At 42.0% G+C, this 144,179-nt stretch overlaps 2 protein-coding genes across 4 annotated transcripts; one reads left to right on the forward strand and one right to left on the reverse strand.

Moving 5' to 3' along the window:
* Positions 1 to 35,361: 35,361 nt before the first annotated feature.
* Wapl (WAPL cohesin release factor) lies at positions 35,362 to 103,049 on the reverse strand. Of its 3 annotated transcripts, none has more exons than XM_028878319.2 (19): positions 102,613 to 103,049; positions 99,128 to 99,636; positions 79,045 to 80,085; positions 75,438 to 75,538; positions 63,676 to 63,771; positions 61,870 to 62,022; positions 61,474 to 61,610; positions 60,345 to 60,456; positions 57,547 to 57,774; positions 53,348 to 53,459; positions 52,597 to 52,694; positions 49,869 to 49,945; positions 46,955 to 47,130; positions 46,408 to 46,523; positions 45,383 to 45,547; positions 44,105 to 44,312; positions 41,375 to 41,463; positions 38,135 to 38,230; positions 35,362 to 37,711 (listed from the first exon to the last, which is right to left on the reverse strand). In XM_028878319.2, the coding sequence occupies exons 2-19, from the start codon at positions 99,612 to 99,614 to the stop codon at positions 37,646 to 37,648; spliced, it is 3,558 nt and encodes a 1,185-aa protein (XP_028734152.1). In that variant the 5' UTR covers positions 99,615 to 99,636; positions 102,613 to 103,049; the 3' UTR covers positions 35,362 to 37,645. The 3 variants fall into 3 exon arrangements, with proteins under 3 accessions (XP_028734152.1, XP_028734151.1, XP_028734153.1); XM_028878318.1 differs by having other exon boundaries at positions 75,438 to 75,556; XM_028878320.2 differs by lacking the exon at positions 61,870 to 62,022 and having other exon boundaries at positions 75,438 to 75,556; positions 102,613 to 103,013.
* A 40,692-nt stretch (positions 103,050 to 143,741) lies between these two features.
* On the forward strand, positions 143,742 to 144,113 carry LOC114699312 (40S ribosomal protein S25-like). Its single transcript, XM_037208829.1, has one exon. It carries the CDS (start codon positions 143,793 to 143,795, stop codon positions 144,096 to 144,098), a length of 306 nt encoding a protein of 101 aa, XP_037064724.1. The 5' UTR covers positions 143,742 to 143,792; the 3' UTR covers positions 144,099 to 144,113.
* The last annotated feature ends 66 nt before the right edge of the window (positions 144,114 to 144,179 follow it).

Here is a 144,179-nt window from a genome sequence, read left to right on the forward strand (position 1 = left end):
AGAGGAACTTGCTGTAGAGGCTCCTCCCCCCACCCCCACCCCCACCCCACCCCACCCCCACCCCCACCCCGTGCATCTCCGTGGGTCTTTGGTTTTTCAGTGCTGGGGCTGGAACCCAGCACCTCACTCATGCTAGGAAAGCCCTCCACCATGGAGACACCCCCAGCCTCTATGATCTTTCCTTAGGCTACTTATTAACTCCTCCAACCAGACTTCAAGCTTCAACGTCTTTCCCTTCATCAGGGCATTGGAATCATGCTCAGCCATGGAAAGGGTCAGCCACAATGGCAAGGCCGGGGGCCTTTGCAGGGCCTCTTCTCTCCGGGTCTGGACCACCCCAGGCTTCTGCAGGTCCTCTAGTAGGACCAGAAGCCACGATTGCTTCAGCTGCTGAAGCCAGGAGGTAACAGAGCCTTGGACAGAGCCTGGGAGCCAAAGACCAGAATGCCTGAGAGCTGCCCTGCCCTAAACTCTTTCCCCTAGGTAATACAAAGGCCCCTGAGGCTGCAAGCACAGGGCTATCAGCATGTGTGACCTGAGACCCAGGTGGACCTGCAGCCTCAGGGTGGAGGGACCTTGGACTTTTGACTGTGGATCGCCATCCAGGCAAAGATTGAAAAGATTCCCGGCTGCAGTGTGGGAGGCTGAACTGAAGGCGTGGAACTTTCCGCCAAGTGCTGATATTTTTGCTTGTCAGCAAAGCAGCAAGGTCCTGTTTGTCTTTTAAGCACCTTCCCCTTAGACAACGAGCTTGAACCTGGAACAGCTGGAAGGCACTGTGTTCTAGAAGAGGGCAGGGTGGAGATGAGTATTTTCAGGGGTTAGACTTGGTAGGGTGTGAGCATTAATTCACTGGCTGCCCTGGAGGAGGGCTGCTACCTCGGAAAGATGGGGTGAGGGGGAATGACAGGACATTCTTAGTTACCTGTGAGCGGAGCTCCAGCCTGATTTGATTTCATACTTAAGTCCCTGGGGGAAAACTGCTTACAGAGGGATTGTCAAGGGATGTTGCCACTAGCAGATCTTACTCCCGTGGCGTGGTGACAGATGACCCTCTCTGCCAGTGCTGGGCCTGGATAAAATGTCCCTGCCAGCCTCCATCCTACCGCAGATATTAAAGGCAGTTGGAGCTGGGTGCGGCGGCACACCCAGGGATCTCCCAGAGGTCCGTCTGGTCTACACATAAGTTCCAGGCCAGCCAGGACGACATAGGGAGACCCTGTCTCAGCTGCAGATAAGACTGTCCAATGTGTCTACCCCCGTCCCTGTTTGCAGTGTACACACTCAGAGGAGAGGCCCCTGCCTGTCGCTGTCCCCTGTGAAAGCAGCAGGCCTGGCTGCAGCTGGCACTGTGGTTGGTTGGGTCTCCAGGGTCCAGTTTGTACTCTCAGCTCCACCGCTAGATATAGCCACTTTATACACACTTCCTCTTCTGTAAAATGGGAATCCGACTACGGAGCCGTATGCCTATGATAAGGCCCTCACCCATCTTTAGTGATTCGGGATATGGTTAGGGAAAGCTGCAAGCCGTCAGTCGCCGCAGTTTATTTCATAAGCTAGTTTTCGTTTATGTTGTTTACTTTTTTAGGTGCTAAGCACTGACGCTCGGGTATGCTAGGCAAATGCTCTCCCACTGAGCTACAGAGCCAGCCCTCGGATTTTCGAGACCATTCTGTAACCCAGGCTGGTCTCCCCTTAGGATCCTCCTCCCGCCTTCGCCTGCCCCTTGAGCCGCCCTAGTCCCTTTTAGAACAGCTCCCTTTTCTCACGCCAGGTGGAGCTGTCGCACTGGCCGCAGAAGCGCATCCCTGCGGGAGCGAGAGGCTCCTTTCTGACAGGTGAAGTCATCGCTCTGAGGTCCGGCTCTGCCTTCAGGTCGACTAAAACCACCAGGAGCTTTGAGACCCTACTATTGAGGCCGTCCCTCCCCGGACGCAGGACCTGATGGGCCTCTGCAGCAGCATTTCCAGCTTCTTTAATGGTTCCGGCTACAAGTGTTTAGACTTTCTGGACCGGGAGAGAGGCGGGCAAGAGCTCAGCCATGAGGAGAAGGATGGGGTTGCAGTTTTAGAGGCCAGGCTCAGGAAGAGGAGGGCACGGAAACCGACAGCCCCCCCGACCCCCCACTGGAGCAAAACGCTAAGCGGGTCCCAGGCTGTCGGAGAAGAGACCGGGTGAAACGGCCAAGTCGGGGCCTGGGGTGCCTACTCCGGCTCTCTGCCTGCCTCAGCACACTGGATGCCTGGCGGAGAAGGACACCGAATCTACACCAGCGAGATTAGAAGGGGAGCGAGTGTAGACAACTACAGCAGGAGGCTTAGGCAGGAGGCGGTTTAGAGAGGAGCGAAGTTCGATTTCGTCCTCTTCGCGGGGACTGCGCTTCATGGACATGTTGGAATCGGGGGAAGCTTGGAGGAGAGGGAAAGGAGAGGCCCTGAGGACCAGAGGATGCCCTGAGCAGGAAGTAGAAGAGGCTCCCAGTGGCCTTGTGCCCTCCTTACACCAGTGTGGAAAGCAGGAGTCAGGGCGTCAGGGCCTCAAAGATGGCCATCACCTGGGAAGGGGAAAATACACGCATCAAAGGAACAGACTCCACTGTCCGTGGGCCAAGGTTGGGGACAGGAAATGGCAGCTGAGGGCTGCAGAGGGGGACCAGACCCATGCCAGAGAATCAGCAGGGAGTGAATGAGCCCGGCCCATCTCTCTACTTCTCTCTCCAACAGAAGACTTAGGGAACAGCATATCAAACCTGGTATGCGAAAGGAATGAGGAATTTTGTCTTAAAGCCTCTTTACCTGGGGCTGGAGAGATGGCTTTGCGGTTAAGAGCACTTGCCTGTTCTTCCAGAGGACCCAGATTCAATTCCTAACACCCACGGGGCAGCTCACAACTGTCCCTAACTCCAGTTCCAGGGAATCTGACACCCTCCTCTGGCCCCCATGGACACTACTCACACATGGTATGCAGAAATACATGAAGGCAAAACACCATCAAATAAAAATACACATAACAGGAAATTAAATAATCTCTACCCGAGCTTTACAAGAGAAGAGGCTGGCTGCTGAACCGACCTTTACTAATCCAGAATAGCACCCACTTTCATAAACGGCTGTTATCGCCCTTACCACATGTTGCTTTTAACATTTATCATAGGTGACAAGTGACTTTCAACTTAGCTGTTTTCAGTACACACACACACACACACACACACACCACATCCCACATGCATACACACCCCACACATACACACCACACATATACTCATACCACATGCACACCACACATGCACACACACACATACCACACATGTGCACACACACCGCACTCCACAATCATACACACCACACATACACATACACACACATCACACATACACTCACCCCACACACACACACACACACACACACACCGCACATGCACAAATACATACACACCATATTTGCACGCACACCTGACACACACATTATTCTGGATTAGGAACATGAAAGGGTCATGATGGAGAAGTAGGAGAACTGTTTAAAATCATAACTATAATTCCTCTTAGATTGTCAAAAAGTTGACTACATGGGGAATCCAAGGCATAATAAGATTGATTACTTTGTTTTCTTAAAGGCAAGTTAAATTTAAACAGCTGAGAACCCGGTGTGTAAACAGAGTGGTACATGGTTTTAAATGATCTCAAAGCATAGAATTAACTTGGTTTGTAAGCTCAGATAAAAGTTCAGTCTGTAAAGGCGGGTTACAAGAGGTACTCACCAGAAATCATTCCTACACAGTTCTTGATATTTTCCTATTAAATATTTTACAGCTTTGCTTCCCATCTAGAAATTACTCTTTAATCTTTCTGAAAACCTCCCCAGAGCCACAGCTTGGGCCACATGCTAAGGGCTTTGAGTTACAGCATTACCCTCAAGTTTAGCTTTATGTGCTTTCTGATACCCACTGTGGTTTCTTCTGTGACGCCTGTGTTAATTTGAAATATGCTTTTTAGTTCTTATTAACAGCTGCATGGTACCATGCTACCAACCCTTTGGGTGGGATGTGTTGAGCCTTGGTGGACTAGAATGTGATGAATCTTTGTGTTTCATGTGACTTACAAATCACATTTGTATTTTGTAACCCACACTTAAATTTTTAATATGCTCACTCAGCAAGATTGAAATTTTCACCAGGATTTGTTCCTGCCACACGGTACAAACATTGAAGAGAAACTTAGCTTCAGTCCCCGGTCGTCTCCCACATTTCAAATGCTGGTGCTCATTCACTTCACACACACACACACACACACACACACACACACACACACACACACACCGTCTATGGTTGTCATTTGCTCTTATCAATGGCAACAAAAGGATTGTTTGGACTCATCGGCATGCTTGCTTGTTTCCCTCCAACTCACTTCTCCTTTCTGGATTTAACTGGCTTCTTCCTTGAGTCTACAGAACCCTTCTGTGTTCTCAGGGAGAACCTTGGAGGAGCAAACTCTCAGCCATCATTCCTGACGTGATGATATTTTCACTTTATTCTTACCCCCAGCAGTGGTTTAGGATGAAATTAATCCGGGTCATTTCTGGGTTTAAACCTAGGCGCTCTGAAGACACTGCTCCACGTGTCCTGATACTTGCTCTTCTCTGTCTGTCTCCTCATCATGTAGCCCAGGATGGTCTCTAACTCTTCTTATGTTTGTTTGTTTGTGACAGAGCCTCAAGTAACCAGGCTGACCTCTGCTGTAGGATAATGCTCTTATATACTAGTTTAATAAAACATTGATTGGCCAGTAGCCAGGCAGAAAGTATAGACAGGGCAAGCAGACCAGGGGAAGTCTGAGAAAAGGAAGGGCAGATTCAGGAGTCACCAGCCAGACACAGAGGAAGCAAGATGACAAGGTAGAACTGAGAAAAGATACCAAGCCATGTAGCTAAACATGAATAAGAAGTATGGGTTAATTTAAGTGTAAGAGCTAGTCAGTAATAAGCCTGAGCTAATGGCGGGGCAGTTATAATATAAGCTTCTGAGTGATTATTTTATAAGCAGGTTGTAGGACCATGGGGCCTGGCAGGACTGGAGAAAACTTCCAACTATGGACCTTGAACTCCTTAACTTTGAACTCCCGATCCTCCTGCCTCCACCTTCCAGCTTCTGGGATTGCAGGTCTGCACTGCCACACCCAGTCAGCCTACAGCCAGTGATCCTGTTGCCTCAACTCGGGTATTGAGATGACAAAACACACATCACCTCCTTGGAATGTCATCTTCTGTTTGTGTGAATCGTGTGGCTTTCTGTCCCCACCCCGTTCTGGTCAGATTTCCATTTGTCCTTAGCATTCTGAAGTGCACCCCCATGCTCAGTGCCACGGTTTGGGTTTGGTATGTCTGCCACAGGTCCACATGTGGGGAGCTTGGTCTTTGTACAGCGGTGAGGTCTAGAACCTTTAAAGTGCAGGGCCTGTGGAAGGCCATGAAGCCTGTCCTGAGAGGCTCTTGTTGGTCACATGACTTGGTGCTCCAGAGACAGTGAATGGTCAAAAGGCCAGGCTTGCTGCTGAATGCTCCCTGCTTCCTGCCTCACTTAACCTCTTCTTCATATACTGCTACTGTAACACCGTCTGCCTTGAGACCTTCACCGGAACCAAGCAGAATGTAGCAGGAAGTAGTAGACTGTAGCAGAATGCAGCTGTGGTGATGTATTGTGTCTCCCAATATACTGTGTCTCCCAATAAAATTTACCTGAGGATCAGAGGAAAAAGCCAGCCACTGTATAAAAGTCAGGCAATGGTAACACATGCCTTTAAACCTATCACTTGGGAGGCAGAGATCTGTCTGAATCTCTGTGAGTTCAAGGCCACACTGGGGACAGAGCCAGGCATGGTGGTACATCCCTTAAATTCCAACACTAGTTAACCATGGAGGTCTGGAGGTCTGTACAGATAGACAGGAAGTGATGTAGCTGGACAGAGAGAACACTTTAGATGGCAGAACTGCAAGGCATATGGGCATGGGCAGAGAGGAAGTAGCTTGCTTTTGGAAGCTGCAGAGTTGGTGAGGTGAGGTTAGCTGTGGCTTTTCCTATTCCTCTGATCTGTCTCAGGCTTTAACCTCAATTTATGGCTCCGAGTTTTTTATTTAATAAGACTGTTAAGCAATTTGTCTACATGTAGCAAACTGTAGCAGCTACCTCTTGAACCTCCAGAACAGTGAACTAAGCAAATGCCTTCTCTTTATATATCACTCAGCTTGGGGTATTTTGTTCCAGTTACACAAACTGGACCAAGTCAAGGTCGGAATTTATCTTTGTGATCCCTGTGCCACTGAATATCCACATGGGAACCACTTTTAAAGATTGCCTCATGACTATTACTTCCATTTTCTCATTTTAAATTTTCAATATATATTAGAAGCTTTTCCTGTCCTACACACTTCTTGATTTTATTCAATTTCTTATTTTCTGTCACTCTCTAGAGGATCTAATTCACAAATGTTCTCCTTCCTTGTGGGTAGGGCAGAGTGGAGCTTAAGACCGGGTCTCTCTCTGGAACCTTAACTGGCCTAGAACTTGCTGTGTTGAACAGGCTGGCCTGGAACTCACAGAGAGCTGCCTCCCAAGTGCTGGCATTACAGGTTTGTGCTACCGTACCTGGCTTTAAAAAATTTACTATATTAATCTACTCTTTAATCACATGTTGAAGTTCTAATTTCAATGGCATGATATTTTAGTTCCACTATTTTTATTCTTTTGGTTTGTTTTTCTAATTTTCCTGGTTTTGTTTTTGTTTTTGAGAGAGTCTTATATATCCAAGGCTGCCCTCAAACTTGATATATAACCAAAATGACCTTACACTCCTGATCCATCTGCCTCTACCTCCTGCGTGCTAAGGTTACAGGCCTGGGCCACTCAGCTGGGTTTATTTGGTGCTGTTGCTAGGTAATTCCACCAGAGAACACACGGACACTCTTAAAGCCAAGTAGAAAGTCTGTATTGCCAGCCAGCAGCTGTAAGGGAGCTTGTCCAAATCAAGCAGCCTCAAGCCTCACTATGTTTTGTCTTTTATGTACAAAAACCGCATCCTGGTTGGCACACTTCAGTCAGCAAGAGCAGTTAATGAGAGGCAAAACTTCACAAACCAAAAGTCAAGGTTAGTGCCTTTAGGGACCTTCCCGGATCCTGGAGCTATGGGTTCGGTCTTTGATGGATTGGGTCTTTTCCATTTGGCTGATGTTGGGATCTAAGGTCAGAACCGTGCCTCTAACATGGTGTCAGTTGTGCTAAGGTCTCAGGTTCGGTTGCATCCCCCACTGGTTCAATGGGCATGAGTCCAATCATGAACTCATCTTGGGACAAGGAGTTAGAGTGTCCTCTCAGCGCTGATCCCTTAGCAGAATTTATTTTTTGTTTTACATAATTAAGTACACAATTGAGCAAGCAGAGTCCTATAGTGAGGGCTGGGAGCAAAAGATTAATGGCCCAGCCAAGGCTGTAAGTAGAGTAATTAACCAGGGAGAGCAGGACAAGGATTGGTACCAGTTATCAGATTTTTATGCCCCCCCCCAAGGTTATTTTTGGTTAAACTTTCTCTAATTATCCCTGACTGGTTGTCACAGAAGCAACAAGTTTCTCCCATACAGAGACCTCCTTGTTTCATGAAGAAGAGGTCCGGAGCTCTTTGGTTCTGAAGGGCAACCTCTGTTAACAAGGATACCTGGGCTTCCAGATGGGTAGAATTTTTTTAGATAGCCTAGGTTTACTTGAGCACTGAGATTTTTTGAAGCTTTTAGTCTCCCACAATTAGGGCTGAAGTCACAACTGTAAGCAGAGCCCACAATGCCCGCCCCCAACGGGAATTGAGACTAGGGAAAGCTCTCTTCACACAGGGAAGCCCGGAATCTAGATTTAGGTGTGCCTGTCCTTTTTTTCTATTATAGAGGAACACCGTGGTATAACATGCAAGTGAGAGGGGTCTCCTTTAGGGTGAACGATTCAGAAGATGGACATTTGATTAAGCCAATAGTACAAGCAAGTCACACAGTCTCTAGGGCCTGGAAATACACCTGAATGCCATTCCTGGGGTTAACCTCCTGTGTATGGCTACAGGAATCTGCATGGGGAACTCTCTAGGGAGTATCTGGGTGACATTAAGCAGAAACTCTACCCTTGGAGGCCCCCCAGAGTGAGCTTAGGTTAGTCTCATTTATAGCTGTTAAGGTTGGAAGTGGAGCAAATTGTTTGATTAGTTCCAATCTCAACATAATATGGGTGTTTGGGGTCCAGGCACAGGCAGCTGTCCTGACCTGTGCTGGACCAAGAGTGGTTCGGGAACTGATGAACTCCTTCCAGCATCCTGAACACTGAGGGGCTGGTTTCTGCTGCCCCCTTGACTTTCATCCCCTTAGTTACCAAAATAATTCTTGGAAAAATTGGAGTCTGGGGGCTTGCCACCTCTAGGGGCCTCATATTTTGAGGGTACCAAGATGGACTAGTTTGGGCCACTGTGTCAGATGACTCTAGGTGGGGGGTGGGAGTATGGGGGGGTTGAGAAGTTGGGTGGGGGTGGGGGATAGTTAATAAGCTGTCTGGGTCTGGACCGTTCACATGTAACTCGACCCTCCTGGTTTTGTCAGTTTCCCAATAATGACCTTCAGTTTCCTGGCAGGCCCTAACCTTTATAGATAGGGGATTGCATTGCCCGAGATGAGCATAATAACAGGTATATTGTGATGGTTTTCTCTCTAGGACTATGAAGGCGTCAGTGTGCCTCCAGGAGGGATCGATTTTGCAACCCCACTGAGCACAGTGGTATTTTCCCAGCTCTTGGCAGCTGAGGGGCTGTCAGCAGGGCAGATAGAGGACTCGGTAGATAAGAGTTTCTTCACTAGTGGACCCACAATCCCAGGAGCATTCTCCCTTGTGGCCTCTTTTATCTTTAGCCTCTGGGTGTAATATTTTACCGAGTCCACCTGGAAGGTGGGTTGAGTCTCAGTGGATAGATTAGCTATAAGTTCCTCAAGTCATTTTTAATTTGTATACCAAGGGCCTTGGCTCCTGGGGTTTATGGGCCTTTTCTACGGGGAGACAAGGACGGCATGGTGAGGGCCTTCTGTCTTTGTCCTCTGTAGCCTCCCATTGGCACCTGTACAGCAACCCATTTTGCCTTTGAATGGAGAATCTTGAGGGAGGATTGAAAGGCCACCTGACCGAGACTAGGTTGCTACAAGGGTTCAAAAACTCTCCCACACTCTTTGATGCGGCAAGAGTATCTGGGGAGCACCCTCTTTCAGGGTGTGGATGAGCTCTTATAGCTTCAGAAACAGGAGGGTAACTGTGTGTAGCCCGTGTCACCTTCCTGGCGCACCACTTGGAAGAAGGCAAGTGAACACTGTTTCGGAGCCAAATCTCAGCCATCATGTGGATCTCCATGCCTAAGACAAAGAAACGGGAACAGAATTCCCGGAGGCAGTCCGGTATCGCTGCTTATGTATACCGGGGTATGTGGAGCTGGCTAAGTCGTTATATACTAGTATTCCTCCAGGCGCTCAAGCGACAGCTCCCACGTCTTTACCCCACCTCTCCCGCTCCCCCGGCAGGCAGGGTGGCGAGCCCAGGCCGGCGGGTGTCTCCGGATGGAGCAGGTGTCTAGGTGACCCGCCGGATTGTGACTGAGTGTTCGGAGGCGCCTTGTTACTCTGGCAGCCTCAGTTTCCCCATGGTGAGTGGTCAGCAAAGGTGAGGGACTGAGCATCCACCACGCTCCGCGTGCGCCCAGGGAAGTGCATCCACCCTAGTCCCACCTCCCCGGTCTCCATCCTGGCCCTGCTTCTCAGCACTCCCCGCCCTGATTTTCTTGGAGGCCGACCCAGGAGCAGCAGCACCAGCCTTGCAGCCAGTGCGGGCTTAGCCAAGCCTTTCCAACTCCAGCCCTCACTGTGCCTGGAGGACACCCGCAGGCGGCTAGCCAGAAGCCAGAGGCAGCCTCCTCCCAGGTGATTGCCCCCTGGGCTTTGCTTTGGGTCTAAGAATTAAAAGTTCTCTCCCGCACCCCACTCCCCCTTCTCTTTCAAGACAGGGTTTCTCTGTGTAGCCCTGGCTATCCTGGTACTCACTTTGTAGACCACGCTGGCCTCCAATTCAGAGATCCACCTGTCTCTGCTTGGCGAGTGCTGGGATTAAAGGAGTGCACCACCACCGCCCGGCTGAGTTAGACTTCTAAGTCCAGAAGTGAAAACGCTGTTTCTCTGGTGGCAGGAGGCTCAGGAGAGTGCAGAGGTTAGGCACTATGGGATGAGTAGTAGTTACCCTTTTGTTAACCTCCCTGGGATCCTTCATCGGTCCGGGGTGCCCAGTTTTTGGACCAGGAACAGGGAGTGCTCCCTGGGGATGGCAAGGGATGAGGATCCCTGCTTCTGGTCCTGTTAATGTGCTGAACGACCCCTGTTTGACTTCCTGGCTCACAGGGTACTGTTTGACCATCCTGGGAAAGCAGTATTAGTAACTAAACGGCAGCGGGTGCTCAGTGAGTGCCGAGTCCTGGCGGGTTATTCTCAGCCACTGTTGCAAATCCTGCAGGTATCCCGAAGTTCGAGTGTCATTTTCCGGTACTGGACTTGGTTGGAGGAAGTATTCCTTCAACAGGGGGCCGGTCATGGTAATTCTGGGTAGAGACGGAGTAGGATTCAAAGATGGGCAGTGGCCTCCTCAAAGGATATGGTTGCCCATAGTTTTTGTAATAGGCCTCTCCCAGTTACGGGGATAGAGGCAGTCTGGCATGTCTAAGGAGGAGGGGGTCACAGCACCTTGTCCCAAGTCCACCGTCTAGGAGGTCATCCCGAGAAAGAGATCGGTCTGTTCAGTAGTCCCTTGGACAGTCATCTGGTGAGATGACACAGTCTGTCAGGACTGAGTGGGATCAAGAATTTAGCAAATTTGCCCCCTACTTTTCATGTTACCCTGGACTCCTGGGGGCTCAGTGGTTTGGAGCCTTGGCCCCAACACTTCTCGCCTAAATGAAGGATGGGTGTCCTTCACGCCTCTTCCGATTTGGACATTCATTTTTCCAGTGTCCTTTTTGCTTGCAACAAGCACACCAGTCCTTCTCTGGCCTCTCTGTTTCCCAGCATTCCTGGCTTCTCCCTCTGAGGTCTCTCTTAGAAGCTTCCCTGAACACTGATGCTACTGCCCAGGTCAATCTTTTGTTTTGTTTTTTACAGAGTCACGATTATTATAAACTTTTGAGCAGGCTCCAATAATTATTCACACCCTCAAACTATTTTAACTTTTGAGGTTTTTTTTCTAATATCTGGGGCCAACTACATAACAAAAGCAATATCAGTTGCTTGCTGGTTTTCTGGTGTGTTTGGGTCTGTGGGGGCCGTGAGGACCCCACAAGCCTCCCAGAGGCACTCCAGGACCCCAGTGGGTGATTCTCGGGGCCTGAAATAGAAGAAACCACACCCACCCCCAGCACAGCGGTGGGAACTATCCCCCCCCCAACCATGCTGGGACATGTGGGAGAATGTCAGCTTCCTCCTGCAGGACAAAGAGAACAGACACAGATTTGGATTTCTCTAGGTGAGCTGGCCAATCCAAAAGAATTCAAGCCCCAGAGAGAGGGAATAGCTCTTAAACCTAGGGGGTGGGTCTTGCACCACAGAAAGCCACTGGTCAATGTAAAGAAGTTGGTCAAGGTGGCCAGGGTCTCCAGTCACTACACTGCAGACGGTCTGAACTGGAGGAACGGAGATTTGTCCCTGAGTCACCCAACCAGGAGGGACAATCTAATTCACAGGGCGTCCAGAGTTTCTCCAGAGAGATGGAGACCACACCAGACCTCTTCTACAAAAGCTTCCTTGAAGTTTTTTAACATACACTTCAACGGTATCTCGGGGCTGCTCACTCCCTCACCCATAGCAGCTTCTGATGAACCAGCCTGCCGCCATCATGGGTTTGAAAGTTATCTTATACTAAAGACAAACTAGGTTCATTCCTGTTTATGATTCGGTCTGTTTCTCAATTATGACTAGGTGGGACATGATTGGGCTGTCCCACCTGTAACCTGAACTACAAAGGGTTCTGTACTGCCTGTCAGGAACTGACAACCTTGTTTCCAAAGGTTACTATGACCCCCTAGTGTTATGACCACCATGTTATGACTACCTTGCAACTCAATCTTTGTTTCACAGAAGGTCATTCTGACCAACTTGTTATGCTGTGCTCTGTTTCTTTACACACACACCCCCAATTTGAAATCCCCACCCCTGAGCTACTTTTTATCTTCTTCACAGCCAATGCTGACCTCTTGAACCCTGCCTTAGGGGAAGGCAGCCTATGTACATGAATTTAAAAAACTTGCTTTAATTACTTTGGCCATGACGATTTGGGTCCATGGTCTTTCTCCTCGAATCTTTGGGGTTAACACTCCCTTTCCTCCAACCAACAGAACTGGCAAGAACACACACAGAGATGCACAGACAGACAACTACACAGCCACCACACAGACTTAAAGCCAGGGGTCCAGGGACTTCTCATCTGTGTCACCATGGCCTCAGGTAGCAGCGCAGGCCACTCAGATCAGTATGGCCCCAGTGGCAGCATGGCCCTGGGTAACCAACACGGATGGTCCCAGGTGGTGGCCCAGACCACAGACATCCATATGGCCACAGGTGGTAATACTGGCCATGGACATCAACACAGACCCCGGCTGCAGTAGAGCCCTCGGACAGCACAAGCCCGGACATCACATGATCTCAGGGACCGCCCAGGCCACTCACATCAGCCTGCTCCTCACCGCCATCATATCTCCCGTTCTGCCTCCTATTCTCTCCAGTCTCTCCACCACACACTTGCTCTTTGTAGTGATGCCCAGCAGCAGGTCAGGCCTGTGGCCTCCGGCTGGCTGTCTTCCTTGTTTTTGTTTTTAATCAGAAAAGAACATTAACTTCTTTTCACGTGCATATCCCATAGAGATAATCATACCAAATTCTCTTAAATATAATTTCCGTCATTTTCCCCAAGGTACAAAGACTTCAATTATCACCTTAATTAAAATAAGGTGGCCGATCCCCACCACGCTTCCTCGATTTCATTTTCTTCATCACAATTATCACCATCTGATACTAGTGAGACTTCTTAAGGTTTCTGGTTTGTTTAGTTTTTTTTTTTTTTTTTTTTTTAACTACTGTGTCCTTGGTGACTAACACATCCCCTTATATTTTATTTAGACTTCCTTGCATTATTTCCACAGGAGATTGGGCTACTGCCTTTTGTTGCACCAACTCTTCTCTGGAACCTGGAATAGTGGGAGGGAGAAGGCCATGTTCATGGATGGCAACATGGTTTCTAAGACCCAGAGTTCTGTCTGTGAATTATTTTATGTTGTGAGTGCTAATTGTCAACTGACAGAATCTAGACTCATCTGGGAGATGGACCTCTGGGCATGACTGTAGGGGCTTGTCTTGCTTGCGTTGTTAGTTGAGAAGGGAAGACCCATCCACTGTGGGTGGAAACACACTCTGGCTGGATCTCTACAGCCGAGAAAGGGAGCTAAGCAATACGCAAGCCTTTGTTGCACTCTGCCCCTGGACGCCCTGTGACCAGCTCCCTCAGGTGCCGCCACTGTGACTTACCCTCAGTGATAGATTGTAACCTGGAGCTGTAAGTCCAAATAGGTCCTTTCTCCCTCAGCTTGCCTGTGTTAGGCATTTTTTAAAGTTTTTGAAATTTTTTGTGTATATGGTGTATTTTCACATCTGTGCACCATATGGGTGCAGTACCTGCAGAGGCCAGAAGAGGGCGTCTAGTTCCTGGAACTAGTAGTGTTACAGAGGACTGCAAACCACTATGTGGGTGCTGGGATAGGAGCCGGGTACCCTGCAGGAGCAGCCAGTGCTCTTAAGCTCTGGACCATGTCTCCAGTCCCTTCTTAAGGCATCGAATCATAGTAACAGGAAAAGAAACTAAGACACTCACCCATTCCTCAGAGAGGAAATAGACCTCTCCCTGCAGGATGGTGTTTCTCCGTGTAGTTGGGTTTTGTTTTGTTTAGGGGTAAGGGTTAAGGGTGAGGGGGGGTTCTTTGTTCTATTGTTCTGTATAGTTCTTTGTATAGCTTGAATTCTCTCCTTCCAGGCACACATCAGGAGGAGGTCAGGAGTCATCTGCATGGTGACATTTCCAGCTTTTCCCCAAGATTTTGGTTCCACGTTTTGGTAGAGTGCTGCTTTGCCAGCCTGCGGTTCCAGCACAGCCAGCAACCTCTTTCCCACTGCATGCTCCCTTCCTTTGCCAATCCCCCACCAAGTTCTGCAGTTCAGAGTGCAACCTCCCTCCGAGCTGAGTGAAGAGTAGACGCTATGTGGTTTTGTTCTCTTGTTGATCTTAGGTGATCTTGAGACTAGAGAGGGTTAATCTTGTTCCCCCATAAGTCAGGAATACTCCAAAGCCTTATGGGAGCCTACACTGTCTCTTGCATGGAGCATTGTCTGTGGGACTCATCCCACCCAGTTAACAGCAGTACATCAACATGCGATTTGCTTCTGTGGGCTACTGCAGGAACACCGCCTTAACAGGAGTCTAGACATTTATTGTAATAAATAATACAGTACAACAGATATTTACTGTAATAAAATGCCTGAGACAATCAACATGAAAAGAGAAAAGGTGACCGGTTGTTGGTGGCGCACGCCTTTAATCCCAGCACTCGGGAGGCAAAGCCAGGCGGATCTCTGTGAGTTCGAGGCCAGCCTGGTCTACAGAGTGAGTTCCAGGAAAGGAACAAAGCTGCACAGAGAAACCCTGTCTCAGAAAAAGAAAGAAAGAAAGGAAGGAAGGAAGGAAGGAAGGAAGGAAGGAAGGAAGGAAGAAAGAAAGAAAGAAAGAAAGAAAGAAAGAAAGAAAGAAAGAAAGAAAGAAAGAAAGAAAGGAGAAAAGGTTTATTTTGAGAGGTTTCAGTCTGTGGTCAGCTGGTCCCATTGTTTCTGGCTCTGGGGTGAGATAGTATAAGACGGTGGGTGTGCATCCTGGAGGAAGCTGTCCACCTCATGGTCACAGAAACACTACCTATACTCATCTCAGCTGTTTTAGAACCCAGTCCTTGATCCCAAACTCACCCCTCCCTACAAAACCCAAACAATGAAACTTCTTTATTTTTTAATTAATTTTTAATTAATTATTTATTATATTATTATTCATAATAATAATAATGTTCTCTAATGCACTTGGGGGGGTACTGGATTGCTCAGGCTAGGTAGGCTGTTTATACCAAGCTACAATCCCAGCCCTTTGTAACCCACTTTATACTAAGACACAATCCACCTAGACACCTGCAGAGGTCAGAAGAGGGAGTAGGACCCCCTGGAAATGGAGTTCTGGGTGGCTGTGAGCTACCATGTAGATGCTGGCAACCGAACCCCAGTCCTCCGCAAGAGCATCTAGTGCCCTTAACCACCGAGCCATCTCTCCAGCCTCTGACTCATTGTCTACGAAGGACAACAAGGCAGCATTTGACTCTCTTGAAGAACAACTGTGTGCCCTGCCTTCGTATGTGAGCTGCTCCAGCAAACGGCCCCATCATAGGTGAGAGGTGTTGATGTACGAACTCTATCCCACTGGTTGAAAGGAAATCATGTCCCTAGAACATCCCACCTCCGTTCCCCAACAAGTGAGTGAATGTAAGCACTGAGCATGGGCTCCCCTAACATCTCTGCTGTGGTCTGTCCCGATGAGTGGTGGCTAGGCTGTGACCCCCTGGACAGCGTTAAGAAGCATCAAGGTGTGAGGTGCCTAGAAGAAGGTCCTGGGCCTTGTCTTTCTCTCCTTGCTTTTCTGGGACCACAGGTGGGCAGCTTCCTCCAGCATGTGCACCCACCGTCTTGTGAGCCCAGCTTCCTCCAGCATGTGCACCCACCATCTTGTGCACCAGCTTCCTCCAGCATGTGTATTCACCATCTTGTGCACCTACCATCTCATGTACCCAGCTTCCTTCAGCATGCACACCCACCATCTTATACTATCTCACCCCAGAGCCAAAAACAATGGGACCAGCTGACCACAGACTGAAACCTCTCAAAATAAACCTTTTCTCTTTTCATGTTGATTGTCTCAGGCATTTTACTACAGTAACACAAAACTAACTCTTTCAAACAATAGAGAAAAGCAAATAAGTGAGGTTACTAATGCAAGAGCATTCCACTTTCTAGAGTGTCACTGAAAACCCTGCACTTGAAGTCTGATGAAGCCAGATCAGGGCCATCTTGCAGGAAACCCAGAGAAGAAAGGCATGGTTGGACTGCACTGTAAAATGCAGTCAGTGAAATCCAGACTGAAAATCTCACAGGTCAGCTTCTCTCACTAACATATGCTAAGAGAGAGGTAGAAAAGGGATCTACAGACATTCCTAAGGCAGTGACAAAGCAAGACTGGCCTGGCAGCGTCTATAAAGGCACACTTGGTGACAAACACTGAGGAACTCCGGGAGTTTGAGGAGAGGCAGGAGATGGACGATTGCCCGGACTGGGTGGTGCTTACCAGGGTGTTCAGTTTGTAATGCAGTACATTTTATACATGTGGTTTCCGGGATGTTGGAGACTTGCACTTATTTTACTATTTAAAAAAAAAAGTCCTGGAGAAGGGGTGTGCACACAGCGCACATGTGGAGATCAGAACACAGCTTCGTGGAGTTGCTTCTCTCCTTCCAGAGAAAGAAGTGGTCAGGCTTGGCAACAAGCGCCTGTACCTCTCGCAAACCTTTACATTGAGGAAATGGAATGCAAGCTAAGAACATCTAACTCAGCCGGGCAGTGGTGGTGCACTCCTTTAATCCCAGCACTCGCGAAGCAGAGGCAGGTGGATCTCTGAGTTGGAGGTGGTCTACAAAGTGAGTTCCAGGATAGCCAAGACTACACAGAGAAACCCTGTCTTGAAAGAGAAGGGGGGGGGGTGCGAGAGAGAACTTTTAACTCTTAGACCCAAAGCAAAGCCCAGGGGGCAATCACCTGGGAGGAGGCTGCCTCTGGCTTCTGGCTAGCCGCCTGCGGGTGTCCTCCAGGCACAGTGAGGGCTGGAGTTGGAAAGGCTTGGCTAAGCCCGCACTGGCTGCAAGGCTGGTGCTGCTGCTCCTGGGTCGGCCTCCAAGAAAATCAGGGCGGGGAGTGCTGAGAAGCAGGGCCAGGATGGAGACCTGGAAGGTGGGACTAGGGTGGATGCACTTCCCTGGGCGCACGCGGAGCGTGGTGGATGCTCAGCCCCTCTCACCTCTGCTGACCACTCATCATGGGGAAACTGAGGCTGCCAGAGTAATAAGGCGCCTCCAAACGCCCAGTCACAATCCGGCGGGTCACCTAGACACCTGCTCCATCCGGAGACACCCGCCGGCCTGTACCCGCCACCCTGCCTGCCGGGGGAGCGGGAGAGGTGGGGTAAAGACGTGGGAGCTGTCGCTTGAGCGCCTGGAGGAGGGAGGAGGCACCGAGTCCGGCGCCCTGCGACCTGGATCCGCGTGGGTCCCGCCACCCAGGCGTAGAAGACGCGCGGGATCCGGAGTCCGGTGGACACAGCATCCAGGTGAGCTCAGAGCCCCAGGAAATCCACAGCTCACCCGCCTCGGGGCCTCCTCCCCTCCTTCCTCAGGACCCTGATCCCCCTCCTGCGTCCTTCTGTTCTCAGACACCTCCCACCACCGCCGCGAGGAGGCGCTGTGTGCGGCCAGCAAGGGACGAACCTAGTTCCCCATCGCAACCTTAAAAAAGGTCCTGATAGAAACTAGCACTTGGCAAGGGCTCTTGAGAACACGGACGGGCAGGGCGACATACCCCGAACGCCTCTGTCACAGGAGGAAAATAAAGGCTTTTCATTGTTTACCCGTTTTTGCTTTGAGTATCGTGATCGTAATCATCCTATTGAAAATAATATTTTGAATGAAAATGTATTCCAAAATAAGCAGGCATGAATCATGCGGTGGGAGTAACATAAGACATGAAACATTTTGTAAGAGCAGATGTGTTGGGGTAGACAACTTTAAGTTCGGTACCCTGTCACAAAATAAAAAAGTTGATAAAACTTCCTGTGATCACAAGCCAAAAGACACTCGCTGTGCCAGAGGTGACAGTCGAGGACACTCATCACCTTGTGGACCACTCTCTTGCCTATATGACAGGGTCATTGCGCTCAACTCACAGAAGACTTGCACTAGATTGGGCCTGGCCACTGTCCATCATAGATGGTGTGGGCGGGGCTCATGAAGCCTTCCGCCTCTCTAGGAGTTACAGGCAGTTAAAGGTTACTGGAGGAAAGGTATTTTTTTGCGTGGTGATGCCGCTAGTAAGGTGCTCATGAGCCTGTAAATAAGTCCCCGTCCATGTTCATGTAAACAATCCGAATTAAACTCATTGAATAAACAAAAACAAAAACAGAAAAGAAAAAAAAGAGTGGGGGAGTCCTGAACTAGGAGGAAAACTAGTTGGGAAGAGGAGGATCAGGGATGAGAGGGAGACAAAAGTGGGTCCTGGGGGTGAATATAACCAAAATACTTTACACACGTGTATGAAAGAACATCAGAGCCGGGCGGTGGTGGCGCACACCTTTAACCCCAGCACTTGAGAGGCAGGTGGATCTCTGTGAGTTCCAGGCCATCGAGGACAGCTACACACCCAAGGCTACACAAAGAAACCCTATCTCGGGAAGAAAAAAAAGAAAGAAGGGGGGAGAAAGAAAGGAAATCAGAAATGTTGCTGGCCTGGGAATGGATGGGGATGGACTTCAGAGGTAGAATACTTACTTAGCATGTGCAAGGCCCTGGGTTCATCCCTAGCACCACCAAGAGAAAATGAATTGGTGTGTGTGTGTGTGTGTGTGTGTGTGTGTGTGTGTGTGTGTGTGTGTGATCAATACACAGCAGAGCAACTGAAAGAGGCAGGGAAAAATCCTGGATGGGAATCGCTGAGAACTGCAAGCACCTTCCAGAGCGTACAGCCTTCTCAGGCAGAGAGAGCATCATCACTCATGGGCAAAGATAACACTAAAATACCAGTTGGGGAAGATGGCCGAGCAGGCAAGAGCCGGGCTGCCCTTACAGAGGACCTGCCTGCTTCAGTTCAATACCCACATGGTGGCTCACGACCACCCATAACTCCAGTTCCAGGGGGCTCTGAGGCCTTCTTTTGACAATCCTCGAACACCGGGCAAACACCTGGTGTGTATACATGCACACAGGCAAATTAAGAATTCATACACATACAATTTAAGAATCCTCAAAAAAAATCAGCAAAATGCTACTTCATTCCAGAAATAATGGCTAAAATATAAGAATATATAAATATTTATGTATTATAAAATATAAAATAATATAGATATATTAAAAGTTTAAGCTCTGACAGTGCTATGGCACCCCCAACATTATTATAAATTGGGAGAGAGAGAGAGCTGGTTTATCCAATCTGGAAAACATACATTTAAACACAGGGTCGATTCTATGAACTACAATCTCACTCCTATGTGCCCAGGAGAAATAGGTGCTCATGTTCATAAAAGATGGGTAGAGGAGTGTCCATGACACACTTATGCATAATAAATTCAAGCTGGAATCTGCCTAAATGTCACCAACTGGGTAAATAAATCGCGATGTAATAATAATGAAGAATAAATTCATTGGGCAGTGGTGCATGCCTTTATTCTCATCACTCCGGAGGCAGAGCCAGGAGGATCTCTGTGAGTTCAAGGCCAGCCTGGGCTACAGAGTGAGATCCAGGACAGGCACCAAAACTACACAGAGAAACCCTGTCTTGAAAAAACCAAAAAAAAAAAAAAAAAAAAAACCAACAACAACAACAAAAAGAATTCATAGTGCTTTCCTGTTTAGTAGAGGACCAGAGTTCAGTACCCAGCATCTCTGTCAGGTGAGTGCCAGGGTTCCAATTCCCTTTTCTGGACTCCAGGGGCACTTGTGAGTATGTGCATGAACACACACACACACACACACACACGCGCGCGCGCGCGCGCGCACACGCACGGACCGAAAACTATAAAAACAAGTCTTTCTTTTTTTTTTATTGAAAAGTCCTAATATTCTCTTTTGACCACGTTTCCCATCACAGTATGCCTTGAGTAAGAATTCCAAAGGCCCGTGTTATCTACCAGCTTAGTGGGACCCTTTTCCTCTACCCGGACTGCGCATAGGCAAGAGACTCTTCAGGCGCTGGTCTTTAACCCCTGTCCTATCCCTCTGGCTTTCACAGTAGGAAACAGCAGCAGGCAACGTCCTCGAGAGGTGTCGAGCAGGCCTTGCATCGTGGGATCCCTACTTCTGTGTTCCCGCTCTAGTGTGACCCTAGAGTGAGCGGGACCCCTTAGCCCTTGGCAGAAGCAGGCGTTGCAGGATTCCCAGGCCGCTGACTGACTGGCCACTGTTTATAGCGCCCCGTCCTGGGAAGGCTGAGGTCCTTTGCCCTCTGCATCTCCTTCTTCCTCAGGATTGTCGGCCACCAGTCCACGAGGGTGGAGGGAACAGAATCGGGAACGGTGTTTGGACAGCTATGGATACAAAGGAGATAGTCCTCTGGGATATGACTTCAGTGAGACAACTCAACTTTGCACCAGAGTGTATGGAATATATAGGTTTGGGGATGGTAGCAGGGGATCACCTAATTTGCATTAAACAGCAATCTCCTGTTTTCCAGGTAGCCTCACTAGTGATGTGAGTAGCAGTCCAGTCATCCTTGTTCCACATCTAGTATCCTCCTATGAGTGAGTACATACCATATTTGTCTTTCTGATTCTGGGTTACCTCACTCAGGATGATTTTTTTTTTAGATCCATCCATTTGCCTGCAAACCTCATGATGTCATTGTTTTTCTCTGCTGAGTAGTATTCCATTGTGTATATGTGCCACAATTTATTCATCCATTTTTCAGTTGAAGGGCATCTAGGTTGTTTCCAGGTTTTGGCTATTACAAACAATGCTGATATAAACATAGCTGAGCAAGTGCTCTTGTGGTATGATTGAGCATTTCTTGGGTATATGCCCAGGAGTGGTATAGCTGGATCTTGGGGAAGATTGATTCCCAATTTTCTAAGAAAGCGCCATATTGACAATCTCCTGTTATATATAAAGCTTCGTATATGGCAGCAGAGTCCTATAGCAAAGCTCCTAGTACAAGTCTGAGGTACATTTGGGCAGCAGGGGGAAGCGTCTAGCAGGGAACTATGCCAAGGGTCGTGCTAGAGATTAACCAGGCATCCAGGCCTGGAGACAGTTTTCAGATAAGGTCAGTCCTCAGGGCCTAGAGACATTCTCCAGACAAGGGCAGGTAGAGAGCAGGAAGTCCTCACTGGGGAGAGAGTCCCTCATGCTACCAAGCTTGGAAAAAGCTGCCCGGCTACAGTAGACTGCAACCTCTGACCAGCAGGGCCTCCTAAGCCTCGGCCATTCTCTCTCTCTCTCTCTCTCTCTCTCTCTCTCTCTCTCTCTCTCTCTCTCTCTCTCTCTCTCTCCTCTCTCTCCTCTCTCTCTCTCTCTCTCAGCTGAAGATCGAACCCAGGGCCTTGCACTTGCTAGGCAAGCGCTCTATCACTGAGCTAAATGGGGGAGGGGGGTGTTTTCGAGACAGGGTTTCTCTGTGTAGCTTTGCGCCTTTCCTGGATCTCACTTGGTAGCCCAGGCTGGCCTCGAACTCACAAAGATCCGCCTGCCTCTGCCTCCCGAGTGCTGGGATTAAAGGCGTGCGCCACCTTAAAGCAGGCCCGCCTGGCTGCTCTTGCCCGTGGCCCGCCAACTGCTGAGCTGTTCCTGCTCTTTCACTGCAGCCTCGGCATTGCGGCCACTCTGCTGCGTTTTTCCGTCACAGGCTCAGCCCACACTTCTCCAAGGAAGGACCACTCAAGAGAAGCCCTTGTTAGGCCTAAGACTGCACCACCAGGAAAGGCGGCACGGGGGCAGAGGGCTCTCCCATCGGAACCACCAAGTGAAGTCAACTTCCAGTTTATTTATAGAGCCGGAGAAAGGCTGTTTTCACCAATCAGAACACACTTCACACGCAAACGCAAACGAAGCTTACGTTTGGACCACCAGTCAGCACAGCCCCTTCCTTGAGTAGCAGTCTCAGCAGCGCCTCTGCTGGTCTACCCAGGGAAGTACTTCACCTCTCACGTGCCTTGGGGATGCTTGCAGGGCCGTTTAGAGTTCACTGAGGCTTGTCATTGCAAAAAGTTGGTATAAAGGGAATCAGTCGTGGCTGGGGCGGCATCTCCAGGAGCCCAAAGCAATCAGCTGCAACTGCTGTGTATTTTTCTCAAGGGATCTGTGGAGAATTAAGAATGACCATCAGCTTTAGGGTAACGCAGCGGGCTATTCGAGTTCCTTTGCTCAGAGACAGCCAAGGTAACGAGAGAACCCAACAGCTGCCAATTAGGGAGCTAAATGAACCCATTCTCCAATGTCTTTGCTTGTTTACGGGAAAATAGACGTCAAGAATGCTTAAACACGAAGAAATTGCCATTGCCATGGTGATTTGAGCAGATTTTAACAGTGCTTTAAGGGTGCTTCACACACAGAGGTGGGCCCACAGCTTATCTGTCTCACCTTCACATTTTTACCCTGGGGAAGCCTCTTGACTCACGGTGAACAAACACAGCTTGAAATGACTCACACAGGAAACAAGAAAGCAGCTGGCAGAGTCGGGAAGAATGGATTTTGTGGACGGGCTGGAGATAAGTAAAACCAAAAAACCGGCTGCCTCTTGAGTTCGTTTGTTCGCTCGTTGACGTGACAACTGCGTTTTGAATGTGTGCCATGTGCAAATGACCCTCCAGCCACAGGCTGACCCTTCTCTTCCTATTGACTCAGTTTCCCACTGCACTTGCCTCAACCCCTCCCCCCTCTCCTGTGGCCCTCTTCTGACTCAGAGGTGTAGAAAACCACTTAGATTCCATTAATCCTGTTGTCTGCAGATCCTCCTAGCTTGGCATCTGTCTGGCTCAGTTACGGCTGGGTAACAAGGCACAGCAAAACTTGGTGGCTTAAAAACAACAGTCCTTTAGTCACGCATGATTCTGTGGGTCAGCCATCTGAATGGGGCTCAGTGGGCGTGGATTGTCCTACATGTGAGGTCATCTAGATTGGCTCAATCAATAAGGCCTGCTGGATCCAACAGGCCTCCCAGCCTATGGGGACCCATAATGCCTGTTGTCTACCAACTCTACCTCAGCTTTCAGGTGAGAGAAGAGAGAGGAGTCCAACCTGGCATGTGTGTTATATGTGTGTGTATATATGTATGTGTGTATATGCATATGTGTATGTATGTGTGCATGTTTGTGTGTTTTGTATGTGTGTGTATGAGTATTGTGTGTCTATGTATGTGTGTGTGCACATGTGTATGTATAGGTATGTGTTTGCACTGGGGATAAAATCCAGAGTTTGAGCCTGCCAAGCACATGCTCTGGCACTGAGTTACATCTGCAGCAGCCTGTGCCCTCATTTGAACAATGCCGCTCATTAGGACTGGTTTAGTACACTCTTTTTTCATTGAGTGCTTACAGGATTTTAGATGGTGGCTGCCGGGACTCTCAAGTAACTCATTTGCTAACAAGGTGCAGGGCTGTGCATCAACATCAGGGTCCTCTTATCTGCAAGAAGTCATCCTTAAGGAAATGCATGGGTATTTTGTCCATTGGTCAGAGGACTAAATTGATCTAAAAATAGTTTCTTTTTCTTTTTTTCCTGAGACAGGGTTTCTCTGTGTAGCTTTGGAGCCTGTCCTGGAGCTCTCTCTGTAGCCCAGGCTGGCCTTGAACTCACAGAGATCCGCCTGCTTCTGCCTCCCAAGTGCTGGGATTAAAGGCGTGTGCCACCACTGCCCGGCTTAGTTTCTTTTTTTCCAGTAAGAAAAAAGACTGGGAATGTAGCTCAGCACTATAAGGTCTCAGGTTCCATCCCTGAAAGGAAGGAAGGGTAGATGAGAGGACAGAAGGGCAGGGTAAGAGGAGGAGAGGGTGGGGAGATCAGGAGACGGGAGAGGAGACGGGAGATGTGCTTCACCTTGGAAAAACCCAGAGAAGACCGATCAGTTTCTTCTCTTGCCCCATTCCTCCCGCTATGCCAGCTCCCTCCTGGATTTCCTGTTTAGTCTTCACCAGTCTTCAACAGTCTTCACCAGTCTTCAGCTGTCTGTCTTCACCAGTCTTCACCAGTCTTCAGCTGTCTGTCTTCAGCAGGCTTCACCAGTCTAAGACTCCATGCCAACATGGTGAAGGCAAACGGAGATGCAGGTCAAGGACTGCACTGTAGCACACATTAGTCTCTGCGTTGGCAGATTGTTTGGGAGATACCCACAATGCTCAGAGGGCCAATTCTGTGTGCCTTAGAGTTGGCAGCTGACAGATGCAAGGAGCAAGTATGGTTACAGCCCAGGCTTGGAGAACTGGGAAGGGGAGTGAAGTCTTCTTTAGCTATTGTCTGCTAGCTGTGACCCTTGACCTCTGCAGGCTTCCACTCCCACAGCTGCAGAAGAGGGGCACAGTCTCAAGTACTGGGCGATATGGGAGTGGCATGGCCCTACAGACAGTCAGTCCCATCCCACGCTTCATCAACTGAACCAAGCTCTCCTGGACCGCCCTCTCCCGGAGTTGCCCTTGGGAGACTCTGCACACCTGACACTCACCTGAAACCAATTACATCACTGAAGAGTCATTTTTGCCAGGAGCACAAAGAGGATCAGCATAAATGACATCAGAGTAATCTATTGTGCCTGAAAACCCAGTGTGCTACATTACAAAGAGCTCTAAACTCCACAAAGGCCCATAGTAAACCTGGGTGTGCTTTCGCACTGCATTGCCTTGAAAATTCAGGTAAGAGGTAGCTGGTTCACACTTATGGACTCTCAAGTGTAGACCTGGATGCCTAGAAGTGATACTCAAGCTGCTCTTCTGGAAGTACCTAAAAATCACACCCTGTACCAGGCTCACTGGTGCCTATCTGTAATCCCAGCACTTGGGATATTCAGGCTGGAGGATCATGACTTCAAAATCAGCTCTCCATAGTGAGTTCAGCTCACATAGTGAGGCTAACCTGGGCTGTACCAAGAGACTGTATGTCAAAAAAAAAAAAAAAAAAAAAAAAAGGAAAAAAGTGAAGGGTGTGCCAGGTACATTACAAGAGCTGATGTAATGTTAGCAATCCACCTGGAACTATCCCTTGAAATGTGGTCCAAGGATGAGAGGCAGCATCATGTAGTTGCGTAGTTAGAAAATGGCTGGGACTTCGGTTGTGTGCTTTGTTCTCCTCCAGTCTGGTTTTTCTTCCGTGGAGTTTCATTGTGTCACTCTAACACCTAAAAATAAATAAATGTCTTTACTATGAATCCGGGTATGCTATTTCTGTCTGGACATGCAGTAGCTCATGCTTGCCATTCAAGTGCTGTTCAGTGAGCCAAAGACTACACGCAGGATGTGGTTTGACCAAGTTGAGTATATATAGCAAGTGACCAGGACAAGTGAGCTATTTTTATGAAAACTGCTTAAGTTTTCATCCCGGATGATAGCAGTGTAAAAGCAGAAGAGGCTGGAGAAGTGGTGTGCACTCCTGCAGCATTCGATTCATGCTGTTGCATTTTGTGCAGGATGCCGAGCAGCTCTCTGCGATACTGTCAACTGTAGCCTGGCAAGTTTATCTTCTACTATCTTAGTTTAGCCACCATATACCATCTGAAGCCTCACATGGCCAGTCATGCACAAGGTCACGCTCCAATAGTTCAGAAACCTGCTCATGGTCTAGAGGTTCCGCTCAGGATGTGGGTTCCACCCCAAAGCCAGCCTCCACTGACGATAGTAAATGTCTGAACCTAATTTTCGGAGAGGTGGTGGGGTTTTGTTTGTTTGTTTGTTTGTTTTAATTGTTGTTCATTTAGGTGGTAGGACGGACCCCAGAGCCTCACGCATGTTAGCAAACTTTCTACCACTGACATACAGACCCGTCTACCCTTTTACTTTCTTTATTGCTCTTTCAGTTTTGAGACAAAGTCTTAATAACTTGCCTAGGTTGGCCTTGAACTCACTCTATAGTACAAACAGGCTCTGAGCTTGGCTCGGCCTCCTGGGTAGCTGAGATTACGGTTTCACATCACCAGGCATGGCTACAAACTTCAGTTTTATGTGTGTCAAAGTAACATATGTGTCAGGGACGGTGACACACGTTTATAATGAACCCTAGCACCAGGAGACTAGGGTGGAAAAGTAAGGGTTTTAGGCCAGCATGGACTACATAGCAAGACTCTGTCTCAAAAAACAATTATTTTCCTTCAAAAGCCAAAAGTTTTACAATGAAAAGACGGGCCCAGTGATGCACATTTGTAATCCCAGCACTGGGGAAGCAGAGGACGGAGGGTTGGGAGTTCAAGGTTAGCCTCTGCTATGTAGGAGGTCGGTCTAAGCTACCTGAGACCCTCTGTCTATAAAGAAAAGAAAGAAGAAAAAAAAGAAAAAGATTTTCAGTGAAAAGATCCTTAGCAGTGTCCACCTGGTCTTTCAGCTATTTCTTCTATATTTCTAAACATTATGCTTACCTGATTTTTCTACATTCTTCCACTGACTGTCCACCTCAGAAGATTATTTTAATGGCACCATTGTCCAGCGTTCTCTCTCTCAGCTGTGTAAATATTACCCGCTAAGTCATATCGATTTTCTTGTGCAATTTTTTACCTGTAAGTTAATCATTTGCTTAGTGTTCTAACTATCTGTAACTCATCGTGAAGATCAGCCTGACTTGCAAATTGCTTATCAGTCACTCACGCCCTTGGGGTATCCTCTCAGATTTCATTTTTTCTTGACTACAGCCTTCCTAGAGGGTCAATGCTTCAAATTTCTGCTTCCTTAGGACTTCATTTTGTGTAATTATATCCGTCAGTGTTTCACTAATTTGCTCAGTCTGGCCTTGAATTCACAAGCCTCCAGAATCAGCCTCCCAAGTGCCGAGATTCTAGGTCTGCATCATCACACCCAGCTCCCTAGAACCTTCAATGGGTTTTTCCTTGCTAAGACGAACTAGAATTTATTTTAGCATCTGGTCAAATAAAGAAAAAGCTATTTTAAGTTACTCTTGTGGGATGTTGAGTATTGAACATGAACAAAACCAGTTTCCTGCTTTCAATAAACTCTGGATGGGGCAACCCATGACACAACAAGAAGAAATAATACTGTCAGAAGTATACTGGCTTGGGTACTGGAACCTGGCTTGGGCATCAGATAGCTATGGATTTAATCCTGGTTCTTTCTGCCCTTGTATGACTCTAACCGGGCTCACCCAATCATGAATGCAAAGCTGGTCAGAGCAACCAGAAGAGGAGACTGACCTGCAGCAGCTGAGGACCACATCGGGCTCATTTCCAAGGCAGCATCCCTCCAACAGATGGTGCACAGGACCAGTTTTGGGTGGAGAATTCACATTATAATGATTATAATGATCTCAATTGCCCAAGGCTTCTTAAACTTTCTCCACTCTTGACCTCTTTACATCTAATAAATTATTTTTATTACCTTTATTTATTGTGTATGTGCACATGTATGCACATAGCATGACATGTATGTAGAGGTCCAATGCCATCTTGAGGCTGTCAGTTCTCTCCTCCCACCTTCTGGGTCAGGGACAGAACTCTAGTCATCAAGCTTGGCCGCGAGCACTTTGCCCACTGAACCCTCTCACCAGCCCAACACAGCTGAGACTCAGTTTTATTTGACCTTCATGTACAGTCATGTAAAAGTAGGTAGGCAAATCATTTGCAGGCAATACCTCACAGTTTTTCTTTTAATTCCATGGTACATGTATAATTTGACCATTTAGTAAAGACAAAAGAAAATGCGTACCCAAATGAGGTGGATGTGCTTGTTTACTTTTACATAAAGAATTAACATTGAGCCAGGCAGTGGTGGCGCACGCCTTTAATCCCAGCACTCAGGAGGCACAGCGAGGCGGATCTCTGTGAGTTCGAGACCAGCCTGGGCTACAGAGTGAGTTCCAGGAAAGGTGCAAAGCTACTCAGAGAAATCCTGTCCCTAAAATAAAAAAAGAATTAACATTGAAGGATGTGGAGCTTCTACAGACCTCAATTTCTATTTTACAATCATCTGTGTTGATGTCGCTTCAAATAAACACATAGTAATAGTATAAAATGGCAGAAGTGTGTTCACAGCCATTTCAGAAATTATCAGAAATTCTGTCCTAATCACAAACCAAACTTCATTGAACCATTGAACAATTTGTGTGTGTGTGTGTGTGTGTGTGTGTGTGTGTGTGTGTGTGCGTGCGTGCGGCAGAGGTGGGGGAGTGGCGGTGGTATGGGTGTGCCACAGAGGTGGGGGGAGGTGAAACTTTTAGTAATCAGTTTTCTGCTTCCACCTTTACTTGGGTTCCAGAAAGCAAACTCAAGCCATCTTGCTGGTCTCCCATTGAAAATTTTTTTTAACGAAACTCAAATCAGCCACTCAAGCAGTAGGGAGCTTTTTTTGTTGTTTGTTTTGAGACGGGATCTCTTATAACCCAGGCCAACAATGACCTCGAACTTCTGATCCTCCTACCTCTACCTTCCAAACACTATAGCTAGCTAGGATTATAGGTGTATATCACCGTGCTCAGTTCTATGTGGTGCTGGGATTGAACCCAGGCCATTCTTTTTTTTATTTTTAAATGCTGAATGCTGTTTATTGAAGGAGGGAAAAGGTCTTAAATGCAGGCTTACAGCACAATGGGAGAAGCCCAGAGGGCAGAAGTTTGCTTCCGATATAACTATGGAATTAAATTTATCATGGAACCCAGGCCATTCTTGCTGGGCAAACACTCTCCCAACTGACCCACATCCCCAGCCCTCAAACTGCAATTTTTAAAATTAAGCATTCTAGCATATTACAACCCAGTGATATACTGATTTGATAATGATGTGCTGAAAATCATGAGAAATAGTAAGAATATTTGTTATGTAATTAAGTTAGTTTCCATAAGAGCAGAAAACATTACATAACACAACCATGGCAATTCATATCTTACAATAGACTCCAATAGGAGCTGGGGTGTTTCAGGCAAGTTTTTGTTTTGTTTCTTTGGGGTTTGTGTTGTTTTTTGTTTGTGTTTGCCAATGCATGCACGAAGCATGGCCTGTGAAAAGTGTGCATGTTGTTTATTCAGAACCAAGACTGCAGTAAAGTCAACAGATAGACACTGGCTAGTCAGAAACACCTGATCTGACATAGGGTGGCAGGAACTGTCAGGTCCCAGGGACCCAGAGAAACTCCCCTTGAAAGAATGTGTGCTCCCCTTCTGGGTAGGGCAACACCCTACCACTCTCTGGAATTTTTGGTCCTTGTAGAAGAGTTAGGAAGGTTTGGTATAAGCACAGTGAGGAGTCTTTGAAACAATCAGTCGGGGAGAAATCGCTTATCTACTGCCTTCTGTGTGTGCATGATAGGCGTGTATATGCTTAAAATTATGGAATGTATAACCCAAGCCAGAGCAACCATCCAAAGTTAGGTAGCAATCCAGCTGTCAATCAGGGTAAGAATCTACCAGTTCCTGATCCTAGGGACCAACTCCACCCCCACACCTAAACTCCTAAGAAACACCCTGGATGTTAGCAGTCATTTAAAAGGTATCAGCTTCTTCCCCCATAAGCACCCCATAAACTCAATCCTGGTGGCAACTAGCAACTTCAAGCAGCATGCCCTCTATCCATCCTTCCAAGATGTTTGCTATAGCGGAAGAGAGCGCAGGCACATTGATGGGCACATGGTGCCCTCCAAACCCAACAGTTGAGTTCAAGTCGGGCATCTATTCTCTAGGATATTTAGATTCAGAAGCTCACTGCTTCCTATAAGAAACCAGGAAACAACCCAGTGAAGAAAAATTGATTTTTTTCTTTCAGTTTGGTCAAAGTGAGGAGACACAGACTTATTATTCCTCATCCTCTTCTGTAGCAGGGTTACTGTCTCATAGACTGGCTGAAGCAAAGGCCTGGGAGCATACATGCATGTTACATTGTTAGAACTGTGTGAAGCCTCTTCCCAGGAGGAAAGTCTCTTCTCTGGCATCTCTGAAGCCAGGGATTTAAACCTTTTTCTTCTAGTATGAGAACTGAACTGAAGTTTCCTGGATAAGAAGGTGGGGTGGAGGACATTATATCTGTGCTAAACATTCTACCTGGCTGATTGATTAGAAGGTCCGTGATTGTGGGGAGTTGGAATGTTATAGGCTGGAGCCAAATTATCTTGAGATATCTTAATTCCCAAAATAGCCATTTAAGTCGTGTGTGTGTGTGTGTGTGTGTGTGTGTGTGTGTGTGTGTGTGTGACCGAATGTCCTTGTGACCATTAGGCAAATTCTTGTGCAATGTAAGACCCTAGCTTCCACCAACTCAAATAATAAGAACGTCATGATACCTGAGACCTATAGCAAAGACTTGCCCCATTTTGCTGTACCCACCTACCTGATGTTTCCACCAATATATTTTAACGTGTCTTGATACCAACAAGTTGGCTCAGGGAGTAAAGCGGCCTGCTGCTCAAGCCTGACATCTGAAGTTTGGTCCCTAGAACCCATGGAAAGGAGTCAGATGCAGTGGCACACATCTGTAGCCCAGCACTCCTGTGAGACGGGAGGCAGAAACTGGAGAATCCCAGGCCAGCTAGCCCAAAGCAGCAAACTGGAGATACAGTTTGAAGTGACCTCATGCTCTAATTTTGAAGTCAAATTTTGTTAGATATTAGAGCATTTGCTTAGAGTCTCTTTTTCTTTTTATACTAAAATTACACATGTCTCTAATGGTCAGGTGCATTTCTTGGGGTTAACAAATAGATGAATCCTATTTAATCCAATCTAGCAGTCTATCTTTTGATGGTTTTTTTTTTTTTAACCATTCAATATTTTCCTAAACCTCATTTGCTTAACTATTGTTCCTGCATTTTGTTTTGTTTTGTTTTTCTGTAGCCTCAATGATAAGTTTATCTTTCTCTTTACTCTGAAGGATTACTTCAAGTATCTTCTGTAGTGTTGGCTTAGTGGTTATGAATTTCTTTACCTTACTTTTATCATGAAAAGCTCTTGTCTTCTTCAGCTGATAGTTTTGCTGGGTATAGCAGTGTTAGTTGACAGTTATGTGTTCTAGAGCTTGAAATACATCATTCCAAGTCTTCCTGGCTTTCAAACTTTCTGTTGAGAGACAGGTGTTATTCCCATGAGTCCATCTTTACATTTGACTTGGTGCTTCTCTAAGCTTCCAATACTTTGTGTATTTAGTGTTTTCACTATGACATGGAAGGATGGTGTTAGAAATGCTTCCCGCACCTGAATGGGCATCTCTTTAGACTTGAAAAAACTTCAACAAAATTATATTACTGAAAATGTTTTCCATGCCATCAGCATGAAATTCTCATTTTTTTCTAGGTCCAGGATTTGTAGATTTGGACTTTTTATAGTGTCTCATCTATCTTATTGTACTGTATTTTTATCTGAGCATTTCACCTACATTGACTTCTATTCCCAGCACTCAGTCCTGTCTTTGATGATTCTATCGGTGGCTTTCTGAAACCTCTCAACTTATTGCTTTCCATGTGCAGTAGGTTTTCAGTCTTCCTAGCTCTATATAGACTTCTTACATAACTCCTATCAACTTATTTCAGTCGGCCAACCGTATTCTCTGTTGTTTGTGTACCTTCTTTTGACTTCGTTGAACGTACTTAGAATCACTCCAATTCTTTGTCTAGGATTTCATCTCTCACTGGATGACCTTTCGGTGGGATCAGTAACTTTAGGGTGGTGTTGCCTTGGTTTATCACGTTTGTTTTTGCCTTTATGCTCGCACACACACACCCTTTATTTTTGGACAAGGTCTCATATAGCCATCTTGTTAAACATGACCTCTGACACTGACTCTTCTGCCTCCACCTCCCAAATGCTGTGATTATACATGTATACCACAAACCATAGCCTCATCTTGCCAGTTTTCTAAAATTCTCAATTAACTTTGAAATTTAAATTTAAAGCTTATTTGTATCTTTGTAACATTATTTTGTTTTGAATATCCATATTCTTTTGAATATCCATAGGCTGTATATTTCATCTTTCATTCCTGATATTGGTAAATTTTTGTTTAGTCCTAAGGGCTTAACTTTAAAAAAAAATTGGGGTTTTCAATTTTATTTTATTTTATTAAACTGATGTCTGATCTGATTTTTCTTTTTAAAAACTTACTTTGGGTTTCTTTCATCTTTTTCATTTTAGGTCTGTATTACATGATATCCTTAATTTTAAGTATTGCTTTTGATGTGGGAAAAATACCTCTGATATGTTATATTTTTATTGCCAGGAATTAGTTTTTATGATTCACTGACTGCCCCGTATGTCACACTGAAGTATATTGTTTTTTTGTTGTTGTTTTTTGTTTTTCGAGACAGAGTTTCTTTGTGTAGTTTTGGTGCCTGTCCTCTGGATCTTGCTCTGTAGATCAGGCTGGCCTCAAACCCAGAGATCCGCCTGGCTCTGCCTCCTAAGTGCTGGGATTAAAGGTGTGCGCCACCGCCACCTGGCAGTATATTGTTTAATATCTGAATATTGTTTATAAAAGTTTGACTGCTGATTTACATGTATATCCTCTCTAAGATTTCAGTTATTTGAAATACATCAGAACCTGTTTTATGAGCCCTCAAGATTATCTTGGTGAAATTTTCACGTGCAATAGAAAATCATATTAGATTAAGGCAATTCATCCACTCAGACTTTCTGTAGCTTCATACTTAATTTCATACTTATTGAGACATGTTAGTCCAAGCAGGCCTCTAACTCCCAGGCTTATGTTACTCTCCTGACATGGCCTGAGTAGCTAATATTATAGGTTTGTGTCACAGCAACCAGCTTATATTTAAAAACAAACAAAATAAACAAAAACCAAAAATCTGGCTGGAGAGATGGCTTAGCAGTTAAGAGCTCGGGCTGCTCTTCTAGAAGTCCTGAGTTTAATTCCCAGCAATTACATGGTAGCTCACAGCCATCTAAAATGGGGATCTGATACGCTCTTCTAGCATGCAGGCATTTATGCAAAAAATATGTAATCGTTTAAAAAATCTATTAATTTAAGCTGTATTAAAATATGAAACTATGGTTGTGACTTCATCTACCTGTATGCTTGTTTTCATTAACACATACTTACAAAAGTTCTCTAGTATTAGAAGTACTCTAAAACTACACAGAGGAACCATCCGGAAAAACCAAAAAATAAAAATAAAAAAATAAAAAATAGTACATTGTTTTCTCTTGTATAGGACCATGCCTCATGATTACAATATGTTCTTGGAGAAAATAAAACACTTATCTGCCTTAAAGTATGTCTTACAGGGAAGAAGAGGCAGGTGATCTCTGAGAGTTCTAGGCCAGCCTGGTCTACAGAGAGTTCCAAGACAGGCTCCAAAACTACAAAGAAACCTTGTCTCAAAAGACAAAATAAAAAGTATGTCTTACATCAATAATTAATATTTGCATGGTATATCTTTTTTTTAAACTTCCATGTTGTATTTAAATTGTCTCTTGGTTGTTCAGTTTTACCATCTCTACCTTTAACTGGAGTTTTTAGTATACCTATAGTTAATGAAGTTAACGATACCACTACATTTAGTGGACATCATTGGCACATTCCTCTTGCATGGAAGAACTACTTGCTATTTCTTTTTCTTTGGTCTTGTATGTCTTGTTTTCCTTTACTTGTGAGCCCGAGGACAACTTGCATTGAGTCAATTCACTTCTTCCACCAGGTGGGAGATTGAACCTGTGTTGTAGGGCATGGAGACAAGCACCTTTACCCTCAACTGTCTCATGGTCCTGTTATGTATTTCTTGCTAGTTTTTTGTTACTCTTTTTCCTTCTCTGCTTCCCATGTGGTCCACCTAGATTACACTAGAAACTCAAACTGTATCTGGAGGTTTTGTGCTGGTTGCTCTAAGGATTATGATGTGTGTCTTCACCACAGCATACTCCGTACACTAAATCAACAAATCCTCTAACAGTGCAGTTTCGTTTAGTACCTCACAATCTGCCTTTAACTGAGTGTTTAGTGTGTTTACATTTAATAAAATTATCATTACCACTAGATTTTGTGGACATCTTTGGCATACTCTCTGTAAAAATGATTTTTAGTCAAGAAGCAGATTCTTAAGAGAATGTAATATTTGGTAATATGAAAATGTTTTCCTATTTCTGTTCCTTAAGCCAGCAATTGGCATTTTGAGTATTCAAACTGTACATATACAGAGGTTAAGACAGAGAAAGAGAGGTTTGACCAAAACACTCTGGAGAATTTATTCAAATTCTGTGTTCAAAGACATTCTACGTGAACTTACTTAGCTATATATCCATCAGAAAGCCACCAACAGTGAGTCATTCAAACCTCTTTGGATCATTCCAATTGAAGAAAAAATCTGAACCATTTTAGGAAGCCCTAAAGTTTGTTTGATTTCCCTGTGCTTTATGTCACTGAGAAGAGATTAACAAAACCAAGTTTGGGAATAGTAATTTGGAGAGTCTGGCATTAAAAGCCAAAACCACCAATTCCAGTGATGTGAGGAACCAGCATCACAAGTGTCCTTAATTGACACAAATATTCTACTTCATTTTCAGAACATTTTCACTTAACAGTGAAAATAGTAAAGAGAAAAAAATTGCCACTTACTAATATTAAATTTAGAACAGTATACTAATGTTTCACACACATTTAATCTTCACAACCATGAGGTAGGTACTATCTCCCACTTTTCAATTAAGGAAACTAAGTAAATGATAGTTTAAAGAATTTGCTCAAGTTAGAAGCAAGTGCCAGAGCTGGGAAACAAATTCCATGTGTGATTTAGGTCGTGCCAAGTCTAGAACCTGCATCTTTAGACCACTCTTATATGCTGTCGTGTGTGTGTGTGTGTGTGTGTGTGTGTGTGTGTGTGTGTGTGTGTGTGTGTGTGTGTGTAGAGTGGATGAGAAATCCAGAAATCTACTTTTTTGACTAAATCAATCAAGGGAAGGTTGAGCAATGTGAAAATCTTAAAAGGCTGACAAGAAAAATTTTAAGCTAAAGAGTGGCTATAAAAATCTCAAAAGCAAAGAAATTTGTAGTTATGATTAAAAAGCTAAAAGATTTAAAGCAACATAGTAAGTATGCTAAGGATTTAACTATCCACTCAGAAAACTACCACCCCTAGCCAGCCCAAGGTACTAAGTGTTTACACCCATTCAGACCAGTACTTAGAAGTACATAATAAACTATCTGAGAAAACGAAACACTTATGCTCAACTGACAGTGTTGGCCTTATCAAGTTTCTGCGACTTCTTCCAAAACAGGTCAATAGACTTATGTTAAAGACAACATGTGTATTTAAAGTAGCAATTTTATTTGAGTTAAAATTATTTACAAAAACCCAAAGACATACTTCATGAAACTGGTACAAACTATTTTTTTTCCTGCCGTTGGCTTTTGCTCCAAAGATCACAGCTGAGAAATACTGTATAAAATAAAAATAGGATTGGATTCAGAAAAGTATCCTACTGTTCTAATATCCAACTGGTAGTATTTACAGAAATATTTACAATGGAAAAAAGGTTACCTTAAAACTTTAGTTAATTTGCAAGTCAGCCTCAAGTACCCTAAATGAGAGTTCTCCGAGGGTTAAAGACACACAAATGCACTGCAGGCGGTCGGGTGTATCTTCCTCACAACCCACCCCACCAGAAACCTGCATCTATCTATCAGTGCTTGACAATTAGTTATTATTTTTAAAACAAAACAAAACAAAAAACTGTTAAACACTGAGGTAAATCAATTATCAAATGATTACCAGTGTAACAGAAAAAATGTAATTCGCCCTGATTGATCTCATCCAACTGTTTACTGTTCCTTGCCATCTGCCACAACCAAAAATCTGTTCCCCAAATCCAATGATTAATAAATATCAATGTATTTTAAAATAATTAAAATATATGTAAATAAATTTGTGGACATTATTTACCAGTATGCTTTTAAAAAAAAGTTTGCTAAATTAGTTTGGTACTCAGGGCAAATACAATCTCAATCTTTCCCATATTACACTGGCACACTGTGTTCTTAAAAAGTGATGGGGAGGGGCTGGGTGGGTAGAAGGAAGAAAACAATTTGCCTAGAGTCAGTTACTTCCTTATAGATTTCCCAACAATCTGCATTATCAAAAATAGGAAGACAATAGAAGGCAGCCACTGCATTTAAAAACATTACAGCTGGCACTGATACAAGAGCCCCGGTTTGTTACTTTATACAAGGAAATAACAAAGTCTAAAATGAGTCAAAATTAGACTTTTAGCTATTTTCCCAATACACACCAAACTAATATTTTTATGGCTTCAAGTTTTACAAATCCAATGAAGAAACATGATGTAACTATCTGAAAGGTAATTAAAAGTATTAATGAAACATCTCTGGAAAGCCTGTCCTCAGGCCAATCAATTAAAAAGGGGGGAAAAAACCAATTAAAACAAAATAAAACATAACCAGTGGTCTGAACCAAACAAACAAAAAACCTATGAAATTGAACCTATAAACCATGTTCTGTGTGTTCCACAACTGTTTTCTAAACAACTGCTCTATGAACAAAGAATCTGAATAAAAAGGGTCTTCTCTACACCAGCAATTTTAAGGCTTTGCGCTTATGCAATTGATCCTGTCACTCTATAGAAGAATATACACGCTATCTGGAAAAAAAACGAATTCCACATTGGTGTTTTAGCTTCCTTATATTTACTGTACTGAACATTAGAAAATATATCTAGAGAAGTTCTCTCAAAACTTAACAACGTTTCAAGAGCCTCTCTAGCATTAAGTGTAAACTACCCTGGGTTTGTCTATTTTTGCTTAATCCTTTAACAGGGCACATTATCTTATATAATATAATATTCCCTCAAACTGCTACTTGTTTTCTTGTGCCTATAGCTATGACACGTTATGGTATGATATTGAATATGGTCATGGTCTCAGAAGTGAAAAATAGTTCAACACCCAAACCTAATCAAGAATAAAAAAATATACTATTAATCCCTTGTGTCTTTGGATTCCATCTAATTTTAAATATAGACAGTAGTTCAGGGAACAACAACAAAAAAAATTCACAAAATTATTAAAAGCTTTATTTACGATTGGAATCATTCAACAAAAAGCAAAAGCAAATGAGCCTGAAAAAGGAACTAAGCTGTTGTCTCGAATGTCCTCGAACATTCACTACCTCAGTAGCTAAGCTGCCTTTGCACCTGACTGCCATGACAACAGTGGCTCCACATACACAGCAGTTGCACTAACAGCAGCAAGTTCCCCCTTTCAACCTTGCTCAGAAGAAGCAAGGAACCGAGGGGAGGGTATAGACTCTGCCAAGTAAGTGTATTCAAATACTGCATGGGACTGTTAACAGCCTGAACCTTTCCCTCATTTTTGATAGCTGCAGATTGATGTAGTAACTGTCATTTAGCAAATGCAGAATGCATGATGATGAAGAAATCAGGTGGTCATAAAAATCCAAACACGAATGATACTGATGAATGTTCTTGGTATATCTTCAAGGACTTCTTTCATGACTTTTCTTTGTCTAAGGATAGCTCCAGCATTACCAAGCACCTGAAGCAAAGGTAAAGCAGCTAGCAATGTTCCAAATATTCAATCACTCTAGAGATAGACTTCTGGCCTGTTGTTCCAACAGCACACTGAAAGGGAAGGAAGAAGGAAATGATGGTTAGATACTAAAATCAATGTCTACCTTCTAAAGAAGCTACTCAAGTAAAGACTAGAAATCAGAGTACACTGAAATTGTATCACTGCCTTTACAATCTAGCATTTTGTCACAATAATTTGTGTTTGTGGGTAATACCACCTCATAGGCTAGAAGCTCAGGTGGAATAAAAGGAGAAAGCAGATACATAGGCATTCTCTATGGCCATTTTTAGTTTTAGTGTACTACATTTCAATTTAAAAACACATGCATTAGCCAGGTCCCACTATCCACACCTATTAATTTCAGCACTTGAAAGGCTGAAGCAGGAAGATTGCCAGTCTGGGCTCCAATGTAAGATTTTGTCTGGATAATAAAAAACTCATATAAACTGCAAAATGCAATAAAAGTTACTTACAGTAAGATTCATGAAGCTTAAGAATTTTTTAAGCATTTCTGTCATTATAGAGAAATCTCCTTCTGGAAGGTATTCCCTCACTGTAGTTACATTGATCTGAGGAAACAGATTAAAAAGTCAGTCATCTGGCAGAAAAAGATACTATAACCCACCCAATGTTGTTGGCCTGCTATGTATCTTACGGTAAACACCTACAAGAACCCCAGAACTCCTGAGTTACATCCATTCCACATTCACTTAACTATGTGCAGGCACCTTTGGGTCCACTCCCCACTCTACACCGCCCTACCCACAGAAAGAAAGGGTAAAGTCAAGCTAGCAAAGCTACAAAGGACTACCTGTGGATATTTATTTTTGGAACTGTAAAGAGAAAAGGCTGAAAAAAACTGCACTGCTGAATGTGTAGACAGAATACTTACTCACAGAGCTGTTTATAAAACAGATCAAAGAAAATTCTCCATGCTATAGAGGTAAATTAGAAGAATTAACTAAATCTTTAAATATATCATTTGTGATAAATTATGGGCCAATCCCAGAGGAGGTGAAGTTTCCCTTGATTATTAGCAAAAAGCAGCATATATATATTTAATACACACACACACACACACACACACACACACACACACACAACCTTGTAAGAGGAAACTATTACATGACCTGATTTAAAATTTCTATTTCATTATGTTTAAAAATGCTTAATTTAACTAGGCAATGGTGGCACATAATCCCAGCACTCAGGAGGCAGAGGCAGGCACATCCCTGAGTTTAAATTCTCAAATAGAGACTACAGAGAAGGCTCAGCAGTGAAGAAACTGGCTGCTTTTTCTAGAGAACCTGGGCTCGATTCCCAGCACCCACCATAGTGACTCCTAACTGTCTCTAACTGTCTGGCCTCCAAGCACCAGGCACATACATGATGCATGACATACATGCATATTGTGCTGGTTAGTTTTCTGTCAACTTTCCACAAACTAGAGTCATCTTGGAAGAGAACAGCAATTGAGGAATTGTGTCCATCAGACTGACCCGTAGACAAGTCTATGGGGCACTTTCTTGAATGATGACTGATGGGGTAGGGCCCAACCCAGAATGGGCAGCACTACCCCTAGGCCTTGAGTTATGTAAGAAAGAAAACTGAACAAGCCAGTAAGCAGCATTCCTTTATGGCTTCTGCTGACTGCCCTTCATGGAGGACTGTGAACTGTAATGGTGTTTTACAATAATAGAAAACTACAACACAGGCAAAACATCCACCCACATACATTTTTTTAATTAAAAAAAAAAAAAAAAACCCTGCTAAAATAATCATGTGCTACAAAAGTAGTATCAATCATTACGTTTAAACAGCCTCCATAACAGTGGACAGGATAATGGCTGTGGTAACTCTGAAGGACTGCTCAATAAAAAAGTATACTTCCAATAATGAATAAATAGCTCCTACGATGTGGATAAAAGGCCTTCATTAGTTCAAATCCTTTATCAACACACTAAAGAACTAAACATTTATAGTGGTTGTAGGAAGGACAGTTACAACATTTATAGTACAGGAAGTACAAAAGGAAAAATATAGCATGGACTATTTGAGAAACTTAATACCTATACAAGAGGGATGCAGGGTTTGGGAACTAAAGAAGCAGGCTTAACTGTGGGATTTTAAACACATAAGTAAATCCATCATTCACTCCATTGCTGCTGACAAGCCAGAGACAGAAAGGTTAGGTAATTAGCAAGAGCTCTGAAGAAAGCTAGATCTTGTGGCACTGCGCAAGAGTCAAAGAATACAGAGGCCAAGAACCTATGAGGGCAGTGAGGAGACTGACCACTGCAAACTGCCAGGTGCAAACTGGAAGAGTGGGCAACAGAAAATGAGACCAGACTTTATTGGGCTTCCTAAGCACAGGGCCACAGAACACATGCAATTCTGACTGCAGAGCGCTTCTACTTCCACAATGGGAAAGACCATTTATTTTATATTAGTGGTAGCATCTAGTTTTCTAATTATAAGGATCACCAAAGCAACATATACATCACCCTGTGGTTCTAAGAATCCACAATATTGTCCACAAATTCAGAACCTTCTTTTTTAGGAACAAGAAAACTACAGACACCCATAATGATGGCCACCTATCAGACTAACAGAACTTCAAGATCTATATTTCAGTACAGTTATACAATACTGTATAACTGTATAAGAAATTAAGGTAACTACTGAGCTTTCACTTTATCCACCTGTGCCACCACATATTTCAAAGGGAGCACTCACGGTGACATAAGATCATATTTGTTTTTCCAATGGCAACAGACTGTCCAATAGCTATAACCTCCACTTTTGTGTGATAGTTTAATTATGTAGACACCTGTATTTCTCATAAGTAATCCCTGATGAACTTAATCTACTAATGGTAATCCCATTTTCCTGGCCTGAAATTGGTTCAGAGGGACTCGGGCAACTGAGCACAGGTTTCACACTAGCCCTTCTTTTACTCCTACTACAGGTAACAGCAGCAGCTCATTCATCCATACCAAGAACTTTCCTGTTATACCTAATGCATTCTTAGTTTAGAATGTATCTTGAAAAGTTCAACAACTATTTGAAAGACTTTAACATCCCACAAACCTTCCTGGGTTTTTTTGTTTTGTTTTTTCTTATGACATTAAAAGCATTCCTGTTAGGTTTTGTTTTTGTTTGTTTGTTTGTTCTGAGGCTCTAAGCTCCTGCCTTTATCTCCAAGTCCTGGGATTCCAGGCATACACTGCCATGAGTAGTTTAGGAAGCAGCACTAAGGGCTACACCAGGGCTTCATGTATACCAAGCGAGCACTTTAGTAATGGAGCTACACCCTGAATCCACTAGCTCACTTTTTAATATTTTCAACAGTTTGACTCTCATAGGTATGTATATCAGTTTTTAAAAAAAGCAATGAAAACCAACAATTCACCCCATCTCAAATCTTACTATGAAAGCCTGTATTGGAAAGGAAATAAAGATAGTCAATGTATTAAAGAAACCACTAGAAAGTTAAGACATAGTCTTGACACTTTTTTTCCACAGGAAATTAAATAAAATTGTTTAAATAACCTCATGATTAGTCAAAAGCTCTTCTGAAATAAAAAGTATATATGAATGGGGAAAATTTTTAAAGTAAATAAATACATCAGGTAATGGCATGAAGCTGTTGCACAACAATCTTTTAAAGATACATTTTAATCTCTTAAAACATTTCTGAACTATTTACTTACAGGACTTTCCTGGCAGAGACACCCAAGAAGCAAGGCTGTGTAGGAGGCCACGATACAATCCTCCATGTGTTTGCCAGCATGTTGAAGGGCTGAGAACAGTTAAATAAAGAGTTTTAACAGTGTATCAACTGATACAAACTCTGCACCTTCAATTATTCTGTTATTACCTTAAAAGCTACTAAATGTAATGCGCTGACAACCCAGTATCCCAAATTAATAAAAACTAACTCAATTGGGACCTAAATATAAGAACTAAACTGTAACATACTTAAATATTGGTTTTTAAAAAGATACCACTAACAAAGTGGAAGTACACAATCATTTATCTGATAAGATGTTCAGAATACATAAAGAAGGCTTTCAATTTAATGACAAGATGAATAACCAGATTAAAAAGTAGGCAAGAGATTTGAATACATCATTTCTTCAAAGACACAAAAAGACCATAAACAAATGAAAATGTTCCACATAATGTCTTTAAAGAGCTGCAAATGAAACAAAAACTTTTCCGTCAACCAAAATGTCTATGAAAAAACACCTTCAAGGTGTGAATAAGCTGGAACCCTCACACATTGCTGATGGGCTGCTGCTACCACACTGGAAAACGATATCACTGTACTAGCTAGAAAGTAGAAACAGCTCAAATGCTCAGCAATGGACAGACAGATAAACAAAACCTAGTAAGACCATGCAATGAAATATGGTCTGACTATATAAATAAGGAATACAGTTTTACCAAATGCGAAAAACATGCATCTAACTGAAGTAAGTTCCTTAAAGAAAAAAAATTGTATGTTTCTTTTTATATGAAATTCCCTAAACAGGTAAATGGTTGGAGAGAGTAAATAGATCACTATTGGCAGTGGTGGGAGAGGAGGAAATGGAGAAGCTGACTGCCGACTGATACATAGTTTCTTTAGGGCTAAAGAAAACAAGTTCAACATTAGACAATAGGAATGAATACATAATTCTGAGAATATACTAAGCTATTGGATTACTCACTTTAAAAGGGTAATTTTATAGTATATGAATTATATCTCAATAAGCAATCATTTTTTAATAAGACTGCTAAAACAAAACTATGATTATAATATGCACTAAACTATCAAAGCTTATCTGGTTTAAACCACAGGCCTCTGAGTAAAAGACTATGACAAACCTATAGTAGCTAAGTTTCTTAGGAGCAAAATTTTCATAGAGTATCAGAACTTAGGGGAGAAGTAGCCTAACTGTGGTGGTATTGTGTTGCCCAAAATACTGTGCACTCTAATAAACCTATCTGGGGTCAGAGACAGAACAGCCACTAGATACAGAGGTTAGGCAGTGGTAGTAACACACGCCTTTAATCCTAGCATTCCAGAGATAGAAATCCCTCTGGATCTCTGTGAGTTCAAGGTCACATTGGAAACAGCCAGGCATGGTGACACACCCCTTTAATCCCAAGAAGTGAGCCTTTAATCCCAGGGAGTGATGGCAAAAACAGAAAGATATATAAGGCGTGGAGACCGGAAACTAGAAGCATTTGGCTGGTTAAGCTTTCAGGCTTTCAAGCAGCAATTCAGCTGAGATTCATTCTGGATGAGGACTCAGAGGCTTCCAGTCTGAGCAAACAGGATCAGCTGAAGAACTAGCAAGGTGAGGTTGGCTATAGCTTGTTCTGCTTCTCTGACCTTCCAGCATTCACCCCAATAACTGGCCCCAGGTTCATTCTTATTAATAAGACTCTTTAAGATTCCTGCTACAGCCGGGCGGTGGTGGCGCACGCCTTTAATCCCAGCACTCGGGAGGCAGAGGCAGGTGGATCTTTGTGAGTTCGAGGCCAGCCTGGGCTACCAAGTGAGATCCAGGAAAGGCGCAAAGCTACACAGAGAAACCCTGTCTCGAAAAACCAAAAAAAAAAAAAAAAAGATTCCTGCTACACCTAACAGAAAGAGAAGAGGCTCAACCTCAGTCTTCTAAGTGGAAAAGTTGAACACAATAAATTTCAAACCTTAGCTGGGAGGTAGTGGCACACGTCTTTGAATCCCAGCACTTAGGAGGTAGAGGAAGGCAGATCTCTGAGGCCATCCTGACTTACAGAGTGAGCCCCAGGACAGCCAAGGCTACAGAGAAACCCTGTCTGGAAAAACTAAACAACAACAACAAAAATAAAACATAAAAATAAAACCTTGGGGACCTAGTTACAAATAACTATTTTGTAGAATTTGTATATAAACCAAGTATCATAATTCCTAGAAACAACAGGTTGTCAATAATTCATTAGTAAAAATAGTGCCTCTAGCTAGGTATGTATTCCTCTTCTTTACCTAGCTGAGAACTACTACTGTAAAGTCTAACAAAATACGTCAGAGACTGAAAAAAAGAAATCTGAGAAATTCATCCTCTCCCCCTTAGAACTATGGTCTCATTATATAACCCAGGCTGGTTTCCAACCCACATTCTTTTGGCCTCAGCCTATCAACTGCTGGAATTACAGATGTGCACTATCATGTCCAGCTCAGCTGCTACTCTTTATAAAGGAGGGGAAGCACCAAGAAAGAAAAGTGATCTCTCAATGACACACACCATGCTCACTGATAGGAAGAATTACTTGTAAGTAATGAACTACCAAAGTTTAACTAGATAAACTATACAGACATTGTTAAATTGTAACAATACATGAATCAAAATGTTCTGAAGAAAAAAATCTTACGCTCACTGTGAATCTACCACTACTCAAGATAAACATGCCTTTATTGAGGTCGAGTTCTTCCTCCTCCTCCTCCTTCTTCTGCTTCTCCTCTGCACCATCAGTCCTTTCCGTTGACACCCACTGTATTTCCCCACTGGTTTCTTGCCACTCTCCACTCTTATCATGCTGAGTGGTGGGAGCATCTTTGATCAATTCATCTGTCTTACTTTCTGCCAACTGTGCTGCTCGCTCTCGTTCGAGAAATAGCTGATAAAAATTGTTTTTGAAAATCATTAAAAGGCATCAATAAGTTAGTCAAACCTAAGATCAGCACTAAACACATACAAGCAATACTAAATGATTTCAAATGATTGTATTTATATACACACACACACACACACACAACACACACACACACAACACACCCCAATTATAAAGTGGGAGGCACTAGAGAAAGGAGAGGGATAGAAATCTATTAAAAAAATGATCAAATGCCAACATGTACATATTCTAATATTTTGCTTTAAATAAGAATATCTGATTTTTAAAAAAGCTTGTCTTACATTTTACCAAAAGCCAAAACTGAAATATAAATGTTGTTAAGATTTAAGGAATCTAGGAACAGTTTATGTACTGTTTCCAATAGTGAAAGTCTCCATAATTGTCCTTAATCCAGGTAATACTACCTAGAAAATTAAAGGAAAAAAAAAAAACAAAAAAACTACCATTAAACAAACAAACAACAAAAAAAATCAACAACCCCATGCATATTGGATAAATTAACCAGTAGGAAAGGCAATAACTGAACTGCACTAGGTAAAGCAAAATAACTTCTTTACAAAAAATTAAAGATATAAAAATATAAAAGGTCCCAGGAAGAACTAGATCATAACATTATTTGCAGTTTTATTATTGAAGTATAAGACTATTAATAGAGTTTCCTATTACGTATTCCATTCAGTCAAGAGACCCACCAAATTCCTTATCTTCAATTACTTTATTTTCCTTTTGTTGTTATTGTGTTCAACACAAAAAGCACTTAATATACCCATTCACACCATTTGAGAAATGAAACAAGTTATTAATGAAAAATACCATATCAATTACTAAGCAGACCTTCAAGATGTGCTAAATAAACAGACTTTGAAGACTGTATGTATAAGATAATAACCTAGAAAAAACAAAAGAGCAGTGCTCAAAACCAAATCAAGAATCCCAGAGGTCCTAGGGACTGTGCCAGCGAATCAAGACTGAAGAAGTCAGTTGACTTTTCATTTCTGAGTGAACAGTGGACCCTGCAGAATTTACATATATGTAATTATGTCACTGCTTCTCACCTGTACTAATGCCTGAACAGCATGAACTTGTCCAGCTAGCTTTAAACTCTGATCTCCTTCTCCACTAGAGAAGGAAGAATCAAAAGAACAGGATGTTTCCATGTTGACAAGGCAGTGTCGATTCCGGGCACTATACTCCACCAGATTTATCAGTAGACCCAATCCCTATAAAATATTAAAAAAATATAACTATCATAAACAAGAATTTAATGAATATAACATGTAATTTTTTAACTTTTATTGTCAAATGAAATGTTAAACAGCATTTTTTTCCATCTGTAAATCTGTTCAAAAACACTGTGCAAGGTACTGCTCTTTCCAAAAGATTCTTTCAGCTGGCTTGGGTAGGCAGCAGAGGAACTGTTTTGTTGATTTCTATAGTCCAGGATGGCCCTGACTCATGGCCATCCTCTTACTCCACCATTCAAAGTGCTAGGGTTATGGACATGAGCAACACTTAGCTCCTCAGTTATTAACTACCATTTTCAGTTTAAATCTTTATTTTTATAAAGGAGGCTTTGTAAGATAGAAAAATATGGAGAAGTATGTTCATAAGGATCCATCAAAACAACCTATAATACACACACACACACACACACACACACTTTATATATATTTATTGTGTATACAGTATTCTATGTGCATGCTAGAAGAGGGCACCAGAACTCATCATAGATGGTTGTGAGCCATTATGTGGTTGCTAGGAATTGAACTCAGAACCTCTAGAAGAACAGCCAACTGTCCAGTCTAACCCAGAATATATTAAACAACTGATTCTTCTTCTTCTTTTTTTTTTTTTTTTTTTTTTTTTTTTTTTTTGGTTTTTCTGCAGCTTTGGAGCCTGTCCTGGACTAGCTATCAGGCAGGCCTCGAACTCACAGAGATCCACCTGCCTCTGCCTCCTGAGTGCTGGGATTACAGGCGTGCGCCACCAGCTCCCAGGACAACTGATTCTTAAATCCAAACTAAAATGAAGTTTCCTCCTCTAAAGATAAAATAAAACACCAAGTAGCACTTGGCCTCACCAGCACTCGAATATCGAATCTCTGCTCCTGAGGTAGGTACTTGGGAACCTGAAGGACACAGTTCATGGCTGTGCCTATAAGTCCATCTTGTTCTCCTGTCTTCGTGCTGCCCCACTCTGAAATAAGAAAATCTTCCTATGACACCAATCACCACATTTACAACCATTTTCTTTTGTCAGTTTTTGTCTTCTTTTCCCGAGACCTGCTTGACCTGGTACCTGCTCTGTAGCCCAAGCTGGACTCAACCTCTGGCTCTCCTCTTGCCTTAGCCTCCCCAAGTGCTAGGATTGTAGGTCTGCCCACCATACCCAGCTACAAAAATAAGTATTAATTTTAAATTGACTAACTATTCCTTTACTAAAATATGTGGTTTTGATATTTCAAGGCTTATTTACTAGGCAGCTCTAAGAATCAATTCCGAAAAGTAGCTTTTGACTATAGGAGTAAGTCAATTATGTAATGGAATACTGTAAATCATTATATCATAAACAGAATAGCTTATTCCCATGTGCAATCTATAATTTTTTAATAAGAAAATATTACGTACCATTATCATTAGTTAAATTGAGCAATACCCCAATGATAGCCCGCATGCAGTCCTCCACTGCTTTGCCCACGTGGTTAGTTACATTCTGGTAAGGCAGAGGTCTACTGTCTGCTATGCATATGCTGTTCTCAGCACGGTTATACTGCTGGATCAGTTCTTCACAATGCTGTAATGCTCTTGAGAGAAAATAAAATGGTATAATAAAAGTTATACAGTAAGTTTCTATTTACCAGGGCCTAAATAAAAACAGTCAGGGTTTTTTGGTTTTGTGGTTTTTCCGTTTTGAAAGTTACAATGTTTAATGTCTAATAAATGTATCACAGATGCCTGATAATCTCACTAGTTGTTAAAGTTTGATGAACTTGATCATCCTTAAATTTTCTCTGAAGAAAGTTAAAAGTTCATTCCTTCATGCTGAGTATGGTGGTTCATGTCCATAGTCCCCACTACAGAGGAGGCTGAGGCAAGAAGATTGCTTTAGCCCAGGAGTTTACTAGCTGGGACAAAAGAGTGAGATCCCATCTCAAATCAAACTACTACCACAACAACCAAAAAAACCCCTCACAAAACAAACTCCTGTTACTTTGCAGGAGCTGTCATACGTTATACATATCTCAAACACAAAATATATCACAATGCATCCCCACCTGCACATACAAAAGCCTTTAAGAAACAATAACAGGCCCTTTTCAGTTTTACTTAGTTGTTTTTCATTTAGCAAATAAAGAAGAGAATGTTTTCTTAGCAGGTAGAGCATCATATTTAAAATAAATCACCTAGTAAAGGTGAGTATTAAATGCTTGACATACAATAAGGCAAATCATTATTTTTAATTGTAGATCATTCAAAGTAACAGGTCTTCTGGCAGCTATACCCAATGAATGATTCCCAAGACTTGAAACATATGAATACGTATGCAGTCTATTTCTGAAGACTACCTGTAATTTTTATGTTTATTATTACTATGTGTGTATGATTGGGGTTGGGGGTACGGAAGGTGCCACATCACCCATGCAGGAATCAAAACAAAACTTTGTGGAGTTGATGCGCTCCTTGATTTCTGCACAGGTTCTGGGCGCTGAACAAAGGTCAAGTCTATACTCTCAAGAATCTTTACCTGCTAAGTCATTGCTCCAGCCCCCCCAGGCATCTTTAAACCTTCAAATCCGTTAGATTTTCCCCCAAGTGTGACACAGATCAAGTAAACTGTCAATTTATTTTTCATGAACTGCATACCACACAAAACCCTTAAAGAAAAATACAGCATTTTTAATCTATTCCTAGTTTCTTATTAATATATAATAAGGATATTCTATATATAAAACTCTTAAATAGTCTACAATTCTTTGGTTAAGAAGATGTTCTTATAAGGTCAAACCCAAATAATTTATTCTTCTGATGTTTGAGGATGTTGACAGATTTCCCTGTTGTTATTAGTAAATAACTAAACTGTCTTAAGTATTACTGAGTATCTATGATGTTTTCTTGAAAAGCTCCAGGTGAGTGCTATTTCCCAAACTTCAATTCTGACTTTTATCATCACTTCTAAAAACATTTCACCAGAAAATCCTATGCAAGAGATGGAAACTGTCACACTAAACACTTATGAAGGCAATTCTCAGGGATTAAGAAGTATAAGAAAGAAAGGACTTTTAAAATCAGAAATATACCTTTTGTTAATTAAAAAAAATGCAGGGACTTGGACTGAATGATAGAGTACTTGCCTGGTGTATCTGAAACCACAGGTTCAATCCCTACTGCTATCAAAAACAACGACAAACCCATCAATCAACCACAACTACCGTCCACCACCCAAAAAAAAAAAAGAAAAAAAGGAATCAGAAACAGACAACTTGGGAAGAAAATCCTTGAGAAGGAAGGATTACATGCATTAAGGATAATAATGTCCTATGAAATCCACCAAAGGAACACAAAACAGGAAATGGAGATGATATAACACTTGGATTTGCTTCAAAATAACACATAAGGATGAGGTGATAGAAACAGAACTCGCCTAGATAGTATTCAAGCTGAATAATAAGAGTTGATCATACCATTCTGTCTACATTTCTCTAAGTCTGAAATTCTCCAAATAAGAGGTTAAAACACAGATAAGCTGGACCATTTGCACTGAAACATTTGTTCCTTTCATACAAAGACAATAAAGAGTCATACAGAATTGCAATTTAAGATGAGTTTTTCAAAGCAGAGACCCAGAGAAAGTTAAATCCCAGTGGCATAATGCCAGCTAAGATAAAGGCCAGAGAACTAGGGCAGAGATAGCAAAAAACGAGGACAGCAATACCAAGAAGAAGCGGCTGTAATAAGACAGAACCAGGACTGGAGACACAGAAACAGAGGTGACAGCATTAGCCTAATTGTGATGAAGGCTAGACAAGGAGAGATACTACACAAAGATCTGGAAAAGGAGATATAAATAAAGGGCAGAAATGGAGTTACAATCCACTTCAAATAAAAGGACTAATATATTTACCATTCACTAAGCAATGCTCTACTAGACCTTAAAAATAGAACTTAACACATTAACATACGTTGTATATATACCTTAAAAAGTTTTAACAAACGTTTGTTATCTAAACATGTATTATATACATTGTAGAAATGTATCTGATATATGTGAAGATATTTACTGATTGCAAAACTACCCTAGCAGCAGCAAGGCACAATTCTTGCCTTCCCTAAAGACCTTGCAACAACACAGTGACTTGTCAGGGTTAGAGCTAACATGAAGAAGCTGAATTCTCACCAAAGCTCAAGAGTCTGTACTACTAACTTTTGCTCTACAGTGTACTTATTCACAAATCTCAACAGACAATACATTTTAAGAAGGAACAGAATACAACTTTATTTCCTTAGTTTTAAAAAAATAATGAGACGGTTTATTAAAACTTACTTAGCTGATGAAATAATGAGTTGTGAATCTTTATAGGCTATCAAGTAGCTTTGATTTTCTGGATTATGCACTGTTACCTAAAAGGAAAGGATATAAAAATGACTGTGACAATCCATAATTTTCATTATAAATAACAGCACATTTTACCTGATGCCTTAAAATACAAAAATTAAACAGACCTTGCCATCTAAGGATACAACTTCGTGGGGTTTTTTTTGGGAGCCTTTCCTGGAACTCGCTTTGTAGACGAGGCTGGCCTTGAACTCACAGAGATCCGCCTACCTCTGCCTCCAGAGTGCTGGGATTAAAGGCATGCGCCACCACCACCTGGCAGGATACAACTTCTTCTTCTTCTTCTTCTTTTTTTTTTTTAAAGATTTATTTATTTATTATGTATGCAGAAGAGGGTGCCAGATCTCATTACAGATGGTTGTGAGCTACCATGTGGGTACTGGGAATTGAACTCAGGACCTCTAGAAGAGCAGTTAGTGCTCTTAACTTCTGAGTCATCTCTCCAGCCCAGGATACAACTTCTTAAACTCAAAGTTGTGACCCACAGAGTTGTAAATAATTTTGTGGGGTTGCAAAGATTGGCAACATAGAAAATTTCTCAAGTACCAAAAATTAATTCAAAAGTCAAATGCAGAATGAATCCAAAGTGTTTCTAGTAATGCTCACACTCCTTTCATGAATTCACTTGGTTCTAACACACAACACGAACATTTTGCATCATGCCTGTTGTCATGCCACACACCAACAAATGTTTCTTAAAGAGCTAAGAAACAAGTCTGCTTTATGCTACAAAATACAATATACATAAGATTTTCTGGTCTCGAACAGTCATTTGCTTAAATATAGCAAAATCTTTCAAGGGTTTCCTTGCTTTATATCAAACTGGTATACCTTTGGATTGTGTATTTGTTGGAATGACTGACTTTTTTGCTGTTTTAATAGAAGGACATAGTGATACACACCTTTAATCCTAGCACTCAGGAGGCAGAGGCAGGAGGATCTCTGTGGGTTTGAGGCCAGCCTGGTACTTTATAGCAAGTTTTAGGGCAGTCAGGACTACCTACATACAGAGACCCTGTCTCAAAAACACAAACAAACAAAAACAAAATGCTGTCTAAGATTCTGTCTTGGCTTTAATTTTAAAATTTTTCACACTATGTATCTATTTAATATTGCTAATATATTGAGGTTCACATTAAAATTTACTGGGCAAAAATGGGTGCTGAGCAGCAGAGTTTATGAAACCCTAACACAGGGAATTAACCCTTACAACCTATAGGTGCGACCTATAAGGTCAATATTTAAAATAAGAGAACTACTACTCAATGCAGCACACATCCTTAAATTTAGGCAGGCTTGTCTAAGTCCAAGGCCATCCTGCTAAAGTTACATAATGAGATCCCAACTAAAAACTACTGATTTATCATAAAATTAAGCCACCACTGTCATAATTACTCATAATTAATGTAGTTATCACTATTTATTTACTATGCTTATTTGCCAAGTACTTTGAAACAAGCAGAAAAATCTCCAACATACAAACTTGATACTTTAAAATTCATTAAAAATAAATTTCAAATATTTTATTTTAAATTTTATGTCTTTATTTATTTAGTGTATGTATATATTTTTTTTCTTTCTTTCTTTTTGAGACAGGGTCTCTCTACGTAGCCTTGGCCATCCTGGAACTCATTATGAAGCTCAGATTGACCTAAAGGTCAATCTCACAGAAATCTGCCTCCTTCTGCTTCCCAAGTGTTGGGATTAAAGTTGTGCACCACCATACTCAGCCATTTTAAAATTTTTAAATAAATAATGTGATACCTAGTTAACAGCAACCTAAAAGAAAGAAGGAACAATTTCAATTTTATATATGCCAAAAGCTCCTCCATGTTTTTAAAAGTACTTAGCCGGTATAGAGAGATGGCTCAGAGGTTAGAAGCACCGACTGCTCTTCCAGAGGTCCTGAGTTCAATTCTCAGCACCCACATGGTGGTTCACAACCATCTGTAATGAGATCTAGCACCCTCTTCTGTGTACATAATAAATGAATCTTAAAAAAAAAAAAAAAAAAGTACCTAGCCAAAATACTTAATTAGTAATTATACATTCTAAAATTCACTGGCAGTAAAATTGTAGCCTACATTGAACTAGGCTAAGTCATTCATAACCACCAAAGATACTCAGTGTCACCCAAGAGTATTATTTTCGGAAGTCAAATACTTTCAGTTGTGCTTACTATCTGACTCAAAAGCTAAATAAACAAAAGCATATTAACTAAAACAAAAACGAGGCTGTGTCTGCTGCTTTCTACAAACAAGTTAGTATATTTACCGGAAACAGAATTCTGTATTAAGAAAACTATTAAGTCAGGTACATATGAACAAACCTGTATGCACCTCTCATTTGAAGCAATAATATACAAATAGAGGCTTTTTGTTTTGAGACAGGTTTTTATCTATGTAGCTCATGCTGGCCTTTAACTCATAATCCTTCCTCCCGAGTCTCCCAATTTTAGGAGCACAGCGTGTATCACCATGTCCAGCAACACAACACATCCTTAAAATGGTAAGATGCTCACTTACTGACAAATGGTTGTGAAAGAACCCTTTCAGAGCAACAAAGATAAAACTCCCTGGTATAAAAAACATCAGGTGGTTACAAGCATATACAATCACAACTAGATATAATTCCCTCATGAAGTTCCCATACTTACACTCTCTAAAACTCGTAAACATCTCTCTGCTCCCCATAAAGAGGCTACTAGTTTTTCTTCATCCTCATCTCTACTTAAATGATCCACACACTCTTTTACTAGGCAAAAAGAAATGGACAAAAGTTAGTATATAAAACTTCAATAATTATTCCTTAGCTAACACCAAAAGTCACCCACACACATGCTACGAAGAAGCTGGAATGTGAACATCACTTTATGCTCAATACTAAGTGCAGTGGTTTGAATGAGAATGGCTCCCATAGGCTCCACTTATGGGATGCTTGGTCAGCAGTTGTTTAGGAAGAATTAGGAGCTTTGGGCTTGTCAGAGGAGGACTATATGTGCTTTGAGGTTTCAAAATACTCAGGCCATTCCCAGTTAGTTCCTCTCTCCTTGCTTGTCTAAACTCAGTGCTTATATGTCAAGATGTGAACTCTAGCTACTGCTCTGGCACCACATCTGTCTGCCTCCATGCTCCCTGCCATGATGGTCATGGACTTACTCTCTAAACCGTAAGCCCTCAATAAACTTCTTCTATAAGTTGCCTTGGTCACTGTGTCTCCTTTTTGTTGTTGTTTTCATGAGACAGGGTTTCTCCTGTGTAGCCCTGGCTGTCCTAGAACTAGCTCTGTAGACCAGGTTAGTCTTAAACTCAGAGATCGGCCTGCCAAGTGTTGGAACTAAACGTGTGTGTGTGTGTGTGTGTGTGTGTGTGTGTGTGTGTGTGTGTGTGTGTGTGTTGTATACAGACCTTTATCTACAATATGATCCAGACCACCCAGAAGCCGGAGCTCTTCTTTAAACCAGTCTCCTGCTCGTTTGGAAGTAAGGGACAACAATGTCTCCATAGCTAAATGACCAGTCTAAAAAATCAGAAATACATTAATGAATATTGAGGTGTAGAATTTTTTTTCCATTTTTTCATTTAAAAAAAAAAAAAAAAAAAAAAAAAAAAAAAAAAAAAACAGGGTTTCTTCTCCATGGAACTCTGGCTGTCCCAGAATTCATAGAGATTTGCCTGCCCATGTCTTCCACATGCTAGGATTAAAGGTGTGTGCCATTACCCCCTGGCTAGAATAATTCTGAAACATTGAAACATTAATTTTAGAAATTTGTCTTTATTAAAATGTAGTAAGTCAAAAACAGAACAGTAAATGCTTTCATAGGTGAATTAACGTCTAATTTTATCAGAATAGTGTATACTGAAGAAACTGTGCCTCAACTATATGGCTTGCTTTTATGGAAAAAATTTATTAAAAGTAATCTATTTCTTGTTAGTTTCAATAATACATAATGCCAATATAGAGGCTCAGATGTGGCATTACTGAATCAAATAATATATTCTTTATTATAATTAAATATATTGGATTAACCTACCAAAAAGAATGTAGTGAGATACATTTCAAGGAGGCAAGTGTGGGAATGTCAGTGGCCCTAAATGTTCAAATTCAGTGGTCATTAATTTAAACAGCCTGAAGGTACAAAGTAATAACACTTTGGTTTATAGTTTTTCTGAATACAGTAAACACAAGCATTTTTCCACGCATTTATCAGTGAACCACATTTTTTTCTTCAAGTTCTCTGCTCATTACTTTTTATTTTCCTACAAAGTTGTCTTGAACTTTGTACTATAGGATTCTTTAGCAGCAAGAAGATTCCTTGTAGTCACAACAATATACATCCAGAACCACCACTAGATGGTGCACAAATAAGACCACATTTATAACTAACTAGGTTAGCATTTTTCTTCATGAACCTATGGATTTAGAGCCTATGGATCTAAAGCCACTTCCCAACAGAGTAATCTAGTTGTTGGTGTAATACAGTTTAGCCTAAGAGAAGAAATAATCAGCAGGGTTGGAGGAACTGATTTAATTACTATTCAGCCTGCTAACCCCTTACAACGTAGCAATGAACTACTCATTTAAAAAAGGGGGGCGGTTGGGGGAATAATTAGCAAAGACTGGAAAGACGTTTCTGTCTGACCTCTAACCACAATCTGAACTTACACACTTCAAAAAGGAAATTTTTCACCTTGGTATATATTACATTTGAAACTGAATATACATTACACAAAATAAAAAGTTTTACCAATGAGAATCTCAGTATTAAAAAATTAAGAAGGATCTAAATATTTTAATAAGTTCTTCGAAAACAAAAAATAATTTTTGCTAGGGTAAATAGAGAATTAGAATCCAATACAAGAAAATTATTGAATTAGGTTCATTTCTCATTCTAGGTCCTGCAAAGAGTAATTTAATTACCAAATTAATCACCTCATGAGTCTTAACAGCAAAGCTGAGGCCTAATGTTGTATCTTTAAGACTATAAAAATTTTATATTAGTAAAAACTCTGTATTTTAGACTATATTTATCATATCATAAGCTACCATTCAAAAACAACCTATTTTAAGCATTTTTATTTGAAAACTAAAATAATTCTCTAAAGCAAAATCACTAATAAGACTATTCTGTTAACTGTTAACATTGAGTTATCCATTGTTTAAAACTCTATACTATTATTATCTTTATGTCTTATCAACAGAACAAGTATATTCAAAAGAAGTTAAGCATTTTTTATTTTTATTTATTTATTTTTTGGGCGACAGGGTTTCTCTGTGTTGCCTTTGCTGTCCTGGAACCTGCTTTGTAGACCAGGCTCACTTTGAACTCAGAGATCTGACTGCCTCTGCCTCCCGAGTGCTGAGATTAAAATTGTGTACTACCACACCTGGCTATAAATTTATTATTTAAAAAATAGAATAGAAAAACTTTAAAATAGCCAGGCAGTGGTGGTGCACGCCTTTAATACCAACAATCAGGAGGCAGAGACAGGTGAATCTCTGTGAGTTTGAGGACAGCCTGGTCTAGAGAAGGAGCTCCAGGACAACCAGGACAGTGGTTACACATAGAAACCCTGTCTCAAAACAACAAAACAAAACAAACAAAAAAAAATTAAAATATACAAAAACATCATACAACAAAAATAAGCACACCCAAATATAACAAAACCAATGTGTGCAGCTATTCTTTAAACAAAGCAACTTCTAAGCCTACTGTACAATTTAGAAACAACCATATTTAACAACAGCTGACAATGAATTGAAGGAGAAGCACCCTAACACAGTCCCGTGCTCTGGCTTTAACTATATAAATAAATTATTTAATAAACTGTCACAATATGTTTCATGCTGATAGTTACTTACCCTAACAAGTAACAAAAGAAGTCAAATTCATTTTAAAAAAATTATCATTTAACAGCAAATATTTCAAACTCCAATGCTAAATACGAGTAACAAAAAAGAAATATTTATTCAATTATACAGCAAATAAAAATTATAGGTTCAATTTAATTTTTAAGCACTAAAAATTAACCTTTCCTTTATGGACGACTAAAATTCCACATTGATATATAGACCACATTTTATTTATTCATCTGTTCCTGGAGATCTAGGTTAGGTCCATTTCTTAGCTATCATCAGCAGTGCAGGAATAAACAGACAAGCAAGTGTTTCTGTGGTTGGCTGAGAGTGGTAACTGAGTTATTGGACAGGGGAGAACACTGGGAAAGATGTCCCAATAAAAACAAAGAATGGAAGAAAATGCCACAATGAAACCTACACTTTGAATGTAAATTTAATAATTATTTTTAAAAGGTAGATGCAAAAACGCTGAGTGAATGAAAATTACTAGTTTTAAATGTAGTGTAATACTGCCCCTGCCCCACTTCCAAATCAACCTAAAGGTATTACACAGACTGTGGTGATTTTCCAGTTCTAGAAAGCAGAGAACACATTTGAGTTTTGAACCTGACAATGTGCTTAAAGCTGGCTGGCTTTGCTCCCATTTACTATCTTTTTCAGAATCCATGAACCCCTTAGTAAGTCTAGTATAATTAAATAGTGATAGCCTTCAGTTACTGTGACTAGTATAACCGTCTGTAAATGTTTGTGGCAAATGTTGCAGTCCTCTCAGTTAAGCAGGCAAGAGAAAAAAGTTTTATCTCACAAAATCAAGTTATACAACAATCTTTTCTCCTCTCCTCAAAACCATGGGTCAATTATCTTATTAGCCTTGTAACCATTAGATTATCATCATCTGTTGGGGGAACTGTGCTCAGAATAAAGGTAAACACCTGCCATAATCCTACAATGAATAGGGACATTGCTCCAAAAAAGGCAAGTGACTAGGAATTTCTTTTAGCTTCCAGATACCCTGAGATAGTCTAGAATAAGCAAATGCTTGCTTACAAATCCTGATTTCTGAAATGGAGAAAAATAAAAATCCCAGTTGCTAACAGATTAACTGCAGAGGGAAGAAAGGAAGGAAAAGCAAAAGTTTAAGTAAAATGTAACAAGAAAAACAGCTGTTTACTAGCAAAACCAAAACCAGGAAAGGCTCAAATACAGATGAGCTAGTTTACAGATTTCAGGAGTAGGCTCGCTAATGTTATATCAACTTGACACAAGCTAGAGTTACCTGAAAGGAGGGAATCTCAATTGAGAAAAGATCTGGCTTTTTCTTAATTAGTGACTGATGGGGGAAGGCCCAGTCCACTGTGGTAGTCCTGGGTTCTCTAAGAAAGCAGGACGAGGAAGCCATAAGAAGCAAGCCAGTAAGCAGCATTCCTCCATGGCCTCTGCAGCAGCTCCTGCCTCCAGGTTCCTGCCCTGACTTCCCTCAGGATGGACTATTACCTGGAAGTGTAAGCTGAAATAAACCCTTTCCTCCCCAAGTTGCGTTGGTCATGGTGTTTCATCATAGCAACAGTTACCCTAACTAGGACAGGAAATGATGTTCAGAGCTAAATCTTACTAGAAAACTGTCAACGAAGGCTGTAAACAAGGCTAATTAATAAAGGTAAAATGATTTGTCAAAACCCACATAGTCACTGTGACTAATCAGACTTCTGAGTGTAATCTTCATTTGTTATAGAAGGAAACAACCCACCGTTATATTTTCTAGATCAAGATGCTTATTGTGCACAGTTTCACAGAGTCTTCGGATTTTTTCTTTGATCTTGTTCATATCTTTTTCATTCAGTAGCTTAGCTGAAGAAGCATCTTGTTCCAGTTCCAAGAGTCGAATCATGAGATCTAGGCTGGCCCTATCAAGATCCATGTTCAAACGATCTCTACTCAATATGTACATGAGAGCAGCTGTACAGAGGGACAGATTCTTCAACAGATCCCAAAAGAGAAATATTCATGAAAGCAATTACTAACAACTTTAGAAAACAAGGACACTACTGACATTTATAAGTTAAAATATTTAAAATTCCTACTGCTGGTTTTGTTGGGAGACCCTAAAAATGCTTGATTCACTGTTCTTCCAAAATATCCTAGGAAAATATATCTATCTGATCAATAAAACACTGATTAAAAATTGTTTTTTTCCAGCTGGGCAGTGGTGGCACACACCTTTGATCCAACTTGGGAGGTTCTATGAGTTCAAGGCCAGCCTGGACTACAAATCTAGTTCTAGGCCAGCCAGGACTGTTACACAGAGGAACCCTGTCTCAAAAAACCAAAAAGAGAAAAAGGGGAAAAAAAAGTTGTTTTTTTCCTCTCCATCATCCTTCTCTAATGAATGTTCAACTAGAATATAGTCAACTACCTATTTCTTTGAACTTTTCCTAAATGAGGAGTTTGTATTATACAGTATGTTTTACAATATACCTTTAATGTTCTTTCCAACTTAAAGATATGCCAATTTTTGATTAAAAATAGTAACATAAATGTTTATAATTTGTATCAAAACACATTCTCCCTCTGTAGAGAGTACAGACAACTGAGTTTCTATCAGTATACAAGGGACTGAAATAAATTTAACTAGGGGGCTGAAGAGATGACTTAGCAATTAAGAGCAAGCACTAGTTGCTCTCCCTGGGCATCTGGGCTCCATTCCCAGCACCCATATGGTAGCTCACTACTATCTGGAACTCTAGTTCTAGGGGATCCAATGCCAACTTGTGGCCTCTGCCAGCACCAGGCACACACCTGGTGCACAGAAGAACAAGCAAGCAAAACACTCAAAAACTAGTAATTTGTTTGTTTTTTCTGAGGCAGGGTTTCTCTGTGTACCCTTGGCTGTCCTGGAACTCACTCTGTAGACCAGGTTGGCCTAGAATGCAGAGATCCGCCTGCCTCTGCCTCTCTGGGATTAGAGGTGTGTATTGTCACCGCCGCCAGGCTAAGAAAACACTGTTTTATAGGAAACAAATGTAACTGGATTAATTTCTTTTTAAAATGTTGTAATCCAGCAACTTCTTTTTTTAAAAAGATCCAGTCTCATTATGTAGTCCTAGTTGGCCTGGAACTCACTATGGAGACCAAGCTAGCCTGGAGACCCACTGCCCTTTGCCTCCTGAGTGCAGGAGCCAAACATAAGCACCACTGGGCCTGACAACTGTCAATTTGTTGGGTTTTTGGTTTTGTTTTTTGAGACATGGTCTCACCATGTATCCCTGGAACTCACTCCGTAGACCAGGTAGATCAGGGTAGCCTTGAACACATAGGGAAGCCTGACTCTGCCTTCTGAGTGCTAGGATTAAAGGCATGCACCAGTCATGTTTTATTCTTTTGATAGGATCTCATGTAACCCAGGCAGGCCCTGAACTCATTATATAGTTGAGGATAATGAACTTTTGGTCCTCCTGTCTCTCCTTCCCTAAATGCCAGGATTACAGGCCTGTATAATACCTGGTTTATGCAGTGCTAAGGATCAGACCCAGGGCCTCGTGCTTGCTAAGCAAGCATGCTAGCAACTGAGCTACATTCCTAGCCCCTAGTAACTGTTTTTAATAAAGCATTAACAAAATGTGCTCTTAAAATACTCAAGGTGGTATGTTTTAGAATAATGTTAACTGAGTCAGCCTTTGGTAGACAAATGCCCTTAAGAATACAAGGATGGAAACCAAACTCAGATCCTTTACTACTGAGCCATCTCTTTAGTTCCCTTGATTAAATCTTTACAAAGCATTTTTTGAAAATTAGGATGCCACAATAAAAGCCTGAGGGGCCCACTAAGGAAAGACGGTCTTAAGTCTATGTGAAGTCTAACTGGGCGATGAAGCAAACTATGCATTTCTTGTCTTTCTGTCCTTGTTACTCTTTGCTGAGTACAACCTGGGTACAGAGGAATGCTTACACACTTTAACTACATTACTTTGGGTTTTAGAAGAATCAGTATTAATTCTGTGTCACTCAATTTGTAATTTCCTTTCACACAAGGCCACCTCAATATATTACTGTTAAGTTTGGTAGTGACTATTTTTCCCTAACTTTTGATGACACTGGAGCTAACTTTGGTTAGGTAACCTTTATTATTTATTCCTTTTCACAATGCAGCTATTTTCCAGATCCAACAATGAACCAAATATTTTAAAATCATGACCATATTTCAAAACCCTTTTCATGCCATTAATATCAAACAATATTTAAAGATTCTTCTAAATAGAGGAAACAATTCTTACATTATAAAATATTCAGTATAGTATGCTGACAAGTAAGATTTTAATCATATAAACTTTTATATTATAAATATAACAAAAACTTTTAAGAAAAATGTCTCCAGAAAACACGATTTATGAAGCAAAAATGTATAGTTATCATCTCTACTCATCAAGCAAATAAAATAAACTCAAACTTTAATTCATTTATATGAATATCCAATGAAGGTATTTTCTGATATAGTCAAAGACTACAATTTTTCAGTAATACCTCTCAACCTCAGAAACTTAAAAATACCTGATGGTGCTGAGAATCATCCAAGGTTTTAAAGACCATTGCAACCATCCCATGTGCTCTCAGGTGCATTCGAAAACTGGGCATGGCACATTTAGTAGCCAAGCTAATAACACTAAAAGGAAACAGATTATGTTAGGACAGCTAAAAATTGCTAGGACATTAGCTGTAGTTTGCATAATTCCAAACAAGCAAATGAGAAAGAAGCAGAGAAGGCTTAAAGTACTGACAACACAAAGATAAAAACCATGGGTAGCCGGGCAGTGGTTTAATCCCAGCACTCGGGAGGCAGAGCCAGGCGGATCTCTGTGAGTTCGAGGCCAGCCTGGGCTACCAAGTGAGTCCCAGGAAAGGCGCAAAGCTACACAGAGAAACCCTGTCTCGGGAGAAAAAAAAAAAAAAAAAAAAAAAAAAAAAAAACATGGGTAAACCATCATTTTCAAACATGTACCAAGGCTTTGAGTGTGACTGGGCACATACTACATTTATAAAAATCAATAGCATGATGTCTGTAGTGTATTCCTAAAGTCACTACAACCATTAAAATCATTATCTTTCATAATGCTGCTATTATATGAAAACTAGAAGTGGTTATATTTGATTGGATATACTCCAACTCACTATAAATAATACAACCAGGTCTAGGTATTCACTCTATTACATTTACGTAAAAGATGACCCATGTCTCTGCTCAAATCAATTTATCACTTGATGTCTGTAATTTTGAGATAATTGGGGGAAAAAAAAACCCACCCTCACGCTGGGCGATAGTTGCGCACACCTTTAATCCCAGCACTGAGGAGGCAAAGGCAGGCGGATCTGTGAGTTCGAGGCCAGCCTGGTCTACAGAGTGAGTTCCAGGACAGCCAGGGCTGTTACACGAGAAACGCTGTCTCGAAAAAACAACAACAACAAAAAAACCACCCTCAGATTCCTGAGTATACTATTTATTCTTTTAGCATCTGGAAACTGAAGCCTATACTAAAGAAAAAAGGAAACATTTAATGTATCACTGATTATCGACACAAAATTTTTTAAATTAGCTTTACTAACAAATTTAAAGCCATCTAATTGAAAAAACTTTAATGACAGAGCATGCACAACATTATAAAATGTAAAATTAAGATCTTACCTAAGGCAACGTGTGTTTAGAGGCTGAGTACTCTTTAAGCCACTTAACAAGTATTCAATGTCATCGGTGAACTCTTGATTTTCACCAAATTCCACCACATCATTGAAGTGCTTCACGTGCTGAACAACAGTATATAACTGCCAAGAAAAAAATAAGCCCACCTCTTTCGTAACTAAGAACTAGCATATCTAAATCGCTGTATTTAATAAAAAGCCTATACAATCATTCATTAGATGTCAACAAAAATGTTTTTAAATCACTAGTACTAGTAGGACAAAGTACATCTGTGGTTCAAATATGTGGCTATTGGTGTAGTGATATCTGTTTAAGACAAAAGGCTAAATGTTACACATAGAAATCTATCCACGTGCAGTAAAACTGGATATGGCCGCTTACTTCTTTGTCTTCTTTTCTGCATTTCAGTGCAGTAACTATATCTTGGTAGGGCTGAGTAGGTATTGTCACAGTTTTTATCACTTTGAGTGGTGGTGCAGGAGCCTTAAAAACTCCATCATCTTTTTGATTTGGTTCCTTTGAAGACAGCCTCACCTATTAATAAAGGTATTAAATTAGTTGTTCTAAGCAAATATTTTAAAAGGTAACATCTTGTCTATGTGACAAATTTAGCTTTTAAAAAGTAAATGAAGTTTTTGTTTTTGTTTTTGTTTTTTTTTTTTTAAGGGAGAAGAGGGAGGCTGCTGAAAGGTCCTAAGAGATAATTCAAATTCCATGCACTACTAAGATTTAAATGTTTCAAACACAAAAGAACCACTTGAGAAATACTTTTAGCTTTTTTAAACGTCACATTTCATATCATTTGTTTGCTTCCAGGACTGTTAAGAGAATAAAGAACCACAATTGCATGCATGAGTAGCATTGATAAGCAGTTAGACAGGGCTTCAGAAAAACTACAGCAAAGGAATCATAAAAGCATAGGAAACTAAAGCAATAAAGGATAAAAATAAGTTGTAACAAGAACAAAGCATGTTTCAGCATCACAAATAATATACATATACAAGCATATATGACAGGGACATCATAATCAATTTAAGGGAAAACCCTATACTATAGTTCTATTCTTGGAACTGAGGATGAGCAGTTGTCTATGCATGAGGCCCTTGACTTCACTCTATCCCCAAATTTTTGTTAATGTTATAACAACTCATTCCTTTCGAAGTTTCACTATTAAAACACTCTTACACATAAAATAAAAATAAAATAATTACTGAAAAGACAGAGGCACCAAACTTGAAGTGATTCTCTACTCAGCCTTCAAGTGCTGTGATTACAGGTATGGACCATCATGCCTAGCTCTGTTATAAGTTCTGAGATCAACAGGCTGGGAGAACGAACACTCAGTTGGTGAAGTGCCTGCCACGCAAGCATGAGGACCGAGTCTGGACCCTCAGCATATATACATAAAAATAAATGAAAAAATAACCGGGCACAGCAATAAAGCAAGACAACACATCAGCAGCTGGGGGTGAAGATTAGTGCATCCTTGAAGCTCACTAGTCGAGCTGAACCAGCCAAAATCAATGAGACCCTTTCTCAAAATGAGGCAGAGAGGGCCAGTGAGATTGCTGATCAAGTAAAGGCACTTGCCAAGCAAGCCTGACAACCTGAGCTTGAGCCCCAGAACCCACATGATGGAAGAAAAGAAACTATTTTTTTTTTCCATTGATGTTTTGCCTACACGTATGTTTGTGTGAGGGTGTCAGAACTTGGAATTACAGACAGTTGTTAGCTGCCATGTAGGTCCTGGGAATTGAACCTGGGTCCTCTAGAAGAGCAGCCAGTGCTCTTAACTGCTGAGCCATCTCTCCAGCCGAAATTACTCTTGAAAGTTGTCCTCTATTGCATACACACACAGCTGCACACACACCCACACAGATACATACATAATACCACACACACAAAGAATCAGTACAAATACTTTATATCAGGAATAATTTTTCTTAAACCCTAAATACTAAATTCTATGAAACGTGAATCATGGTTAAATGCTCTGGTTTGGTCTTTTGTTGTTGTTTTGTTTCTGAAATAGTCTCAGTATGAAGTCCAGGTTGGCCTTGAACTCCTACAAAGTTTTTATTTGCAAAGCTTTTCAATTATAACCTTGAAAGAATAAAAATTAAGATAGTAGCGATCTAGATTAACTTATAAATTATTTTAAAAGGAAAAATAAAACGTTTTACTTACTGTGACATTCTGAGGTTTTACTACTGGTGGTCCAGGCAGTTCTTCTGAGTCTGGATGGTTCCAATGCCTGGCATTATATACAGCTTTTGTAGGTGACTAGTAAAATGAGAAAAAGATCAACTGCTTCCATCTCGTTTTTGTATCCCTTACACAAAGGTGTCATTTATATAGAATAACTGAAATGCATAAACATACATCTTAGACCAAAAAAGAGGCTTTTGCTAGCCTAAGTCAGATAGAATCACTTTGGTATTTAGCACAGAATTGGCAACTGCTCTTCTGTGCAACTAATCAACCAGAAGAAAGCACTTGAAACTGCTAACAAGCACATAGATTATATAGCAGTTGTCTAAGAGGAACATAAAGAACAGAGAGCTAGTTTATGTTTCATCTATCCCATGCATATGTGTGTGACCCAATTTTTCTGTTTTAGTGCAACACACACAAAATAAAGAGCATTTGTACAAAATCCTAGCCCAATAATGGCCAAATACCACTGTTGCCATTACTCTTATGAACTAGATTTGCATTAAGTAATGATTCATTATCACATCTAGATAAGTTATGAACTCACATAAGGACTTGATCAGATTTTCTGGGTCTTATGTGCACAGAGTGGATTTAACATAAATTCTAAAAACTAGCTCTCTGTTCATGTTCATCTTAGACAACCACTATACAAGCTGTGTGCCTGTTAACTATTAAATCCTTGATTCAAGGAACCTCTAGGACCTCAAGTACACTCAAGGCCCTGGCTCTAAGTACAGGCTTTTGGTATAAATCTGTCCTGGGTTGGAACTGTGCTGGTAGTGCACCTGCCTAGCATGCACAAGGCCCCTGGTTCCATTTACACCAGTGCAAAAAAGTCAGAGACAGAGAAAAGTGCTTGAACATGCAAACATTCTACTGATTTTTATTTGTTTTTTAAATTTTTTTTGTTTATTTTACAAGTACTGGTGTTTTGCCTGCTTATAGATCTGGGTACCACAACTGTGAGTTACAAACAGTTCTGAGGTGCCATGTGAGTGCTGGGAATTGAACCCAGGTCCTCTGAGGAGTAGTCAGTGCTCTTAACCACTTAGCCATCTTTCCAAGACCCCATTCTATTTCTTTTAAGAATGTACTGACTCTAGGTAATAATCTCAGGAATAAGAGTATATTGCTATTTTCCATTGAGTTGGCTTCCAAAAGTGTGTGTGTAGGGGAGAAGGGTGTTACCCTTTTTATGCCACGATTTTTATTTTAACAAGACCAAATTCATGAGTTTTAAATAAGACTATAGTAAAGACAAAAACAGTAAGCTGGCTATACTTCACCCAGACTTATTCACAAAGATTTCATGAACACAGCAATGTATTCCCACCAATCAGCATAAGTCTGTCTAAATGAATGTTCAAAGTGCTGCAATATATAACTGTGTCTGTCTGGACATAGTGCCTTACTAGCAAAGAAAAGAAGAGAAAGAAGAGAGGAAGAAAAACAAAAAGCCAACAGACACTGGGGAGTCAAAGAAAAACTACATATACAAAATAGTAGGGAGGTGATGAAGAGATGGCTCAAGGGTAAAGAGCACACTGGCTGCTCTTCCTGAAGACGCAGGTTTGATTTCCCAGCACCTACAAAGCAGCTCACAGCAGCCTGCAACTCCAGTTCCAGGAGTCCAATGCCTTCTTCTGGCCTCAATGGGAACTAGGCTTACAGTGCACAGATATACACACAGGCAAAACAACCATAAACATAAAATATAAATTTTAAAAAAAATGGTTTAAAAGGAAGTAATTTAAATATAAATACTCAGTATATGAAAGAATGCAACTAAAGTAAAAAAAAGCAATCTAAAGCCAAGTTCTTACATTATTACTACTCTGAAGAATTAGCCAATACTAAGTGATTTCCAAGAGATATTACGAAGCAAAATAAGCAAAGCACAAAAAAAAAATCTCTTCTAAGTCAGGCATGGTGATACCCACCCTTTAATCCCAACAATCTGAGGCCAAAACAGACAGATCTCTGAGTCAAGGTCAATATGGTCTAGACAGCAAGCTCCAGGGCAACCAAGTCTACCTAGTAAGACCCTGTCTCAAAAACAACCGGGGCAACCAAGTCTACCTAGTAAGACCCTGTCTCAAAAACAAAACACCAACAACAGAAAGCCCATATAAGTAGGGTGTGGTCGCATAGGCCTATAATATTAGCTCTCAGGAGATTGAAGCCAGAGGATTTGGGGATACACAGTAAGTTCCAGGTCAGACCAGGACACAGTAAGACCCTTTTATTATTAAAACAAACAAAAAAAACAAAAAACCCTCAAACAAAAAACAAATTTTACTTTTTATCAAGGAAAGTGAGTAAGAAAAAGTTAGGTGATTTTTATAAAAAGGAAAACAGACAATAAAAGGCAATAAAAGGTTCCTTACAAATGGTGAGAAGTGTGAACACATCTCAAATGAAGTGACCCTTAACTAAATTAACTTTTTTAAAAATAGATTTTACTTTTGGAAAAATGTTAATGTTGTGTATACCATTCACTAAGAATGGAAAGAACATGAAAAAAAACCTAAAATTTAAAGCAAACCAGAACCAAGAAACCTACTCATATTTCAAATAAATGAGGAAGGATAGACCAACTGACCAAGAGACAGACTAACCTCAAGTACTATGTGAAAATAGCAAGTGACTTTACACCTTTAATCTTAGTGGGCAACGCAAGTGTAACCTGTAAACAAATTCTGGATAACTTGCGTCTTCGTGCAGTATATATATGTGTGCCTTGGTGTGCAAGCCTGTAGAGACCACAAATCAATGTCAGGCGTCCTCCTCTACTGCTCTTCCAAAGGACTTGTATTCCATTCCCAGAACCCACATGGTGGCTCACGGCCATTTGTAACTCCAGTTCCAGAGGATCTAGCACTCCCTCTGCCTCTGTGGGCACCAGGCATGCACAAAATGACTTTAAAAAAAAAAAACAAAAAACAAAAAACAAACAAACAAAAAAAACCACTCATATACACCTAAAAAAAAAGCACTCGAATGAAGGAAAACTAAGAGTAGTAGTATTTTAGTAGCATTTAAAAAAAATTAAAGAAAAAGGGATTATACAGAAAAATTATTTTAAATTTCCTCAGTATTTTTACTTCATTACTTATATAGATCAACAGTTGAGAATGCCTAGTTTGGTATTCAAACACTATTTCTATAAAAGAAAGATAATGCTAAAACTATTTAAAATTCCAGTTTGGAAAAACAGTCCAGCAAATGTTCAAAGACATTCTTTTTCTTTCTTCTGGTATCCCCAAACAGCTAGCACTGTGAAGATCACACATGGAATAAAGAGACAAGGAAGAAGAGCCAATCAGGATGACTTTCTTCCACATCCAGAGTCAACCAGGACCCACTTTAAACTACTCTGGATTGTCAATCTAAACTGTAAATAGATGGTCATGACTTAACTTCTTCCTTTTTTTTTTTTTTTCTTTTGAAACAGGATTTGTGTAGCCCTGGCTGTCCTGGAACTCACTCTGTGGACTGGCTGGTCTCAAACTCAGAACTCTGCCTCCTGAGTGCTGGGATTAAAGGCATGTGCCACCACACCTGGATAGCTTTTAACTTTATACTCTGCAACATTCCCAACCATCACACCAGCTCTAATCTATCTTTTATTTTATTGGTTTTTTGAGACAGGATTTCTCTGTGTTGCTTTGCGCCTTTCCTGGAACTCGCTTTGGAGACCAGGCTGGCCTCGAACTCACAGAGATCCACATGCCTCTGCCTCCTGAGTGCTGGGATTAAAGGCGTGCGCCACCACCACCCAGCTAGTCTATCTTTTATTCAGGCTTCACATGCATTAACATCTCAGTTTCTAGTTTTTAGAAATCACTACCACCTAGATGTCGGAATTCTCAAATGGTAGGTAAATCCTCAAATATAGGACAAAAGCAACACTCAGTAAATACACTGGACCAAAAAAAAAGCTGTTTTGGGAAAGTGAGTTCTAACTGCTAAAACAAGCACCGTGTGAAGGAACATTTGTTCTTGGGTGAGATGTGGGAGTACTTGTCCTTTAAAATCTCTTCAGTTACAGGATTCTGTTTTTAAATCGAGAACTTATATAAATTAATTAATTTCAGCAAACAAAAAAGAATTTATAAAATATAAAGCTATATACAACTTTAAACTTGCAGCCTCATACAATTGCAACTTTCTAATACAAATTAGTATATACTCATGATTTATAATGAGAAGTAAATTTTAATCCAAATGCCAGAAGCTTACTATCTAGTGTCATATTGAGTAACAGAAGGAAAGTAAAAATTTAAGTCCAAAATGTTCCTTAGAAAGTCAGACAAAAGATAGGACCAGATGGGCCCCGTTTTAAACTACAAAGAAACACTGAAAAGCAGTGGTAGAAATATTTGAAAATTGAAACCACAACTGATCTTATATTAGTTTCAAAGATCCAGAAGTAGTCTTAGTTGTAAAACAAGATGGCCAACATCCCAGGAAAAATGCCACCTTCCAAGCACTGAAGGTGATTCTGGCTGATTATAAAAACATTGCCTCAGAAGCAGACAGGAGTGAGTAGAAGTTGAATTTAAAGTGGGCAGAGCAAGCAGAAGAAATGATCTCTGTAAATCAGCACATGTATGACAGCCACAAATAAGGGAGGTAGGAAAATGGTAGCCAGAAATCAGAAACTGGTTAGCATTTCATAAACAAAAAAGCACCAGAATTTCCAAACGATCAACCACTAAGACCTAACCAAGGTTACTTAAATACAGTTATGTTCAAGTCTAATTCCTAAAGTTCCTTTATTTTCCTAACCAGAAAATGACTCTTAGTCTTTTCTTTTTCATTTGTTTTTTAACATGTGTATGACTGTTTTGCATCCATGAATGTATATGTTAACACATGCATGTCTGAAGCCTACAGAGGTCAGAAGAGGGTGTCAGATGCTGAAATGAATGGTATGAACCATCATGTGGGTCCTGGGGAATCAAACCTGGGTCCTCTGGAAAAGCATGAATGCTCTCAACAACCAAGCCAATTCTCAAGTCCAGCAAATGACTTTTTAAAGTCATATTTCAACCGTTTTTTTTTAACCAGTTTTCTTCACTTTCATTTTTCTGTAGCATGTAACCTCCAGCCAACATTCAATCCTAACATAACAACTCCTGCCTACATTCTTGGTAAGGTGAAAACTGTACAGATGACATACTTAATAAAGTTAATGCAGGGCTGGAGAAGATGGGTCAGCAGCTGAGTGCATTTGCAGAGGACCTAGATTTGGTTCCCAGTAACCACATGGCAGTTCACAGCCATCTATAACTCCAGTACCAGGGAATCTGACAAATTCTTCTGACCTTGGGCAACCAGGCATACATGTGGGTGCACATACATACATGTAGACTTTTAAACATAAAATAAGTATCTAAAAAAAAAAATTTTTTTTTTAAAAAGAAAGTTAATGTTTATGAGAAGGTAGAGAAAAGGAAACTCTTAGCTAGCTAGCCTATGTCTGTATTATTAAGGTGAGAAAATGACTTAAATGATCAAGAAACCGTCCACAAATACTAAGACCCAATAAATGGTCAAGCATACTAAAGATAATGACACTAGATTTCTCACTCTAGACAAAGACAAGTAAAATATAAAAGCATGAAGGCTAGAATAAACCTGGTGCTGGCCCAGAAGTGAAAGCACCTCATGAACTCTAGGTTCTACAAAACTAGGTATGCAATCATATGTAAAAACACAGCATGAGGGGTAGAGATATATAGGTCAGAAGTAGAGGATTGCCTGGCATATGCAAGGCCCTAACTAAGTATAAGGCACTGGGTTTAAGTCCGTAGTCTTTACAACAAGAAGAATGTATACGTTTCACATGTTTCAGAGCTGTGTACTTAACAGGGTTTTGAAGCAATGAGAACACAGTATCTCCTCTAGTGTTCCTACCAAGAACATGGCAACTACATTGAGTCAGAGGAAGTACTAGACAAATCCAAGTTGAGGCCATTCTACAGCTACTGAGAACATTTCCTAAATCCACTCACACCCCTTCTCTCTTATGGTATCTGAAAGATAATCTACATAAAAATTCCTTGGAGAATTTAGTTTTCTGTGAATCCTAATTACTCACACAAAAGGAGGGAGTATTTAAGTCTCTTCAGGGAATAAAATACTAAAACTACTACTATATTACAACAAGGCTTTACCCACATTACATCTTTCAAATATGTTCAATCCCATAGCAAGTTTAAAAAAAATCAAAAGTAATTTCCTTAATTTTCTTGGCACTATAATATCGTGTCCATCAAGACAGTAGCAAATAGGTCTGCTGCCGACTTGTTTTCATGACCTGATTTACTTTAGGCCGGATAAATTACACCAAAATCAGGTCAAGTGCATGTACAATCTTAATTTTTTAAGTTGTGTGAATAGCAAAGCAAAATCCCTCAATATTAAGTTGAAAACTAAATTTAAAAACTTAACATAGGGCTGCGGGTATAGCTCAGTGGTAGAGTGCTTGCCTAGGATGTATGAGGCCTTGGTTTAGATAACTAACATGGCAAAACAAAACACTCCAAAAATTAAATACAAATAAGGGGGGAAAAGATGATTAAGAATTTTTTTTTTAAAGAATTGTTCTATTGTGAGAACTAGAGAGTTCTGCACACCAGCTAGCCTTGAACTAACAGAGATCTATCCCCCTGCTTCCGCTGGGATGAAAGGCCTGTGGCACCATGCCTGCTATGTAGCCCAGTCTGACTTCAAACTTATGGCAAGTTTCCTCTATCAAGCTTCCCAAGTGCCAGCTAGTTATTACAGGTGTGTGCCACCATGCCCAGCTTCTGACCAGTCATCCTCAGTAAAATACTAACAGCAAAAAGAGCTGCAAAGCTCAAGCATCACTATTTACTATCCCAGTAATTATCATTAATAACATTATAATGTGGTTATCTGTGCACAGGATGGAACAGTAAACCAAATACAAAATTCTGTCACATCAGGACTCACAAAATGGCTCAGCAAGTAAAAGCCCTTGCTATAAACATCTGATAAACTGAGTTCAATCCCTGGATTACATAATAAAAAAACTCCAGAGGTTTGCCCTCTGACCTCCTTACAAGTACTATGGCATGTAAATGGCCTCTCCCCCAACCCACTAATAATAAATATATTTTTTAATTCTGCTTTGCTAAATTTAAAGTAAAGCTATCCATATAAACTTATAGCTTATTTTTTCTAGCTGTCTGATGACAGGGCCTATAGGCAATGAACATAGTTAGCACTCAAGTATTCTAAGTATTTAGGCTGTACAAAAAGAACTAAGAATCCCAAGAAAAATGAATTCTTTAACTGAAAAAAGGAAAGTATATGATGAATCTCGGTCTCTTTACTGTGCAGAAAACAAAGAAGTGCTCAAAGACGTTGGGTTTACATAAAAGAGAAGCAAGAGAGCTCGAAACGGTTCCATTCCCACTAGCCAAATCTAAAACAACTAGGGCATACAAAGAAAAGTCAAAACCTATCATACTACATCTAATAAGTTAAAAAAGTTTATTATACATTATTATACCTTAAGGAATACAAAATGTTTTGATAAACATGAAAACAATGAAATGATTAATACAAGTTAAGAATGTATCCATCCCTTCCATAAATATTTTTTGCAGTGTGGTAAAAGGACCTAAAATCTACTCATTTAGCAAATTTTTGATATACAATATTAACATTAACTGTATTTCTGTTATATATTGGACTTTAGATTTACTAATTCTACTTCACTGTACCTTTTGGATGATTATTCCAACATCTCCCCATTTCCTTTGCCTCGGTGCCATTATTCTATTTCTCAACACTTTGCCTCTTTCTTTTAGATTTGCCATAAAAGTGATGTCACTCATGGCTTACTATATTATGAACAATGCTAATAAGTAATACATTTAATCTGTCAATGGTGTGAGAGACTATTTACACTATTCCTTACACTATTTACTACTATTCTTCTCAAAGTAGAGGCAGCAATCTGAAGGTTTTTCACCAGTCTGCAACTGTCGTGTAACAAAAGACAGCGACAGGGTTTATGACGGTTTGAGTAAGAACAGTGTCCACAGCTTCATGTGTGAATATGTTCAATCACAGCAACAGCGTGGTTTAGGAAGAAGGAGGAGGTACGGCCTTCTAAAAGGTGTATAACTGGGAGTGGGCTTTGAAGTTTCAAGTGTGCATGTCTCCCTCCCCGCTGCCCTCTTTCAGCCTGCAACTTGTGGATCAGATATGAGATCTCAGCTCCTTCCCCAGCACCATTCCTGCCCACCTGCTGCCACTCTCCCTGCCACAATAAGGAACTAACCCTTGAGACTGTAAGCAAGCTCACAATGCAATGCTTCCTTCTATAAGCTGTCTTGGTCAAGGTGTCTCTTCACAATAATAAACAGTAACTAAGACAAGGCTCAATACTAGATGCAAGCAACAATGAGTTAAATGATATAATGCAGAATAAGATATTCACATGGTGTCAGAATAGACCTAATAAAATTATAAAAAGGAAAATGTGCCTTTGTTTTAAACAAAGCTCATGATCAAAGCCTTTGTTAGTTGTTCAAACAGTATTAAAGGCCAAGAATACATATACAAGGCCCTAGATTCAATCCCCCATACTGTAGAAAGTAGGTGGAGGGATAAATGAAAATATATTAAGAGTGGAATAACCAGAAATTATAGAGCTTCAAAGGTAAAGAAACACACACAATTATAACCAATGAAGTCCTGCAAAAAGAAAAAAAAGTTTAACCAAAATCTAGTCCAGGATATATATATTTATATTTATTATATAGTTATTATGTTATATAATAAATATATATTTATTAATTTACACCTTCCTACACAAATAGTGAAGCAAATTAAAAACCAAGGGGATTATAGATAACTTCTAAGTGTGGAGTAGTCCTAAAGACAAATATCACAGCCTCCTAATAAAAATAAGTGAAAGGGATTATTTTAAATAAGAATCTATTTAAATAAGGTATTTGTGAGGACAAAATATACCAAACTGCTACAAGATTCTGGTTGGAAGGTCTGGGGAAGGTAACTGAAAGACATCCTGAGGATTTCTAATGAAAACAGAGTATGAATTAGGCATTAATTTAAGATTATATGACCTCAGCTAATATTATACATTCTAATCTAAGTTCATCCATTTTCCTGCAAATTTATTACATTTTTCTTATACAGCTGAAGAGTATTCCATTTTATATTTATATATATATATATATATATATATATATATATATATATATATGTATATACACATATATACACACACACATATATACATATACATTCATCTTTTCATGGACAACCAGGCTGATTCCAAATCCTTTGCTACAGTGAATAAAGCAGAATATGGGGACATAATTATCTGCATAGCAGGGTATGGAGTTCTCTGTGTATATTCCCAAGAGTGAGACAGTTGGGTCATGTGGTAGTTTTACTTTTAATTTTTTGAGAAATATACTGAGCCGAGCGGTGGTGACGCACGCCTTTAATCCCAGCACTTGGGAGGCAGAGGCAGGTGGATCTTTGTGAGTTCAAGGCCAGCCTGGTCTACAGAGTGAGATCCAGGAAAGGCGCAAAACTACACAGAGAAACCCTGTCTCGAAAAACCAGAGAGGGGGGGGGGAGAGGGAGGGAGGGAGGGAGGGAGGGAGGGAGGGAGGGAGGGAGGAGAGAGAGAAATATACTGAACTCCTACAACTAAACAGTAAAAAAAAAAAAAAAAAAAAAAAAAAAAATTTTAAAAAAAGAACAAAAGACTCAATTAGACATTTCTCAAAACACGGACAAATGGAGCTAGGGAGCTAGCTCAGTCAGAAAAGCACTTGCCATACAAGCGTGACCACCTCAGTTCAATTCCAGCACCTACATAAAAGCTGGCACAGCAGCACACGCTTGTAATCCCAGAGTTGGAAAGGCAGAGAAAGGAGGATCCCTGGGCCTTGCTGGACAGTAGAAGTCTAGCTGAATCTGTGAACTCCAGGTTGAGTGAGACACTGTCTCAAAACAATAAGACAGGGAAAAATAGAGAAGACCTAATTCAATCTTCTGGCATCAACAGGTACATGCAGACACACTCATGAAAACATAAATACACGATATATATACACACAAATGACAAGTATATGAAAAGAGTTTCTAATTCAGTAGTCATTATAGAAATGAAGATCAAAGCATAACTATTCCATACCTTCAAGGTAGCTTTTTTTGAAAACAGAATCTCACTATATATCCTTGGCTGGCCTTCAACTTACTACTTAGACCAGACTGGCCTCAAAATCAGAGATTTGCCAGCCTCTGCCCTTCTAAGCTTAAAGGCATGTACCACCATACCTAGCCTACAGTAGCTTTTGTTTAAAGTAAATGTTGGCAAGGATACGGGGGGAAATTTATACAACCTGTACTGCTAATGAGAATATAAAATGAAATGCAAAATAGTTTGCAGCTACTGAAAAAGCTGGACAATGGTATGGCTGTAGGTATTTATCTAAAACAAATGGGAAAAGCCAGGTGGTGGTGGTGGTGGTGGTGGTGGTGGTGGTGGTGGTGGTGCACGCCTTTAATCTTAGCACTCAGGAGGCAGAGTCAGGTGGATTTCTGTGAGTTCGAGGCCAGTCTGGTCTACAGAGCGAGATCCCGGACAGGCTCCAAAGCTACACAGAGAAACCCTGTCTGGAAACCACCCTCCCCCTCCAAAAAAAATTGGGAAAAGAGAAAGAAAGCAACTGGAATTTAGTAGAAACTGTATTTTGAATGTTGGTCCTATCTGGGCAATATGTGATAGAAGACTATTATTACAAGGCAGACCAGCAACAAGCCTTAGTTCCCACCAGCCTCATGACTGTAAGCTTCAACAATCAATATTCTAGAGCATGGAAAAGTAACTTGTAATTCTATATATCCCTATATAGATATACACAACTTCTCATAAAATGGTGTATTTAAAAAAAAGAAAAAAGTGCCGGGCGTTGGTGGCGCACGCCTTTAATCCCAGCACTCGGGAGGCAGAGCCAGGCGGATCTCTGTGAGTTCGAGGCCAGCCTGGGCTACCAAGTGAGCTCCAGGAAAGGCGCAAAGCTACACAGAGAAACCCTGTCTCGAAAAACCAAAAAAAAAAAAAAAGAAAAAAAAAGAAAAAAGAAAAAGATTTACAGGTATCTTGTGAGAAACATTGCCAAGATGGGTGCTGGTAATGTCCCAATAAAAAATTAAGTTGAGCTGTGGTGATTTGAAAGAAAATGGGCCCCAAAGGCAGTAGCATGTGCCCCACCTCACCCCCATCCCAAGAGACAGTGTTTCTCTATGCACAGCCCTGGCTGGCCTCCAACTCTGAGATCCACCTGCCTCTGCCTCCTGAGTGCATGTGCCACCACCTGGCTTTAGGAGGTGTGGCTTTGTTGGAGTAGGTGTGTCACCGTGGGGGTGGGCTTTGAGGTCTCCTATATGTTCAAGTCACACAGTGAGTGTCTCAGACCACTTCCTGTTGCCTGCACGAGATGTAGAGCTCTCTTCTCCCTCTCCAGCACCAGGTCTGCCTGTACACCACCATGACCCACCATGATGGTAACAGACTGAACCTCTCAACTGTAAATTAGCTCCGATTCAATGTTGTCATGGTATCTCTTCACAGTAATAGAAAACTAACTAAAACATGAAACCTTTAATGATAAATAATAAAATAACCACCAATATAGTGTTTTACTTACCCGTTTGGGGCCACTAAAAATCTTTCTGGTATTTTCCTTGGATTTATCTCCTTGTTTATTTATGGGCTTCTTCACACTCTCAGGCACACCAGGCAAGTCCTCTGTAAAATCCAAGTTTTCTGAAACGGTAATCAAAACTAGCTAGCTTTCTAGTATTTCAAATTATCAGAAAACTAAGGCCATTTCTAAGCATAGTGTTGGGGGATGAATGAATGAATGACAAAAAGTAGTAATGGCTGAAAAAGCACTCTAACCCTCACCCTCTACTACAAAACCTGGCTGGTACACGTGTTCTAGTTTTAATTTTGTTAACAGAAAAACCAAATATTTTCTCTTTTACTGAGAATGGGTCTATGTAGCTAGCCCAGGCTGGCCTGGAATTCATTAGATATCCCAAATTGGCTCCAAACTCATGGCAATCCCCCTGCTTCAGCCTCCCAAATACTAAAATTACAGACATGCAACACCCATACCTGACTTAATTTTTTTTCCAAAATAAAAATTGAACTTCATAGATCTTATAACTGCCAGATATATACAGATGCTAGATATATAAAATTTACACAAATTCATATAAATATCAAGTGATACCTAAGTTTCACATTTTTCTAGATTTTAAGTTCATGAAATCATGTTGCATTAAAAGAATACTTGCTGGAAGCCAGTTAGGAAGAGCCAGAATCCAAAGCCAGGTAGTCTGGTGTCAACACTATATGCTTCCAGTACCCACTGCATGCATTTGTGCTAGCCTGGGTATAGAGTGCTTTAATGTAAGATAAGTAGCTTTTGGTGTGGCTTTCAAAGGTCAGAGACATTGTTCAAGCTGTATAAGAGGCTGCTGGCTTCTACAAAGATAACCACTTAAAAAAAATATTTAGCCAGTGGCAGTGGTACAAGACTTTAATCTCAGCACTCGGGAGGCAGAGACAGGCAAATCTCTGTGAGTTCAAGGCCAGCCTGGTCTACAGAGTGAAATCCAGGACAGGAACCCCCTCTCCCCCCAAAAAAAACTACACAGAGAAACCCTGTCTCGAAAAACCAAAAAAAAAAAAAAAAATGTTTAGATTATTTTACGCGTGAGTGCTTTGCCTATATGTATGCATGTGAACCACATGCCTGCCTGGGAACCTGCAGAAATGAAAAGGCATCAGGGGCTGGAGAGATGGCTCAGAGAGCACTGACTGCTCTTCCAGAGGACCTGAGTTCAATTCCCAGCAACCACATGGTGGCCTCACAACCATCTGTAATGAGATCTGGTGCCCTCTTCTGGCCTGCAGTCATATGTGCTGTATACATAATAAATAAATAAATCTTAAAAAAAAAAAAAAAGAAAGAAAGAAAAGAAAAGGCATCAGCTCCCCTAGAACTAAAGTTACGAATGGTCGTGAACAACGATGCTGGGGAATTGAAACCAGGCCCTCTGCAAGAACAACAAACATGCTTAACTGTTGAGCCATCTCTCCAGCCCCATAAAGGACTAAATTTTAAAATGCAAAACCTCTGGGTGTGGTGGCAGAGGCCATAATCCCAGCACTTGGGAGGCTGAGTCAGGAGGAAAACAAAATAACAGGGGTTTTTTTTGGCTAGTACAATGCAGTTCAATGACTCATGAGCCTTCACATAAAACTACTGAAGGATTAGGTTACTTCCTAAATGGTTATAAACATTTTCTTTTAACACATAAGAAGAAAGGGAAGACCTTTCTCTACCTCAACTTTTAAAAATGATTACTGGTTCGCACATTATATCAAGACTCAATTGCAACTTGGTGTTTCTCATCCAAGTGGTCTCTAGCTTTCAAATGTTCAATGTCAACTTTATTTCTCAAAGTGAGTCTATTTTTCACATTTCAGAATTAAAGTTCTATTATTCCAAGATATAAAGACAGATTTGAAATCGCAGATGAGAATAATAACTTACTAGACAAATGAGACTAAAAGTCAAATACCCTGCAGCAGGACAAAAAAAAAAAAAAAGTGCAGGTCCTGACAGCATTAGGTGCCAGATCTCAAGTCTAGTAAGGGCTGCTGCAAACTGCATCTCCCAGAAGAGGCTGATGATGACAATGGTGGATCAATGTTAACTATACTTTTTTAGGGGGTGAAGAGGCTCTAGAAGCTTCTGCTTTAATTCCAGTTTAAAACAGGAAGAATCATCAGGGCTGAGGGTGTAACAACTCAGTGGTAGAGCATCTCTCTCCTGTACAAATCACCCCCAACACCAGAAATAAATTCTAATCAAGCAAATATTTTTTAGGTCCAAAACAGCTAGGTAGCAGGTAGTATCAAGTATGATATACTCTATTTGAGAATCTAAATTCACAAATACAATGGAAATTCTAATTCACAATTACAAACTTCTACAATCTTAGCAGGACAAGAGCTTTTTAAACAATTAAACCAATATAGAAAAGCTGTACTTGGCTGAAAAGACCCTTTATTCTAGTAGTTTTCACAAATTCTTCCTCACTTAACAGTGAATCCTCTACACATAGCCCTTGTTACGGCTAATTATAGCAGAGCTACCTATTTTATTTGTATCTATCTCTCACTAGAGATTCAATTCCTAGGAGAACCTTATCATTGGGCCTACAATCTTAAAAGACAAATTTTCATTATTAAAAGAGAATACTTACCTAGTACTTTTCAATCCTTTGTTTTGTTTTCCTCAGACAGGATTTCTTTGTGTAGCCCTGACTGACCTGGAACTCACTCTGTAGACCAGACTGGCCTTGAACTCACAGATTCACCTGCCCAGCGTACTTTTCAATTTTATGAAACCATAATTTAAGAGGGTTTGAGAATGTTGCAAAAAAAGAAATTTTTTTTTGTTTTGTGCTACTTACAAAGGGTTTAATTAATTTCTTTCGAGTATTTCCCTCATTAAGACCATCTGTTATCAGTACAGTACTAAATGTCCAAAATCTATCCTTATGTCTTCATTGCATTTGGATTTTCAAAGCTAAAACAAGATGTTTGGTATCTCTGTCTCAAAGACTGAATAGTTTAAAATTCTCACATAAATTCACAGATGCTAGCCTAGGGTTATATTTCAGTGGGAGAGCTTGCTTATTACGTGTGAGGCCCTGGTTTGGAATTCAACCCAAAACTAAAAATCTTAAATGCTAGTCACTGGTTTAAAACATGTAAGACTCCCAGTCTACCATAACTTAAGACCTAAAAATTTATATGTAAAATACTATACCTTTGCATAAGGTAATACACAGGTTCTAAATAGATGCTTCTACTAAAGTGTAATATAACAAAGTAAGGCTAGAGAGAAAGCTCAGTAGTTTAGAAAATTTGCTGCTCTCCCAAAGGATTGGAGTTCAGTTTTCAGCACCCATGTCAGACAGCTTACAACTCTAACTCCAGCTCTAGGGGACCTAATGCCTCTGGCTTCAGAGGGTAATTGTATTCACATGCATATACCCACATGCAGGCACACATACCTACATATAATTAAAATTATATATATATATATATATATATATATATATATATACTAAAACTAAGTATCTAGGAAAGAGTCTAGTCTTTGATTGAAGCCTGAAAAATAAATCATATATTAAATACATATTATTATATATACATCTTACAATTCTTACCTGCACTATTAGTACTAGGCTGACTATCCTGGGAATTGTCATTGCTTTCAGGGGGAGGCTGCAGGGAAGGTGATGGAGCTGTTTTAGTTCTTTTTTTGTTTGTCTTTCTTTCCACTTGACAGTCATCATCATCATCTTCTTCACTTTCACTGAGGTCGTCAAAGCCAAAATATTTAATTTTGTAATTAGAACTTCCAGAACCCCCTTCATCACCTCCTGTCTCATCATGATCTTCAAAACCAAAAAATTCAAGTTTAACATCCTTTTTGGATTTAGTATTACTAGGTCGAAATCTAGTAGTGGTCTTGGAAGTTGCAATATCTGCCTTTTTCCTGAGCCGGCCAGCCTCTCCTAAATCGGCAGGAGTGGATGCCGTGAACTCATCCATACTCCGTTCCATTGTATCCTGGATGGTAACATTACAAACTGACAAGCAAGATGGATGTAAAACAGTGTAATCTCTAGTCCGTCCAACTGTTCCTCTAAAAGTGGTCCCACAACTTACACCACCTTTCTTTGCCTGATTCAGGCCATCTTTACTTGATTCACTGTTTGCTTTGGCTAAGGCCTGACTGGTGCCATCCATTAGCTTATCGAAATTTGATGCTCCCTGTGAGGATTTCGCTTTATTGGCCCTACAGTACGTCCTACAGTTGCTTGGCCTAAGAACACTTTGTATAATATCTTCTTCAATGGCTTCATTTAGATTTTCCAATCGGTTTTTTAAATTCTCATCCTTCATCTCCAAAAGAGAATCACTGTTCAAATTCAGAATACAGTCTTCTGTTCTGATATCTTCAAAATCATTATCCCACTCATATAAACCTGTTCTTACAGGTCCTTTGCTTGGACAACTTTCAGGAGACTCTGATCTTTTCCCAGACTGGGCATTCCAAGTATCATTTGTTTCCTTAATTTCGTCAGCTTTATATTCAGAATCCACTATGGTTTCTGTACTGTGTTTCTTAGTACTATCTTCAGCATTTTTATGGAAATGGTGACTATTTTTTTCATGTTCTTCACTAAAATTCTCCACCTTATCTATAAAAATGAAAAATATAACAGGTTAAAAACATTAATGTCATTAGTATGCAAATTAACAAACAGCAGGGCTCAGAACAGTAGTGCAGAACAATTTTGAAATAGCTGCAATAATCTCAGATCGTAAAAAAAAATGTTTACACATTTGACATTTGCTCTCCTACTCTGTATGTATAGCTGCATAACCTGTAACTTGTCCATGAACACCCAAAGCTCTTAAAACTGTCATGCTGAACTCAGAAGAAATTCTAGCATTATTAAGAAACTGAATCAAGTGAAGATGACATTAGATGCCATTTAAGCTTTCAAGTAACTATGCTTAAATTAGAAGATATTTAGTAGAACTTAAACTCATGTAACAACGAATGAAGGCCTTTCAGAGGCATTTGTACTTAGCTGCAATAGGGCTGTATATACAGTATATTAGTTTTGTCTAGAAACCTGCTTGCAGGAAGCTTCTCTAGTTCTTTCTGTATTTCTTCTAATACTAAAAGCCACATAATATCATGTAAGTTTTAACATGGTTCTGTATCTATGTGGCTATAGTGCCTTTCTTTTTTTAAAATTTATTTATTTTATATGAGTGCTCTATGTGCATATATGACTTTATGCCAGAAGAGGGCATCAGATCCCACTATAGATGACTGTGAGCCACCATGTGGTTACTGGGAATTGAACTCAGAACCTCTGGGAGAGCAGCCAGTGTTCTTAACCACTGAGCCATCTCTCCAGCCCTTAACATGACTATTTTATATGTAGGGAATTAATTTTTGTTGCCTTAAATTTTTATCATCAGAAAAAATTTTTTACCTTTCAAGTAAAAGATGGCAATATGATTCAAACTTGATTTGAATATGGTATGATTCATCATTCCCTGAGCATTTTTAATGGGTAAACACCGGTGAATATTTACTCTATGCCAAACAATAAAACTGCCTCAAGAAAAATCATCTACATTTAAGAAAAACTATTTACAAATCTATTGTTTCAACAGGGTCTCAGTATGCAGCTCTGGCTGTCCTGGAACTCATAATGTAGACCAGGCTGGCCTCAAACTCAAGAGGTCCACCTGCCTCTGCCTCCCAAGTGCTGGGATTAAAGGCATGCACCAGGACACTCAGTTTATTTACAAATGTTAATAAACACACTTTCAAAAACAGTCAAAAGGAATGTTTTCCATGGATGAATTCACTATATAATTGATACTACTTAATGAGTTTAAATATAATTTAACTATCACAGGCCTAATCCCAGCAGAGTATTCCAAGCCTGGTAAATTTAAGACACTGGCTCAAAAATAAAAAGTAAAATGATAAAGTGTACTGATTTAACTCAGTGATAAGAGTACCTGCCTAACATGCATGAGGCCCTAAGTTCAATCGCCAACAAGATTTGTATTTGTTTACCTTTAGGAGACATCTAATAAATAAACAAGGTACTTATTTTTTACATACTTTTCTCACTAGGGGTAATGAACTATAGTTTTCTTAAGTGTCAGATATACCAATCAGTAATCCTTAAAAAACTAAAAACAAAAGGTGATATGTAGCACTTTGGAAGGGTCGTTATAAGCAAAGTCAAGTATAAAAGTAAAGCTACTGTTTCTATAATGAAAAGAGCACTGGTAACTGAGTCTAGGAGTGTGACACCAAGGTGAAGCTGGTTCTATAGCTCTCCTGCAAGAGTCCTATCTTCTAGAACTTTCCTGAGAGCTCCAACTTCCTCCTGTGTTCAACAGGGAAACACATGGTTTATCTACTTCAGCGTACCTAAATGAATTACTCAAATAAATGTTTCTGTTCAGTAAATCTCTAATATGCTCAAACTACATAAATGTCTATAAGACGTAACTAAGTTAAACTACCTCATTTTTACTGATTTGTGTATGTGTGGGTACACATGTGCCATGATGCAGTGAGCCATCTCTCCAGCCCTCATCATCTCATTTTTTTTTTTTTTTTTTCCCCTGAGACAGGGTTTCTCTGTGTAGTTTTGTGCCTTTCCTGGAACTTGCTTTGTAGACCAGGCTGGCCTTGAACTCACAGAGATCTGCCTGCCTCTGCCTCCCAGTGCTGGGATTAAAGGTGTGGTGCGCCACAGGCCTCATCTCATTTTTATAGTTGTAGAGTATTCCACTATGGGGACTTTGTGGAGGTGGTTAATGGGTTGTATTATGTTTTGGTTTTGAGACAGGCTCTCACTATGTAGTACTGGCTGGCCTAGAACTTTCTGTGTAGATAAGATCAGGCTGGCCTCAAAATCAGAGATCCACCTGCCTCTGCTGAGATTAAAGGCATGTGCTATCACACTCAGCTTGTTTTTGTATTTTAAGAAAGGATCTCCACCTTTGGAGCCCAAAATGGCCTCAAACTAGTGATCTTCCTGATTCATGCGCACAATACCTCACTTCTAATATCTTATCTCAAAAATGAAGATTTTCTCTTTTAAGTGTAAACATCCTTTGACTTAAAGACAGATATAAAAATAAGCTTTTATTAGTTTTTAAAACATTACTATTTTATCATTTCTCCTATACTCCAGTGTATGAGCTGTGCTTATGCATTTCAGAAGTTGCCTTTTATTTGACTTAAAGAGTATTGCTGCTATCCTATCCTTGTAAACTTGTTAGAAGGAAGAGTGATAAGGAGTTCCGTAAGGAAGTTCTCAGTATTCAGTAAGGAAACAGTATTTAAGTATCAGTCAGTAGTAAACAATCCACACACTACAGCAAAAGCAACAATGAATTATTACTCTAGTACATGATTTTTAACTTCTAAAACATTACCTAGTAGGCAAAAGCTAATTTAACTAACAGAGTTCTACAAAGGAAAACTGCCCAAGTTCTTCACAACAGTATTTTAGCATATAAAATGTGTCCTTTCATTTTAACTTCCCAACAATAACAAAATCTTAACTTGCTTTTGAATGGTTATCACCATCTTATCCAAAACTACAGATTGCAACTACTTTTAACTGGCCTCCCACATCAAGACCAGCTTCCTAACAGATAAACCCATTTGTAAGGAATATCTATGTACCAAGTGTATGTGTGTGTGTTGGGGGGTGGGGGGGAGGACGGGACGGAATGGGACAACACAGAACGATGGCTAGTTGCTTTCTGTTTTGTTTTGTTTTTTATTCTTCTCTCATATAATACATCCCGACAGCAGTTTTCCCTCCATTCCTCCCACCTCCCCTCTCCCCTAGAAAAGAGAGGGCCTCCCAAGAACACCAACTGAATATGGCACAACAAGACACAATAAGACCAGGCATAAACCCTCACATCAAGACTAGGTGAGGCAACTCAGTGGGAGGAAAAGGGTCCCAAAAGCAGGCAAGAGAGTCAGAGACACCCCAATCCCACTGTCAGGATTCCCCCCAAAACACCAAGCTAACAGCCATAATACATATGCAGAGGACATAGCACTGACATATGAAGGTTCTGCAGTTGCTGCTCAAATCTCTGTGAACCCCCAGGAACCCTGCTTAGTTCATTCCGTGGGCTGTGCTCTCCCAGTGTCCTTGACCCATCTGGCTCCCACAATTATTCCTCCTCCACCCTCTTCTATGGATTCCCTGAGCTCCAAGGGAGGGACCTGATGGAGACCACAACTTGGGTTCTCTATCTGGAAAACTAACTACTTTTGTATGTTGACTTGAAACAAGCTATAGTCATCTGAAAGGAAGAAACCTCGATGGAGAAAATACCTCCCTAAGATTGGGCTGTAAGCAAGCCTATAGAACACTTTTTAATTAGTGACTGATATGGGAGGGCCCAGCCATTTTTGAGTGGGGACACCCCGGGGCTGGTGATCCTGGGTTCTATAAGAAAGCAGGCTGAGCAAGCCAGTAAGAAGCATCCCTCCATGGCCTCTACCTCCAGGTTCCTGCCCTGACTTCCTGATAGACTAAGATGTGAAAGTGTAATCAAAGTAAATCCTTTCCTTCCAAAGTTGTTTATAGTCATAGTGTTTCAACATAGCAATGAAAACCCTAACTAAAACAAGCAAGATCTGCCCACTTGTAAAACCAGCACCCTAGAGACTGAAGCTGGAAGATCAAAAGTTGGCTAAATCCCCAACCCGGAAGATCAAAAGTTTGAGGCCAGTCTGAACTACAAAGTCAGACCCTCTCTCTGCCAAAGGAGACAAAAGGAGGCAGGGGGAGACACAGAGAGAAGATAGTGAGAACAAAATAAAAGATGAATTTTCACAGAAAGGCAAGGTATTACTGTTTTATAAACTGTTCATTTAAATAAAAATTATCTCTAACAAGACAACAGGTTAGGGACTTGAGTTCCAGTCTGTTACTCTGTTACTTATTGGATAGATAGATGCCTTTAAGCAAGACGCCTTAAGGATAGTTTCTCCTAAGAAAAAGAACTAATAAAATCTGCCTCAAAATCAGGATAAATGTGTAATATATTTCTTTTTTGGTTTTTGAAGAAGGGTCTCACTACATAGCTATGACTGTCCTGGAATTCACTATGTACACCAGGCTGGCCTCGAACTCAAAGATCTGCCAGCCTCTGACACCCAAGTGCTGGGGGGTTAAAGGTGTATACCACCACCACCCAGCAAGATTAATATTCTTTTTTTTTTTTTTTTTTCTTTTTGGTTTTTTTCAACACAGGGTTTCTCTGTGTAGCTTTGGAGCCTGTCCTGGAACTCACTCTGTAGACCAGGCTGGCCTCAAACTCAGAGAGATCAGCCTGCCTCTGCCTCCCAAGTGCTGGGATTAAAGACATGCACAACCACTGCCCGGCAAGACAATACTCTTAAGGATAGTTTACAGATCACAAATTACCATAGCTATTAAAAACTATGCCACAGTATAGGACTCTTCTGTAATTACCTTTCCTATGCAAGTATGCTCCCAGTGAGTGAACCTAGGGCCTTGTGGATACTCGGCAGATGTTCTATAAGTGAGTTGTATCCCTGGTCTTTTTAATAAAATTCTTAGCAGAATCTTAACCTGAAAGTTCATCAACATTCCCTCTCTATCCTATATACCAGAGTTTCATGCAAGGAACCCAAAAACCACAATCTAGGGTCTGCTGTTCTTATACAGGCTGAAGCAATAAGACTATGTGTAGAATTCTCTCAGTATATGGCAGCTCTCAAGTAATGGAATATTCAGTGACTGCATTCATTTTCCCATCACTGTCTGCTCTAAGCATTCTTTGTACCCCTTAAGATATCCTTATTTTATATTCTGAGACAAGGTTCCGTGCAGCTCAGACTGGCCTTCAGCTCCTGACCCTCTTGCCTCCACCACTCAAGTGAGAGAATTACAGGTGTTCCCCCAATGCCCAGATCATCTTTTACTGTTTCTTTCTCAACTCCAGGCCTTTCTTTTAACCATCATAATGCATAATGAGTTCTACAGGCCAGTAAGTTTAGAGGAAAATTATTATTTAGTAAAAATATAAAATAAATAATCAACATTTTAGGGCTTTTTCCCCTTTTGCAATTATGTAAGATATAGAAAAACCTAAAAAAGCAGAATTTTTAGTAGAGATAATTTTTGTTAAAATCATGTTTTAGAGGCAGTTAATTTAGTGTAGAAAGTCCATTTCTGACATCTTTTTTCAAGTAGTTTCTGTTTTTATCCTAAACTCCTCTTTAATCTACAATAAGTTATTTGAAATAGATTCCTAAGGCCTAACATAATAAAGTCAGCCACAATAAAATTCAAGGAAACAGACAAAAAGTGCACATCCTACCATCTACATCAGATACTTAGTATCTTTTAATTTTAGTTTTTCAGTATCTCTGTACTGCCTCTACAATGGTAAAATAATGCCTAGCATTCATAAGATCCTGGGTTCAATTCCCAGACCCCCATATAAACCAGTAAGCAGCCTTAAATAAAAAATACAGGCCAGCAAGATAGCTCAGTAATTAACAGCACTTGTTTCCAAGCTTGAAGACTTCCCTGTGACCTATGTGATAGAATGGGAACTCCCAAAAATTAACCTTTGACCTCCATGTATGAACAAGTTTACACACATACACACACAATTTTTAAATCCTTCTGCCTTTTCAAAGTCAGTTAAATGATGACATCAAGTGTAAGGGCACAAGCCTATTAATCCAGGATTATAAATTCAAAGCCAGTATGTTACATAATAACTGTCTCAACTTATATCCTCTAAGAAAGATTAAATGGCCATTTTTTTCTTGAAGGATTCTTAATTTTATGTGTGTGTGGGTGGGGGGGGGTATCGTAAAAATAAAAACAAGAAGCCAGTGGTGTTAGCTCACGTCTTTAATTCTAGTACTCAGGAGGCAGAGGCAAGTGAATCTCTGAGTTTCAGTTTGAGGCCAGCCTGGTCTACAAAAAAGTTCCAGGATAGCCAGAGCTGTTACACAGAGAAACCCTGTCTTGAAAAAAAATGATAGATAGATAGATAGACAGACAGACAGACAGATGTAAAAACAAGAGTATCAGTATTCGTTAACCTGTAGCTCTATAAAAGAACAGATTATAAACATAAGTGACAATATTTGAGTAAAGTGAAATTCCTCAATAAAATTTAAAAATTAGTGGAGTTTCATGGTTTTGTAAATCTTATAAAATTGTAATTTAAAACGTGTACACACATGGAGAGGAAGGTATGTGATTTTAGGAAGTTGCCAAACAAAACAAAACAAAAACAAAAATAGGCAGTAGTGGTGTATGCCTTTGATTCCAGCACTCAGGGAGGCAGGCGCAGGAGGATCTCTTGAGTTCAAGGCCAGCCTGATGGTCTACAGAGAGAGTTCCAGGACAGCTGGAGATACACAAAGAAACCTTATATGGTGTGGTCATCTATATAAAATACAAAATTTAAGTATGACAAAATGTTATTATATAAAGTGGAAAGAATTAATAAAAGATGAAAAGTCTTTTCTAGGGAGAAAAGAAGGCCAATTTCCTTAATTTGAAGAGCTTGTGTAGGGCATGGCTGGCATGCCCAGCTCTCTGAAGACTGAGAAAAATTGGTATTCTGAGGCCAGCTGGGCAACAGAATCAGACCTATCTCACAAAATAAAACCAAAAACAGGCAAGCAAAAGGAACATTCAAAGGAGATGAAGATGAAAATTGTACAACTTTTTTTTTTTTTTGGTTTTTGAGACAGGGTTTCTCTGTGTAGCTTTGCGCCTTTCCTGGAGCTCACTTGGTAGCCCAGGCTGGCCTCGAACTCATAGAGATCCGCCTGGCTCTGCCTCCTGAGTGCTGGGATTAAAGGCGTGCGCCACCAACCCCCGGCTGAAAATTGTACAACTTTTAAAATGTAACAATCTAACCGGGCTGTGGTGGCGCATGCCTTTAATCCCAGCACTCGGAAGGAAGAGCCAGGCGGATCTCTGTGAGTTTGAGGCCAGCGAGATCCAGGAAAGGCTACAAAACTACACAGAGAAACTGTCTCGAAAAAACGAAGTGGGGGGGGGGGGAATCTATATGCCTCAGACAGAGAAAAATTTCATTTTGGTTACTTTTTTGTAGTTGCTATTGTTGAGATCTTGCTTACACAATCACATCTGGCCTAAAGCTCAGAACAGACTCCAGGATGCCTCAAACTCTCTTCCTAGGCACTGGGACTACAGGCATACACCACTATACCCACCTGAGAAGGATTTCTTAAATACAAAAGGCATTGCCCATAAGGAAAACAAACAAATTTAAATTTATCAAGACTTTATCTGGGCTGGGGACACAGCTCAACAATAGAGCTTTGCCCATTATGCACAAAACCCTCTGTTCAAACTCCAGCACCTCCAAATACCAAAGGAAAAAAGGCTTGGCAAGGAAGCCCATCTGTATGTAATCCCAGCACCTGAAACGTGGAGGCAGAAGATTTCTTCGTTAGCTACACAGAATTTAAGGTTAGCTTGGACTACAGGAGACCCTGTCTCTAAACAAATCATCCATCAGGAGAAGAAAATAGTTGCTGGGCATGGTGACACCCAAACAATTGAAAGGTAAAGGCAGGAAGATTCGGAGTTCATGGTCATCCTTGGCTATATATCTAACTCCAGAGCATTCTTGGCCTACGTAAGACCCTGTCTCCTAAACCATAAAAAAGTTAAGTAAATAAACAGAACCAGATAGAAAGGCACAAGGGGAAGGGTACAGCATCCTCCAGGAAGCCTCACGATCAGTTATCTGGAAGTTCTCCAAAACCTGTCCTTTAGGATTTTCATGAGGGCTCTTTTGCTACAAGTCCTCAACCTAACCTTTGGCCTCTCTCCCCTTCCTTAAGAAGTTTCAACCCTCTAATCCTGATTTCATCTACCTAGTGAACAAACACTATTCACCCTAAAGCTCCCTAAAAACTGTCAACCATGAGTTCATTTTAAGATGACACCACTTAAAAACATATTTCAGAATGTAAGTGCACAGTATAACCCAAAAAGCTACAATTAACAATATACTACCATCCTAGGGAGAGTGTGGTAGCTGGCTGAGTAAAGGGCTAAGTAGGAAAATTCTTTTTGTTGTTGTTTTTGTTTTTGAGACAGGGTTTCTCTGTGTAGCTTTGCGCCTTTCCTGGAACTCACTCTGTAGACCAGGCTGGCCTCAAACTCACAGAGATTCGCCTGTCTCTGCCTCCTGAGTGCTGGGATTAAAGGCGTGCGCCACCACCGCCCAGCAGGAAAATTCTACCAATACCATTATAAACAAAGTACAAGTAAAAATGTGTAAAAGATATTACAGACTCTAAAGTGAAAACAAGCCCAACATAAAAAATAAGCGGCTATTTTTCTACCTTTCACCTAGGTAAAGTTTTTGACAGCAAGAGGATAACACCAACTTTGGGAAAGGAAGAGTGCATACTATTAGCAGGGAATCTGGCATTGTCAATTTAAATTTAGTATGTATATACCCGGGGCTCGAGAAATGGCCCAGTGTAAGAGCACTCGGGTGGCTCACAAGCATCTGTAACTTCAGCTCTAAGGGATCAATGCCTTTGGCCTCCTCAGCACCTGCACTCACGTGCACATACCCAAATGCAGGCACATAAACCTACACATAATTTAAAACAGTAAAAAATAAATCTTTAAAATGTATGTGCCATTTCAAAACCACTTTTAGAAATAACTCCCACCATTATACTAACACAGGTAACATGGTACTCAAAATCTTTTTTTTTCTTTCTTTCTTTTTCGAGACAGAGTTTCTCTGTGTAGCTTTTGGAACCTATCCTGGAACTCGCTCTGTACATCAGGCTGGCCTCAAACTTAACATTTACTTGCAACAAAGATCAAAAACCTTAGAAAAGGCAGCTTAAGTACACATACACAATAAGAAAGTGTGAGGCTACTAAAAAACAAAAGGAGTATCTACAAATACTGATTGACATACATCTTAAAGTTACCCCTTAAATGGACTAAAAGCATAATATACCATACATACACATATACCCCAATATTTTATATCTCACATTGTATGTATGTGCTGCTTTGAAACAAGACCTCACTGTGTGTAATCAAGGCTGGCCTGGAACTATGTAACCTGGGCTACTTTCAAATTAGAGATTACCCTGCCCTGCTGTCCTAAATACTGGGATTATAATTATGTTAGTACACTCTGCCAAGTGTGCTTGGGTTTTTAGGGTCACATACAGTATATAAACTGGTTAGGGGAAAAGCAAGTTGGGGGTACAGCTCAATGATAGAATGTATGATCACATACTCAAAGTCTTGTGTTCTAGCACCCAAAAAAGAAATAGAAAGTATTCAGTGAAGGAAAGCAACTTTTCACTGTCAAAAGAACAAGTAGATATTAATCACTGGCACCTAAAAAAAACCACAGAATGAACCATTAATGAACCAGGAGCTCTGGATGAAGCTTGGTTGACAGACCTATTGCCTAGCATGTACTAGACTCTGCCCTGGGTTCAATTTCAAGCACTGAATAAAGCCAGGCAGGCAGAATGGTGCATGAATGTAAACACTAGCACTCGGGAGGGAGAGAAAGAAGGATCAGAAATTCAAGGTCATTTTCTATTGCAGAAGAAGTTTGAGGCCAGCTTAGCTTAGAGACTGCCTCAAACAAATTAAAAAAAAGGGCGTTGGAGAGATGGCTCAGTAGTTAAGAGCACTGGCTACTCTTCCAGAGGTCCTGAGTTCAATTCCCAGCAACCACACGGTGGCTCACAACCATCTATAGTGGGATTTGATGTCCTCTTCTAGAATAAAGGCATACATGCAGACAGAGCACTCATACACATAATTTTTTTTAAATGCAATTAAAAATAAATTTTAAAAAAGAGAAAAGCTCCCAATTTCCTCAGTAAATCAATTTTACATTAGCATTTGAAAGGTAAAATAATAAAACACAAGATTACATCATTCTAAAGATAATATAGTAAATAAATGAGGGTTGGGGGATGTAGTTCAATGTACAGTGCTTATCTACAGGCTCTAGGTTCAATACTTAGTACCAAAAGAAAAAAAAATATAACAACAAAACAGTAAACTAAAAACCATTTCAAAAATACTACTCAAAAACTGAGCACAGTGTGGCATACCTATAATCCCAGCACCTGGAAGCTGAAGATGATCAGCCAGATCTTGTATAACAATGAGAAGCAAAGAAACAGCAGCACCAGCACCAGCACTAGTACTTAGCAGGCCCACTACACAAAACAGCCAAAATGAAATCAACTCCCTATCATTCCCATCAGTGAAACAGCCCTTACTTATCCTTAGGCTTCTACCCTTATCCACAGAAACTACACATAAGGAGCTGCTGCCCCCAAGACATCAGAATTAGGTTAAAGCTGAACTTCGTGTGTCCATACCCTCAACAGGATACTGCTCCTCTTAAAATAGACCTCTTCTACACAGCTCAGGTATCTCCCTAATCCATCTGGGTCAGGGTGATAACAGCTTCACTGTAAAGAACGAAGGCTGGGGCCCTACCCCTGTGATTTTCCTACATCCCTCCTACAATTGTTTCCAGCCGTCCTAGTTCTCATTAAAACATCTATGAATTTTCTCAATCTTTAGCCCACAACCACTCTGTGAAATCCTCATTTAGTAAACTTTCGTATCAGCAATCCAACTCCATTCAGTTGAGCCTTTCACAAAACCTGCAGCATATTACCTGCTACATTTCCTTCAGTAGCTCTGGCTGTTTCATATTAGCTTTCTTTCTTTTTCAGTTTCTTCTTTTTCTCTCCACCCTTGTAATTCTGCATTTTCAAATATTTATATACTTAATTTCACATTTATTATCTCTAATCAAGGTTACTTATTTAAGTGCAATCCTAGATCTCCCTTCCAAAACCCAATATAACCAGGTGTGACGACTCACGCCTTTAAAATGACTCTTCAGTTCTAAGGGTAGACAATATATGCAGGGGAAAATGTTCTGTGAAGTATTACAAAAATATATCTTGGAGATGGAGAGATGGCTTAGAGGTTAAGAACACTGGCTGCTCTTTCAGAGGACCCAAGTTCAATTGCCAGCAGCCACATGGCAGCTCACAACTGTCTATAATTCCATTCATTATACAGGACAGTATGTTTACAGTTTTCATTTATTACCAGAGCTGATATGCTCCCAGATCTGAGGGGAAACTTGTTACTGGCCTACTGCACTCTTATTAATTCTTAACTCAAGAGTAAAAAAGTTAACAAAAGTGTAATGGCATATGCTGAAACTCTTGCACTTGGGAGGTGGAAGCAGGATCATTTCAGCCATATCTTGAATGGGAGGACAGCCTGTGCTATAATCTCCAGACAGAAAGAGATCAAAATCTATTTAATAAATGAAGGCTGGGGATGTGATAAGATGTAAAGACCCTGCATTCAATTCCCAGCAACTGCAAAAACTAACAACAACAACAAAAAGCACTTAAAAATCTGTCTCAAGATGGGTGATGGTGGCACATACCTTAATCCCAGCACGAGGGAAGCAGAGGCAGGCGGATCTCTGTGAGTTCGAAGCCAGCCTGGTCTACAGAGTGAGTTCCAGGAAAGGCGCCAAAGCTACACAGAGAAACCCTGTCTCCAAAAAAAAAGAGAGAGAGAGAAATCTGTCTCAAAATTTGCATATTGTTGAGTTTTTGTTTCTATAAACACACACACAAAAAAATACAAAGATATTTATTACATACAAATATAAGATCCACTTTTGCCAAAAAGGAAATTATTTAAAAAGAAACAAAGGGAATTTGTAATGTTTCAACATCAAGATAAAACTAATCTTATGACAGCTATTTTAATGCTACGATCATATATCAATTATTTATTAAGTTCATTCCTACCAGATTACAACAATATCATATGAAAAGAATACTTTGGATGTTTCACAGCTACTCCACTTAATTCAAGTTATCCAACTTGGTTGTCCTGGAACTCGCTCTGCAGACCAGGCTGGCCTCAAACCCACAGAGATCATCTGCCTGCCTCTACCTCCAGAATGCTGAACTAAAGGTATACACCACCACTACCCAGCTGTTATCCAACTTCTGAATGATGCTTTATCCTTTATATATTGGGAATTAAGCCAGTTTTGCAAGGTTATGGCTGATATATAAAGAGCTCAGCACAAAATAGGAATGGAAAAAAATATTTATATACTTAATTTCTTAATAGATTTCTTACCCACTTTTCCTGAAACTTGAGGTGTCATGTTTTATACAAAAACACATTCACTATCTAAATGCAAATAACTTCTCAATACTAATTAAGTTAGGATTATCTAACAATCTTCATTAATTTATTTATTTATTTATTTTTTGGTTTTTCGAGACAGGGTTTCTCTGTAGCTTTGGAGCCTGTCCTGGACTAGCTCTGTAGACCAAGCTGGCCTCGAACTCACAGAGATGCACCTGCCTCTGCCTCCCAGGGCTGGGATTAAAGGCGTGCGCCACCACCGCCCGGCTATTATTCTTTATTCCATAAATAGACAATATCATCTCGGATAAGTTTTTAACCCACTTTTTAAAAAAAGTTACTTTCTTTTTAAATATGTTCGTGTGTGTGTGTGTGTGTGTGTGTGTGTGTGCGCGCGCGCGCGCGCACGCAAGAGTGCAAGTGCTCTCAAAGGCCAGAGTTATTGGAACTCCTGGAACTGTAGTTACTGGTAGGTGCTGGGAACCACTCAGGTCTTCTGCAAGAGTCATACGCATTCTTTTTTTTTTTTTTTTTTTTTTTTTGAGCTGAGGGTTGAACCCAGGGCCTTGTGCTTGCAAGGCAAGCACTATACCACTGAGCTAAATCCCCAACCCGAGTCATATTCATTCTTAACCACTGAGCAATCTCTCCAGCCCGTTTGTAGCCCACTTTAAACTGTCAAGAGTAGAACTATGCATTTCCCTTTCTGAAAAATCACCTTTAGTGCTAAAATCAAAGCTCATAATGTCCTGATAATACCTCTCAACAAGCTCACACAGTCAATACAGCTTTAAGCAAATGGAAAAAATGTACTGGCTATGAAACCAGTCATGCAAATTAAGAGCCTATGCTATAGTTATCTCAATATTTGGCAGAATATGTAGACTGAATCCCAGCTGGCTGGCATGGAAAGTGTGCCAAACAGAAATTAAGTCTCTACATAATTTTTTTCAAGAGTCCAGACTAACAAAGAGAAAAAAATGGAAGTAACCCCACATAAAAAGCACAAGCAACCTTTTTAAAAAGTCTTGGGGGGGGCAGGGGAGGGTTGAAGAGAGGCTCAGTGGTTAAGAGCACTAGCTGCTCTTCCAATTCCCAGGACCCACATGGCAGCAGTTCACAGCTGTCTAACTCCAGTTCCAGGGGGTCCAACACCCTCACACAGACACACATGCAGGTAAAACACCAATGCATATTTTAAAAAAAGGAGAGAACCCACTCTACAAAGTTGCCCTCTGCCTTCTACATGTGCACCGTATCATGTGATGCACACATTATGCACTCGAAGGAGGGTAGGAGGGAGAGAGGGAGGAAGGGAAGGAAGGAGGGAAGGAGGAATGAACGAACGAAGGAAAGGAACCAACCAACCAACCAACCAACCTGCTCTTCCAGAGGACCCAACTCCCACCTGGTGGCTCATAACTGACAAACTCCAGTCCCAGGAGATCTAACATCCTATTTTGGTCTCTACAGATACTGCACATACAGTGCATAGATTACACATGCAGGTAAAACACCCATACATACAAAAATAAATGTGGGGTTTTTTTTGTTTGTTTGTTTGTTTGTTTGTTTGGGGTTTTCGTTTCAAGACAGGATCTCTTTATGTAGCGCTCGACATCCTAGGACTAGCTCTGTAGACCAGGCTGGCCTAGAACCTCATAGAGATCCGCCTGCCTCTGCCTCCGGACTGTTGGAATTAGAAGACATGGGCCACCTCTTTTATGCACAGTCCTCGATTCCAAACTTTAAAGAACAGTGGACAGGTATTGGTGGAGTGCTTGCCTGGCATGCAAAAGGCCTTAGGTTCAATCTCCAACACCAAGTAAACCATGTGTGGTATCAAATGCCTACAATTCTTGCATTCATGAAGTAGAGGCTGGAGAAGCCAAATTTCAAGGTCATCTTTGTCCATACCGTGACCTCAAGACCAGCCTAAGATACACAAGATGATGTTCCCACAAAACAAAAGCCCCACAAAGTGGGTGAGATGGGTTAGCTGGTAAAAGTGCTTGTCATACAAGCCTGACAGTGAGCTCATTTACTGGACCCATGGTAAGAAGACAGAACTGACTCCAAAATATTGTTCAATGACCCCACATTCCAACCATGCTCATGCACACACATACACACAATAAGTTTCTTGGATTTAAAAAAAAAAAAAAAAGTCTGGAGATGTGGCCCTTTGGTTAAGAGTAAATAAATACTACTACTCCCCCAGAGAACCTGAGTTCAGTTAGCTCACATGTCAGATAGCTCACAACGGACTGTAACTCAAGCTCCGATGGATTCAATGCCTCTGGCATCTGCATCCATGTGCACATAACGCACATATATACACATATTAAAGATAAATCTTTTTTCTTTTCTTTTGTTTGTTTTTTTGAGACAAGATTTCTCTGTGTAGCCCTGGCTGTCTTGGAACTCACTCTGTAGATAGACCAGGCTGGCCTCGAACTTGGAGATCTATCTGTCTCAGTCTCCTGAGTGCTGGGATTAAAAGCAAGTGCCACAACTGCCCAGTTTAAAGATAAATCTTAAACTTAAAATGGAGGTGCATGCCTTTAACTCCAACACTCAGAAGGCAGGGGCCATCCTTGATCTACACAGTGAGTTCTAGGACAGCCAAGGTACAGAGTGAGACAAAGGTCAAGTAAAATGATTCTTAATAGACTAGTACTGATGTCTTAGAAAGATGAACCCTATCTTCTGCTCAAAGTCATTTTAGTGCCACATCTGTCTAAGAATTGACTAGTTTTAAAAGCCAAATAAAATCAGAATGTTTTGTTTATAAAACTAAAGATAAAGAATTTGAAAATGAAAACAAAACTACTGAATTTATTTGAAAATAAATATACAATGGAAAGTAGAAATAGTAGTATGTAGGGAAAAGTGACACACAATTTGCATCCATTGAGCTAAGGTGAATTCAGCAGTAGACGACTGCCTAGCATACATAAAGCCCTAGGGTTCACAAGGGGAGAAAAGATGCCTTGCTACATATCAACTACTGAGTATCCAGGTTCTTTCACTATTCTATATTTGTTTAACTAGAAATTTTGTGATCTCGTTTTTTGTTCTTTTCAATTAAAGACTAGGGTATTTTATCAACTCAACCTTTCCCTAGAGTTCTTAGGCATAGTCTCTAATTCTTTCTGCTCTTTTCCGTATCTAGTAGGCATCTGTTTACAAAATTATTCCCTTCTATTTATTTTTGTGTATGAGTATGTACCCAAGTATGGGGGCACACAGCCACGGTGCGCATGAGCGTACAGAGGCCAGAAGACAACTGACAGGAGTCAGCTCTCTCCTTCCACTATGTGGTTCCCAGAGATCAAACTCAGGTCTTTAGGCTTCACCTACTAGGCCATCTCACCAGCCCAACTATTCTGTTTTATCATGACTTTATCTTGAATTTCCTCTCCAAAGTAACCATAATTTTCAAAAGTACTACTCATTAAAAAGTATTTAAAACAAAGAATTATAATATCATCAAAAACTTAATCACATAGTTCTCTATAGACAAAAAGATGCACTTAACATGTACTATTAGAAAAAATAATAAAACCCGGGCAGTGGTGGCACATGCCTTTAATCCCAGCACTTGGGAGGCAGAACCAAGCGGAACTCTGTGGGTTTGAGGCCAGCCTGGTCTACAGACCAAGATCCAGGACAGGCACCAAAACTATATGGAGAAACCTTGTCTCGAAAAAACAAAAGGAAAAAAGAAAAAAAATAATAAAACTCTAAGAATGGATAAGCAAGCTTTTCTCACTGGTGTGAAATACTTCCACAGCAGAAACTGGTGTGACTGAACAGCTCTCACTGTGAGATACTATGGAACTTAAACCTTCACACTTTGAACAAGTTGTTGATAAAAAAAACATTTAATAGCTTTCTGGGTGAAAGTAAAGGCACTGACAATATGACAAGCAGATGCAAAAAAACAGGAAATTCTAAAAGTTTAGACAAAGGGACAATGCAAAGAAAATCTATAAAGCTTAAAAGCATTCTCTACTACAGAAGCAATTCATAAATGCATGAACGTGGTTTGTAAAAATAACTGATTTACACATGTAAGCTAGGTTAAGACTACTACAAAAATTAAAAACACTTCCTCAAAGTTTGCTCCTACCCTACAGGACTTGCCAGAGTTTGCAGCTTCAGAAAGTTAATGAAAAAAAGAAAAACTCATACTGCTATATTATTCCCTTCCCATTAAATGTGCTTTTTGGTTTGCTTGTTTTTTGTTTTTGTGTTTGTTTTTCAAGACAAGGTTTCTCTGTTTAACAGTCCTGGCTGCCTGGAACTTGTTTTGTAGACCAGGTTGGCCTTGAAGGCATGCGCCATACCACACTGCCCAGCTAAGTATGCTTTTATAACAAGGGAAACAAAACAAGACGTTTTCTCTTGAATACCTGTTTATCTGTATTTTAGGATATATTTTCTCCTCAAAATTCATTATAATGGAGTGTGAATTCAGGGTCAATCCAAGTACTGGCATCAGAACTACAACTTAGCTATACTGGCTGGAATGGGAAGCTATCTCAATCCACAGAAGACTGTACTTTCAGTTTCTAGCAATTTCCAACAGCATTTTCGACATATGTAAAGACACATCATCACCAAAGGGACACAAGCAATTCTTACCTCCTACAAATGCTCCTATCCCCCTAATTAAACATTTATCTTTTTCTCAACTCTCTGCCTCCAAGGCCTCTTCCTACCAATGGTGCCCCATATCCCTTGGTCCTCCATGACATCTTTAAAGTGAACAGTATGCTCAGAGCCCAGGCCAAAGCTGAACAAACAGTAGGCTCAACAACACCTAGACAATCAATAAATCTCAGTCAGCAGTTAAGAGCACTGGCTGCTCTTCAGGAGGACCTGGGTTCAACTCCCAGCACTGACATGGTGGCTCCCAACTGTCTCTAACTCCAGTCCTAGGGGATCAGATGCCCTCTTCTGGCCTTGGTGGGCAACAGGAATGCATGTGGTACATACATAAATACAAACAAAACCATATAAAATAATAAATAACAAATATTTTAAAAATCTCATTCCAATTTTGGCACTAGCTTATCTTAGAAAAATTTTAGAAGCAAACCTGAAAACAGTTTTAGCTGCTTTTGTCTTATTTTATTTTTTTTTAATGAAAATCTAAGCTTAAAACTTAAGAACAATGCTTCAGGAAAAATATGAACAAAGCAACAACCAAATGAGTATCCCAGAGATCAGGGGAATGACAACAGCTGGCTCATCAAAGGTGATAAAAGAGTGAAAAAAATGCTAGGCATTTTTAGCATAACTATGCAAGCCACCCTCCATTAATGTGCCTTATATAAGTCTACAACAGACAAATTCCTTGTAGACCACAGTACTAACATTCTATTCACTTCCTTTCAAAATATTAGATCTATGGGGCCATCATTAAAATTTGTTGAAACAATAGACCTGATGACAATTTTTAACTGTAATAACCATCTTTAACCTATTGTTGACAGGATGCCTGCACAATTCAAATCATATCCAAACTTTCTCTAAATCTTAAATATACATTCTTTTAGTCAACTCCATCTACATCATTGAGTCTCAAACATCTCACAGAAGACCTATGTAACACTGGCCCAAATACCTTAAGCTAATCTCAGTTTATGCAACACTCCATGTCTCTACTCAGTATTTTTTAACTACTTTTACAGAAAACACTAATTAATCTTCAATGTAAATTACCATCTTGTCATTATCAGTAGCCAACTAATCTACAGTAATATAAAACACTATCCAACAAATACAAGGTAAGAAAAGCTGTTCCCAAAATAAACCAAGTAACAAGTCTCTAAGAAGTTATTTGAATTTAAAATCTTTATAAAGGGGCTGGCCAGAAGATTCAGTAGTTAAGAGCACTACTGGCTGCTCTTCCAGAGGACCTGGGTTCAGTTCCCAGCACATACATGGTAGCTAACTCCAGTGGCTCCTCTTCTATCCTCTGAGGACACCAGGCATGCACAGTACAGATATATATGCAGGCAAAACATCCATACACATAAAATAAAAATAAATTAAAGGAAAACTTATCAATAGCCCCTACTAATTATAAATGAAGGGGAGAAAAAACAAGTAATAAAACTTGAGTACACACACACACACACACACACACACACACACACACACACACACACACCTTTTAAGGTGCCAGTGAAATGTCTCAGCAGGGGTGCTTACAATGTAAGCCTGGTAACCTGACCTTGATCTCTGGAACCCATGAAAACATGGAAAGAAAAAAAAACAACTATACAAAGTTGTCCTCTAATTCCCAAACACATGAATAATAAATTAAAATTTAATATCACATAAATGGTTTACAAAAAGCTCTCTTGGCTTATCGCAAAGAATATCCAAACTTGCAAAGAATATCCAAACTTACCTGAAGTTATTAATTTAGCACAACTACTTTTGTTTGCATTGTCTTCTGAGATTCTATGTGTGCTCTTTTCTTTCCCAATCAAAGCATCCTCCATAAGTAAGCATTTATCAGAGGCCAAACTGTCTTCACCCACCACATGACTAAATGTGCTATTAGCTTCAAGTACAGACGTGGCTTCTTCCGGCTGAGCAGCTTCACTAGATGAACCCTTACCCTGGGCTAAATTTTTTGAAGAAACAGGTAGAGACTCATCATCACTATCAAAACCAAAAGGATCTCCAGTATCTTCTTCTTCTACTTTAGGTTTCTTCGGAATTTCTTGGATATCTGGTTTGAAATTGGGCCTCTTTTGCCCTAATTTAGCCATAAATGTGGTCTCTCCCCATTTTGTACTAAGAGTAGTCCGTTTGTTGGAAAAAACTTCATCAAATTTTGAACTGCCATTTCCTCCTTTCCTACTGTAAGTTTTTCCAAATCTGGATGTCATTTTGACACCTGTTTCATATTCCCTGTGGAAAGAAATTTAAGAAAAATAAAATCACCAATCTTTTAACAAGTTTTAAGCATTCTATAAAAATAAGATCCTAGGACTTCTTATATAGTTTTCAACATTGAGCATACATACTTTTAAACTAGTTTAAATAAATGAGTTGAAGAGGCTTGTTTTCCATCCAATACTTCAAACCATCCGGTTTGGTGGTGTTTTGTTTTGTTTTACAGTAAGTATATACTCATATGAAACTTACAAAATAAAAAAAGCTTACTACTAACCAACTTGTAATGCAATACCTACAAATCTAACAAGACATTTCTCAAGTTCCAAATGAACTATTCTCATACACAATTTAACCAGAAAAAAATAATCTAAATAGACTAAATACCCAAATACAAATCTTAACACAATATATTAAGTTGACTAAATTTAGTTCTTTGAAATTTTACTGCTCTTTATATAAAGGATCAGAAAAACTGTTATTTTTCTCATATACTACAACTGGTAGCTTCTACCTAACCTTAAAGATTCTTATTTTTGGACTAAAGTAATCTGAACTGACTTTAAAAAAAGTTCCTTGCCGGGCGGCAATGGCGCACACCTTTAATCCCAGCACTCGGGAGGCAGAGGCAGAGGCAGAGGCAGAGGCAGAGGCAGAGGCAGGAGGATCTCTGTGAGTTGGAGGCCAGCCTGGGCTACCAAGTGAGTTCCAGGAAAGGCACAAAGCTATACAGAAAAACCCTGTCTCGAAAAACAACAAAAAAGTTCCTTCAGTAGTCATCTCCCTAAATTCAAGAAATCATTCTCCTAATCTTCCTTTTCTCTATAGTGCTGTGTTCATTTGCTGAGTGACATTTTTCTGAAGTTGAAAAACTTCATTTTACCAAGGTACATGGTTTATTATTATAATAATAGAAATAAGCTGGGTAATGGTGGCACACCCCTTTAATCCCAGCACTTGGGAGGCAAGCGGATCTCTGAATTGAAGGCCAGCCTGGTCTACAAATGAATTCTAGGATAGCCAGGGCTACACAGAGGGACCCTTGTCTCACAAAACCAAAATAAATAAAATGAATAAAAATAAAAATAGAAATACATAGCCTTTATTTTCTTCCTCAATTTACAAACAAATCAATCTACCTAATTTACCTAAAAATATACTGGAAAAAAAATTTTCCAAGGGAAGTCAGTCAAAGGGCAAACTTTTAAAGCTACAAGTTATAGTACTTTTACAGCGCAATCAAATCGTATCCATTTCTTAACATTTTGACCTTCTGCAGTTTAAAAGTCAATTTATCAATTTTGGGGGGGGGGGGATAAGCAATTGCTTAAGGGCTTGAAAAAAATCTTCATTACTTTAAATCTTACAATGGGAATAATATTTAACTTATGCTTTCAAATGTTTTTGATCTACACTTTTAATAATTTTATTAAGTTCCTACAACTTAATGAATCACTATCCAATTTAGTTCAGCAAATATTCAGTAGAGGACTCATCCTCCCTCCTCTACTAATGTTTGAAAGGAAACCAATTCTGACTGGACAAAATAATAATTTAGTCATCATACACATTTGTGCTAAGAGGAAATTTAGCCTTCCTCAGAGTTTCTGTTTTGTAGTTTTGAACACTAACAAGCTTTATTGTCTTTCTTGTTAAGTATAACAAGAAAACAAAAACAAAACAAAGTATAATAATTGGGCAGCTACCAAAGACAAGAAAATAATTTCTTTAAGCTGTGATCTGCAGACCTACATTTAGGAATGTTTTAGACACGCATATATGGCAATCATCTAAAAATGCTGACTAAAGGCCAAACCAAAAATCTAGACTTGATCTCCTTTATGCCAACATCTGAAAAACTCTTCGTAAAAACAGTCAAAACCACAAAGCATTCAGTGTTGAAGTTTAAGGTCTGCAAATGAATATTTGATACTGAGTTAAGTGATAAGACAATTTATTTTTAAGAGATCATTTCTCACAAATACACGCTGATGTATTAATAGTATCATTAATACTGATGAAATAACATTAGTGACTTTTTTAATATTAAGCAATGGGGAACATGCAGATGAGATAAATATGGTTGAGTTATCATCTACTGACTCCAGTAGCTATGAATATAAGAGAGTTCATTGTATGATTGTTTTTATTGTTTTCCATAACGTCCATTAAAAAAAAATCAGCAGACTACTGAGATGGCATTATCTAAGCAAAGCATTCGTACAAATTCAAAAGTGAACATACATATCTGGCATGACATTTTTACATACATTTCAGACACACTAACCTCGTTCAGGCTTCAAACTTCACCAACTGTCCTAACCAAAAAGGAAAGGAGGGTTCACAACTAAGTGTTTTTCGATCTTTGGGCCTTTGCCTCAGTCCAAAGCCCGGTCGACTTTTGAGGGAAGTGCACAGGGATTTAAATTAGGGAAGGGGAAGGGGGAGTCCTCACCGCTTAAACTGCCTAGAAACCTAGACTCTCCCAAGCCCCCAAGGTGCATCAGGGGCTTCAATTAAGAGAGAGACGTGGAAGAGGCAAACAGACGCGAGCCGATTCTCACCTGGGGCTGCGAGTGCGCCCGGAGGCTGGAGCAGAGACACCCCTCCGGCTGGACGCTCACGCAACTTTTCTCCTCCCAACCCCCACCGCCCAGCAAAGGGACGTCGCTTCGGACGCCCCGGAAGCTTCTGCCACTGAGTCCCTGCAGCAAGGCCTCGGTGACGGCTAGAGACGGCGGAAAACTACGGGGGAAAGGATTCAGGGCTGAAATCAACCGGACAGGGTTTGGAAGCCAGAAGTCAGTCAGCGAGCCGCCCCGAAAAGAACTCAAAAGGAAAATCAGAGGTGGGGAGGGAAAGAGTTCTTCAGATCGTTCGGTGCCCAACTTCCTGAGAAGCCAGGTGAGCAACGAGACTCGCACCGCCCCTGCCTCCTCCACCCACCCCGGCTCGCTCCGGGCCTAGGCAGCCGCCCGAGACCTCACTTACCCTCGGCGCCTGGCGGGTGCTTTGGCCTCGGGCCGCCTCCGCCTCCCCCGCTCCCAACGGCCCGCGGGCGGGCGCGGGAGCCCCGCGCGGGAGAACAGTGCCGACCGGTGCGCCCGGAGAGGCGAGGGGCTCTGCTGCCGTCACAGCCCGCGGCTCCGCTTCGGTAAATAGGAAGCCCGGTCGAGCGGGGGGAGGAGCGGCGGCTCCGCAACTTCCCTCCCCACCTCGGGCGCGCCGGCCGGGCAGAGCCTAGGCCTCCCTGGCGGCCGCCGCCGGTGCCGAGCCCGCTACGTGCCCCCGCTGGGCCGCCGCCGCCGTCTGCGCCGCCGCCTCCGCCGGTGAATGGTCAGCGCTGGAGTTTGAACAGGGCCCTGAACCATCTCAACGCCATTTGCGCTCCCGGCCCCCACCTCCTTCCTCCAACAGCCGCTCGCTCCGTCACTCCGCTTCCCACAGGCCCCGCGCGGCCGCCCGACCCCGCAGCCAATCGTACGGCCGCTTACTCAAACCGCCGCGCAGGCGCCGCGCCCCGCACGCGCCGGCTACCACCATTGGTCGGGCCGCGACGCCCGACGGGAGTTGTAGTTCTCTTCCGCGAGGTCCTAGTGTCCAGAGCCGGGTTCCGGAACGCAGATGAACGGCCCGAGTCCTGGCTGCGGGCCTGCTGGACCTCGCCGGCTTGGGAGCCACTCCGAGTTCCTGGCCACGCGACGAGACGCAGGTGCGCCGCGGGAAGGCACGGGGCACAGTGCAGGCAGCTGTGTCAATCGTTTCCCCTCCAGGGACCCTCCGGCGTCTGGGGACAGTGGCTTGTGCAGCTGCGCCGAGCCTGCTGGGCCACCGCCCGGACCGTGGAGGCGGGGAGCTTGGGGCCGCCCTTGACCCGGTCTGACGGTGTGAGCGGGCCAATGCAGGTAACGAGGACCAAAACCAGGAGTCGGGTTCGGGTCTTCTCACAGCCGCGATCCGCTTCAGCCCGGCCCTTCATCCTCTTCCCCACTACTCGTCAGTCCCCACTCCGGAGTTTTGTCTTCTGTCCCCCACCTGTTAGCAGTGACCCCCCGCCCCCCGCCCCCGGAGTATTGTATGTTACTAAGGAATTATCGTCATCTTTATTGAACGTGCTTACGGTAATGTGACTTTAAATAAAAAGGCACATTGAAGTGTTGACAGGTAACATGATCCGATGTGTTTATTTTGCCTGTAAAAACTGGAAAAGGGGAATAAATAAACCGAGGATGTTCTTCGTTGTTGGAGCTGCGGGTTGTGTACACACACGCTATCCTAACAGTGTTTATATCTAAAATTGTTCATAATAAAGTTGTTCTTTTGTTTTTTTTGGGGGGGGGTTGTTTGTTGTTTTTAACTAACTAATTGGGGCAGGAAGGTAGTGGATGACGGACGGAAGTAGTATTTTAAATTTTCCTCTCTACAGAGACTTTTTTTTTCCCCATGTCAATGTATTACCTAAGTGAGAAATCTGGAGAGGTTTTATTTTAAGCCTTCAATAGGAAAGCAGCTTTCTAAAGACTAGCACAGTCAGTTTCTCCTAGGAGAGCTGTGTGCCTGAGTCATCAGACTTGGTGTCTGGTAGGCAGTTAATGGAGACTCACCTGAGAAATTAGAAAGCTACTAAATGTTTTGTGAGAAGACCCCCTCTTCTGCAGATTTAATTCTAAAGTACTCTCAATCTCAAGCCCCCTCCAACGTAATCATGAAAGTCCTAAAGAGGAAAAATAAAAACTTCAGGCTGGGGGGATAAATAAGTAGTAGAGTGCTTCTCCAGCATGGCACTCCCGTCTGCCACCCCCCAGGGGAAGGGGAAAAAAAAACAAAAACTGTGCCCCAGTAGGAATTTAAGGTGGATTTTAAACACACTTGAATTGTTTTCTTTTTGATGCCAAGTCTCATAATTAATATTCTTGAGTTTGCAGCTTCCCTGATACTGTGTATTTATATATTTATATTCTCATACTTGTTTCAAAGTAAGCCACCTGTTCCTTAACTTGTGCTAAGGAACCTGTTAACAAGTCTTGCACTATATATGGTATACATATATGACTTATTTGGGTCAATTTTGTCTTTTTTTTTTTTTTTTTTAATCAGCAGCTTGGGATCTTGTTTTATCGTGTGTTTGAAGATGGCTGGCAGTGGTGCAGACCGCCTTTAGTTTAATTATTTAGATGACATGGTGGTGGGTGCTAATTAAAGGGTAATTATCATCAGAGGCAAAAGGTAAGATCAAAAAGCCAAAAGAGGTAGTGAGAGGCAGTTGCAAGGTCTTCCTGGAGGAGTCTCCGAGAGCAAGGGAATTATCCTTCTGGCCTAGCCCTGCTGGTATTGGGCATTTGGCAGGCTTTGATGCTAAAAGAAGCTAAAGTGGAAAGGTTAACTATTTAAAGAAGTAGTCTTTGGCACCCTTTTATGGGGTTTTGTGTGTCCTTGTATTAAGTGATGGAACTTAGTTGTGTTGAATTCCTGCTACTGAAAGAATGACCCAGCATCTAGGCATAACCCTTGACCTTGTTGGGAAGGGATAATTCCTCTCCTCATCCCAACCCTAGACATCAGAATCTGCAGGTTAGTGGGATTCCCCCGGGGAATTAGTTCACACATCAAAGTTTGACAGGCTCTGGTTTATAATATAGCCACAACATTTGACCACAATATAATCAACCGAGTTTGGGTGAGGAAGGGGAGAGCAAGGGTGTGCACCTATAATTCCAATCCTGAGGTTGAGGCAGGAACGTTGAGCATGTCAGGCTAGTCCAGACTGAGATACTGAAGGGAAAATGGGGCTTGGCATATAGCTTGGTGATAGAGCATTTGCCTGTCATATGCAAACCCTGGGTTCTATTCCCAGCATGAAAGAGTAGAGAACCTAATACATATGAAGAATGAGGCTAGGGTTTTTAGAGGACTGTTAGTACTCTAGACTCTTCTCCCTAGTGTCCAGGAAAGGAAATAGGAAGGCTGGCACTTGCTTAAGGTACTGCAACTAACAAAGGGATATCAACTTTATTGGATGTGTATGGATATTCTTAACGGTTGCAGAAAGTTATATATGAAACTAGGTATGTTTGCACACACCTATGGCGCCTGCATTAAGGCTGAAGAAGAGGGTCATGAGTTTCAGATAAGCCTGGGCTTTGGGGAAGTGGGGAAAGAAGTTGTACATGATTTTGTTTTGTTTTGTTTTGTTTTTCAAGACAGGGTTTTGCTGTGTAGCTCTGGCTGGCCTGGAACTCACTTGGTAGACCAGGCTGGCCTTGAACTCACAGAGATCCGCCTGCCTCTGCCTCCTGAGTGCTGGGATTAAAAACATGTGCTACCACCGCCCAGCAGTGGTACATGATTTGTGCACTGAAGTAGCCTGGATCTGTGGAGGCTAGACACATGAATACCCAGCCATAATGTGCTAGCACTCTCTACCTTCCTAGGCTCTGTATCATGACTGATAGAGATCGTGCCACCTCTAGGGCTTATCTTGAGGGGAGTTGAGACTCTTCTGGCCCCCAAAGACTGTACCACAACCTTAACCCTTAATCTCTTTAGTTCTGTGAAAGGCAAATGCTTTGCAGGGACTCTTGCTGTGGTCCTGAGTGCCACACCAGAAGGGGATAATAGATGGCATACAGGCCAGAAGCTTTTTGTTGTGTTTGCTCAAGTCCTGACCTATTTCTTGATTATTTGATTGGTTGCTTTTGAGACAGGGTCCCACAGTACTCAGTATGGCCTTGGACTCTTGGACCTTTTGCCCCTACTCCCAAGTTCTGGAATTACAGATGTGTATATACTGCTATACCCTGCTAAGGTTTGTCTGAGAAACAACTCCTTTCTCCCCGACAGTCCTCAGCCTTGATGCCATGTGATTCTTACCTGATCAAAAAACGAGGCAAAAAACTAATGCTCTGTCTCCCCTCGTATGTCTAAGGGTTTCCCAACAATGTCATAGTTATGTAACAAGCTGGGATCCTGGGTGTGATCCCAGTCTGTGCCCTTTGATGCTACAGGCTGCCCCTTCTGTGTGCTGTCTAGGGAAGGCAAGACCCCCACTACCTGGGACTCCACCTGAGTGGGCTTATACTCTCTCCTGTAAAGAAAACTAGCAGGATGCATTTCCTCTGCTGTTTCTGTGCCCTTGTTCTAGCTCTGGCATGGGCTGTAAAAGAACCAGCTTTACAAAATAGACCCTCGCCGGGCGGTGGTGGCGCACGCCTTTAATCCCAGCACTCGGGAGGCAGAGCCAGGTGGATCTCTGTGAGTTCGAGGCCAGCCTGGTCTACAGAGTGAGTTCCAGGACAGGCGCAAAGCCACACAGAGAAACCCTGTCTCGAAAAACCAAAAAAAAAAAAAAAAATAGACCCTCAGTCCTTTTCCGAAAAATGTTTCATAACGTATAACTTAAAGAGTCCAGTTCAAGCACTCAGGAGACAGAGGCAGGCGGATCTCTGTGAGTTCCAGGCCAGCCTGGTCAACGGAGTTCCAGGACAGCCAGAGCTGTTACACAGAGAAACCCTGTCTCGAAAAATCAAAACCAAAACCAAACAGAAAAAAAGTCCAATACTTTGAAACCAGAAGTGACCACATGAGCAACATTTTTTTCCTTTTTACTAAGATGGGGGAGGGATTATAGAATTGTCCGTTTGCATATTGTAGTGGTTGGGTTCCAAAGCACCACAATATGTGTGCTAGACCCTGCCCTTACCTGTTGACAAAACAGCTCCTCTCTAGCCAGTCTGCACCACCTCTGCTGGTCTACCTGCTCCCTCCCCCGTATGTGGCTCCTCTCAGATGCCAGGCTGCTTCCATCCATTTCCTTTAGCTGTTCAATGAATCTCTCCCAGAGGGGGGTGGGGGAACGGGACACGTGTTGCTTGGGATTGATTCAAGGTACAATAAATGCTGGGCACATTCTCTATCAATAAGCTTGTGTCCCCAACCCTGACTACCCTGTTTTAAACTGTTAGAGCACCTCCGATCCCAAATATCCATGGCCCCATTTTACTTTTTTCAAGGATGTATCTCTCTCCATCTGACATCCTATTTCAAATATTTATCTTACGTGTTTGTCTTCTCTGGGAAGAGAGAGCAGGAACCTTGTTTTAGCAGATCTTGTTTTCTGCTCCATCCCTGTAGAAGAGGACCCACACACAGTAGGCACTCAGTAAATAGCTAAAGCGCCTCCTTGTTTCCTTCTTTCGTGTAGCTTGAAAGGGACTAGACACTAACAGTGGTTTCAGATAAATTAGTGGCTCCATAAATTGTTAAGGTTCCGCTGTGGAAGGGAGACTGAGCTATCTGGAGTTACCTTTTGTCCTTGTGGTTTTCACTGTGAGAACTGAGAAGATGAATACTATCATAATTCCAATTACCTTGTTTTCCACGATAATTGGAATATGTTCTCTGGAGATGGTGATGTCCCTTGGGGAATAAACTGCCCTCCAGGTAGTTAAAAGACAAAGCAAGGGGAATTGCCTGGACTGTGTTGTCTAACAAGGCTTGGTACCTGGCAGCCTCTAAGAGAGCTTGATTTCTGACTTTTGTCTCTGGAAACAGCATCACCCCTAAAGCTGCATGATACCTTTTCAAAAAAACCTAGGTGCTTCCCCAACTAAGACTAAACCTCCCAAATCCTTATCACGGCCCAAAGGTCCTGCACGGTGGGCCCTGCCTACTTCCCATCCTTCCCACGTTGCCAAGCCTACCTTCTGTCTACTGTGAGCCAGCTTTTGCTTCAGGCCTTTGTGCTGACTGTAACCCCTGCAACTCTTCTAGACATGAATATGACTCGCTGCTTCAACTACTAACCCTTCCTCACCTCCCACCCAGCGTTCTGTAATTCCCTTCCTGTTGCCTTTCTCCATAATTCTCATTGTGTTTTTCTTACATACTCACTTAGAATGTTTTCTCCCACTACAACATAAACTGTATGAGGAAGACACAGACACAGTGCCACACACCCAGAAAATGAGCTGTAAATATTTGCCAGCCAAGCACTAGCATTAAATTACTTTAAATTCTGTTCAGCTTCTATAGACTAATTTTTTTTTTTTTTTGCCTGTTTGGTCAATCAATAATTGCAGACGATGCATTAAAATCGTTAGCTTAGAATGTTTTTAAAACCATCCTGTTAGTTCTGGTTTTGCTTTAATTTTCTGAGGTAATCTTGTTGGACACATGGAAGTTTAACATTTCTTATGTGTGTAGCACTAGAGATCCATCCAGCCTGAGCCTTATGTGTGCCAGGCAAGCACTCCACCTCTGAGCTGACATGTCCAGCCCGGGTCTAGGGTTTTCACAGCTGGGGGAGTTAAAAGCTTGTTTTACATAACCGAAGCGATTAACAGCTAATATTGCCTAAGTTTGTTGACCGGTTCTGTTGTCACACTTTGCTATGTGACTTACCGTCCCTCTGAGAATCTAGGCAGGCCCTGTAAGTTCCCTTAGTCAAAACAAAGGGGCAGAAGTGATTGATACATTTCACACTGGAGGCTTAAGAAGCCTAAAGCTTTCACATTGGCTTTTGGATCTGCTGCCTCTGCCCAGAGAACAGGTCCAGGCTCGCTTGTTAGATGGTGAGAAGCCACATGGAAAAGAGCTGAAGTCATCCTATTTCAGTCACCAGACAGCAGGCCCCAGAGCTGACCTACAGAGCACTGATCTATCCTGGCACCTGCAGGAGCCCACCTGGGACTGACACTGCCCCACTGGCCTGCAGGCTCAGGAGCGATAATGACTATTTGTGCTAAGCTGAGTTTGAGAGTGGCTTGTTACCTAGCATTAGTGTGATCCAGCAGAGATTCCCCCACATTTAATTTGAAGTCTCTGCATCCACAGGGCTTTCTGGATTACTCATCCAGTCTTAAGCTGCCTTCAGATCTCTGGCAGGATTCACATCTGCTTTTCTTAATAAAACTCTCCAACAGTATTTGATTACTTCTTTCTTCTTTGTCTCCCACACTAGAATGTCACTATATGAGGAGAGATTCCTGTCCACTTTGATCTCTGCCATGTCCCCAGCACTCAGCACACAGCTGCATCCCTGTTGTCCAGTGTGACAGACACAAGCTCTGTCTACTGAGTATTGAACATGTGTCTAGTCTACCTTGAGGTGAGCTGGATGTCAAGGGCTTGGTACCAAAAGATACATAATCGTTTAAATTTGCTCCCTGGTTAAATGTTAAAGTGATATTTTATGCATTGGGAGGAATAGAGTATGCTGCTAAAGTTAATTTCACATTTATTCATTTATTTCATTTTTTTGAGGTGTGCTGTCATAAATTTGAGGCCAGCCTAGACTAGATAGAAAAGCCCTGGCTAAATCGGAAAGCTATGAACGGATATAGCAGAACCTTAAATGCAACCAGCTAAGTGCAAGAACCTAAAGGCTTGGTATTTTATGCTTCTAGTGGAATGACATGTAGAAAAGGCAAAAACTACAGAGACAGAATTTTTAAGAAATCAGGCTGGAAGTGAGAGCGCAGAGGCAGGATGAGTACACGTTACCCTGGAGACTGAGGAGGGGACATTTTGCTACAGTGCTGTAGCAGTTACATGTGTCAGCTGTAGACTCGGTGCCACACAGAGTGACACTAGTGTTCACTATAGTGTTGACATTGCTTCATTAAAAACAAGCACACCACACTGGTGTGTTGATAATAGGAGCAGTTGGCATGGGATTAGGAGAGGGCTTTGTGGGGACTCTGTATACTATGTGCTTAATTTCTCTGTGCGTCTAAGTGTTGTTACTGGGGACATCATAAGTGAAATATGCAAGGCACAGAAAGAAATCCCTCATGTTCTCATTCACGAGGAAGTTTAAAAAGTTGATTTCACAGGGCCGGAGATATGGCTCAATAGTAAGAGCAGAGATGACTCTTGTGACGTTCAGTTCCCAGCACCCATGCTGGGTGGCTCAAAACCATCTGTAACTCCAGCTCCGGGGGTCCTAAGGCATCTGACCTCTGCAGGCACCTGCACTCAGATGCACACACACACACACACACACACACACACACACACACACACTTAAAAATAATAAACACGAACCTTTTTTGAAAAACCATTGATTTCCTAGAATAGTGCTCATCCTAGATGGGGGAGGGGAGAATAAGAGAAGACTGGATGCCAAGTTGATACCTACAGTTGATAAAATGAGCCTTGTGCTCTGAAGAATGACCATTGTTTCCAGTAATTTTTTTTATAGAACTAGAAGAGAGAAGATTGAAATTTCCTAACACAAGTAAATTGTTAAATATTTGAGGAGAGTTGGAAATGTTAATTACCTTGGTTTAATCATTATATATTTCATACATGTATCAAATTGTCACACTGTGCTCTATAAGTCTGTCAGACTATTATTGTGTGTCAAAAAATAAATCTGTGAATATATATATATATCCTTCCTATCTTCTCATGTGACTGATCATCACTGACCTGAAAAGAAGAGTGAAAGAAACTTTGAATGGAAAAATAAATAAATAAAGCAAATTAAGCTCTTCTAAGAAAAGCCTTTTTTTTCTTTTCCCCAATGGGGTCCTGCTGTATAGCCCTGGCTGACCTCAGATTTGCACTAATCCTTGTGACTGCCTGTTAGGTGCTGGGATTACAGGTGTGTGCCACCAGCCTGACTAAAAATAGCCTAGTTTTTTAAAAAAAAAAATTAATTCACCCTTCCTTAGCCCCCAGAATGATACTTCAAAGTCATACATTTGATAAATCACTTCCCTCTGCTTCCAAAACTTTAATGACTTTTGGCTGTGCCCAGAAATAACTCCATATGGTTGCTTGTTACCTTAAACACCTTCAGTTCCCTGCAGCAGACTCCAGCCAGTAAAACAGTCCTCAGGTATCGACTTCATGCTTGGATTCCTACAGTTCTCTCGGCCCGGAACATCATTCTCCCTCTGCACTTGTGATGCCTTTTCCTAGATCACACAGCCTACTCTATGAGAATCAATCATCCTGTAATCTTGTTCCCATATGGTCTCTATTTTAAAACCCAGGCACGTGGCATTACAGTCACGTATGGCTCTTTCTAGAAAGAGTTTGGGAAAATGAATATGATAGATACATGTATATACATAAGTCTTGGAAATGTTGAAGAAGGGATTAATAACTTTGAGGTGGCAACATTGGAAGCAGCGCAAGGCAACTGAAGGACCCCCAAGTTCTGCTTGGGTTCCCCAAGACTGGAAGCAGCAGGAGATCCTGCTTGAAGCAAGATCCCAGCAGTGAGGGTGTTAGCTGACTCCAGGTAGAGGCCGCTGGGGTACCACCTGTTCCAGAAGTCAATCTGCCTCTGCCTGCTGCCCACCTAAGCCTGGAGGCCAGGACGAGACAGTCTGGCAGTGGCAGAGACATTACGGTTTCTTCCATGCCACAGTAGAGCTTGAGAGAGCTTGTGAGAAGCCAGCCACTTAGACTTGCACTGTTCTCATCAGGAGGGAAGACCCCCGTTGGTTGAGTTCTCTTGGCCCTGCTCTGTCACCAACACTGTCACCAGCATCTCATCTCCTTCTTAGGGCTTAGTGTACTGTCCTACCATTTCACTGAGGGGACACACAAAGAGCACTACACCAGGTACCCAACTTCCCCAAGGCCACCCAGCAAGTTAACAGGTAGGCAATAGAGCCAGACTTTTAAGCCATGTCTGTCTGTCTCCGGAGGTCAGAAGCATGAAGCCTGTTGTCCCAGGCCCTGAAGTTTAAGGCAGGAGAAGGAAGCCATCCTTCTGTTGCCCTTCCAAGCTGCAGGCTTGAGTTTGCACAGAGAAACAAGGATCAGGGTTGAGACTTTCCTGCTTGTTTAAAGAAAGAGGTCACAGCCTGGTCAATCCCTGGATCCACGTGGTGGAAGGAGATAACCAACTCACACAAGTTGTCCTCTGACCTCCATACACACAGTAAAGATTGAAGAGGTCAAGTTCAGTCTGGTTTGAAGGTCAGCTTATCTGTAGGCAACAAGGATAGGGAAACAGTCTACACGATGTTTCTCAACCTGTGGGTCGTGACCCATGGCTACTCATGGCGATCAAACGACCCTTTCACATGGGTCACATATCAGATATCCTGCATACCAGTTATTTATATTACGATTCATAACAGTAGCAAAATTACAGTTCTGAAGTAGCGATGAAAATAATTTTATGGTTGGGGGATCACCACGACATGAAGAACTGGAGTAAACTGCATTAGGAAGGTTGAGAACCACTGGTCTACAAAGCCAGGCTTTTGAGTTTGAGGACACAGTTCCTTGTCTCAGCCAAGAAGTGAATACTGCCATCCCACCTGGTTTACGGAGTCCTCCAACAGCGCCCAAATGAGTGCCACTGGCTTCCCACCTTTACCAGTTCTCTCAGCTGCCCAGAGAGGCAGAGAAAAGAGAGGAACGGGGACTCTGAAAGGCTTATGAATATCCCGGTTTTTTGGGTTTCTTCCAATGAGTAACTAGAGCCTTTGGGTGGTAAGATTTAAAAAAAAAAAAAGCACCTCTCTAGGACCCCTTGCTTCTGTGTGCACACCGCCGCTGACACCCCCTCACCCCCACCCCCCAGCTCAAGCTGCCCTGTAAAGTTTCTGAGCCTCAGAGCTTCTCCCAGGAGAGCAGGAAAGAATTCCATCCTTTCTATCACTTACTTCATCGTGTATGGGGGTTGGCTGCACAGGGTGAAAAACGATCATGCCTCTATTGGGTTTTCCCAGCTTGAGGCAGAAACTTTTGGAAGATAAGGGAGTGCTTTTGCTTGGAGAATTGAGCGGTTAAAGAACTCAGAAGTTGGAGAATTGTGGGGAACCTGGAAACGTTCCAGAACCAGGATGAAGCCTGGTCCTGTGCAGTCCTCTCCAACACCCAGAAACCCAGGGCCCTTGGCGGTCCATCTGCGAAATTCCGATCCCATATCCAACCAGGAAGTGTGCCCCAATTTACTCTCATCCCATGAGGCAAGTGAGGAACAAGTGTTAGACCGCTTCTAGAAAGCATCTAGACGCGACTTTCGTCTCCTGCAGAGTTAATCTCTTTGAAAGGGTTGGGACAGAGCTTGGCAGAGTGTCAGCGCTCCCAAGGTGTTCGCGGGTACAGTTACCATCGCCAGCAGCTGGGCTGGGCAAGGAATCCGACTTGATCATTTTTGGCAATAACTCGACAAACTATCAAATGTGGACAAAGAAACACATGCCAAGGAGGGAGGGAGGGGAAAGAAGGGAGGGAGGAGAGGGAGAAGGGGGAGGAGGGAGAGAGAGGGAGAGAGAGGGAGAGAGGGGGGGGGAGAGAGAGAGAGAGAGAGAGAGAGAGAGAGAGAGAGAGAGAGAGAGAGAGAGAGAGAGAGAGAGAGAGAGAGAGAGACTGTGTCACTTCTCTATTCCGCGCTGGGAGGCGGAACTCCATCTATCAGCACCTAGAATAGGCCGGCTACCTGGGCGGAACTTGAATTTGGATCACCCCATCCACCCTCCACCAGCGACCTGCTTTCTGTCCTGCTGCACAGAGGCGGGAGACCAAATGGCCGCCTGTACGGGCTGGGGCGGTGGCAGGGATCGGTCCAAATAAGGGTCAGTGGACTCGGAAAACTTCAACTTTGAAATCAGTGCACAAAGGAGACTTTAAAGCGAGTGGTCTGGGCTATGGGCTCTGCGATAATTTACCCACATTTGTCTACAAACACCTGCCTTGCTCCTTTAGGTCAACAAATGTTTACCGCTTCCTGCCCAAGCCAACAGCGGCGTGTTCTTTAATCTCACCGAGGCTTTAGCCTACTTTCTAGAAGATGCACCCGGTCCGGGAGAAGAGAAACGATTCAAAATATTAGCATTTCAAATGAATGCGCCCCAGGATACCGGAGTGGGCGGGGTGGGAGCCCGGTGCTTGGTTGCTTCTCCCTGGGGATTTGCTTTGCACAAGGGGCCTGACCTAGAATTTACAAGAAAAAGGTGCCAACTAGGGCCTCCTTTGTAGTGCCGATGACCTCCAGGAGACTTCCTGGTCAGATCAGAGGCCTAGCTGCTTTGTTGGGCTGTCCTGGCCTTGGCCAGAGCTGAGAAAGTGGGGCGGTGAGCAAAGGCAGGCGCGTTGGTTCAGTTCGCCGCCGACTCTGCCAACCAGACGGGGTCGGGAGCCGCCAGGGTCCAGCAAGCTGTGGCCAGATCAGCACTCCGGCCCCACCTGGGCTCTGATCGCCTGATCTGAGGGCCTTTGAATTCGAGAAGGGGTTAACAGAGGTGGGAGTCGCTCCACTCGGGAGGAAATGGGCGCTCGCTCAGCCACGCGGCGAGCGTTTGGTGGCCTCTGCACGGCCTCTGCGCTCCCAATGAAACTGACCCACCCAGCAAACCCGACGCCCTTGGCCAGTGAGTGGCCTCTACTCCAACTCCCTCTTAGCGATCCGGGAAAACACTGAAGTGCAAAGTTATAACAATCGCTGTTATGTGGCGGGACGTAGGGTTCTCTGAGTTTGCCTTTTCTTGGAGACAGTATCCAGTGCTCCCGGTCGGCTCCAAAGCCCAAGATATTTTAGTTGAATGGACGAACATTTTCGTTCAGGGCCTTCCCCACCCGAACTCAGGCTGTGTACCCCCTTTATCTGACTATATTTAGTTTCTTCCAGAAAGCTCTGGATATTGGGGGGGAGGGGAAATGGGGCGTCATGCTAGGCGATAAGGACAATTATAACAGATCTTTTCTCCACAAGGGCTTTTGGGGCACAAGTGAGTTAAGCGCCTGGAGACTTAGGGCAGAGTTGATAAGCTACAAGGTCTGATCCCAGGCAGCCAATGTATTATCTAGGGCTGCCAGAAGCTGAAGCGGTTCTCTTGACAGTCTCGACCTTCAGCAAACATGCATGCCTCTATTAGTTCTCTGTGTCTAGAAAAATGTTAAGAACCTTCCAATTTTGCACTGTTTTAGACTCCATCATGAACGCTGACCAGGGCCAGCTTTAGAGAGGCTGGCTCATCAAACCAACTTCCCGGCTTGTTCTCCTTGCTCCTGTCAAGCTGGTCTCTCGCTGTCCTTCCTCAGCAAGCAGTACCTAGATTGTCCAGATGCGTTTTCACTAGGAATGAGTCTGCACGGGAGTGCTCCTTTACTCTATCTTCCCGCTACCAATTTCTTCCCCTTCGGTCTCCCCCCCTCGCAGCCACAGCTTCCGCAACAACTCCGGGAGCCTTCTGTCTTTCCCACCCCCAACTGGTTTGTCTCAGTGCCCATGGCTGACACGATCTTTTCTGACCTTTTCCCTACTTCATTAGCTCAGATAATGAATCTATTCTCAGAATAGATTGCATTACATTGCTGATGAGGTGCTCAGGTGTGTGTGTGTGTGTGTGTGTGTGTGTGTGTGTGTGTGTGTGTGTGTGTGTGTGTGTTTTGCTTTCTTTTCACTTCCTTCCATCTCTTTCTTTCTGTTTGGACATTTTGCTTTGTTTTGAGACAAACTCCATCCAATAACCCAGGGATCCTCCTGCCTCTACCTCCTGAGTGCTGACATTATGGGACTGTATCACCCCTCCTGGCCCAACCATTCCTTTGAATGACAGTGTCACCAAATACAAAAATCAGAAATCTTCGGCACTCAGAACAAATGCTCCGAGTCCATAAACTTGACACGGGACAAGCAGCAGGGCTGGAGAATCTTTGGGCTGACCACAGTGAGGGCTGTTCTATCTGGTGAGCTGTATGGATGAAAGAACATAGGCTCTCACCTCAACGAGAACAAGAGTTCAGGGCCAAATATGAGTAACTATGACCCTGCAACACAGATTCAGTCTATCCCAAATAATATGTTCCAATGTGCTAACCATTTCATGGCCTTTTTGTTACAGAACAAAAGAAAGTCACAAACCAGGCTAGCAAGATGGCTTAGCAGCCTTGCTGCCAAGGCTGATGTCCTGAGTTTGATCCCACAGGACCCATACAGTGGAAAGAAAGAACTAACTTACGAAAGTACTCCCACGCAGGTACCCTCCACTATAAATACATTTAAAAAAATTAAAATCAATCTCTGTGAGTTCGAGGCCAGCCTGGTCTGCAAAGCAAGTTCCAGGAAAGGTGCAAAGCTACACAGAGAAACCCTGTCTCGAAAAACCAAAATAAAATAAAATAAAATCAGAAACCAGGGTACTTTTCTTTTTTGTTTTGTTTGTTTGTTTGTTTTGTTTTTTGTTTGTTTTTCAAGACAGAGTTTCTCTGTGTAGCTTTGAGCCTTTCCTGGAACTCGCTTTGGAGACCAGGCTGGCCTCGAACTCACAGAGATCTACCTGCCTCTGCCTCCAGAGTGCTAGGATTAAAGGCGTGCACCACCACCGCCCGGCTCCAGGGTGCTTTTCAAATATGCTGGTGGGTACATCAAGTAGATGGGTAACAACAAAGTGGAGAAATCTCTGCCATTGGTTTTAGATGCTATCTGATAATATTCTTTTTTTTTTAAAGATTTATTTATTTATTATGTATACAGCATGTATGACCAGAAGAGGGCACCAGACCTTATTACAGGTGGTTGTGAGCCACCATGTGGTTGCTGGGAATTGAACTCAGGACCTCTGGAAGAGCAGTCAGTACTCTTAACCTCTAAAACATTTCTCCAGCCCCGATAATATTCTTAATATGAGGGTTATTGGAAGCTAATGGTCTGTTAATACAACCCCTAAAACTTGATAGTCACCAAGATATTTGGTCAGACACAAAGATAGGCAAAAAAAAAAAAGCCCAAGATCATTTAGTCCCAGATCTCCAACATTCCAGCTCTCTAGGATCTTGGAAGTTCTAATCCATCAGTCTTGCAATATCTTTAACAAAAGTATGACTTTTTTTCCCCTAGGCTCTTCAGTTCATAGCTGCTCCACAGCAATGGGGTGAGATCCTCTCAGCTGGCTGCAAGTTGGGTGTTGAGGCTCCCAAGAGCCTGGCCTCTAAAACAAAGATAACATACCACCCCCGGGAGTACTTTCTTTGCTTCTGAGCTGCTCTGGGGCCTGCGCTTCTTTCAGCTCCTCCACACTCTTAGTGTCTCCTTTCTTTGTGTAGCTGTATTTTATTTATTTATTTATGGCTTTGAGCATTTAACAAATTGTTTCATCAGTGCCTACGTGACCCAGCCTGGTGGTCAGTGTGACCACATCCAAAGAACAGGAAGAAAAGGACTAGAGGGTTTGGCATGTGCTTTGATGGCGGAGTCTTGCAATGTAGCACAGGTTTGCCTTGAACTCGGCGATCTTCCTGCTCAGCCCCCTGAGCCAAATGCAGACATTACAGGCATGAGGCTCCAGGGCCCGACTGTGGGTTTGCATAACTGTTTGTTTCTGGTGCTGGGAATTAAATCCAGAGCTGTATACATGCATGGCAGCACTCTACCCTGAGCTACATGCCCAGCCCCTTTTATTTTACCAAAATATGAAGTTTTTACCCAGCTCAGATAAAGTTAAAAATTAAAAGTTTTAATTTTTCACGCTAAGTATATTGCTTACTCTCCTGGCTAGGACAGAACTCCTGACAAAGCCATCTGAAGGAGGAAGGGCTTTTCAGAGGCCCCAGCCCATGACGCCAAGGAAGCTCAGGCAGAGCAGTTCCATGGGCGGGGAATAGAGGTCAGGACCAGGAATCAGAGAGCCACACCAGAAACAGAGAGGGTTATAACCCTTCAACCTCCACCCCTAATAATCCATCTCCACTATCCAGGGACCACCTCCTAAAAGGCCTCCACCCTACCCCAACAATACTATCAGCCTGGGACCAGCAGTTCAAATACATGACCCTTGGGATGAGTAGTGGTGGACTTGGGAAGCAGAGGCAGGCAAATCTCTGTGAGTTCGAGGCCAGCCTGGTCTACAGAGAGAGTTCCAGGACAGCCAGGGCTACATCAAGAAACCCTGTCTCAAAAAAAAAAACAAAACAGAAACAAACAAATGAATGAATAAAACAAAACATGAGTCTTTTGGGGATGTTTCAATTTCAAACCATAGTATACAGTAAAAGGGCAAACCTTTTATTAGAAGAATGGTTGATGCCAGGCCTGGCAGGAAATCGACAAGATAAGCCTGAAGCATCTTAAGGTACCAGAAAACAAGACATTGTTTAGACAAAACCAACAAACAAGCAACAACAAACAAAAAGAAGCAAATATGGAGACATGTCAAAAAAGACACAGAAGCTGGGCGGTGGTGGCATACGCTTTTAATCCCAGCACTCGGGAGGCAGAGGCAGGCGGATCTCTGTGAGTTCGAGGCCAGCCTGGGCTACCAAGTGAGTTCCAGGAAAAGGCGCAAAGCTATACAGAGAAACCCTGTCTCGAAAAACAAAACAACAACAAAAAAAAAGACACAGAAGTCCACCGTAAAAGTGCTCCCAGTCTCCAGAGCTAGGCCAGCCTGAGCAGCACAGTAAAGTAAACTCTCATGGATGCATACTGATATCAAGAAATGATGAACAAGTAAATGGGGAATGAAAGACAAATCTCCCACGCGGAAGAGTTCCAAATATTGACATAGAGAGTCGCTGCCTAGGGTGCACTCAGTGGCCCCCTTCTGAGACCGTGTAGCAAGAGAGGAACCCCAGCAATGGACCCCAGTGCTCCCATGAGGGCCAGATGACAATGAAAAGTCACACTGAGCGCTGAATACTCTTGATAGAGTGTGAAGAGAAAAGGGGCTTTACCTCAGGGACCCTATTCCTAAGAATCCAGAGGCCCTGCCTGCCCACGACAGAAATGAATTTCAATAGCGGAGCATTCAACAGAATACCTATTCTTTTTGAGGACCACAACAATTGTAAGCACTCCTTAAGACTGCTATAGTCATCAAAACGAGGAAAGTCAGAGGCACGAAGAGGAGCCTGGAGAGGTGGATGAGTTCTTCTCTCGCTACTGCGACCGGATGTCTGACAAAAACAATTTCAAAAGGACGGATTTGTTGATTTGGGGTTACAGTTCGAGGGAACAACCCACTGTGGCAGAGATGGGGTGATGGAAGGAACAGGAGGTAGTTGGTCCCGTCGTGTTTGCAGGAACAGAGCAAAGATCGCTGCTGGCAGGCAGCTCACCTTCTCCTTTCCTTCCGACTGACACCAGATCCTCCGTCCACAAAACGGCATCCCTCACATTCAAAGCGGGGCTTCCTAACTCAGCTACATTCCTCTAGAAACACCCGTACAGACAACACCCAGAGGTGTGTCTTCAAGGTAATTTAAGCCAGTCAATATGACGATGGAGATTAATGACCACAGGAGATGTAATGATTAATGTAAAATGCTATCCTGGAGCGGGGCGGGTTGCGGGGAACAGGCCTGTAGTCTTAGTCGGTAAGAGACTTCAAGGCAGAGAGATTCCAAGTCTGAATTTGAGATCAGCCTGGGCCATATAATGAGTTTAGGCCAGCCTTGGTTACATAGTGAAACCATGACTGAAATAAAAAAAAAAAATCCAAAAACAAATAATAAAAAAAGAAAAAAAGAAGAAGAGGGCTGGGAGATGATATCCTGAGTGGGATCTTGCAACAGGAAAAAGAGAGTAGATAAAAATTAAGAAAATGTGAATAAAATATGGACTTTGGATAATGACACTGTATCATTATTGGTTCACTGATTATTAAAAATGTACTATGGCTAGGCGGTGGTGGCTCACGCCTTTAATCCCAGCACTCCGGAGGCAGAGCCAGGCGGATCTCTGTGAGTTTGAGGCCAGCCTGGGCTACCAAGTGAGTTCAAGGAAAGGTGCAAAGCTACACAGAGAAACCCTGTCTCAAAAAAAAAAAAAAGTATTTTTGGATATAGAATGTCCCCAAAAGGCCCATATATTGGCACTATGAAGAGACAGTTGAAATAATAAAAAGTAGAATCCAGAGAGAAGTCTTGCAGTCACTGAGACACACACACACACACACACACACACACACACACACACACTTTTACTCTTTTATCTATTTGTTGGGGAGAGCACATGCCACACAGTTCATGTGTGGAAGTCAGAGGTCAAACTGAGTCTCTCCTTCAACCCCGTAGATTCTGGGGTTCTCAGGGTTGCCAGCAAGTGTCTTTATCCACAGTCATCGCTGGCCCTGCTTGTGAGACCTCTCTGGACTACTGAGTCAGCTTTTCTGTAGGCCTAAAAATGTTCTTTCAAATGGTGTTACATGTTTGAAATGACATGGTTTAGCAAATGGCAAGAAGGAGATAGGTAGGGTGTGGCAGGCTGGACCCTCAGAGATAACCCATCTCTGTTCTGTACTTAATACTCCTGTTTGAGAAACGTCCTTAGGAAAGAGACATACAGCTTCTCTCTCTCTCTCTCTCTCTCTCTCTCTCTCTCTCTCTCTCTCTCTCTCTCTCTCTCTGAGCTGAGGACCGAACCCAGGGCCTTGCGCTTGCTAGGCAAGCGCTCTACCATTGAGCCAAATCCCCAATCCACAGCCTCTCTTTAAATGACTGGCAGTTAGGATCGCTTTGTTCTGGGCATCCATAGACGAGCACACTCACACATATGGTTTGCAGTGATGAGAGCTGGTCATGAGCTAAGCTGGGTTCATCCCTCAGTGGCGAAGGGGTGGAGGGCCCCGTGGGGGAACTGGGAAAGTTCGGAATCTACTGAGGAGAAAGCAGACGATCTTGATCAGCTGATCATAGCCCTGGGGAGAAAGAACCCAGGGTGTCGTATCTTTCCATATTTCAAAGAAACAATTCATCTAGATTTTCATGTGACATCTGATTTTAAAGTGCCGCCAACTAATTCCAACTTCTTTGAAATGCTGACCTGTCTGTCTAAAACACTATACATTCAGCTTACTATATAAAATGCATATCTAAGGAAAAAAAACACATATCTAGTCTGAGTTATTCTAATCTGACTTACTCAAGGTCAGGGTAATCTTGGTTTATTTTTTTATGTTTCTATGTTTTATGTAGTACATGCTTATATGCTATATAATTGGTGCTCTAAAATATATGCAGAATAAATGAAAAAGGCAGTGCACTTAGGAACGTGGGACACACACATGTTAGTAGTTGATGGCTCAGGAGCCGAAGAGGAACGCTGCCATGGAACAGAGAAGTTGGTTTATGTTTAGAACTCTGGGGTGAGGAATTAGCTCTAGTTGGATGTCTAAACTCCATGGATCAAGGAGCTATTGTGAGAATTTGCCCGGTCGCTAAAAATAGCTCCTGAAGGGCAGGGGGATAATAACTACTGGAAAGATTTGGGTTATGTATCACTCAGTTTAGGCAGAGCTGTACAAATAACCCCAGATTTCAGTGGCTTGTAACAGGCAGGGGTTCTTTATCGTCTATCCTTCTAGGGTGCTTCCAGGTCTTCTCTGGGGGGGGGGGGGATACCTGACCAAGCAAATCCATTTAGATGTTGCTTGGGAAATAAACAAGGCAGAGTACCTTGGCTCTTAAAATTCCTGCTCCCCTTCCCTCAGTCAGCGTGGATCACTCATACATTGCATTGGCTGAAATAAGTATCTCCTGGGGGGGGGGGACACGACACATTCCTTGACACGTGTGACACACGACACAGGGTGGTAGCACAGCATAGCCCAGCTGACCTTCTGGTTTCATTGTTGGCCTATTTCCTGGACAAATGTCACTAAAGCAGACATGACTAGGCTAAACTGTCACTTATTGCCTGAGTGTCATACCATTTCCTAATGGTAGATCAAAGAAATGCTCTGGGTCCCCAGAGAATAGATTTATTGCTTAGAGTCATGTTCAACAATCTCAGCTAAAATTGTCTTTTTCCTCCAGTGCACATTAACCTGGGAAGGGCCTGTGTGCCTGTGCTTGTTCTGTAGCCACTTGACTGAGCCCAGATATTTGCTTGCGCTCTTCACTTAAACAGAAGAAAAAAGAACAAAGCTGGACATAGTAGTGTGAACCTGAAATCCCAGCACCTAGAGACTGAGACAGGAGGGCTGTGAGTTCAAGGACAGCCTGCGTTACATAATAGAACCACCACCACCACCACCACCACCACCACCACCACCACCACCACCACCCATCTCAGAGAGAGAGAACAACTTCAGCGATTTTTATTCTAGAATCCCATAAGTAGCATCATTACACACAAAAGGAAGTTCATTGTTATTACTATGAGTGTCTTAGGCTATTAAGGCTTAAGTCTATCATGAAGCATAAGCTTGTTTGTGTTTCCTATGAAGAATCAATCCACACCAGAGTCAGGGAATGAACATCAACGTGTAATCCTCAAACACCATTCAACTTTTGGCAAATGTCCAACAAGTCTTTTATTGAAAGAGGATCCAGTTCAGAACAACATATTACATTTAGTTTTCAGGGTGTGTACGTGTGTATGTGTGTGTGTGTGTGTGTGTGTGTGTGTACTATGGTGCATGTATGGAGGTTAGAGGAAAACATCAGGTGTCAGTCCTTACCTTTCACTTTGCTTGAGATAGGGCCTCCTCTGGCTCTGGATCGCTTACTCTCTACTCACTTATGTGTACGCATAAGTGCCCTTTGTGAGTTTATGAACACCAAGTGTGTGCAGGTTTCCCTCATAGAGGCAAGAAGCAGTACTAAATCCACTGGAACTAGTTTCACAGAGCCCGGGCAGGCCTCAAACTTACCATGTAGTTGAGGATGCCCTGGAACCTCTGATACTCCTGTCTCTACTTGCTAAGTATTAGGATTGCAGGTGGGCGCCACTACCCCTGATTTATTTGGTGCTGGGGATCAAAGCCAGGGCTTTCTGCATGCTCTCCAAGCTCTCTGCCCACTCAGCCACATACCCAGCCCTTTGCAGCTTATTCTGGCTGACTCAAATCGCCTCAGATTTGGCAATGGAAGGACCTTCATGCTGGCTCATAGGTGGGTTTGTTGTTTTTTTTTTTTTTTAATCCTGCCTTCCTTTCCCTTCTTCCAGTGAGTGGAGTCTCACCACGCTGTCTCCAAGCATTCAAACTCGTGAAATCCCCCAGCTTCAGTGTTCCAAGTAGCTGGAACTACAGACAGACCTTTGTACCTGTCTCAAAAGTCCTTAGGATGTGTCCTTCATATTCTTAGAGAAAGTATTTGCCTTTCTAACGCAAGAAGACATTTGGGGCCTCATATTATATATTCCCAGCTCCAACCATGGAACCCATTATTTCTGTAAGTAGCTTTTGTTCTTTGGGCAGAGGGATGTATTTGTGGGTGATAAGTATACTCAAGCCATGATCTAAGCACTCACTGCTATTAGGAGTCTGCTTTTCTCAGGCCCTCTTAGTGAATTGCAATGGTGAACAGCTTACAACACCCAGAATGTGCTGGAAACACACACACACACACACACACACACACACACACACACACATACACACACACACCTATATCTATTTCCATATCTTATAAATCATGAGTTTACACCTCTGTCACAGGAATTGTTAATTTTCTCCTTTTGTGTATTTATCTCACTCTTCTGGTGAGATGGTGTGAAACATGGCTTCAATTCTTCTTCTTGGTGTTGTATATCTTGTTATATGTTCTGGAGCTTGAACCTAGGGCCTTGACCATGAAAAGCATTTGTTCTACCACTCAGCTACCTCTCTAGTCCCCAGTCATTCATTTGTTTGTTTTGTTTTGTTGTGTGTGTTCCATTGTGGGGGTAGTGCATGTGTGTGCATGTGCTTGTGCATGTAGAAGACAGAGGACGATCTTAGGTGTCATCCCATAGGAGCCTGCCATCTTCTTTTTGAGAGAGGGTCTCTTGTTGGCCTGAAGCTCATTTGCCAAGTAGACTAGGCTGGCTGGCTGCAAGCCCAGAGACCTTCCTGGTCCTATTTCTCCAGTGCTGGCATTACAAACCAGGCCTGGCTCTATTTTTTTTAAAGCATGGATTCTGAAGGTTGAATTCAGGTCCTCATTCTTTCAAGGTAAGCACTTTGCTAAAGAAGCTCTTAGCAGCTACCCCACCCAAAGTATTCTTCACATGTTTACTCATGTGTTCAGTCCCCTGTGTCTAACCCATCATCCAGTACTGCTGTCACTCTGGTCAGAGCTTAGATGTCCTCATCAAATACAGTTGAGATCCAGATCCCATGGCGGTCTGCCTGTCCCACGTGGATGACTTCCTCATTATCCTTGGACTCTGAAAGCCCACACCAGGCTGCTTCTCCACCTCTCCACATGATGCACTCTGCAATGGTCTTGAAATAGCCCACAAATTCAATGATAGTTCTTCCTTCAAAGGGTGCAATCTAATCCCACACCCCCTATTCACCCTGGGCTGGATTTAGTGACTCACTTCCAATAAATAAAATATGATGGAAATGATGCTATCTGAACTTCTAGCTAGATTGCAAAGGAGATAACCTCTTCTTGGCTCACCCTCTGGGATCACTCACTCCACTTGCTGTGCTGGGAGAACACACTCAGCTATCTTTTGAAGACCATGGGTGGAGAAGCCCACATGAAAAGAAGCCAATTTGCTAGGCCCAGATTCCCAGGTATAAGTGAAAAGAAACAAAAGAAGCATCACCTTGGAAGCTGATATACAGCTTCTATCATGACTTCAGATATCTGCAGCCCTCAAGGCCCAGGCACTGTAGAACAGAACAAGCCATTCATGTTAGGCCCTGTCTCGATTTTCTTTTCTTTCCTTTTTTAATATATATAATTAGAAAAAGATTTATTTTATTTTTGATTATGTGCATGTGTGTCTATCTATATGTGGGAATGTTCTCACCTGATGAGCCATCCCTGGAGTCTCCTTTCCTGAATTTTGATTCACAGACATGTGAGATACTAAAAGATAGTTGTAAGTAGGGTGGTGGTGGTGGTGGTGGTGGTGGTGGTGGTGGTGCACACCTTTAATTCCAACACTAGGGAGGCACAGATATGAAGATCTCTGGGAGTTCAAGGCCAGCCTGGTCAATAAATCAAGTTTCAGGACAGCCAGAGCTGTTACACAGAGAAACCCTGTCTTGAAAAAACAAAAGAGAGAGATAGAGATATATATAGAGAGAACTAAAAGGTGGTTGTTGTTTGAACCTGTTATATTTTCAGATATTTTCTTTTTGGTTTCTTTTCGAGACAGGGTTTCCCTGTGTAGCTTTGCGCCTTTCCTGGAACTCACACTGTAGACCAGGCTGGCCTCGAACTCACAGAGATCCACCTGCCTCTGCCTCCCCAGTGCTGGGATTAAAGGTGTGTGCTACCACCCCCGGCTTCAGATAATTTCTTATGAAATAACATGAAATAACAACATACTCTCACTTTCTCCCTCGGGTTATTACTTTCTTGGTGTTTCCCAAAGACTGGTATATGGAGACAGCACAGTGTCTCGGTCTTGGAAAATGGAGTCCTCTGGGCAGCGCTTAGGCTGTGGATCTCCACCCTCATGAGAGAATTGGGCAACTATAAAAGCATTTGGGGAATGGGCTCCTTATCTCCACACCATGGGAGGGTGCAGGAAGGGGGCCCTCCAGATGCTATCACCTTCATTCTGGACTTTCCAGAATCCAGAAATATGAGAAACCAATTTCTCTACCTAGCTCTTCTTCAGCAGAGCAGACTAGGCTTCACTCGCCTACTTCTTTGGACAATATCCATCTAGCCCTCCCTGGCTGTGTTCCCCCCGGGCTGGGTCACAGTCTGTGTGGATGTCCTTCTCATTCAGCTCTCCCAGGCAGGCTGCCCTACACACCTAAATGCCCCTTTTAGCCCAGACACTCTTCAGTACTCCACCCTGGGCCTCACTGTCCCCTTCCTCGGGCCACACTGCCTCCTTTTCTCTGCTCTACTTAACACCTTCAAGAGTCAATTTCGCAGGGAAGGAAGATGAGACAAAAGAGAAAGAGGAGCAGCAGAAAAAGAAAATAGAAGAAGAAAAGGAGTGTATGGCCTCCTGCCTATCCAGCTCTTCCTTAAATCGTCCAGGAGAGCTCAGAGCAAAGCCATCATCCACAATACTTGAGTTGCTCATTCCCTAAAAGCTGTTCTCTTGTGACAGTCACCGTGTCTCCCTTAGTAGATACCTTATTAAGGGCAGTTGCAAGCGATGGTAAAGTTGCTTATTTCATTGCCATATACTATAATTTGCAAGCTTCCATCCCAAAATGATTATCACGTTAGTTATATATCAGTGCACAGCAAATTTCCTACCCCTTGGTGACCTGGGGGAACACATACTTGTTATCTCACAGTATGGGTGGGTTGCAAATATGAGAACAGTTTGTCTATGTCATTCATGCCAGGATCTTTTGTAAGGTGACATTCAGTATCAGTTGTGACAGTGATCTCATTTGAGTACTTGGCTGGGAAAGGAGCCATGTTCAAGCAGAGTTCTTGACAGAATTCACCTGCTTATGAAGTGTTGGTCAAAATCACTCATAGGGATGTGGAGCAAGGGGAACACTCCTCGATTGATTGTGGGAGTGCAAACTTGATTATGGAAGTCAATATGGCCGTTTCTCAGAAAATTGGGAAACGATCTACCCCAAGACCCAGCTATACCACTATTGGGCATATACCCAACAGACATTCCATCCTACCAGAAGGACACTTGCTTAACCATGTTCACTGTGGCTTTATTCATAATAGCCAGAAACTAGAAACAACCTAGAAACTAGATGCCCGTCTACAGAAGAATGTATAAAGAAAATGTGGTACATTTACACATGGAGCATTACTCAGCTATTAAAAAAAAATAAAAAAAAACACAACACCATGAAATTCACAGGCAAATAGATGGAATTAGAAAAAAAAACCCATCCTGAATGAGGTGACCCAGACCCAGAAAGATAAACATGGTACGTACTCACATATATATTAGCTGTTAAGTAAATGATAACCAGGCTGCAATTGTTAGACCCAAAGAAGTTAGATAAAGAGGAGGGGTCTAAAGGCAATGTACAGATCTGGGAAGGGGAAATAGAATAAATTTTATGGTGCACTAAAGCAGGTGGGGACAGGAACGGGAGTGATCAGGTTGGGGGGTAGATGGAGGAAGAGAGTGGGGGGAGAGATGGCTGGAATTGAGGGGCATTTGGAGAGTGGTGTGGAAACCTTGTGCAGTGGACACTTCCTGGAATCGATGAAGGTGATCCTAATCAGGTTTCTCTTGTAGCCAGGCAAAGCTTCCAGTGGTGGGTCTGAGTTTCATTCAGTTGAGTTGTTGGCCAAGGCGGTCCCATGGAAATCCCCAAACAGGCAGGCTGATGCTGAAGTAAAGGGTTGCTCTCTGCAAACTGACAGCAGGGCCCCATTGCTGAAAACAACACCCACACAACTCATTGAACATGGAGAAGCTGACCTGGTGCCCACATGTGGTGGCAATCTAATTGTACTGAAATGTGATTTTGATTGTATGTTAATAAGTAAAGTTGCCCGGGGGTCAGAGCTATTAGAGCCATAGCAAGAGAGTGGTGGTGGTGGTGGTGGTGGTGGTGGCGGCGGCGGCGGCGGCGGCGGCGGCGGCGGCGGCGGCGGCACACGCCTTTAATCCCAGCACTTGGTAGAAGAGCTAGGTAGATCTCTGTGTGTTCAGGGATACAGCCAGCATTGGAGACATACGCCTTTAAGACCTGGGGGGCTGTACATACAGACAGTGACGAGGCAGTCACGTGTTTGGGTTTACAACCAATGAGAAGGCAGAACAAAAGACTATGAAAACACATACACACAAGAAATAGCTCTCTTTCGGGAAGCTGGGACACCGTAGGAGGAAGGGTGAGATTTTAGCTCTGAGCTCTGACCTCTTGGCTTTCTCTTTTACATTGGTTCTGTATTTCTTATTTAGACGGTTGGTTACATCTACACCCACATGGTACACGGAGCCTTTACCCTTACATTGTAGTCTCTTTGGTACACGGGAAGGTACTCTACAGGCTACTGAAAGAGAAATGTGGGTACCAATCCAGCCACAAAACCTTTGACCTACAGTCTGTCCTGCCTGCAAAGTGTGCTGGGGCAATGGTGGCACAGAACCAATGACTGATTGAGTTAAGGCCCACTTCACGAGAAGGAACCCATACCTGACACTGCTTCAGTAACCAAGAACCAGAGACTAGATAGCTCAAGGGGGAAGAGGTAATGGGCTATGGTGGTACTTTCCTTTAATCCCAGCACTCAGGAGACAGAGGCAGACGGATCTCTGAGTGTGATGTCAGCCTGGTCTACAGAGTGAGTTCCAGGACAGCCAGGGCTACACAGAGAAACTCTGTCTCAAAAAAACAAATAAAAAAAGCCAATGAGGTGATTCCTAATGATATTCTGCTTTACTCCTAGATCAGTGCCTAATCCAGTCATGAGAGAGGCTTCCTATGGCAGCAGATGCAGAGACCCACAGCCAAACATTATACGTAAGGAGAGTCTAAATTGGACATCTCTATTAAATCCCTTCCCTCAACTCTCAGGGAATCCCATGGAAGAGGAGGTGGAAAGATTGTAAGAGCCAGAGAGGATGGAGGACACCAGGAGAACAAAACCCTCTGAATCTAAGCAAGGTGCATAAGAACTCACAGAGACTGAAGCAGCAAGCACAGGGCCTACATGGGTCTGCACCAGGTCCTCTGTGTATATATTATAGCTATTAGCTTAGTGTTTTATGGGACTCCTGACTATGAGAACAAGTGGGACTCTGACTCTTGTGCCTATTCTTGGGACTCTTTTCCTCCTGTTGATTTGCCATGTCCAACTTCAATATGATAGTTTTTGTTTCATATTATATTTTATTTTATTTTGTCATGTTTGGTTGTTATCTCTTATAAGCCTGTTCTTTTCTAATGAGAGACAAAAGGGAGTGGATCCGGAGGGGAGGAGTGGTGGGGAGGAATTGGGAGGAGTGGAGGGAGGGGAAACTATAACCAGGATATATTGTGTGAAAAAAGAATCTATTTTTAATACAAATAATAATCATTCTCAGCTCCTTGACAACCGGGCATCCGGAACTTTTCAGTGGGCCACCTTGTTTCATCAACATGTGCAAGCAGCCAGGAGTGATGGCTCGGGCTTATAATCCCAGCACTTGGGAAATAGAGGCAACAGAATCAGGAGTTCAAGGCCGGCCTGAGCTATATGAGACTCCAACTCAAAAAGAGGGAGGGGCAGAAGAACAAGATGATGCAAACAAAGAAAGCAGAAGAGGAAGACAAAAGCCATAGTTGTTTTTTTTTTTTTTTTAAGATTTATTTATTTATTATGTATTTGGTGTTCTGTCTACATGTTTGCTTGCAGGCCAGAAGAGGACATCAGATCTCATTATAGATGGTTGTGAGCCACCATGTGGTTGCTGGGAATTGAACTCAGGTCCTCTGTAAGAACAGTCAATGCTCTTAACCTCTAAGCCATCTCTCCAGCCCGCCATAGTATTTTGTAACTGGATCTGGAAGTGATATTTTGTCACTTCTGTCCTATTCAATAGCATGTTAGAAGCCAGTCACTAGATCTGAACTACAGAAGAGCACGGAGACCAATAGGCACAATCTTAAGAGTCACAATGAAAACTACCCACCACACTATTTCCACCCTCCCTGGAGAGGATGATTTCCCCTCAGTGCTCCGTATAAACTGCTGTTAAAGTTTTTGACTGCAAAATTTAAAACTAGCTCTAATTCATGTGTGCAAAAATAATTTAAAAGATAAGGCTTGGGTCGGGCATGGTGGCGCACGCCTTTAATCCCAGCACTGAGAAGGCAGAGGCAGGTGGATCTCTGTTAGTTCAAGACCAGCCTCGTCTACAGAGTGAGTTCCAGGATAGGCTCCAAAAGCTACACAGAGAAATAGAGAAATCCTGTCTCAAAAACTGAAAATAAAAAAATAAAAAATAAAAAAAGGCTTGGCGTTCTAAAAACTCTTTTTTTTTTCTTTTCTTTTCTTTTTTTTTTTTTTTGTTTTTTGTTTTTTGAGAAAGGATTTCTCTGTGTAGCATTGCGCCTTTCCTGGAACTCACTTGGTAGCCCAGGTTGGCCTCAAACTTACAGAGATCTGCCTGACTCTGCCTCCTGAGTGCTGGGATTAAAGGTGGTGTCACCACTGCCCGGCAAAAGTTCTTTTTTTAAGATTTGTTTTTTTGTAGGTGGCGCAAGCCTTTAATCCCAGCACTCAGGAGGCAGAGGCAGGCAGATCTCTGTGAGTTTGAGCCCAGCCTGGTCTACAGAGCTAATTCCAGGACACCTGGGGCTACATGGAGAAACCAGAAACCTTGTCTCAAACAACAAAAAAGTTTTTGTTATTTGTATTTGTGTGTGTGCACGTCACAAATATGTAGGTACCCATGGAAGCCAGAAGAGTGTCAGATGCCCTGAAACTGAAGTTACAGGAGTCTGTAAGCTGCCTGACGTGGGTGCTGGGACCCAAACTCTCTGGAGGGACAGCAAATGTTTTAAATCACTAAACCATTTCTCAAGCACCCTAAAAGTTGTAAACAGTTCTTTAAAAGTTCTTGATATTCTCAAAACAGCCACCAAGTATACCTGTGAATGCTTTGAATGGATGAGTCGGAGGATAAATTCATAAATTAATGAATTAGATCTCTACTCATTGATGTTATCTGGTGGCATATTCAGCTTTAGAAACCCTTAAATGCTGGAGCCCATTAGCATGAAGTTGTTTGTAAAAATAGGACATTAGGGGTAGGGAGACAGCAGAGACAGTAAAGTCCTTGCCTTACAAGCATGAGGTCTCAGTTTGATCCCCAGACCCATGTTTTTTTGTTTGTTTGGTTTTTGTTTGTTTGTTTGTTTGTTTGTTTGTTTTTTTAAAAAGAAAAGCCAGGCATATTGACATACTTTTGATCCCAGGCTGGGGAGAGAGAGAGACAGGCAGACCTTGGGTCTTTCTGCCCAGCCAGCCTACCAGGCAAGTTCTATGCCAGAGAGACCTTGTCTCAAAAAACAAACAAGAACTAGACACACACACACACACACACACACACACACACACACACACACACACACACCCTACTTATTATCTGCACACACATAAACAGGACTGTTAATCAATTGAAGATTTAACGATGGGATTTTTTTTTTTTTTTTTTTTTAAAGAGAATTAGAGAAGAAAGGTTTCCTAGAAGGCACTGGACACACAAAGAGATCGATGGCTCTGCCAATCCTATAAAGTTGAGAACTCTGCAAACATCGTTGCAAGGCTTGGTGACTTATGAGAATAACAATCACATTATTCTTTGTTCCTGAAGATGACTGAGCTCTGCTTGGCAGTTCTTGCTGGAATCTCCTAGGCGCTTGTCAAATCCCCTAAAGGCTCACTCTGCAGCTGGATCCAGAGTCAGAGATTCAGCTGAACCCATGTGGCCACCACATGAGAGTTAGATTCCAGGAATTGGTTTCCCAGGAGGGGAGAGTCAGGCAGAAGCTGTTCTGCCTTTAGGACCCAGTCTCAGGAATCAGGCTGCTGTGCTCCTCTGTGTTTGGCTAGGAGCAAATTATAAGGGACAACCCGTGTTCAAGAAAGAGGGAGTTAAATTCCCCTCCCCTCCCCCTCTCTTCTCCATCCATCTATCTATCTATGTATGTATGTATCTATCTATCTATCTATCTATCTATCTATCTATCTATCTATCTATCTCTATCTCTCTCCAATGTCTCACTATATAATCCAATCTAGTCTTAGGACAGGCAATCTTCCTGTCTCAGTCTCCCCAGTGTTAGAATTATAGATGTACATCACCATACCAGTCTTGGATTCCACTCCTTGTGGGTGGAATCTTCAAGAATATATGGGCACGCTTCATTTGCTTGTTTGTGTTTTTTTTTTTTTTTTTTTTTTTAGCTATCATAGTAGTGTTGATTTGGTTGTCCTATGGAAGCAAAGTCTTCAGGGTAAACGCATGACAACTGAAAATGGGCAGACTTTGTTTTATTGCACTTGGCAAATAATGTGTTATTTACAAATTGAAGATTGTGGCAACTGTGGTATTGAGCAAGTCTATGGTGTCCTTTTCCTAATAGACCAAGTGATTAAGGCATTTTTCTTTTCACAAGTAATACACTGCAGTATAGTGTAAACAAAACTTTTAGGAGCACTGGGAAAGCAAAAATGCCATGTGACTTGGTTTATTCATTTTAACGCAGTGCTGTGGGGGTTGAACCCACCATATCTCTGAAGTATGCATAATGAGGAGGACACACACTAACTCCAGTAGAGCCAGGCATGAGAATGGCCTCCGGGCATGGCGTGGTCCAGGGCATGGAACAAAAAAGCTTATTTCCTAAACCCAGGGCTGGATGTCTCCCAAGCGCTCAACTCGCTGGCTGCCCTGGGAGACAGACTCCTCAGATGGCGTTGTCTGACCTGACATGAGCAGAGGGATTTAAATGTGGACAGACCTGTTTCCAAGCCCGGTTCTACCACCCACCAACACTTCAGCTTGGATGAGTTACTCCCTATCTCTTGAGGGATCCTATCTGTCAGGGGCCTGGCAGAGAACAGATGACACACTCGATTGGGGAATTTGAGGAGAGTGTCATGTGTAATAAAGGCACTATTCACAAAGGTGAAGGGAAGGTGTAGAGTAACCACCAGGGAGAAGGCAGTACTGTGGGACTCAGAGCTAAGGACAAAAGGACTGCCGTCTCCCCTGAGCCCATGGGAGCCAAAAAAAGAGTGGCTTTCAGAACCTGGAAACAGAGAGGCTGTGTGAGGACCCACCAGGTGGGAACAGAACGTTTGGGTGGTGCTCACAGCAGTTGGGGCAGGGAGATCTGCAGGGAGAGCTGGGGGGCATGCCCTGTTTTCCACCTGTCCCCTCATTCTGAGGCTCCCTTCTTGGCAGTTCCCAAGGGAAGGTCACAGAGGGAGCATTTTGAGGCTGTTTCAATAACTCAGCCTCTAGGGGGGAGGAAAGCCAATGATCTAAGAGCAGAGAAGATACTCTGAACAGATTATACACGCAAGCACGCGCTCACCGCCCCCCACCCCCAGGTTCATAAAACTGCTTGGCCCAGAGAAGACACTCAGTAAGCCTTAGTTCCAACTCCCTGTTCAAATCTTTGCTTAGAGAGAGCCATGCAAAGAGAAGGAATGGAAATGCTTCCCAAACAGCATTTAACAAGCATGCTGCGAAATCTTGGGTTTGATTTCCAGCAAAGGAGAAAAAAAGAAAAAACAAAGATTAAAAAACCATATCCACGCCAGGGCAGTGGTGGCACATGCCTTTAATTCCAGCACTCGGGAGGCAGAGCCAGGCAGATCTCTGTGAGTTCAAGGCCAGCCTGGTCTACAGAGCGAGACCCAGGACAGGCACCAAAACAACACAGAGAAACCCTGTCTCGAAAAACCAAAAATAAACAAACCTGTAAACAAGCAAACAAATAAATACTATATCCTCATGTGTGGTTTTGTTTGTTTTGTTCTGTCACTGAGACATAGTCCTGGCTGGCCTGAAATTCCATAGGTAGACCAGGCTGGCCTATGCCTCCCAAGTGGTACAATTAGAAGATTGCACCACCACACACAACATAGCTTGGCCTTATGCAAATCCCTTTCAGGGAACCTGTCATTTGCCTACAGGAAAGAAGACGACAGTCAAAGGCAGACAGTTTTATGATGCCAGCGATTGTACCCGGGCCTAGCTGCATTTCCAGTCCTGGCGGCTGGTTAATACATAAAAAAAGAGGAGGATTCAAGGTATTTCTATCAAACCACTATTACAATGAATAATAATTTCCACTCTAATTTCATAGATTTGTGCTAGATTCCAACAACCAGACAGCACACTTTCTTCTCCATTACCGGATTCAAACCCAGGGCCTTACACGTGCCGAGCAGGTTACTAAGCGATATCCCAGCCCCAAGGCACCTGCTTTTAAAGATTTATTTATTTATTTATCATTATCATTATTATTATTATTATTATTATTATTATTTTGGTTTTTCGAGACAGGGTTTCTCTGTGTAGCTTTGCGCCTTTCCTGGGACTCACTTGGTAGCCCAGGCTGGCCTCGAACTCACAGAGATCGGCCTGCCTCTGCCTCCCGAGTGCTGGGATTAAAGGCGTGCGCCACCAACGCCCGGCCAAAGATGTATTTTTTTAAAAGGTAAAATTTTTTAAATCATGTATATCTGTGTGGGAGTGTATCCACATATACAGGTGCCTGCAGAGGCCAGAGATGTTGGATAGCCCTGGAGCTGGAGTTACAGGTGGTTGCGAGCCACCTGACATGGAAGGTGGGAATTGAACTTGAGTCCTCTGGGAGAGAAGTACATGCCACCTCTTCTGCCTGAGGACACCTGCTTTTAATCACCCTTTCTTGTAACTCATCTGTGAAAATATAGGGGAAATGAAAATCTGTTTCTGTTATCCTCTCACAAGACAAATACCAAATGCCTGAGTGGTTTTCCCTCCATAGTAAAGAAGAAATCAGTTCTGTGCTCAATCATACCACAAAGATACATGCTCAACTATGTTCATAGCAGCACTATTTGTAATAGCCAGAATCTGGAAACAACCTAGATGCCTATCAACTGAAGAATGGATTAAGAAAACGTGGTACCAAAACAAGAACTACAAATGGCTGAAATACATTTAAAGAAATGCTCAACATCCTTAATCATCAGAGAAATGCAAATCAAAACGACTCTGAGATACCACCTTACACCTGTCAGAATGGCTACGATCAAAAACACCAATGACAGCCAATGTTGGAGAGGATGTGGAACAAAGGGAACACTCCTCCACTGTTGGTGGGAATGTAAACTTGTACAACCACTGTGGAAATCAGTATGGCGGTTTCTCAGAAAATTAGGAATCAAACTACCTCAAGACCCAGCCATCCCACTCTTGGGCATATACCCAAGGAATGCTGATTCATACCATAAAGATACATGCTCAGCTATGTTTATAGCAGCACTATTTGTAATAGCCAGAACCTGGAAACAACCTAGATGCCCATCAACGGAAGAATGGATGGAAAAAATGTGGTACATATACACAGTGGAGTACTACTCAGCAGAGAAAAACAATGAAAGCATGAAATTTGCAGGCAAATGGATGGAACTAGAAAAAATCATCCTGAGTGAGGTAACCCAAACCCAGAAAGACAGTCATGGTATGTACTCACTCATAAGTGGATTCTAGATATAAAATAAAGAACAATCAGACCACAACCCATAGAACCATAGAGGCTATATATATAGCATGGAGGTCCCTAGGACGACTGTGGCTTATAATAAAATTTCGGTTTTACTCAATTATTGAAAAAAAAATAGCCAAATGAATGGGAACACATGAACTATGAACCAAAGGCTGAGGGGCCCCCAGCTGGATCAGGACCTCTGAATAGTGTGCACGGAAGCAGGTGGCAACCTGGGAATGCCCTGGAGGAATGCGGTCTAATCCTCAGAGCCCTGTGCCTCTGTGACACCCGATGAATTATCTCTGTGTAAAACTTCAGAGTGAGTTTCACCCTGTCTTCATTTCATATCCAATACTAGTGTTTTGGAGGCAGACATTTACAGACTAACTTCTTTGGGGAAAATTTTCATTTTTAAAAGCTAAAACCAAGAAGATAATTGTTCTATTTCTGGGAGACACTAGCTACATGCCTCAGTCAACGTTATTGTACAAATCTGTGTTTCAATAAGTTGCCTTAATAAATAGGCACCCACAATGGAGTACTACTCAGCAGAGAAAAACAATGACAGCATGAAATTAGCAGGCAAATGGATGGAACTAGAAAATATCATCCTGAGTGAGGTAACCCAAACCCAGAAAGACAGTCATGGTATGTACTCACTCATAAGTGGATTCTAGATATAAAATAAAGAACAATCAGACTGCAACCCACAGAACCATGGAGGATATATATATATATATTAAGGCAACTTATATCATGGGGGACCCTAGGACGGCTGTGGCTTATAATAAGTTTTGGTTTTACTCAATTACTGGGCAAGCCTCAATGTAACATTTTATTATTAGGATAAGAATTATATTGTATCAAGCTGATAATAGAAAAATAAATAATTTCTTCCCCTAACTTGGCCTCTATGTTTAATCTGGCTATGTCCTGATCTTCAGGCAAATTTTATTTGTTAGAATACAAACAAAATAACATCACACCCAGGCTTCTGAATTATCGATGCAACATGTTATTGGCAGCAAACATTGCAGAGGTGTACTCTGTTTTGAAAAATAAATAAATTAATTAAAATGGTAGGTAATTTGCTCTACTTTTGTTGTTAGTAGTTCTGTATGGTGGAAGAAGGGATCTGATCTCTCTCCTGCCCATTTTATTAGTTATTAGTTAGTTGCTAGTTACCTATCTAGTTAGTTGTTAGACAATAGAGACAGGGTCTTGCTGTGTAGTTCAGGCTGGCCTGGAACTTCCTATGTGCCCTCAAACTTATAGCAATCCTTCTACCCCAACCTCCCTAATGCTAGGATTACAGGTATGAACTACCATGCCTGATTGGCTTGCTCATTTTATTATTATTATTATTATTATTATTATTATTATTATTATTATTTTATTATTATTATTTTGGTTTTTCAAGACAAGGTTTCTCTATGTAACTTTGGCTGTCCTGGAACTTATTCTGTAGAGTAGGCTGGCCTCGAACTCACAGAGATCCCCCTGTCTTTCCCTCTAGAGTGCTGTGATTAAAGGCGTATGCCACCACCGCCCTGCTGAGTTGCTCATTTTAAAGGGTGGCAGCTTAGACCAAGCTTAAGCAACAGATGGGTTAACAAGAGAAAAATATACTTTGTTTTATGGATCATGGTTTCATATGACACGGGAACCTTCAGATTGAGGAGTCAGATGCTGCGGACTTGAAGCTGTGTCCAGCTCTTAGTTCCTCCACATGGTATAGAGCAGCAGCTGTGCCTTGCTTTGAGTGACTTGACTTTGTAAAAGAGGATTTGCCTCATTTTAAGCACAGATGATGAGGCAGAATGACCTCACATCTTGGGTATGTAAGTGATCAGACATCATCTGTCCAGCACAGACCATGGCACAAACTGATAGTTAACTTATCCACACAAATAAAATGTTCTGACCAATGAACTTATCAAATTAATTCAAGAACACATGGACACACAGTGGTACCAAAACTGTATCAGAAAACTAGCCCATGAACTTGTCAAATAATGCAGACCAGTTAATGATGCAGCCCTCTCACCTGGGCCATATGAAAAGGCAGAGACACCACACTGGGGCACAGCAGCGTCCACCAACCTATCATCAGACCATTCATGCATGTATCATGATATCCGTGAGGTGATGAACTCCTTACTCTGTACCTCCAACCCCACACACACACCCTGGGGTTCAGCTCAGTAAGATCCCCCCGGTTGGCCATTTATCCAGACCCAGCCCAGCCATCTTGAATCTCTCTAGCTGTCCAGGACTTAAAACCAGTCCTATGTCTCCAAAGGGTTCCGAGAGAGGGCTCACCAGCACCTCAACTACCAGTGATGACTCCCTTTGCACCTGTTTCCAATTTCTGCTCTTGCCTTCAGTAAGGCATCTTTGAAACCTTGTTGCCATTTTAACCCATTCATCACCATTGTGTCTATTAGCGTATGGCGTGTAATGTGCAAACTGGAGTTAATGTTAGTGATGAATAGCAGAATAAGAGAAATTGTGATTTTCAATGGCCATGTCCAGCAAATGAACTCAATAGTGCTTGGTGACTTAGAGCCAATGACATCGTCATGGTTTGTGATGTAAGTAAATTAGGACATTGTGGAGAGACACAAATGTATCTACCTACATACTCACTGTAAACAGGATGAACTATCCACTTTTATGCATAGTTTTTATGCATGGTGTTGGGACAGCAGAGCAGAAATAGGACTGAGCAACACCACCAAAGGACATACCCTCACTGTAAGACTGTGGGGAAGGGGTGGGCAGCCAGCAAGGCCTGTCTGTTCACATTCTTCCTGGCCTCATTGTGCAGCTCTTTCTTCTGCATATGGGACGAGGTATTTTCTGGAATGGAGAGTGTGGGGGGTGGTGTGTCTCATGATCTGCTATCAAACAAAGTAGGTCAGACAATTTCTTTATGGCAAGCTTTAATACAGACAGGTGGAGGGAAGTTAAAGCAACATTTTTAGGTTTCATGGTTGGCTTTGGGGAAAGGACTTCTGATTTCTATCACCTGCCTTGAAGAAAAGGTATTTTAGTTTCTGTGGCTGACCTCAGGGAGAGTGAGAATAAGGGATGAAAGAGAGGAAGACAGCAGAAGGTCAGAGAGAGACTTTGTTCCCGAAGGTGCTCTCAAGGACTGCACTTTGGAGAACCATTTTCTAAGCCGCAACAGTTCAAGAAAGGATGGAGAATTATCAGTCTTTATTCACTGCCTACCATGCATTGAGGGAACAGGGGATGGTTTATCAGGAAAGCCTCTATTTTATGTTTATTCTACTCTGTTTGTGTTGTGTTATTAACACGCACACGCACACATGTGCACAGCAATCCAGCTTCTGCGGGTGTGAGAGAGCATTCAGTATTTGCTTCCCTTCCCCCCCCCCCCATCTTCCCCTCTTCACCCCTCCCATCTCCCCTTACACTCCCTCCTCTCCCCACACAGCTCTGTTTCTACATTCATATCTTATGGACACTATTTTTAAAAGTCCAGATTCCACATATGAGAGAAAACATGAAGCATTTGTCTTTCTGGTTCTGTCTTATTTTATTTAACATGATGATCTCTAGCCCCATCTATCTCCCTGAAAACAACATACTTTCTTTTTCTTCACAGCTAAATAAAACTCTATTGTGTATATCTCACACATGTTTTATATTCACTCAGCTGTTGATAGGTATCACAATATCTTAGCTATTGAGTAGTGTAGAAATAAACATGGGCATGTGCCGGGCGGTGGTGGCGCACACCTTTAATCCCAGCACTCGGGAGGCAAAGGCAGATAGATCTCTGTGAGTTCGAGGCCAGCCTGGGCTACAGAGTGAGTTCCAGGAAAGACGCAAAGCTACACAGAGAAACTCTGTCTCAAAAAATAAAAACCAAAAAAGACAAAAAAAAAAAAAAAAAAAAAAAAAACCACCATGGGCATGCAAGTACCTCTGTAGTATGCTGACATAATGATTTTTGTTACAGCTGACTCACATGATAGTTCTAATTTTAGTGTCCGTTGATGGATAAATGGGCAAACAAAATACAGCATGTACATTTACTGTAATAGCATGCAGCCTTAAAAAATGAATGAGTGTCTGAGCCAGACATTGTGGTACACATCTGTCATGCCAACATTCAGGAGACAGGCAGGAGACTCATGAGTTTGAGGACATACTAGACGGCATAGCCAGATCTTTACTCTGGGGCAAAAAAAAAAAAAAAAAAAATCAAAAGAATAATATTCATACTGTGTATATTTCAACACAATAAAAATATCAATCCTATTGTATTGTGTTAAGATTTGTTTATTGTATTATACTGTATTAAGATTTATGGGAAACCAAATCTAAGGAACTCACAGCCATCTGTAATTAGGAGCTTAGTGCCAGTCTTTTTATTTGGATTCAGGGGATCAAACTCAGGACTTGACATATGCTGGGAAATTCTACCATCAATCTGCACTCTCAATCTAATAAGCCAGTCAAATTTAAATAAAGCATTTTTCCTCACCTTTTCCAAATTAAAATAAGGCAAGAGGCGGTGTAGCATTGATTATATATTTGAGATACATAAAATTCCTGACCTGCCATAAACATTCACAGCTCCTAACAAACCTGATGGAAGCTGAATGGAAATAGTTCTTTGAATGTTTCTTCAAAAGCTTATTTCCTTCCTACTTCTGTTTTGCAATGACACTAAATTTGTTTTAAATAATTCCTGATGAAGCCATTTTGAAACATAAACATTTCCCTTCATTATGTTCAAATCTTGTAGGAGCCCTGAAGTGGCAGTTCCTAAAGAGGACTGATAGTCCTAAGCAACAACACACTCGAATGCACACATTTACACACACACACACACACACACACACACACACACACACGTATATGTGCATACATGGACGCATGCTCACGAACACATACACGTGCATGCACACAAACAAATGGAGACCTTTTTTTATTTTAAAAAGTGCACATTATAAATCTCTCCTGGATGACATGAGGCATTGGACACTGACAGGTCTTGTAATAAAGCTGGTGGTGTACTTACTGTATAACAAATAAACTGGATTTAAACTTTTTAACTCAAAAAAAAAAAAATCAATCCAAATTGTTGGAATTCGGGCCACTGCACATGCGCAGTTCAGTAGCCAAGTAAGGGCCTTAGCTCCTACGTAATCCCTGTGCTGCGTAATTGTGCAATGCACACAGTGTGGTCACACCATCTGCACATGCATGGCGTAGCTCATAAGCCCATATGCGCATGTGCAGGGGAATCCATAAGAAGCGGATCACAGAACCCCTCCCCGCTCTTCCTCTTCTTCCTTCTCCTCCTCCTTCTTCTCCCTCCCTCCCTCCCTCCCTCCTGTTAGTTATTTAGCTGCGTTGTGTTCTTACCCTGCAAGGAAGTGTCACGAAACACGACAGAATCCGCTTATAAGAGTTTATTAGAGATACAGGGATAGAGAGTGCAGGCCTGTGGGAGAGACACGTGCATGGAGAAGAGGAAGAGGAGAAGAGGGCCAGGAATATGGCGCTCTGCTTTAAAAACCGGCTGGGGGCGTGGCCAGGTCACGTCACTACTCCACGCATGTGCGTAGATCACATGGTCACGTTGCACGCTTACGTAGCCATGTAACGTCACGGATTCTGGTCACGCGAGATGCCTTGGCCGGAAGTTGCTAGGCGGAGATGTCCGGGTCCGCCGGGTATCCTGGCTACGAGAGACGCTTTGACCCGGAAATGGCTAGGCGGAAGTGTCCACCTGGTAAATGGGACCGTGGGGGGCGTGTTGTAAACCCTTCACCTCCCTCCCTCCCTCCCTCCCTCTCTCTCTCTCTCTCTCTCTCTCTCTGTCTTCCACAGGCCTGGTCACGCTATCTTCTGGCCCATCCCCCCCCCCCCCCCGTCCCTTCTAATAAAACACTGCTCAGATAATGGGTTTTGTTGTGCCTCGTGACCTTTCTTGCCACTTATTAAAACCAACACAAATATTTAAAGAGTAATTTTAAGCCCTATTATTGTAGCTCTAAGGAGTCTATTGGAGTTTCTAGGAAGGGAAATTATATATGTGTGTTTACTTCACCTTTATCTGTTCAATGACTATGTGTTAAGTGAATGAACCAATGTGCTCAATGTACAGAAAAAGCTATGATTCACACTTCCACCCTTCAAACTATTTTTCCTGTCTTTTGAACCTTAAAAACAAAAACAAAAACAAAAGCCTACATCCACTAGTACTTCCTCCTCTCGTATAATCACCAGCATCTCCACTTCCACCTCCATCTCCTCTACTGCTGGGAAAACTTGACCATGATGGTTTTTGAAGGAATGTAGTTGAATACTGTAAGCAGAGCTTAATGAGCCAGCCCAGTAGAAGCTTGGCAGTCAGCCATGCTGAGAGTCGTGAAACTGTGGAGGCCTAACTCAAGAGGCTTCAGAGGGCAACGTGAGCAACTGGGGTAGACACCATTCTTGTGATTTTTGGGCAAAGAATGTGGCCCTTGTCTTTAGAATTTGTCTGAGGTTAAATTTCAAAATAATGGACCACTTTCTTTGGTAGAAAGGATTTCAAGGCAGCCTAATACTGACTGTGCCAGGTGGTTATTAGTGATCACTCTTAAGCAGGTCTATGATGAAAAAGAGCGCTGGGTAGTAGTGGCACACGCCTTTAATCCCAGCACTTGGGAGGCAGAGGCAGGCGGATCTCTGTGAGTTCGAGGCTAGCCTGGTCTACAGAGCAAGATCCAGGAAAGGCGCAAAGCTACACAGAGAAACCCTGTCTCAAAAAAAAAAAAAAAAAAGAAGAAGAAGAAGAAAAAGAAAAAGAGCAAGCAGGGTAAAAAGAAATGAAAAAATGGACAGTTTGACAAGAAAAAGAGGAGGGTAGTTAATGCAGGAGCCAACACCTGTTTGGAAAAAGATGAGGAGATTAAGGAAAGGCCTGGCCCCCCATGGAATAAAGGGAGGGGTCCTTGGAGCAAGACCCCACCCAGCTTCCAACCTGTAAAAGAAAAAGGCCTGAGGAATTTTCTGCTCCTGAAAGGAAAATGTAAAAATTGCTGCAAATGCAATTCAAGAGGACCAGGCTCCACCCATGCCGGCAGCTGAACTTGGTGAGGTCACCCACATGGCTCTAGCTTTAGAGTCATGAAGGATACAAGGATGAAGGGATTGTGGAGTCTTCCATCATTGTTACAGAGAACCAAAGAGGCAGGAGTGTACAGCAGGGCAGTCCTTGCATGGTGACCCTAAGAAGCCAAAGTTGGAAAGCTGTGAAAGTGAAGCCTAGATTTTAGCCAAGATGCCAAGATGTTAGAGGTGCTGGAGCCATGGGATATCTGATAAGATGGCTCTACCGGAAATGAAAACGTCCTCAAATAAAGGTGTGTCTTCCGGGCAGCAAAGCTGGAAGGGAAACTCCATCAAAGGGAAGAACATGGAGCTACAGGATTGGGGGTTTGCCCTGGTGGGTTTCAGCCTTCCTCTGGTCAGCGCACTATGCTCCAGTCTTCCCTTTAGAATGGCGATGCATATTCTGTGCCATTGTATGTTGGAAGTATGTAATTTTATTTTTGATTTTACAGGAGGCTGCAATTAAGAGATTGGCCTGAGTCTCAGAAAAGACTTGGACTTTTAAAAAGTCTTGAGACTGAAAGACTAAGCAGACTTTTGATACTAGGTTAAATGCGTTTTGAATTACAATATGGCCACAAGCCTATGGGGTGAGGGAATGGAGTTCGTGGTTTGAATGAGAATGGCCCCATGTGTTCATGTGCTTGACTACTTGGCCCCAGTTGGTGGAACTGTTTGAGAAGAATTAGGAGGTATGGTCTCTTTGGAGGAAGTGTGTCACAGGGGAAGGGCTTTGAGGATTCAAAAGCTTCACACCATCCCCAGGGTGTTCTCTGCTTCCTGTTTGAGGACCAGGATGTGAGCTCTCAGGTGCTGCTCCATTGCCATGCTTGTCTCTCCGCTGCCATGCTCCCCGCCACGGTGGTGATGGCTCTCAGCCCTCCGGAACTGTAAGCCCCGAATAAAGCCTTCGGCTTAGTCATGGTGTTTTGTCACAGCAATACAAAAGTAACCAAGTTTCCTTTTTTCCTGACATCTTAGGGAGGCTGCAGTGGTTGTCGCCACTCTCCGAGCTTCATCATGCCGCCCAAGGATGACAAGAAGAAGAAAGATGCCGGAAAGTCGGCCAAAAAAGACAAAGACCCAGTAAATAAGTCTGGTGGCAAGGTCAGAAAGAAGAAGTGGTCCAAAGGCAGGGTTCGGGACAAGCTCAACAATCTGGTCCTGTTTGACAAAGCTGCTTACAACAACCTCTGTAAGGGGGTTCCCACCTACAAGCTCATCACTCCAGCTGTGGTCTCTGAGAGACTGAAGATTTGCGCTTCTTCGGCCAGGGCAGCCCTTCAGGAGCTATTTAGCAAAGGACTTATCAAGCTGATTTCATAGCACAGAACCCAAGTAATTTTTCACCAGAAACACAAAGTGTGGAGATGCTTCAGCTGCTGGTGAAGATGCTTGAACAGGTTT

This window comes from Peromyscus leucopus, chromosome 9 (genome assembly GCF_004664715.2).
Source record: "Peromyscus leucopus breed LL Stock chromosome 9, UCI_PerLeu_2.1, whole genome shotgun sequence".
NCBI lineage: Eukaryota > Metazoa > Chordata > Mammalia > Rodentia > Cricetidae > Peromyscus > Peromyscus leucopus.

Excerpts from the sequence above, each read along its gene's own strand:
- Wapl (XM_028878318.1), bottom strand. The coding sequence starts at position 99,614 with ATGACATCCAGATTTGGAAAAACTTACAGTAGGAAAGGAGGAAATGGC. Across the intron at positions 63,772-75,437 it reads TTTTTAGTGGCCCCAAACGG|TCACCTACAAAAGCTGTATA; the intron begins GTAAGTAAAACA and ends TCATTTTACTAG. Across the intron at positions 57,775-60,344 it reads ATGATTCTCAGCACCATCAG|AATCTGTCCCTCTGTACAGC; the intron begins GTATTTTTAAGT and ends GATCTGTTGAAG.
- LOC114699312 (XM_037208829.1), top strand. The coding sequence starts at position 143,793 with ATGCCGCCCAAGGATGACAAGAAGAAGAAAGATGCCGGAAAGTCGGCC.